Below are 144,179 nucleotides of genomic sequence, written 5' to 3'. Positions count from 1 at the left end.
AAAACTAGCGTTGCTACACACATACAAACTACCCAGAGTTATAGCCACAAGTGTATTTATGTATTACTGTAAATAAAATAAATGCAGTGATGTGAACCTTAAACCAGGAGAGGCGAAATCGAGGGGCAAGCACGTAGTGAGGCTTTAGATTTGCTGCTGATTTATTAAATCGTTTAACTAGTAGGGCGTGAAAAGCGTGAAAAGTAAGCAAGAAGTGGAGTGAGCCGAAGAAAGCGTACTCTTGCCAGGGTCTCGGACTTTTGTGGTAGGAAATTAAAGGGAAAATAAACAAAAAATAATTAAAAGGCATATTGAATCCATTGCCGCGAGAGTCAGAGTAACACCCACAGTTTACCCCATTCCATTTTCCGGGATAGCTACGAAAGTCGCCGGCGTGTTTACATGGTTGACTAACTGGCGCAAATGCTTCGCACTTTAAACTCTCTTTCACAGATTTACAGCTGGGCGTTGAAGGCATGGGTGGTTGTTTGTGCTTGGAGTCTCGACCAGTGAACGACATTTCAATTAAATTCAAAACAATTTCACTTTGTTCTGTTGCTTACACGGTGGATTAGTGCTGGCTTATTATTGACTTTTAGCATTTGTGGGTATGGCATATGTTCGTTTCATGTCAAGTAAAGATACTTAATTACATACGTACATACATACCATAGATATGCTCGTGATGGATTTGCAATTCTATTATTTCTTTCGAGTATTTAACAATCTAATTAAGAATATTAGTAAAACTTGTTTTAGGCAAAGAAAAAATTAAGGTCGATAGATGTTAAAATTTGGTTATATTCGCAAATAGCTATTGGCAGAGCACTGCGGGCATTCGTGCGTTCTAATTTTATTATCATAAGAAAAGTAATGACGTGCGAAAATAAAGGGTTTTCCAATAACAGGTGCTATGTATCACTACCGAGAGATGATTAACGATTTTTTATGGCCGGAGTTGGATGGCATTGATCTGGACAACGTTTATTTTCAACAAGACAGCGCTAAGTGCCACACAAGCAACGAAACCATTGATCTTTTACAGGAAAAGTTCCCTGACCGTGTTATCTCTTGAAAAGGTGATTACAATTGGCCACCGAGATCTTGTGATTTAACACCTTGTTACTTTTTTCTTTGGGGCCACGTGAAAGAGAAGGTCTACGCCAACAGCCCGGGGTCAATTCCAGACCCCAAAGATGGAATTCGTGAGGCTATCGAGGGCATAGGGCAGCCACTTTGCAATTCGGTTATGGAAAATTTCATGGAAAGGATATTGTCCTGTAAGTGTGGTCGTGGTGTTCATTTGCCTGATGTTATTTTCCATTACTAACGGCATACCCTCCTCTTTATAATGAAATAAACATCCGATCATTTATGTAATATATATTAAAAAATAGAATTTTTCTTTGAATATCAAAATAACACCTCTTATTGGAAGAACCTTTACTTGTACGGAACATTAAATTCTTTTGAAAAGTCGTGGACAGTCACAAACTCCTTTTATAATGCAAAGTTCAAGATAGTATTGACTTTCTTTCGTCTAGCGATTTTAAATTGAACAGCAATGGCAGGCAATGGCAAACCTCCGAGTGTATTTCTGCCATGAAAAAGCTCCATCCATTTCGGGAGCAACATAAAGACGCGCACCACAAATAGGAGGAGGAGATCGGCCAAACACCTACATCTATTACTTTTTTGTTTATTCTGTATAAAAGTATAAGACAAATTTCAGAAACGCTCTATACAAGCGAAGCTGGAATTGTTTGATAGTACGTCAGATTATTGCCGCATACTTCAGATGCGTGCGTACAAAAACGTAAAAGGTGGCGCAACATGAATTGCCTAATAGGAAAACTTACACGTCAATCAGCTGCAGTGTACAGTATATCAGATAAGCAATGGAGCGCATAAAGGTCAAAATATAGATTTACGTCATCATTTTCATTTCAAAATCATTTTCTTTATGAAGTAAAAATTTATTCAAAAGCAAATTATAACGCCTAATTTTACGCCACCTTGTATATAGCAGTTTTATAGTGTATGGATAAGAAAATTCAATGCTATTTCGCGCACAAAACCAACAATTGCAAATTAAAGTGACTGCAGAAAGAAAATTATGTAGTGAATATGAATAACGCCAAGATCCTTAATTTCTTCAACCAATAGCTAATTACGGGTGGAGATACTGCACTGAGTCTTACGTGATGTTGAAGAGCAAATATTTTTTGAAAACATTAAAACGAGAAACATGAAAATGATTTGATGTTGAAATATGATGTCAAACACCAAGAATATAAATTATCCTTTTCGAGTTGGAGTTTTATCTACATATCTGCAGTGTTCTTAACTACTAAATAAATCTTATATTAAAATCATCAGATTTGAAATTTTTTTTTTCTTTTGTCGGAGCAAATAAGCAAGTACAGCAGTCGGATTCCCTTTTTCATTTTCTTTAAATCTACCCAACCTCCAAAGAAATCTGAGTAGATCTTGTGGTGCCAAGGATCCAAGGTGATCGCTTCTTAACTCATCAGTGTCAAAGACCTCAATCCTAAATCCAGCAAAGGGTTTAGAGTTTTCTGCACTTTTCTACATAGGGGTGAATGACCTCTTGACAAATAGGCAACGTCGTCCGCGTATGCTTGTGCGTAGACACTAGCATCATTTATGGTAACGAATATAGGATCGATCACCATTCAATGGAAACATCACTTAGGCTTGGAGGCAGCCTCTATTAACCCTGGATGACATCAGCAGACCTTCTCCTGCTCGCACCATGACGATTCTTTGGACTAGAATCGAACGAATCCAATTTACTAGCACCCGGTTTAAGCCATTCCCACTAGCAGAGCTGCAAATAATGTCAAAAGTGGCATTTTTAAGCGCCTCCTCTACGTCCAAAAATATGCCCATAGCGTAGTTTCTCCTGTCGATGGCTCGCTCTACCCTAGCAACAAAGTTTTGCAGTGCCGACTGGCAGGCATGCTGAAATGTAGAAAGAGGCTGAAATTTCAGCGACTTTTGACGTATGCGCAATTCCACTAGTCGCTCGAGATTTTTCAGCATGAAAGAAGTCATACTGATGGGTCTAAAGCTTTTGGGGCTGGTTTAGTAATCTCTTCCAACCTTAGGAATGAAGACGACCCTCGCCATCCTCCAAGAGCGTGGTGTATAGACCAGTGCCAGGCATGCAGAGAAGATTTTCTTCAAGGCTGTAGCCACGGAGTGTCTATGCCTTCCTTTAGCATGAGAGGATATTTGCCATCTGGTCCGGGCGACTTGTAGCTGCCAAAAGATTTAATGGAAAATCGAATTGCGGCCTCATTCACCATAGATCTGGCAATGTATTAGTGATGCTGAGAAGGTGTAGAAGCTCTGATAACAGCCTTTTTCAATCCTGCCCACATTTATCTGATAACCTTTGGAGTGAGATGTCATCAGCAGTCTGAGTGTCTCACTTTGCCTCTGCGTGAAGTAGCCATCAGACTTCCTAAGTGACCCCAGCTGTGCGGTTGGACTTCTTTTCAGGATCCTTACCAATTTCGCCGTGTCACTCAGGGATTCAATACCGCCACAGAATTCGCTTTAAGAAGTTATTTTTAATTCCCGAATAAGCTTCTTGTAGTACTTTTGAAAATGACGCCATCGCTCCTAGTCCTCAGCAAGATTAATCTTGCAGGCCCAGCTTAGAAGTTTTCTCGACTCACTCCTCAACGCCTGGAGCTCTTGATTTCATTAAGGAACGGGAGGCCGGTCAAGGGGAGGTCGAACTGGACTGGCTGACTCAAAACATTCAGTTAAGGAAGTGTTGAGTTTCTCAACAGCCGCCTGAATATCTTGTTCATTCCAAAGTCTTGGTGACGTCTGCTTTTCTGGAGTTTCTTGAGGGTTGGCGAGGTTGAGGTTTCTTGAGGAAAAGTTGGCGAACAAAAAAACTAGAACTAATAAGCCATGTAAAAAGTAATATACACGGAATGCTATATTGTGGAACGCAAGAAGTGGCAAAATGAGATTCTGATTGAGCATCATCAAATGTGACAATGCTTTAACATCAATTCAAATAGGATTTAAGCCATTACAGAAAATAGAATGAGCAGGATCAATCAACAGAGAGCGAAGGGCTAAAATTATTCAATATATATATTATTCAATATACTAACGAATACCCTTTTGTACCCTTTTAGACACAAAATTTTGTTAAATAAATATGTTTAGAAATACATACATGCATCTACATCAGTATATTTTTTGGCTTACAATTAATTACAGTCATTAACAGCTAACGACTTGAAAAGTGGTTGAGATTAAGCGATTACTTGCAGTTGCCCAAAGAAACCGATTGCGATTTGTTTCAATGTAAAGGCCAAATGTAATATGTTGCATTCATACACATACATACATACACATGTGTGGATTATGATTATATCAAACAACAACTGCTCTATAGTAGATTTTTTCCTGCTAAAAATAAGAACTCTAATATAAAATACGCGCCAATCATCAGGTTACTATTGTTTAGTTCTATCAATAAATAATACATAATTCTTTAGAATTTTGAAAATTTCCACTACCGCTGCCTCAGAGTTTGGTCTGCCACACAGTGGGGAGTTTTTAACACTTTTTGTTGAAAAATGGCAACAAAATACAATTATTGACCAATTTTAATAATTTTTTCTTAAAATGCTCCTAAATGATTTTGAAAGAGATTGTCTAGGCCCTAATTTAAATTTTTTTTATTACATCAAAACACGTGAAATTATAGATTTTATATAGTAATTCAGCAGCTGTCCACAGTATTTTATTGAGGGAGAATTTGAGTCTAAGCAATGGTATTACAATGGCGGCCGCCATACCCGAATGGGTTGGTGCGTGACTACCTTTCGGAATTCACAGAGACAACGTAGGTTTGAATCTCGGTGAAACACCAATATTAAGAAAAATATTTTTCTAAAAGCGGTCGCCCCTCGCCAGGCAATGGCAAACCTCCGAGTGTATTTCTGCCATGAAAAAGCTTCTCATAAAAATATCTGCCGTTCGGAGTTGGCTTGAAACTGTAGGTCCCTCCATTTGTGGAACAACATCAAGACGCACACCACAAATAGGAGGAGGAACTCGGCCAAACACCCAAAAACGGTGTACGCGCCAATTATATATACCTATATGTAATGGTATTACATACAATGGACCTGTATGCCTAAGTGGGTCCCCTCAACACCCTTATGGAGAGTGCTGGGCACCGCAACCTAAATGAACTTATATTATTGCTTCATACTGAGGTTTTCATTTTTCCACCTTTAATTTTTTTAAGGGCTTTAAAGTTTCAAAGGACCACATTTTCAAAAAATAGTTTTAAATGCTTATACTCACTATGTATTATAAAGGGTTTTTCAGTAAGAGCGCTTCAACTTTTGAACTTTTTTGAATAAAACACAAACGGTTTGACTTTTTAACTATTTTTTTTTTTATTATCGAGTTTGAACATATACACTTAAGTATGAAATTCGATTTCTTTTGCATGACCACCGCGTGTACGTTTTACGAAGTCCAATCGTTGAACCCAATTTTCGACCACTCTTTTGCATAAAGCGGCCGAAATTCCAGCAATTTCGCGTTCAATATTGGCTCTGAGCTCACAAACCGTCGCCGGTTTGTTACTGTAGACCAATGACTTCACATAACCCCAAAACGGGACGGCTTGTTAAATGGACCGTAAAATGGCCGTAATGCTCTTAAAGTAGCAGCAACAAACAATTATTTTCATAAAAAATTTGCACGATTTGCAATCGTTGCTCAAGTGTGTAGCGTTCCATGATGAAATGTATACTAATGAAGTGTACAAATGACAAGCGAAAAATGAAAAATATTGTGTCGTTCGCCCTCCCTATCGGAAAAAAGTTGAAGCGCACCTATTGAATAACCTTATATTAGTATGGATATTAAATGAAAGAGGATATATTCAGCTACTAAACAAACTTTTTACTTTAATGACCTTGAAACAAGTTAAATTGATAAAAGAATGAAAAACTAAGAATGCAGCATTACTATGTAAAGTTTGTAGTTTCACGTACATATGCTAATTTGCCTAGATACCAAAAAAGTTGCCTTTTTTCGCACGGTGTAGTAATTGTATTTGTGTATCTAACTATACAAATTAAATGAATGGCTGAGCTAGGTCACTAAATAATTAGTGCATTTGAAGATTTAGTGGTAATGAAACTTTTATTTTAACAACCACTAAAAAATTAATGGTAGTGCAATTTAGTGGTAGTGTAAAATGCCCAAACTGGTATTCAATGTTGCCGGTATTTGTTCACTTTGTTAGTGTAATGAGTTATCGAATTACATTTTGCTTCTTTCATTCTTTCTCTCGAAGACTTCAAGCGCCGCCTCATAGGATAGTGTTAACGTTTAAACTGCTTCACTATACACATACATTGGGACGGCAATAATAGGGATGAAAACTTAATTTTTACTCATCGAGAGAGTCGTTTTTTCAGTGTAAAGTAACACTTGTTGGAGGCATTTTAAAGCGGATATTATTTTATTTTTTTCTTCAGTCCTACTTCTTCCAGATGAGCCTTCTATCTACAGACATGCCAAGATATTTTAAACTATCATTTAGTGGGATGGGATATTTAATATATTTTTTAAAGGTGCATATTTCTCTTTCTTCAAAGCTAATGTTGTTTAAATACACATACATCAATTTTCTAAGCGCTAAGCCAGAGTTCCAGCTTTTTTAAATATTCCTGCAACTTAACATATTTAAAGCCTCTTCAGGGTCTGAATGAGTGCACAAGATATATAAATGTTGATATGCCTAAATTATCATAAGTTGGTAAGGCGCTAATTCATATTGCATATAATATTGGCTCAAGAACACTCGCTTGAAGGACCATTACATATATGGGGTGTTTTCTATTCTAGCCAGAATTGCATGCATATTTAAAGAAACTGCTATTTTTTGTGTATACCAAGCCTTCTAGTCAGATATTATAGAAAGCTTGAGAGACGTCTAAAAATACGCGTGTATTTCTTCACCTAAAACGTTTTTTTAACACTGAAAACAATCCTATGACCTTACTCCGTACCACCAAGCCTTTCTTGAAAGTATTATTTGATTCCGTGTAAGTAGAGGTGGAATTTTGTTCGAGAAAAGCTTTTTTAACCCTTAACTACAGACGGCCGGTATTTTTTACCGGTAAGCAGTTTAAATTCTTCAATTTAGTGGGATCTCTTTTAGTTACGCATTTATACGTTTATGTACCTTTTCGGGACTTAGTATAACTTTGCTTTGTGAAGTATCAGTTGTGTGCAGTGTCATTTGTTTAATTTATCACTATCTAAATTTTGTAACCGGTAAAAATTACCGGTGGTCTGTCTTGACGTTTGCATATTTTTATTTCGTGTTATAGTTAAACTGGATAACAGTTAATTTTATGTATATTATAACTCTGTCATTTTATTTTAGAATAAAGTCATGGATGGAAGAAGTAGTCCAGGCCCTTCAAAGAGGGTTAAAATAGGAAAAGAAAATTTTGAAGAAGCTGTGGAAAGATGGCTGGAAGAAATTAATTCTGATGTAAGTGATTTAGATTCAGATTCTGATTATGTGGAAAGCGGACATGACACTGAATCAGAAATAGAAGCAGAAGATGAGGACACTGATAATCCACCTACTGATGTATGTGAAAATATTAGCTGTTTCTATGGTAAAAATCGGTTTAAATGGTCAAAAGATCCTGCAGTACCTAAGCATACCAGAACATTGCAACATAACATTGTTGTCAAGTGCCCAGGCGTTAGAAGTCACACGGCACATGCTGCAGATCCTAAGGAAGTTTGGAACCTATTTTTTGACAATAATATCCTTAATATCATTCTTCGTTCAGACAATGCAAAAATTGCGAAAATAAGGCAGAGATATAAAAACGGCGAAAGCATGTCGGCTCTTCGAGATTTAGATCTCTTAGAATTAAAATCATTCCTGGGATTACTAATTTTAACTTCGATATTTAAATCCAACCACGAAAATATTCGATCAATTTTTGCTACGGATGGAAGTGGCCGAGATATTTTCAGATGTGTAACGAATAGCAACCGTTTTCAAGTAATTGTTTCTTGTATACGGTTTGATGATTTGGAAACCAGAAACGAACGAATAAAAACCGATCCACTAGCTTCTATATCGGAAGTTTTTAAACCATTTATCGCAAACTGTCAATCTATATACTGTGTTGGAGAAAATGTGTGTGTAGATGAGATGTTGGTTGCATTTCCCGGCAGATATAAGTTTAAAATGTATATGCCTCTCAAACCAGCCAAATACGGACTGAAGATAATGGCGCTTACCGATGCAAGGACGGGATACCTCTTTAATGCATATATTTACTGCGGAAAAAATTCGGATGGATACGATCTCAGTAAGGAAGAAAAGACATATTCAAAGCCTACACAGGCAGTGCTAAAACTTGCGAGACCTATTTATAACACAAATCGTAATATAACTCCTGATAATTGGTTTTCGTCAATTGAATTAGTAAATGCGTTGAAAACTAAAAATCTAACCTATGTTGGGACATTGAAGAAAAATAAAACAGAAACTCCAAGTTCGTTTTTGCCGTCAAGACAAAAAAAAATTGACTCGTCTCTTTATGGATTTACAAGCAACATGACATTATTGTCATATGTCCCAAAAAATAGCAAAGTTGTATTGCTTATTTCGTCAATGCATCATAATCAAAACAATGGTGTTCAAACTGGTAAACCAGAGATAATTGAATTTTATAATCTAACAAAAGGGGGAGTTGATAGTCTAGACCAAAAATGCAGTATTTATTGTTGTAGCCGCAGGACTCGTCGTTGGCCGATGGCTATATTTTATAGACTTCTAGATATAGCATCTGTGAACTCATTTAGTAGCATCAATCTTATCGAGATAATAAGAAAATGGAGCGCTATGATTTTTCTAAACAATTAGCAATGATGTTGGTACAACCAGAAATGAAACGCAGATTTTAAAATACGCACCTTCCACGTGAAATTAGACTTTCCTTGCAACGTATACTAAAAATGGAAAATCCACACCATAAAGTATTTCAGTCAAGCAATGCGAAAAGAACAACCTGCAGGAGATGTCCAGCTAGCAAAGAAAGGAAAACAACACATATATGCGTAATATGTAAGATACCAATATGTTTGCAATGCACCAATAGAATTTGTGGGAATGTGGGACTTGAATTTTTTACCAAATTTACCTCTTGCAGATTTTTTTTCAAATGCATATTTTTCTGTTTTATTGCTATATTTTGTATCTGAATACGTTATATTTTAAGTTTCTGTAATAATATGAATTCGTGTTTTGTTTAAATGTTTTTTATTGTCGTTTTTTTTTACAACCTTAAAAAAAATTTTAAAAACGGTAACTGAATATATGTTTCTTAAGAAATTCGTGCGGTTTTATTAAAGTAAACAGTTTTACAACTTTTCCTAGATATTTATATGCTAGAAATATATATCAGATATATATTAAATAAATTTTTCAATTGCTTTGCAAAAATTTTATAAATTTAATATAACCGGTAAAAATTCCCGGTGGTCTGTACTAACGTTCATATAATTTGACGTCTGTAGTTAAGGGTTAATGTTTTTTTGGAAAAAACTCATATTATAAAGTAATACTAGACCTACATATATGCATATATATAAATATATATATAATTGGCGCGTAAACCCTTTTTGGGTGTTTGGCCGAGCTCCTCCTCCTATTTGTGGTGTGCGTCTTGATGTTGTTCCAAATGGAGGGACCTACAGTTTCAAGCCGACTCCGAACGGCAGATATTTTTATAAGGAGCTTTTTCATGGCAGAAATACACTCGGAGGTTTGCCATTGCCTGCCGAGGGGCGACCGCTATTATGAAATATGTTTTTCTTCATATATGAATACACTGCCGTTGAATTTTTCGTTTAATATTATAATTACAAGTATTTTTGAGACTTTCCATGAGTCGAGAAAATGCCCAACCTGAAGCATACTTTTAAAATATACGAATGTTACAAACTGGGTACTAAGTAAACGATGTACTCAACTTTTTCAAAATGATAACTGTCACTTCTAGATTTGATCGCTTCACTTTTTATCCAATTCGGAAAATGTTGATGTGACGGTGTGCTTGGTGGCTAATGATTATAATATCTTCCCAATATGCGCTGCATGACGAACAGTGGGAGCAGGTGTGGTACTAAAATGCTCATGTAAAATCTATCCAATTTCTTCTTCATTAATCCCAAGTTATTTTGTTATCTATCATAATTTAGTTTTTCGATTAGACGCCCATCATTTTTTTACTTTCTGCACATTTATTCCGGTCAGTGTTTTTTTTCACTATTGAAATAGCTGAACAATTATTTTTTTATTATGTATTTCTATTAATCACAATTCTGTTTTTTGTTTATTCCTTTCAGTTGTGAGTTACAGGGTGCTAACAATGGAAGTCAACAAAGAGAAAATTCATCATTTCTACAGTTTTTCTTTGGTAAAGGTGAAACTACAGGCCATGCCGCTGAAATTGTGAAGGGGGTTTATAGTGCCGATAATATAATTGCTAATTACGTGCAATTCCGGTATCGTCGTTCAGGCATTTTTGGTGTTAAAGGAAATGTAGATAATATCGAAAATGTAGATAAGATTACAAAAATAATCGAAGTTGAGCGGCATGTTAGTAGTCGAAGCATCGCCCAGGATTAAGATTGACCATAAAAGAGTTTTAAACCATTCTTTTACTCCAACGTTATATTTCCTCTCCCATTTACGTATCTCAAACTTGCGGGCTGATTGCTTTCAGAGGTATTGGTATGTACTGGTTCAGTGATTTGGTCGGTCAAATAGGTCGGTCACGCATTGACATGGTGATGACAGTAATTATTTTTGGGGTAGCATTTTCGTTTTTGTCCGGTGCTACTCTTTAGTAATTTAACTATTCATTACTGCATGATATATATTACTTCTACACAATTCTTATGCCCAAGAAACCAGCAATCATATGCTACGAGATGCGTCATGCAAAAGATAATTTTGTCAAATTTGAATTGATTCATTCTTTTGGCTTTATTTCAGGCTTTCCTGTATAGTTCTATCAAATGTACAGTTATATATGATTTATGTTATTAGAAGCTTGCATAAGCTAACCCAATACTTCATACGACACAACCAAAATATTATGGTACCCTTACACTCCACACGCGCAACCAAAAGTCATTTAGGAAATACCAGCAAGTATTAGAATTAAACTAATTTGTAAGTTCTTTTGTAAACTATCAATCAACCAATAAAGACCGGTCTCGTCCGGAACCAATTGTTTTGTAAACAACCGTAGCTGGGTTGTTTAACTTATATCGTGACGGAATCTGGTTACTTCTAAAAACTTACACTCTTTCACCCATCATTACCGGGTCTTCCTTGGTGCTGTACTCAGGGAGGTAAAAATCGCAAAACATAAAATGCCTTTGTACGAGTATGAGGTAAAATGAAAATTTCTGACCATTTGTGGTTAGATTTCTTCTAGGATGTTAGGATCTCTTAATCACAAAATTATGAAATTGCCTTCAAAATTCACATTCGAGCGTTCGGAGAAATTGCAAACTTTAATTGTTCGAAAACAGAATAAAGTTGACAGGACTATAGTTATACAAAAGAGGTAACATGGCCCTCACGTTAAACAAAAAGAGCATTCGCACTCTCACAGGAAGGAAAAGGTTTTTAAACAAGTTCATGCTTACAGATGAAGACCTTCAATCACTCCCTCAGAAGGAGCTGGTACAATTCATAAGCATACTTAACAGTCAATAGACAGCATAGGGTGCACAATAGATCAATATGGTCGCAGTGCTAAGGGGCCATACCTTAAGGGGTAACACCACTGTAGAAATTTCAAAAAATTGATTTTTTTTATAAGCTTAAAAAATTCTTTGAACCTTTTAAAATACAGAACAAAAAGTTTTATACGTTACCGAAGTCCATTTCATAAATATTTTAAGCTTTTAACCAAGCGTTAGTGACTGCTACCTAACGACTTCTCCAAATTTCCAAACTTTAAACGCGTTTTTCTCAAAACACGTTTTCTGAAATTGGCACGCAACATAACTCAAACAATTTTAAATATTTTTAATCAGGTTTTTCACTACGTCTGTATAATAACCTTCTTAAGAGAAGAGCGTAGGGGATTTTCGATAGATTAATTTAAACGATTGTTATAATTATTTAAGTGCCGTTATTTTAGTCCAAAATAGAGTTTTTTCCACAAAAATAAATATTTTTTAAATCCCCTACGTGTTTCTCTAGCTATTCTTATCTAGATTAAGAAAAAAAATGTTTCTTTGTTCCAGATTAAAATTTGCACCCTCTGTGCTGCGTGCCGCGGAGCTCCTTCAAGAGAAACCACTTTACAAAAATGTCTCCAATGCCGCCATTTTGTAAAATTTTTCGAGCAAACTTTGTAGTTTTGTATTTTAGTATATAAGTAATAACTTCCCAAATCAGAGTGATTGTTTCCCCTTTCCTTCTATACAAAAAAATTCTTTAAAAATCGTGTTTATTTTACGCGTGTACAGTGGTGTTACCCCTTAAACCTTTACTACTATTAACCTTAGTTATACAAGACTCGTGTAAATATATTATATTTAGCAATATTTTACTACCACTTACAATAATTTCTGCCATGTCTTTACATTTTAGAGGAAGCTGTAAAGTACTCGTGGTTTGCCCGTATTACGCTACTTATTAGCAAAACATATGTAAGCACATATCTACTTACGCAATTAAATAATCGTGAAAATTGTTCGCTTTCTTTTTAACACGAAAAGCGTAGACCATAAAATGCCATTGCCCACTACTGAATCGCAGTTGATAAAAACAATGCTTTTAAGGATTGCAAAACTGGTGTCACACATTTTTTATCTAACTAATTTATGACAACATTTTATTTGAAGAAAGTAGAAATTTTTACGTGTGACAATAAAGTTACATTTTGTTTTCTATTGTGCAATGCTTTCAAGTCTTATGGAATGATTTTGTAACAAGAGAAATAAAAACATTGCGAAGCGTTTTGTTAGTTTTTTCTATAAAATAAATTACATATTTACTTACAAGTAGAAGCGGCAAAAAAAGCAGTGGCAATAAATTATCGCTGTAAGCTGAACAAGGGAAGCAAACGAATTAACAAGTTTAAATTAAATAGAGATATCTCTATGTACGTATCTACAGTGGAAAGCAAAAGTTTTTAGATACACGCTTGAAAATGTTGCATTTAAAAATATAATAAAATATATAGGAAAGAATGTTAGTAGATACTCAGTCTTTTTTTTCAATTTAATAAAAGTAATGAAAACGAGGAGACGTCTTAAGTTTGTCACGTGCGGTGAAATAATTGCTTGGTACTTTTTCCAATAGGATTTTTTAACACATCACACGTGACACTTGTCAAACTAAGTACATAATTTTATTATGTATTCACTAACATTTCATCATGAAAGACTCACGCCTCAACAACGGTTATAAATCGTACAACTGTAGGAAAATCTACGCTCTGTGAAAAGTGTTTTTCGCTCACTCAGGCCAACCTATGATATTCAGCGATGAAGCTCATTTTTGGCTTAATGGTCATTAGCAAAATTGCCATATTTGGACTGAAGAGCAACTCGAAGCCATTCAAAAAGAGCCATGATTTCCATTGAAAACAACCGTTTGGTGCAGCCTATGGGCTGAAGGAATCATCGGCTGTTATTACTTCAAAGACGTGGCTGGCGTCAATGTAACAGTGAACGACGAATGCTATCGCGCCATGATAAACGATTTTGATGCCGGAAATTGAAGCCCGTAATCCCCACAATATTTGGTTCTTACAAGGTGGCGCTACTTGCTGTACAGTACGTGAAACGATGGACTTACTGCGTCGTCGTTTCGTTGACTAATCTACCTCTTGTCTCAGCCCAGTGGATTGGCAACCAAGATCGTGTGATATCACACCTTTCGACTTTTATTTGTGGGGGAGTGTAAAGTGCATTTGGAATTACGTTCTAACCACCAATAAAGAGTTCGAAGTTTGCGTTGCGTTTAGTAAAAATGTGTGTTTTCATGTGAGTTTGCAGTTAAGATGCATTCCGAGATATTTTGGAACATTACTTTCGGGTATGATTGTAGGTATTATTGAGTTTAACGGATGGACAAGTGTTTCGCTTGAGTGTAAAAGTTACTTGAAACGATTTTGTCTCATTTGATTTTATTTAGCCTTTGAGTCATTGAGTTATTTCATTAAGTTCCTTTTGCAATTTAAGCGGTGTCATATGCAAAAGTTCCGACGATAGCTTTCTCAGTAACTGGTAGATCGTGAGTACATATAAGAGGGGCTCTATAATATTTCCTAGAGCTGGCATTGTTTTACTTCACTTTGTTTTACAAAATAGTGCCGATATTTTAGGTAGGATTTCGTATTATCATTGTGGTTAGAGTAGTCTTTATTTTACAAAATAAACCGTCATTCCAGACCTGGCGAATGCTTGAGATATGTCGAGAAATGCATCTGTGTAATACTTCTCTGTGCAAATGCTTTGTGAATATTATTTACGAGTCTTGTTCGATGGTACCATGTGTTTTTGTGAAGCCGAATTTGTGGTTTAGAATTAATTTTGGGTCTTCAATTATGGATATCATTCTTTTGAGAAATGGTGACTCCAAAGTTTTTGAGGGAAAAGGCTACAAGATGATGGGGCGATAAGATTCTACTTTTTCTGGGTTTAAGGATCATTTTTATTAGGGCAACTTTTCATTGAGGAGCAACAAAACCAGTTAATATTGAGACATGGTATGTACCCTAGGATCTGAAAGTACCGGGAATATTTAAATAAAACAAAACAAAGTTAAATTTCAGGCAAATTTATTTTATCTCCTTCAAAATATGGCCCGTCTGAAGGAACACACATGTGCCAACGCTTAACCCAGTCCTGCATGCAACCCTGGTAGGCCGACGAAGAGATGGCCTCCAGCTCCTTCTTTGCATTCTCTTTGATCTCCTCTATCGACTGAAATCTCTTTCCACGAAGTCCATTTACTTGGTGTTTGTTCAAATAACCCATCACAATTTATTTATCATCATGCAAAATCCAAGAATTGTTTGCCCACATTTCCGCCCGGCCAGGCAGACACTAATGATCCGATGGCGCTAAAAAGTGACAGATGTGTGTTTTACAGTCATACCAACATAAGAAAAAAATATGGACTGGTTGCCACGTGCGCGGTTCGTTTCTGATCATAGGGTAAGCGCGAGGAAATATATTCCTTCTACTGGGAGTTGCTTGAGTACTTTTTCGGTGCATCTGATGGATGAGCACCAAGATGTCTTTAACTTTTTAAGCAGTACTTAGCGTATGTTCGATATCATATCAAAATAAATGAAGCATTTGTTTTCAAATCCAAAAATTTAATGCTGTTTCCTATTTTAGATTTATAAAGCGTTGTCTGTCTCGGATTTGTCGTGTTCGACCACAATATCCTGAAAATGAAAGTTAGCGCTTATTGCACGATAATACGCTGGCTCGTGGTTCAACTTTGTTAACAAATATTTGTCCAATATTTTGACCAAAACTGGCATCTGCCTATTAACCGCTCCCAGTGTTACATTTGGCCACGAAAACCAATTGTCAGGCAGATTGAAGACTTTCAAAGGTCGGAATTGCCATCCAGCACAAAATTTCTAAAAATAGTTAAATAAGGCATTTGATATGCTTCACGATCATGCAAAGCAATGCAGAGAATCCGAGGGGAACTATTTGAATTAAATAAATAAATTTTGCTAGTTTTAGTTTTCTCCCAATTTGTAATAATTTTCCCAGCCCGGGAACCTCTATTCGAAGCCTTATGTAATCTATCTCGTCAGCTCAGTTATCATCCAGAAATATTGACACATATTTGTGAATTATTTCCCCAAAACCATTTTATTCGTCGTCTTCAAAGAGTAAATACATATTGCTTAAATATCGGAAATAGGCAAATTGGTTTTATGCATCGTCGTCAACGGGCAGCCATTGAGATCACAATATAATTTCAGCTTAACTTTACCAATTGAATGAATTTTTGGCGAGAAAGATGCTTTTTTATATGGTATTTAAATCTTGACTTATTTCTTATGCCTCTTTGATGAATATCCTGTTATATAAACATACACACACGCCGTAAAATATTTCTTTTCATTTATTTTCACTTGTAATACTTTTATCGTACAATTTTTTTATGGCTGTACTTAAACTTTTACCTCTAACTGTATAGTAGTAGTTGTGCTTGCACTAGCAAGTTCGCAGCTAACCCTCTGACCTGCTGTTGGTTTTAGACTACATAAAACGATTTAAATGGCTTTTTGCTGGAATTGCTGTCGTGACTTCTTGACTCTCCCACTGGCCTCAACATTTGACATGAATCATTTTAAATAGCAAACGGAGACTTCGGCGCTGCAGAATGAAGCATGACAAGAGCAGAAGAATTATAAATATATTATACACTATGCACGAGTATGCATGCTCTGTATGTACCTATGTATGTTAAAGAGGCGCTCCGATAGTGACTACTCAGAACATTGGTGCAAGCGGCTGAAAACTTCAATTTAACTAAACCAACAACAATTCAACATCGATCCAGTAAAACATGTTTGAATAGAATTTTCTTTTTGGGTTTTATATAAAAAAATAGAAGAAAATCGCGAGAGTCGAGCTGAGTGTACATGTATGTATATGCACATGTTCGAAGTGTTTTTGCTGCAGGAAACGCCAAAGTAAAATTAAGTGTATGAGAAGGGGGTAAGGCCTGAAAAACCGAAGATGCGTGAGAAACCAGGCCTCTTTTTGAAGGGGTATGGCCACTGTAAGCATTTAGCGAAAAAAAAAATAGCATCTCGCTTTTGGTTACTGAAGATGAGATACTGAAAGCATTAAGGTGGGAAAAATTTATTTTGAAATTCGGTGCAGTGTACACCCAGTTCGATGGGCACCGCAGCAATTTTTTGTGGAACTACCACTTCATTTGTTAAGTCGGCCGGAATGAGACTTATAGTTTAAAACATCAGCCGAGCGGACGGAAGTTTAGTCATAACATACAAAAGTGGGAAGCTTTTTATCTGCCCCCAATAATATTTATGTCGCATCTAAAGGAGGTGGGCAGCATTACGTGTCCCAAGTTTGGGCGAGTTTTATTAAGCCGTTATCTACGTATACGTGTTTCCTCAAAAGTGGGCATGCCATAGCATTTTTAGGTTAGGTTAGTCTTTTGTGGCAGTGGGTTTTAAAAATAGCTAACACATTTAGATCTTGCAGGTCCGTTGCTGTACCACAGTGTAACACGGGAACCTCAGTACTTATTTATCATGGAACCGGTTAAACTCTGTTACGAAGCGTGGGATAGGTTTTTTCTCAACAACGGATAGTTCCGTGAGTGAGTAAAAATGGGATTTTTCTAACAACCTTGCTCTACTCCTTTCTTCCTCGTCTCTACAAGTTCTGCCTAGAAGAGTGCCTACCAAACAGCCAATAACCGACGACATAAGCCACGACCTTCGAGGTGTTCTCACTTGAGAGGTTAAGCAACTCTCGATCTTCTCTTATCTATTTGCGGCCAAATTAGCCTAGCCAAATTACAACACACACGTATTTTCTTCTCTCCATGATCTATTGGCCTCCTGGAGAATATTATTTATTATCCCTAATTTGCGGCCGCCGTAGCCGAATGGGTTGGTGCGTGACTACCATTCGGAATTCACAGAGAGAACGTTGGTTCAAATCTCGGTGAAACACCAAAATTAAAGAAAAACATTTTTCTAATAGCGGTCGCCCCTTGGCAGGCAATGGCAAACCTCCGAGTGTATTTCTGCCATGAACAAGCTCCTCATAAAAATATCTTCCGTTTGGAGTCGGCTTGAAACTGTAGGCCCTCCATTTGTGGACAACATCAAGACGCGCACCATAAATAAGAGGAGGAGCTCGGCCAAACACCCAAAAAGGGTGTACGTGCCAATTATATATATATACAATATATATATCCTTAATTTGCAAGTTGCCATAGGAACTCCAATATTGCTTATGTTTTCAAGCAGTGGAAGATTAGTATCGTTTCTGGCTAGCTCATCCGCCTTGCAATTTCCTTCAATATCTCTATATCCCGGAATCCATATAAGATTGATTTTGAAGTAGGTGCTAATATAATTATTATAAGTTCCTCTATTGATTTGATGGTTTCCTTCTCAACGAAAACTGGGATGTCTGAACAGAAATAGGATGTCGCATCGAAATGGCAAGGTCCGAATTCCTTAATTATGGCAAAGACCTAAAATGTAGCGACTTTAATCTTCAATTAAAAATGCGTTCATAAAATCGTATGTATGGTCAGTTTTACTATACGGCATGGAAATATGTACTATAAAACTCTCCGACGTGAGTAGACTGGAAACATTTGAAGTGTGGCTTATCCGGAGATTGCTCAATATACCATGGACCGACCACGTTTCTAATGAAGAAGTGCTGCGAAGAGTTCACGGTGACAGACAACTACTCAAGTGAATGAAGCGGAGAAAAATTTCATATTTGGAGCAAACTCTGCGGAACCCGAAATATAAACTGTTGCAACTCATATTGCAGGGCAAGATTCAAGGAAGAAGAGGTATCGGGTGTAAGCAGTTTTCTTGGTTGGGGAACATAAGGCGGATAAATCGTGAATTCCCCTCTTGGAAGTAGCTAGAGACCGCGAATTTTCAAACTATCACAATTAAATCAAGTATAGTTTAAAATTTTTATTAAAAGTCCAAAAAAAAAAACAAATTCTGAAAAAACTTTATTACTTTTAAATTGTCCAATCGCTTACATTCGATTACGAATAGCAAATAAAGACGAAGAAGAGGAAGAGGAGGGCGTGCTTATTGTTCGATATCACTCATTTTCACTATACCTATTAAAACTTACCTTTCCCAAAGAGTAATACGTGTACCAAGTTTCATTGGAAATGGGAATGGACAGACGGACGGACAGACAGACAGACATGGGTAAATCGAGTGATGAGAGAACTCTCAACATTTTGGTTTATATGTATATATATGCCTATGTCTATCGCGAATTCTTTAAGGTGTAACATACAGCCGTTTTGTGAACAGAATTATAACACCCTCGTATACAAGTGCGCATAGTACAAGTACCTTAATTTAGTTTATAACACGAATGAACAGTCAAGACGCTTTTTCAGAACTTTCACTTATTTCATTGGGCCATTGAAAGAAATTCGCAAAATATGCACGTATTAATTTTTTCCACAGACCTCAGTGGTCTAACCCCTTAATAACTGCACTTTTGAGTAGACACGCTAGCACACACACACACACACACACAACACAAACACCACTAACAAAACATAGCCCAGAGTAGTGAGTGAATGCCCATTTCAGCGTGTCTGCTTTGAAGTGCCATTCATGCTTTAACTTGGCACTGAACTTGCAAGTTAGCTGCATGGCTGCCGCGCAACGAGTATACATCGCCGTTTATAGTACTTAAAGCACGCCCATATGCCGCTTGGTATGCCCGCCAGTCTCTGTCTTAAGCGCCAAAAGCAGTTAACTAGCTCAACGGCTTACTTTGTATGCACAACCAGCCTGTATACAAATATACATACGTATGTATGTATGAATAAGCTTTTTGAATGCAGTGTTGGTATCGGTTATTCTTTTGCCATTTCGGGCCCGCTGAGTCCAGCGTATTGTGCCCATGTCAAGCGAAGTTTAAAGTATCAGCTGTGTAAGCTGCCAATAAGTTGATGATTGCAGTTATACTGTGCCAAGGCATGCAATATTCAGTTGATTAAAGTACGACACTCCAAAAAATAGTTCAATTCTAATTTCATAATTAATTTGAACAAAAACCATAATTTAGTTCTATTTACTATGCAGTTGTTAAGTCGTATGTAGAATAGAAACGATGCATTAATTCATTTTCATCTGGAAGCAAAAATGGGTTGTGGTAGAAATAAACATTTACTACTCATGGTTATTCAATGCAACGTTCAAAGTTTAGGGGTTTGCATACTCGTATATTGAGTTTACAACGCTCAACATTTCGTCATCTGAGATGCTATATCGCCATAGCGTAAATGCCAGTACTCCCCAAGGAGTCTGCCCTCTATTTGTTATTTTGAAATTGATTTCAGCTCAGCTTCTTTAATTGCGTAAAAAAATATATATTGGATTGCGTTTGATTTCTTTTAATATGAATAAAATAACTTTATTTCAGAAGTTTTTCCAAGCCTGTTATGTATACATGAAAGTAATCACTTGCTTCTGCACAATAAATTGCTGAGTGAACCTGGTTAAAGTGGTTCGCCGACATCTATTGAATGACAAATCATTGCCTATCGACGTGAATGGCGTATGATGATATGTGAGAAAAAGTTTACGCATTCGCAAATGAAATGTGTCTTATGGTAGATCAAGTGTTTTCAATACAAGTTTAGCCGAGTGTATGGGCTAGTATGCGTGAGTATGTGTGTGAGTATGCACAAGCCCACGATTTCACTTCACTTGACTGGAAGTACTTTGATAATTACGACTGAATGTGATATTATTATTACAATATTATTATTATTATTATTGTTATTCGCTTGTGTCATTATGTGTTATTGTTAGCTTGAAGAATATTAGTATTTTATATGAGTTCGTTAATTATATTTTCTCTTGCCATAATAATATAAGTACCTACATATATATATAAGTGGATGGCTTTAGGGGATTTTGAATAATTTTTAATTATGTATGTATGCATAGGCCTTTATTTGGAAATTTTGCCTACTTTTTCAGATAATTTATACTTAAAAAAACAATTTAGGTAACATCTAAATGAGTAAATTTTAGGCAATTTATGAATGGAAAAAATATTTTGATTCTAACCAAAGATTTAAAAAATTATTTCGTTCAACAATTATAAGATAAATTTATGAAAGTATCAAATATATAGCAGTACTTAAGTTTGCTTGGAACAATTTGGAATTTTGCAAATATTTTTTTTGAAATGAAGCAACGTCAACGTTTTAAGCTTGTAGGTTATGGAATAGTTTTTGGGGTACTTTGTTAATTTCATATGGCTGCTTCGGCTGGACTCTTTTGCCAAGCAAGCCTTGCTATGCCGAACATAAAAAAATTGTTTATCTCTGTGTGCTTGATTACTATGAAATATACAGTCCGGTTCACCTGATTAGAGGCACTCAGTTACGCTATATTATTTGCGCATTAAAGCTGTGAAAAAGGATCGTTTTTATAAGCATTCATTATGTTGAGTCAATAACTTCTTAATTCGAACAAAGTGGAAAATAAGAAAGGTTTAGCAGATCACGGAAAAAAACTCAGTATCTTGATTTCAGAGGTACTTTCAAATCGTGGATCTTCACGTGAAACAAAGTGCCTCTAATGGTAAGAACTAAAATGCAGAACTGCGATGGCTTTGACCCGCAAAGTCCTTCGGATTGCATCGAATTGCGCGCTTCCAACAGCAAAAATTAAAAACATAACAAATGTTTCGGCCAGCAAATCCACCGTTTGAAGGACTATTCTAAAAGCGCCACATCTTAAGCAATACAAATTACAAGAAAAAAACTACTTTTGAATAAAATTCGCAAAGAGCGCCGCCTCGATTTTGCAAGGGACCAACCACATGGCTTGGAGTTCTATTACGTTCAATGATACCGGTGAACAGAAAAAAATAATACTTAATGACGAAAAGAAATTCAATCTGGATGGGCCGGATAGTTACAATTGCTATTTCTATGATTTAAGAAAGGAGGAAAGTTGCTTGAGTCGACATCACTGCCGCGAAGGTGGTGTTATGCTGTGGGGTGCAATGTTGTGCTGTGGCGCATTCGAATTGAAAACTATAGACTACAAAATTACGGGAAATAGCTTTATAAAGGTTTGTTGGAATCATATTTTCGAGATTCGTGAAACATTTACACCTATTCATTTTTAATTTTAATAATTTAAAAATGACGCTGAAGTTGATCCTCCCGAAAAATTGGATCTGGACGGTGTTGTCCATTTTGGCTCTTCTATTTATCTGAAACACAAAAACCAAAACAAATATTAATCACTATGACTGTAGAGTAAAAAAAAACTAAAACAAAAAAAAAAAGATTTCACAAAATGGCACGGTTTTGAATTCGATACTCTAAGCGTCGGGTTTTTCGTTTAGTTTTTTAATAAAAAGAAGCACGAAGTAATTGAAATAATAACGGGTCGGCCATATAGCGTTTGCTTTTTGAACCACCTATTTTTTTGAGAATGGTAACGCAAATGACATGTCAAATGGATGGGATGCTATACGCTTGAACAAAATTGGGAAATATTGAAAACCTATTTCCAAACTGGTGAGTCTTCTTCTTCTTCCGCGTTTACAGTAAATGGCGAGCATTACCGTGACATGCTCAACATGTTGTTTCCAAAAATTGAAGACGATGACATGGACGACATTTGGTTTCAACAGGACGATGCAACTTGTCACACTGCCAAAGTTACACTCGAACTTTTGGCTACCGTTTTTGAATTCCGATATAAATTGGCCACCTCGGAGCTGTGAGTTAAGACCGTTGGACTTTTTTTGTGAGGAGCCGTTAAGGACAAATGCTATGCGAACCATCCAGAGACGATTGATGCTTTAAAACACGAAATCGAAGTTGCCATTCATGAAATTGGAGCCCAAACAATCGAAAATGTGCTTAAAAATTGGGTTGATCGAATGGCCTACTGTAAAGACATTCGTGGCAGTCATTTGAACGATATTATTTTTTATTCATTAATGACAATGTTCAATCTTCAAAATAAAAGAAAGTTTGAAAAAATATTGATTAGTTTTTTTTTTATAGCCGATTCAAAAAGCAAATTTTACATGGCCCACCCTATAATATGATTCTTGTACGGGTGATAGCCATTGATGTTGTGAACAACATATTAAGATTTCAAACAATTCGGTTGAAGGGGTTTTGTTTTATTGACAACACCAGGCCAAAAAAAGCCATTTTCGAGATAAATGAGTTTAAAGTTTGAGGTACAGCGCGCGGACCGCTCTCTACCTAATTAATGGGCTGTAGGAGCTATAATACATGAAAATTTCACAGTATATTCTTAAGATATTATACTTTCGAAATACCGAAAAAAAAAATCGATTTTAAGTTTTGTTGCTGCGAAATACTGTTATATGGAATAATACTCTGATGCGGGCTTATTTTCAGCAAAATACCGTTTTTCCTTGAATTATCAGAAGACCTTGGATTACTTGATGAAATACAAAGCTTTAGTACCCATTTTATTCCATAAAAAGTATTGCCTTGCATTAAGTGAACCGCAGTGTAAGTATTCATAGTAATAAGAAATCTGATCTGTTGCACAGAGTGGATTATGACTAAGAAAAAGAAAATAAAATATGGCATTAACTGTACGGAAAATGGCTTAATAACTCACTCAACGTGCACTGAGAATTCTTGAGAGGCTGCATCTGCGCTGATCTCAAACATCAAAGGTCTGATTAGGTAAATGTTATCACTGAGTAAATGGAACTGCTATTGCATTGCGCCCAAGAAACTTTTCATCATACAAATGTCTGAATGCGATCGACATACATATATGATAAACTCATTTGCGCAGCGTACCTTGAAGAGGCTGAACACTTTCTTTAAGAGTGACCCGACTTCACTGGGATTTTGCTGGCAAATTTTGGAAAATATATAATGAAAAGTATCTGAGCTCTTTAAGACCAAATAATCTTCTCACATTGATTCGTGTTGCGGTAGATTTAAAATGCATTCAAAAGAACTCGAATATTGTAGAATGAATGGTAGCTGCCTTCTGCACGTTTAAAATATATATACCTGTTTATATACTTATATATGCATATGCAGCTCAATACCTGTCCTCTTGTGTTTACATTTGGTGGGAAGAGAAAGTGATTTGAGAACATTCACCCAGACTCAATGTGCGACTGCATACGTAATTAGCAAGTAAAAACTTATACAAATTGGAGCAAGTAACTAGCAAGGCTTCTCCCAAAAAACTTTCTCAATAAAGTCACGCTGCACCTCTGAGGCTCTCAAGTAAATGTTGTTTATCGATAAGTAGCTGTAAAAAGTCACATTCTTCTGCTACCTCACTTCTGCAGACAATATGCACTTAACTGTAAAATGCTGCTTCTACGCCGCCAACTTAACGAGCCAAGTTTATTTGCACCGAAACGCTCAAATCGCTGCCACTAACCAAAATAGCAACTGAAAATGAACACCTTGGCAGCAATGAAGGCACAACTAGCGTGGTATGATGGTAAATCAAATCACAAACAGCGATCAGTTGCAAACTTAAGCTCGTGTTGAACAGTTGTGCGCATGCGCGTCGTGTCGTAAACAACAAATCGAACAACCAACCAACGAAAAGCCTGAAGTTGCCAATTGGATAATTTAAAAGCAAAATAAGCATCTAAAAATAAGAAGTAACAGACGAGACGCGTTACGTTCATACATACATATTTACATACCCGTATACTACGCGCAATTGTTGTTATTTTCGTCGTTCATAAAGTAGAGTTATTGTGGTAACCAGTTCCCGAAAAAAGGTAAAAAGCTAAGCTACACACATAAATTCATAAGTACTTGCAACAAAGAAAAGCAAGAAAGTTAAATTGTAATATAAACACGCTTACATCAACACACATACTCGTACTCACATACATACATACATAACTTAAAATGCTCACCACGTCTTGAAGGCACTTTAGACGCTAGCCAAGACAGTTGCGCAGTCGCAGTATAGCTGTTGGTGCGTTTTACTAACAAACAGTAAAAACCGTAAGAGAAAACTTTTACCGACGTCAGTCGTGCGGCAAATGGCCAAGAGTGAAGTGTTGTGGTAATGGCTTAATATTTTTCAAAAACAAAAAAAAAACATATTTTAGTGATATGCATTTATGAGGAATTGACCGAAATAATAAATAGTGCGCTTATTTCTGGCAATAATTTTTAGAGCGACAAAACTTTCAATAAAAAAAATTGTTTAACACCTACAAAACAGTCGGCGTTTTGTTAAACATAACTAAAGCTCAAGGTACATGTAAATGAGACGCTTTTATTTGATTTGATGTTCAACCTAAAAGTGTTATATACATAATAAACAAACATTGAGTAAAATAATGGAAAAAGAAAATAATGAAATAGAAAAAAAAATATTTATAACTAAAAGTTCAGAAAAGCACCCAAAATTTGCCAACTATGGAAATGGAAAAAAATAGATTTTTATTTTAAAATTAAAAGATAATAATACGACTAGAAATTTGCTAAAAATCGGAATAGAAATAATTTTTTTTTTATTTTAAAATTAAAAATTAATAGAAAGACCATGAATTTGCTAAATATGGAAATGGAAATTTTGTTTCTTTTTTAGTTTTATATTTAAAAGTTAACAGAAGAAATAGAAATTAGCTAAATATGCAAATAGAAAAAAAACTCTTTTTTATTTTTTTAATTAAAAGTTAATAAAAAAATTTTCTAAATAGGGAAACAAAAAATATATAATTAACAGTTAAGGAAAGGATTACAATTTGGTAAACATGGAACCGTATCTTAATAGAAATTCAAATAAAAGTGAAAAATAAGGAAAATATTCATTCAAAGCAAAGAATGGCAAGGAATTTTTCATATTCAAAAATGATTGAGTACATAAAAAAAATTATATGAGTTCGCTGAATATTGTTACGAAAAAAAAGTTCTTTCACTTTAGTTCATTTTCATTTTTTTTCGAAGTTTTAAAAATTTGTAAAAATAAAGAAAAACATTTTTTTTTTCAAAGTTTTAAAAATTTAAAAAATTTTTTTTTTCAAAGTTTTAAAAATTTTTTTTTTTTTTTTTTGTTTGTAAGGAATTTTTTATATTCAAAACATGATTAAGTATATAAAATAAATTATATGAGTTCGCTGAATATTGTTACGAAAAAAAAGTTCTTTCAGATTAAACAAATTATTTTTTTTCAAAGTTTCAAAAATTTAAAAAGAAATATTGTCTTTCAGATTAAAAAAATTTTTTTTTTTTCAAAGTTTTAAAAATAAAAAAAAAAAACAAAAAAATTTTTTTTTCAAAGTGTTACAAATCAAACAAAAAAAATTTTTTTTCAAAGTTTTAAAAATTAAAAAAAAAAAATTTTTTTTTTCAAAGTTTAAAAAATTTTTTGAATTTTTTTTTATTTGTAATTCTAAAAAAGAGAAATTATGTGAGTTCGCTCAATGTTGTCACAAAGAAATTTTTTTTCAAATTTTTTAAATTTCAAATTAAAAAAAAATGTTAGATAATTTTTTGTTTGAATATTGAAGTAATTAACAAAATAATTGTTGAGAAATCTACCATTGTACGCGTTTTATTAAAATAAGCATTAAAGTGATAAAAAAGTTGTATTAAATAATAAATCATACATAATAATAATAATAATAAATATGAATAAATAAATGATTTAAAATGAAAAAGGAAAAAAAATATTAATGAGTTTCCAAAAAAAAAGTCGTCAAAATAAAAAATAAAAATAACAAAAACTCGTATAAAATATATTTAATTTCATTGTAAGAAATTACAAATTTGATGCAACTAAGTCCATCTGATATCGCTAGGGACCAAAAGGTATATGCGTGGCTTATTGCCAACCACGCTAACCTAACCTAAATACAAACGAAAATGTTTCTACCAAACTAAAATAAATAAAACATATTAGGATTTAAATACAATAAACTAAAAATAAATACAATCAATAAATAAATCGTAAATTCAGTTTCGAAAGAAAATTTACAATACATACTTATAAAATATAATTAATGAATTAATGTATTAATATATACACACACATACAAAGATAAAGATAATCTCACAACTGCCTGTATTATTATTCTAGTATTTAAGGATAAATAAGTAAGCAACATGCAGTTGAAGGCGAAAATAATATTTGGAATAAGATAAAAATATTTAATAATTAAGAATAAAAAAGTTAAAATTCATTCAGTAAATAAGAAAATTCAATAAATTCAATAAAATAAAGAAAGAAAACAAAAATCAAATAAACTCATATCAAGTAAATAAGTAAATTGTGGGTATATTTCTAGGAAACAAAAAATATTGCAGAAAATTTTTACGCTAACTAAATGCATTAGTTACAGCTTCCTTAAACACATTTCGAAAAATTTCTTTAAGCCAATACATATGTATGTGTGTTTGTAAGGTATGCATTCTAAATTTGAAAGTTAATTATACTTTTTTAAGCAAGAACTATCAAAAGGCTCTAAAACGACTATGTTGAAGTAAGATTTAGTGTGTGAAACTTCAAAACGGCATTTAAGAAAAACAAAGATTAAAATAACAAATGCTTTTCTTCTGAACTAAGGCAAATTTCCAGATACAGTATTAGCCTGCAACTACATAAATTTCTCGCATTTGCACACTTTTTGTCGCAGCCACTTTCGAACAAGTTCATAAAACTACTCAATATCACAGCACAGGCACACGCACGTATTCACAATAACCCAGCAAACACAAGAAAAAATTTAGTTTCAGCGTTCATTACACTTTTCCCAGACCTTGTCCTCAACTTGTGCTGAAGTTGAATAATATTTGAGAATTCATTAACAACTTTCTTGCAGCGTTGAATTCTTCCTTGCCATTTTATTTTAAAAATAATGCTATTATTTAAAAAAGAAGCGTATGTAACTAATTGTAAAGTAGCTGATATTTCAGTAGCTGATATTCGAGTTCAACTTGCGTATTTTATTTTGATTTTTTTCATGTCGTTGCTAAGTAATTGCAGTACCTGATCAATTAAGTATCGAATATTGAAGTAATTTTATTTTATGTAATTTATCTTTTTTTAGGTTTATATAATTGATTTTCAATTGAAACAATTTATTTAACTTAGGAATATACGAAATCAGTTTCAATTATAAAATAAGAAAGATTATTCCATTTGATACCAATTGGAAAAATCTCTGTGAGATCAATTGAGCAATTATTTATAACTCAACTTAATAACTAAAAAAACTCACTATAAAAAAAAGGTGCCTTTTAAGTTAAAATTCTGTTGAGAATTAACGTTGAAAGCTATTTTACATCATATTCATCTGAAGTTGATACCAAGCTAAGGGTTTATTGGGGAATAGCAAACTGAAATGAAATTTTCACACGTAGTACAAATGTACGTACGTACGTTCGTTAGCTGCTGTACTGAACATTCATTCACGTACGAATGTATCGTACAATAATATAAAAAGAAAGTGTTACGAATTGGGTGTGTTCGAACTGGTTAAATATACAAAAGAAATGCTCTTCACATTATTCAAAGCCAAGTGGAAGTCGGCAATGCCAGAAATCAATGGTTTTCTTATGCACACACACACATGCATGTAGGTAGGTGTGTAGGTTTGCTTTACAGCTCGTTAGCGTGCTGAGCATGCGCGACCAGTGTCAGTGCCAACCAGCTTTAGTGCCGACAAGCAATCGTTGTCGGACAACGCCTGCCGTATTGTGCTCTGGTAGATATTGTTGACCCAGTTTTCACTTTGATGCATATTTACGAATTGTTTTCTTGTTGTTTTAATTGTATTGCAAGTAATTAATAATATCCAAAAGGATTGGGTTAATTGAATTGTTTTCGTACTTCCGGCACCTTCAACTAAGCGAACTTCAACAATGTAAAGATACTTAAGTAAAGACATACTTACATACATACGTACATATGGATAAGAAAAGAAAGTGAGTTTGGCCCTGCATATAGCTTGAAAAATAAATACAATAATTCATCGATACATATCTACCTCAACTTGTATGTAATTATAAATAGAAAGTGGTGACTGTTGACAATTTTGTTGATATATGCGCATTCAGGTATAGTCATATGTACAGATGTTTACAAAAGAAAAACCAGTCTATTTGTAGAGAAGGACGTGCGCATGCAATTTCTGCATTTGCTTTCGAGCAAACTCCCTCGAGACATATTCGTCTCTATATTTTTCATAAATGGAATCTAATATCACTTTTCTGTTGAAAACAAGTAAATGCGCAGTACTCGCCACGTCAAAACTACTGAAAACCTTAGATTTATGATGCTTCTTCTGGAACTCGTGCACACCATATCCTGGCAAGGAGCTTCCATCATAAGAACCAGCGAAATACTGATATTGCAGTTACTAGTGATCATTTCCGACTAGAAATGGGTATCAGCCATTAAGAAATTCTAGATCAGTATATGTAAATAAAGGGCTTAAAATTAACAATAACTTTTCTCTAAATTTAAAAAATTCGGTTATGGAAATGTTTATTTCGACCTTTCCGTCGTCCATTGCTGGCCTCTTTGCATACTACAGCTGTGTAATTCACAGTTGACAAATTTGATAGACTTACGCCAGTTCCAAAATATATATAAATGTTCCGATAGAGTGGTTAATTTTGTGCCACCCTTTATAATTAATATATAACTGCAGATTATTGACTTTTCGGAATTCAAACTGCCCTACAAGAACTGCATTTGTCTTGTCGATTTTGAGGAAGTTGAGCAGGAAGAAGACTGTCTCTCTCAGCCTGAAAATGTGTCCTCTTGCAAAAATGTGTACTCTGATTTATTTGTGCAAGCTGCATAAGCCTCTTACAGAATAGCTACTACTGGTATATGTATGTAAAAATACGTGTGACGTACTGGGTTGTTATAAGCCGTGTTAATTATCTTCTTTAATCAGGAGGGATTAGCTTTAAGTCGTTAGACAGACACGTTTGTCTATTATCACACTCTTAAAGGTAAGGTACTCGGCTGCAAAGAAGATGTCTCTCTTACCACTTATACTCCTTTGAACGCCACCATAACAAAGAGTTAAATTCTATCAGAAAGTAGTCGAATAAAACTCAAATATTACCAGGTGCAACGGCTTAATTAGTCAAGAAAAGATTCCTAGACCGCTACTAGAGGATCTTGTGAACTTACACATACTTTAGTATACATCGCTCATTTGTTGCAAGAGTGGCACCGCCCAAAAAATATTTTTACAAAATTATAAAAATTAAAAATATTTAAATAGATAAGCTGTATAAAAAATTCACGGCAATATGTATGTCCTTAAATGTAAATATGTCTTTACTTTCACTTAGGTGGGCATAGTAAATTGAAAACTTTGAAGCCGTTCTTCACGAGATTTTGATTTTTTTTCTTTTTGATTCTGATACTCCTAGAGCAAACGAGAGATATATCTTGGTAGTCACCCACCTTTTTAAGAGCGATCCGCAGCAAGCTAAAGGAACTCCTCCATACTGGCATTGTCTGAAAAACTACCTCTAATTAGCTCGACCGCTGTAGCCGAATGGGTTGGTGCGTGACTACCATTTGGAATTCACAGACAGAACATAGGTTCGTATCTCGGTAAAACACCAAAATTAAGAAAAACATTTTTCTAATACCGGTCGCCTCTCGGTAGGCAATTTCAAACCTCCGAGTGTATTTCTGCCATGAAAAAGTTGCTCATAAAAAATATCTGCCGTTCGGAGTCGGCTTGAAACTGTAGGTCCCTCCACAAATAGGAGGAGGAACTCGGCCAAACACCCAAAAAGAGTGTACGCGCCAGTTATATATATATATAATGAGCTCTAACTTTTCGTTACTTACTTACTTTTCCCATTGAAGAGCCTTTTTTGCTCCTCTTATTGACCAGGCTACACTGCATGGAGTTCTCACTGCATTTTGTAAAATGCAACACTGCAACAATTGTAAAATTTATTAATCAAGCTCACGTATTGTAAATTACGTTCAATTAAAGCCTGAATTGCTAAAAACTTCCCATACGATCCTTTGTATGGTTATGCTGGAAATGGAGCGACTTGCAGAAATAGCTTGCAGAAATGGCGTATACGCTCTGCATACCGAAATCAATAACACTGCCCTCATGGTGATGCTGAATTCACCTGAAGGTACAGGGTTTGATTGAAAAGTAATGAGCCTTATTTTTTCAAGCAGTTTTATTAAACCTTTTGGCTTATACAACTAATATTCTTTAAAATAGAACCCTTGAGCGTCAATACACTGCTGGTAACGGTCCTTCTACTGCAGGAAACATTCAGAAAACATCCGCCGGCATCGCGTTCAATTCGTCTGTCACAGTTTTTTGGATCGCCTCGATGGAGTCGAAACGCCTCCCCTTCAGCTTTCTTTTCAGGTGCGGGAACAACAAGGAGTCCGGAGGGGACAGGTCTGGGCTGTAGGGAGGGTAGAGAAGCACCGGAACCCCCATCTTGGCCAATGCAGAAGTGCGGAGGAAGGCGGTGTGCGCCAGCGCATTGTCGTGATGAAGGGTCCAATTGTTGACGAGGTCGGGCCGAACCCAGGCGATGCGGTTTTTCATTGTAAAATGCCGCGTTTACAGTGCTTCCTGGAGGTACAAACTCCTTGTGGACGATGCCTCGAAAGTCGAAAAAGATGATCAGCATGGTTTTCACCTTGGATTTCAACATGCGCGCCTTCTTGGGTCGCGGCGACTGGCTCGTGTGCCACTCCTGCCCTGGGCACTGGACAGGGATTGGTCTCCGTAAGCCTCCTTGATTAGCCCAATGGTTTCGGTACTCGTTTTGTTTAACTTTACGCAAAATTTTATTTAGTAACGTTGCTCCAACGATCGCTGCATTTTCGCCACTGCAAAATCCTAACACACTTTTAAAACAGCTTTCACGCGCGGAGCGATGTTGACTGCACCGCTGTTGCCAGCGAACTGGGACCGGTTTCTAGTGGAAGGGCACCAGCCGATTCGGTTGATCTCTTGGCAGACGCTCCGTGCGGGAAGGCTCATTACTTTTCAATCAAACCCTGTATACAGACGTATGTGTTATGTATACACTATGACGCTTACAACCGTTGCTTGGGTGTTTGGGCGAGCTCATCCTCTTATTTGTGGCGCGCGTCTTCATGATTGGCCCCGAATGCGGTATGATGCCGAATATGAAGTATTTTGTATGCCCTGTGCACTACCAAAGGATAGTCACGCACCTACCCGTTAGCTCACGGCGGCGGAATGCAAGCGTATATATATTTATTTGTGAAAACAAAGAATTGAATCAGATTGTGCGCAATTTTTTGTCAGCATCAATAAAAATAGCATTGGTTCGAATCAAAGGTTTCGCACTAATTTGTGAGTGTTTGCTCCTTTTACTGAAAGACATCACTGCATGATGTTCTGACTGAATTTTTGTGTCATTAAGTACTAATTGTGAAATTTATTAATCAAGTTCATGTATCGTAGGTGTAATTAAAGCCTGAATTGTTAAAAATTTCCTTTGTGTAGTTATGTTGGGTGCGGCTTGCAGAAATCGCGTGTATGCTCTGTATACCGAAATCAATAATCACTGCTTTTGTTTGGGCGAGCTCCTCCTCTTATTTGTGGTGCGCGTCTTCATGATATGCCATAAATGGAGGTACCTTCAGCCTTATGCCGCCTTTAAACGGAAATACGCTCGGAGGCTTGCCATTGCATGCCGAAGGGCAAGCGCTAATATAAAGTATTTTTATATGCCCTGTTTTTCGAACCTGTGCACTACCAAATTCTAGTTACGCACCAACCCGTTAGGCCACAGCGGCTGCAAAACTTGTTTTGTTTTAGTTATTCTTGTTTGTGATATTTTTCACTTTTCTTAATATTATTCATCGAGTGATCTTAATTTCTTTGCACAAATATTTGCTAGGACTCTGCGTTTAGCATCGTCCATGACTTGAAACAATTCAATTTTTACGAATTGCTTGTTTTCACACTGCTTGAACTCGTTGTATGCACTCCCAATTGACCCACATTCGGCCATCATGCATGTGCTATGAAGATACATATGTACATATGTCTGTATGTGTAAAAAAACCTAGCTATTTATAAAAAAACACAAAATCAAATGCTTGTACTTAGAGGAGAGTTATTTTATTTTACAAATATTTTTATTGCCTCTTGGATATTTATGTAGCTACGAGTTTTGGTTTTTGAATTTTTTCGTCAGATTGAGTTTAGCTGAATACACATACATACCATATATGCACGTATATTTATGTATGTCGTAGTTGCCGCCACTTTCTTTGCTCTTTTGCTTTTTATGCAACTTCTATTTACTTCACGCTCGCTTGACTTGTATGCGGTGGTCTAGATTTAAATGCATTGCCAGCCACAGCTTCTTTTCTTAGTTTACCCACAAAAGCAGGCACTTAACTTAAGTAGTGCTGTACAACAAAATATTTGCTAGGAAAGTTAGACCTCAATCCAAAAAAACACAGTAAATTAAATTATATGGAATTCAAAATGGTTTCTTTTATTGCTTCTAAAAGTTTGAAGTTGGCGGTCGAGTGACTGGTGTTTGCGCCTATTCTAAAGCAAATCAACTCTATGTACATTACTCTATGTATATTATGCGCATTTTTGCATTCCAAAGAAGGAGCTGCATATGCAGAATACCCGAATATGGATAAATTCGTTTTTATTTTGGTTTTATGTGGTCCACATGATTTTTGATCCCATGCACCCAATTATAAATATGTATATTGGGTATTCAATCGAGCGACTTTCCTTATTTTTGGTGTGCGTCTTGATGTTTTCCCAAAAATGAACGAACCTACAGTTTTATGACGCCTCCGAAGGGCACATAGTGTTTTATGCGGAACTTTTTTATGGCAGAAATATACTCGGAGGTTCACTTGCGGAGAGCTGATCGCTGTTAGAAAAAACATTTTCCATCATTTTAGTGCTTCATGCCAGGAGATTCGAACCTATGTTTTACCGAATGATAGTCACCCACCAACTCAAGCGGTTACGGCAGCCGCTGCTAACCGGTGATCACCCAATTAGTGCTACGTTGATGCACAAAATCTACATCTATTCTGCGAAAAATATTTTTTATATTATTTTTTTTCTACTTCTAATAAAGGGTGGTTAAATTTTAAAGGCCAGTGTTGATTTTGAATAAAATACAATTTTTTTGAAAAATTGTTGTCTTTTCTCTTTATTATGACAATATTGGTATGGTTCAATTACGTATTGAACAAAATATTGGCTGCGGCCTCGGCGGCACACCTCCATCCGATGGTCCAAATTTTCAATGGCGCTGCGGCATAATTGAGGTTCTATGCCGTTAATGTGCAGAATTATCTCATCCTTTAGCTCTTGAATTGTTGCTGGCTTATCGACGTACACCTTTTCTTTCAAATAACGCTAAAGAAAGAAGTCCAACGGTGTCGTTGACGCTTAGGTGTGGTTCACAATCAACATCGGCCCTTGAAATTTAACCACCCTTTATTTAGAATCGATATGGTTACAATTATTCATAACAGGCAGTTCAGAGAAACCGATTCAATAGTGTTTTGTTTTTGGATTTCTTATACGGCCTGTCTTGAAAATAATAGTCATTAGCAGCCTACGCTGCGTGCTGTGAAAAGTACGAGTAAAATGTGTTAATTTTATTGCCGGGATTTTATACTATCCAGCAACCTAACAACACATTATTCTGTGGATTCGACAGAATTGGAAACATTTTTATAAGCTAAACTATTTTGGAATAGCACACAGTAGGCCGCCTCATACATGTATTGTAAGCCAAAATACGCATAGTAAATCTCATCCTATTTTAAGTTTTAATCATATTTTAATTAGCAATCATTTTTGCTTCTAATTTTCATAGTAAATTTTATTTTGAACTCATGTGTCTCATATGAACTAGTCAAAAACTAGTCCATTTCGGACTAGTAAACAAATGCATATGCCTACATAACGAGATGCTTTTATTCACCATTTAACTAGTTTTTTTGCCTTTTAGCAATAATTCTCCTCTCTCACGTCATACCCCATGTTCGTTTATATGTACTTCTCCTTTTCACATATCACATGCACATTCAACTACATATGCATACACATACATTCATATGCACACATTTAAAAACTTATTTCGGTTTGCATGCTAAAAGAATATGTCGAAACATTGCGCATTAAGTGCACTCGCATTGCAATTTTAACTTATTTTAACTTGCGAATGGCACTTGCGGAGGGAGATTATGACACACACACTACGAGTATAAGTGCATATGTAAGAACTCGGCTGTATGAGCTCCCGCCGGTTTGTGAAATTTGGCACTTTCAAGTATTCCATTTAACCCAAACTATTTCCCTCCTTTGTTAAGCTGCAAGACAGAATAAGCACTAATACAGATAAAGTAGATATGTGAGAAAAATTCTTGCGAAATTTCTTTCACAACGCTTCAGGATGTTAATGAGTAAGGCAAGCAAAAAGTGTGAAAGCGTGCAAAAATGAGCGCACAATGAAGAAGTTTTAAGGCGAAATTGATGTAAAAGAAAATAAAGCGGCAAATTGTTTACCACTTGAAACTAGGTGCATTAGGGTGCTAATTATTTTCTTGTACTCGTATCGAAATCATAAAAAAAAAACTATGTATTAATTCAAAGTATTAAATAATAAATTCGGTAAATATTTTATGAGCACTTAAAAAATACTAAATTGCTAAGTCGATGTTAACTGAAATATTCTGAATATTACCTCATTCCCTCTTTTGCTCTGACTATGACACTACACTATTTTCCAAATATAAAACTACTTTTTTTAGTGTCTGGCAAATCTGATTTGGCGCGCATTCCCAACAGTTACCAACTCATTAAGCGCACGCAGTGGATAAAATTTACTGAATTATAAAGAAGGAGTGATTTCACTTGGCTTTTGTCAAGAGTGATTTCAATTAGCTGATTTTTATGCTTTACGTTACGTTGCACAGTAGGTCAAATCACTACTTTTTCTGTACGAAATTAGTAACAGCTGCAAAGCCATATTATATGTATATATATATACAGCCTTTTTGGGTGTTTGGCCGAGCTCCTCCTTCTATTTGTGTGTGCATCTTGGCGTTGTTCCACAAATGGAGGGACCTACAGTTTCAAGCCGACTCTGAACGGCAGATATTTTTATGAGGAGCTTTTTCATGGCAGAAATACACTCGGAGGTTTGCCATTGCCTGCCGGGGGCGACCGCTATTAGAAAAATGTTTTTCTTAATGTTGGTGTTTTCACCGAGATTCGAACCGACGTTCTCTCTGTGGATTCCGAATGGTAGTCACGCACCAACCCATTCGGCTACGGCGGCCGCCATATTACTTGCAACAAAAATAGTGGAAAATTGTATAAAGCAGAACAGCTTTAGTAAAGAAGGCAAATTAACCCAATCACAACCAAAAATACAACATTAGTTGTTTTCGAGCCATTAATTTAAACAAAAATTATTCTTATCATCAATTATTATTTTACATTATTTGAACAGAATTACTAGCTACTGAAGCCTTTGGCTTTTAAACAGAAATATACTTACTTGCTTTCATGCTCAGTCAACTACGTTTTTGAAAAGAAAACAAAATTAAGAAATTATTGTTCGTTTCCGCTTTACACGCTTTTAAAGAAACATACAAAAAAACACCTTTTCAAATGAGGTGAGGGCCTAAAATATTCGTTCGTTTGTAGGTTCCCCACCCAAGTTTCAAATGGGGCACTTTATTAATACCGTGGCTACTCGCACAATTTGCAATTTAAAGTACAGTGCACGGAACTTTTGTTATTACTAAATTTAATTTTTTAACTCCTTAAAAGAAATCAAAAAAGGTTAACATTTTAAAAGTGTAAGCTTACAAGCTACAATTTTGAAGCCAACAAACCATTTTTAAGGCTAAGGTATATTTTTAAGGTTTCCATTAAAAAATTACTGCAAGAAAACGATTATTTCACTCTACAAATAACATTTTATGACGTTAAGAAAATAAGTTTCCATCGCCTTTGGTAACAACCTCCGCTTTTCTAATTAAGTTAAGTACAAGTACAAATGTGTGTGGGAAAGCATTCATAAATAACTTCAGTGTGTGTTGAGCACTCATCAAAGGCTTGAGCTAAGAGTGTATTAGTGTGAGTGCTAACAGACTATCAGGCAGGCCAGCATATATGATGGGCACAGTACCGCTCGTTTATATAGTTGCAAGCTTATACGAAAAAAAAAACATTTTTTGTACGCGAGGTTCTAAAGTGTGAACATGGCTAATCTCTGTTATGTGAACATCACCCGAATTTTTCTTGTTTTTGTTTAAAAGTCTTCTATCGTTTGCTTTTAAGTAATTTGTAACCAAAATAGCAAAAAAGATTGCAGCTGTACTTAGTTAAAGGGACGCAAAAAATTCGTAACGCAATGAGTACAGGCAATTAGATACACATTTCAATATTTTGCGAGTAGATGTGTGTAAAATTAAGCGCAAAACAAATAGAATAAATTATCCATTCGTTAGAGAGAGATGGCATTAAGAAATTCATCGAATGGGCTGACGAAAATTCTATCAGAGATGAAATGCACAGATAAAGCATTGCAAATGAAGCAATAAAACAAATAACAAAGCAATAAATAAATCAAAATAACAAATAAATAAATAAACAAAATGTTTAATTTGCAATTGTGCGCCATGACTATAAACTTTTCAATAAAAACCGTTTATTATTTAAAAAATAAAATTTTCAGGTTGTCGTTTCGTTAATGTGAGAGGGTTTAAATAAATTAATTCACCTAAATAAACGTTATTTGGCAGAAAAACAAAAGCCAACAAATTGTCGCATTGACATTTCGCCCAATAAACTTCAAGAGCAGGTTTATTTATTTATTTTTTTCAAAGTAAATTTCCATAATTCAGAAGCGTTGTTCTGACACTAAACGATTCATGATGACTTACATACCAAACCTTACTGAACAGAAATGTCAACGCAGTTTGCATTCTCAGCTGTCAAACCATAGTTATCGATATCGATAGTTCTCATGCAGCTAAATACCTGCATATAAATACCTGAAACAACAGCGTTGGCAATAATAGTAGCCCGAAATTTTGAAAAGTCCTCACTTTTTGTTTATTTCTTAATAAATTTTTGGTATTTTTTTACAAAAAATATATTTCATACAACTTTGTGCAAAAATATAATAAACAATTCAAAAATGTTCTTCAAATTTCAATGCTTTTTAAGTGACTTAGGAACAATTTCAAGTATGTACAATAGATTTATGGCCCAATGGATTTGGTTATAACAAAATGCAAGTGCAAAGTGACCCCAAAATCGAGTTGATTTTTCAATTTTTTTTTTCATTGTCTTGTGCATTTTCTCCATGTAAAAAAAATTGGAGCTTTCCTTATATGAAAGAAAATGCAAAGCACCGGCAATAAAAAACATTAACACAAATTTTGAGTTAATATTAGCTGGCACAGTACTATACCAAAATTTATGAGCTACATAATTGCATAGCCAGAATTTGTCTAGAGATTCTAAATAAAAAGGTTAAAGGTTTCATGAAAATTTATTTTGTTTTCAATTGTAGAAAATTGAAACTTTCAGTTATTTGGTTTTTGTTGTATTTAAAAAAAAAAAAAACATTAAACAAATTTTATAAAAACTAAATAACCGTCAAAGCTTTCCAACATGCCACACCGCTATTATTGTGAACACAGGGGTATGTGTTATGTTTGTTTTTTATTTACAAGTGCGCATTTATTTTGTACTTTTCATTTTCCTCTTATATGTTGCTGTTGTTTTAACGCATTTTAAGTTTAACAAGCAAAAGAACAAGCACAATTTGCAGTTTCCTTTACTCTTCTTACACAAACATCGATGCACTATACTGTATATGTAGCAGCTACACGCAACGCAGCGCATCCCATTGCTTATTTGAAACTTGCTGAAGCTTGGCGGCGTTGTGCTGACATGGCTTATACGCCCCAACGTCTCAACGCTGCAGCAGAACTTTTCTTTATCTTATTTTACTTTGATTTTCCTCTTTTTGTGTTTTGTGCAGTTTCCCACACACATATTCGCGTGTTCCTTTAACCCACTTTTCCGCATGTGCATACAAAGATACATCCAATTGTTTATATGTTAGGTGGTGTGTGTGTGTGTGTGTGTGTGTGTGTGTGTGTGTTTGTGTAGAGACTCTGTTATCTACACCCAAATCGACGCTTGCACTTGCCAAATTGTTGTTGGTTTAATTATAGTGTTTGCACTATGTTTCAGCAACGACGTTGACGACGAGATTGACGATGACGACAATGAAACCAACCAGGGACCTAACTATAAATGATGCATGCAACAACAGTTCACCGCCTGCAACATGCAAGTGGCAAGTGGCAAGCGTCTTGATGGCAGCCAGCAGCAGAATTTGCACACCTCCATACACTTGCATACACGTGGATACACTATACATAAAAACATATTATAGTAGAAAGCAACAATTACAAAAATATCATCCACAACAGCAGGCAACTATTTTCACCTGAATTCCTGCTGCGTACGCTTGCATTTAGCACCGTCAATAAGGCAGGCACTAGTTGACGGGTCTGCCGCCTTCCTTTTACCTGTTAAATGCTAGTAAGTTGGCCAACGGCGGTACTATCGAATTTATTGCACGATGCTGCGGAAATTCAACTGTGATCACAACCTTCGTTGTTCCTCGCTATTTGCTATTTTGCCATTTTACCATAAGGTGCCAGTTTCGCCTTCGATTTGAAGTATTTTGGTTGGCTACAGTTTCAGTTCCGCCTTTAGGTGATTCTTAACTATGCTGGATTTACTTTAAGTGCCATTTTACAAGCATCACGTCACACTTTTGCTTTTGTGTAATGCGTACAAGGTGTTTATGTTTTTTACTTCTTGCAACATTTCCAAAACTAGCGTCTTAACAGCTCTGTAGAAATGAATAAGTAAATAAAAGAAAGCGAATGAATACAGTTAAAGATTAAGAAAAAAACGGTGAAACTAACGTAAACTTTAAAGTTATATTAGTAGTTTCAAATCAAACAAAAGTCACGATACAATTCCCTGCAAAGTTTCTTCTATATTGCGACACATTATAAGCCACAGAATTGCATTCCGAAACGGCTGGTGTTGTGGCTTCCTGCACGAAGAATTGCGGCCGAGAGTAGACTTGTAAATTACACTTGAAAAGTAATTGTTTCGTGTGTTATAAAGTTTTTAAATTATGTAGGAAGAGTTAAATGTTTGCAGGCATATATACGAACCAATATTATGGCTTACTGATATAAAACTTATCGCCCGTAGGTGAATGTGTTTGAGCGTGGCATGTCGCTAGTTGTTTGTGGATTCAAGCCAGCGGTAAAAAGGGAAGAGAATATGTTTTAGGCAAGCAATGGCATGCCCCGATCGCTTGCTATTGGTAGTTATCAAGTACATTTGTAGCAATATTGCTAATGATGATGGTTAGTTGCAAAGTTATTACCGATAGTTACCAATAGAGTATTAGAAATCAAGGAAAACACAGGAATAATGAGGGAGTAAGGCCAAAACATATTAGCTTCAACATACTAAGCTTATAGATATCGGCTTCAGGTTTCAGTTTTCCATATTAAAACTAACTCGAAAGTATTTAGTTTCACAGCTATATTTTGACTCGTACAAGGTTTATTATTCTTACTTAATTGAAGACATATACTAGACTAAGTGCATTTTAATAAAAAAAACTTCCTTCGTTTTCAGCTTTGAAATCACTTTTTGTAACATAAGCCATTAAAAGTCAAAGTGACATAAAATCTTTATAGAAAACAAAGGTTTTAAAACTATTTATTGCTTATTTTAGATTTTTTACTAGACAAACATAGAAGATAGCACTGAATGACTTCTAACGATTCTTGTTTGACAATTCATCAGATCAACATTCGACATACTTTAGTGCCTGTCGCTCACATTTTCCAGGAAAGCAAAGAAAGCGAACAAAGTGCATGAAGTTTGTTAAAAAGTTAGTTTGCAATTTTGCAAATATGAAAATTCCATAGACATTCTAAGCACACAATTTTAGTAGCGTCCATCCAAGCGGAAAACCTCGAGGGGCAAAAAGCTTTGTCCAAGTATTTTTTCCGAATAATTAGACTGCTTGATCAATCATTTGGAAAAAATTTCAATTTCGGTGTTTGCCAAGAATATTTTTCATATTTATAATTAAGCAATAATAAAAGTTGCTATTTTTGTTTCAGAATACAAAAAAAAATATTAATTCTCGACATAGAATATTTTCAAATATCTACTTAATAATTTCTAAAGTGCACAGAATCGATGCATATATGTGTGTAAATAAGTTATCGTATATACATATAAACACGGTAGCGCGGAAGCTCGCGCCCAATTCTGATAACTTTTTGCTAATTAAAAAAAAGTAGTTTTGAGTGATGGAAATCTTTGCCTGCCCTTTACGCACTCCATTGTTTGTCTATTTGTATACAGCAGCTGTCTAGTTCACAAGCATCAAATATGATTTAGGTACGACACCATTTGCAAAAATTATAAATCTTCCGATAGGGTGATTAATTTTGCCCCATCTACAGTATATCCATACAATTGGCGCCTAACTTCTTTAGTTAGAGCCTTTATTTGGTATCAGGCCCGGCTCCTCTTTCTATTTGTGGTGTGCGCGCTGAGGTTTTCGCACAAATGAAGATACATACAGTTTTACGACGCTTTCGAATGGCAGTTGTTTTTTTTATGAGGATCTGTGCCATTACCTACCGAGCGGCTATTAGAAAAAACTTGTTCTATCATTTGGTATTTCATTCCCAGGATATCGAACCCATATTGAATTAAATAAATTTTGCATAATATTATTTTGGATTTAAATTTACAGCGAACAGATCATTAATAGGCCTCTTCTTTAGTAAGTGGTATAAACTGTATAACTGGTATAAATGAATTTATTTATAATATTGTAGCAATTAAGATCGTAAAAAAGTGAATTATACAAGTTTTATGACGTAACATTACTCGCTAGTGGTGAATCTTGCTCTATAACTTTGTTCTCGCTTTCACATGCAAATGTTTCATCAAGTTAGTTGAGCAGAGAGATAGCGAGCAGAGAAGTGACGAATGGAAGAGGTCTAATGCTTTATTAAGCCACCTTCACCCATTCTGAAGTGAATACTTCTTCTTTGGAAACTTGTCTGAAGTCGAAAGAGGCCTCTCTCTCATTTTCTTTTGTTTACTGCCAAACGTTAGGCAATCCTTCATCCATACGTCCGCGATATGCAGTCGTGCAGCCCTGCTCATTAAAATCTCTGGACCATGTAAGTATATGAGAGATTCATCAGTCTTTATATGGAAGTTGACGGCTCCTCACTTCTCAGTAGGTTTCATCACCGCTTCACCAACGTTTCACTTTAGACTCTTTCAACTGGGTAGTCAAGAATTGCGCTGGACTCTAGTTACATGTAAAAACGAACTCATGAATTCGTTTGCATATTCATAGCATAAATTGAGCCATACGATGTCTAACTCGGAATCATAAAACTTATTTCTTTAAGATTATTTTATATAATTGATCCCAGTAGAAATTGAATTTGAATTTAAGTATACTGAACTTTTCGCACTATTCCACTAACAACAACAAAATCAACAACCTTGAGTTATTCTACTTTACTGTTATAAAGCGGAATAAGTCAGGTCAAATGCCTTAACATTTCTTAGCAGTAAATAAAGGACACCAAGCACAAGTGCCACCACCACTTCGGCCACATGAAATTCGAAGCTAACTTTTCTAATATATTTCAAAGTATAAGAAATAATCAGAAAGTAGTTCATACTTTATAGTCAACTACATATTATTAACAGCCTTAGTGTACAAAACACACGATGAAGTTGTTAGAAACATTGTCGATTGCAGCTGCAGCATCCACGTCAATGGCATCTGTGCGTATAACTACTTAGGTAGTATTTATGTACACATACATGCACATGCGGGCATACTTGCATACATTCTACAATGCCACACGCAAAAGTTTTAGTAAGTAGCGTAACATTTGTTGGTTGAGTATCCGATAAGAATCATCCTCACGTGATTCGTTCAAGATGCAATTCAATTGCTTTGTTGCGAAGCATTCAATACTTTGTTATATATAATATGTATGTGTGTATGTATGTGAATGTACAAGCTTACTTCTACAGACGTTTGTGCATAAAAGTATTAATAGTTTTAGGAGCTGATAGCTTGTATTTGTTTTTATAGAAATGCACACATTGCCACGTCAGGAATATCATTTAAACCGACTCGACTCCTGAGAACTCTCGACCTGTACTCAGCGATATCAAGTCTGTGAGTACGTGCAATATCACTTACTTATGGGTTACAAATTCATTGCCCTGTTGCTATTCGTGCGTATGGGTGTGTGTTTTTAAGCTTTACAGTGGCATTACATACAACTTTGTCAATTAACTTACGATGTACCGCCAGCTAGTAAACCGACTTTTAGTTAAAGATAACCCAGTTGAACATTGCTGACTTTGAACTTCTACAGATATTTCAGAATTATTTCGCAAGTAAATCGTTCTATTAATTTCGTTTTACTGCTTGGTATGTAAACTTGGATTAGACGGCAAACCACTTTCTGGCCGTCTGCACAGCCTTCGCTCGACCTAGGCTTGAGGTCTTTGGCACTGGTGTGTTAAGAAGCGACCACATTGGCTCTTTGGCACCACAAAGGTGGTCAAGTAGATTTAAAGAAAATTAAAACGGGAATCCGAGTGCAGTACAATGGACTTAATTGTGACTGAGTGCTGTACTTTGCTAGTCTGTCCCGACAAAAAAAAAATTTTAAGTTGTTTTTAAGTACCTTTATTGTGAAATTGTTTCCCCTCGGGATGGTGGCATGTCATGTGCACACCAGAATCGAACTAATGAAATAAAAGTAAATAAAACCGTATCGGTGCTAATTATATATTTATATATAGTTTATAGTTTTGCGATGAGAAGCTTATTTCATATACCCTCGGAGATTAACCGCTAACAGCTCTTCATAGGGTGGTGCTACAGTTAGAGAAAGCGCTGCACTATGTAAAATATTTGATGGGAGTCTTTCTTGATATATACGAAAGCTTTGATGGAAGGCCTAGAGTCAATTGGTGTAAAACCTGCTATTCGACGCTGCATCGGCAGCCTATTAAACTGTCGGATAGTGGTGGCCGAATGGAGGTCTAGTAAAATTTCAAAAAAAAGGCAAACAGTGGGTCTCCACAGGGGGAGTGCTCGCCCCTTTTCTTTGGAATCTAGTGATGAATCAAATTCTTGGAGATAGCGAACCAAAACTAATGACTGATGATCACGACTTTACTATTATTATCTCAGGTAGGTGTCATCAAATGATGAGTGAAATACTCAAAAGGACGCTCAGAGAAGTCTTCACAGTGGACGGAATTGGTCGGACTAAAAGAAAATCCAGATAAGTCGGACTTAGTACTATTCATAAGAAAGTACAAGATTCCCAACTGGTCACCACCGATACTTGGAGGAGTTGAATTAACACTTAATATATCAACCTAGGGATTATTGCGGATAGTAAAATGTCATCGATATTTAATTTGGAAGAAAGAGCATTTCTTATATGCATGTGGGAAAGTGCTCGGTAGGACTTGGGGCTTACCTCCTCGTTACACATCCTCACACATTGGATATACCTGGCGGTTATCAGACCAATAAGGCTCTATTGTTCGCTAGTACGGTATACTTTTAATCTCTGAAGGATTTTGCTGACAAAAGTTTAAACTGTTTATTAAAATTCGCCAAAACATGTCTCACGCACTAGGTTTAACATGACTCCAGTTAACACTGATAACTACGGACCCTTGTGGTCTATGTGAGATCTATTCAGATCAGCCAGATATACCTAACCTAACCTTGGCGCTATTAAATCAAATGTTTTCTATCAATTTGTGTTTCGTGCCAGGGGATACGAACCTGTGCACTTCCGAATGGTAGTCACGCACCAACACAGCGGCCGCCAAAGTTTAGATGATGAAAAAACCAAGTACGAGAAATTGGAATATAATAGATGTAGTTTGTTCACAATCTATTCAACGGAACGGATATTCAGTAGATAGGTAGGTGGAATGGTTGAAGTACTGGACTGGCATTCCTTAAGTAGTACTGCTACTAAGTAAGAGGCGTTTTTATATCACTATGAGATCTTCAACGGGCAAATATCTACAGCCAACCAGGGCTGTTGATATGATGTAGAAAATTGATGGGACTTAGGTTGGAGCACTGCCCCAGGTCATCGAAGCATCCAGTGATTTTATTCGTCTAGCTGCGAATTCCGGAGATTTGAAACATTTGGACACCAGAGAAAGTGGTCAATAGTTTCTTTCTCTTGAAATAAATGGGATCAAATGATAAACCTAGCTTTTCTGCCCGAGTGCCGGTCATGCCATGTTTTGAAATTGAACGGTGAGGAGTCGCTAGGACTATCTGTGCCCTGCCTCTATTGTACTGGGGACATAGGGTTTTCGAAATACCAGACGAAGAAATAGAGCTCCATCAGATCGGTGTTTTCCTGATATATAAGTAGTGAAATTCCCCTTTAACAGAAGTCTGTGGAATACCTATGACCGGGTGAGTGACCTCTGAGACCAATTCAGTCGACCATTTCCTGGCAAGCTCATCAGCAATTTCATTTCTCTCTATGTTAATATATACCGGAACCCAGATCAGAGAAGTTTTATCTGCACACCCAAGATATTTGATTTCCTCCTTACAGGAGTAGACCAATTTGACCTATTCAATTGGTGTCGTCAGAGCCTTGATCGCAGCTTGGCTATCAGAAAAAATGTTGATATCTCCCTTGCTTCTGCGTTCCCTAAGAATTCTGAGTGCCTGCAAGATCGTAAATATTTCTGTCTGAAAGACATCTGCAGTATTCGACAGGTTTAAGGAAATATAAAAGTTAATCCTTTCTAAAAGAGACGGCCAGTCATTTTAGCGGGACTTGTATACTTACATGACGGGACAGGATGAGAGCAATTCAGTGATGACAGAGCATACTGAAGGAAAAGTTTTTGTAATCGTTCCGATTGAGAACTAATGGTACGGTCTAAAACACGGCATATTCTAATGTAAATCACACATTTCTTCTCATAAAGCTAGAATATGAATATATATAGAATAAAGTTTATATGACTTCATAATGTAGATCGCGCATCAAAAATAACACCCAGAGCTCTGAGTTTTCCCACAGCTTGAAGGAAAGTTTATTGAAAGCCCAGATATAGAAGTTTTTCTAATAAAATTGTATGCGGTACTTTATTGGATGCTTTTAAAAAGTCCATATAGATATATGTATATATATATATACAATTGGCGCGTACACCCCTTTTAGGGGTTTAACCGAACTCCTCCTCCTATTTGTGGTGTGCGTCTTGATGTCTTTCGACACAATGGAGGGACCTACAGTTTTATGACGCCTCCGAAGGTCAGATGGTTTCTTATGAAGAGCTCTTTTATGGCAGAAATACACTCGGAGGTTTGCCATTGCCTGCCGAGGGGCGACCGCTATTAGAAAAAAACTGTTTCTTCTTTTTGGTGTTTCACCGAGATTCGAACCTTTGTCCTCTCTGAATTCCGAATCGTAGTCACGCACCAACCCATTCCGCTACGGCGGCCGTCAGTATAGATACAGTGGACTTATTATCCTACAATACACTATTCAGTGCAAAGGTCTAGATTGAAACTGTGAACCTTCCTGTAATCAGGCTGATATCATACTTTGAGTTTCAAAATGCCGGGGTTGGCCATTTTGCACTAATTTTAAGGGTTTCATTACAAAGAAATCTTCAGTTCTCCAGAGTTTTAACTAATCGCTTATTGCATTTATTATTTTGTGCACTATGCCCAACCCTGCAAAATACTTGCAAGCAGGCGCAAAAAGAGCTGTGATTAAACAAACAAAACTGAGGTCAGTGCTGAAATACGCAAATAATTGCTTCGTTTTTTATTTTTAGTGTAAATATATATTTTCTGTAATAAAAAATGCAAATACTTCAAATGCAAATAGGGAATAAAATTACTATAAAAGTAAATCAAAAACAGGAAATTTTCAGATAATCCTTTTTACGAGGAAATTAAATGTAAGCAAAAATCGATCGCTTTAGTTGGTTTTATTGCAGCGTAGATAAAAAACAAAAATAAAAAATTGGCACGAATACTTTTGTTAGGTGTTTGGCCTAGACCCTACAGTTTTAAGCCGACTCTGAACGGCAAAAGGTTTTTATGAGGAGCTTTTTCATAGCAGAAATAAACTTGGAGGTTTGCCATTGCCTGCCGAGGAGCGACCGCTATTAGAAAAAACTTTTTCTATCATTTTAGAGTTTCATGCACGGAGATTCAAACCTGTGTAGTACCGAATGGTAGTCACGCATCAAACGATTTGGCTGCGTTGGCCGCCTTGCAGCGTAGTTGTTTGATAATCTATTTAACAGAGCGCTTAACAAGTGTTAAGTGCTTCATGGAATATGGCTATTAGGAACTTAATTCCAATTATTATGTTTTTTTTTTTTCAATTTATAAAAATATTTTTTAACAAAATTTATTTTCACGCAAAACAATAGTTGAAAAAAATATAAATAAATATAAACAAATATTAAACAAAAATAATATAAAATATATTAATATATATAAAACAGATACACTTTGAAATAATGCTTCGTTTAATAGTTTCTCGCCATTATTTGCGTCCTGACACATGATTTCATTATATTTATCATATATTGAACTTACATGTATATGTGCATATTCCTACATTGTATGTGTATGCTTTAATGCATACATATATGAGGAGAATTCGACACATCAAAAAAGTTTAGGATTAACATTTAATACTCTACAATTATTTCTCAACTCCCAATAAGCATTCAAGCGAAAGCAAAAACGTACCTTAATTCACAGAAGTCCACAAATTTAAATCAATTTGTAATGCTTATTGTGTTCACCGTGCATATGTATGTATCTGTGTGTGGGCTTATTGAAACTTTCACTTGCTTCAAGGCAAACACTTTCAAGTTATGTGACCACAAAAAATAGAAGTTAATACGAACTCAAGTCGAGAAAATATACAACACGCCTACCTGCATGTGTTTGTGTGTCATTGTATTTACAAGTATATATAAATACAAGTTTTCTTTTGGTAAATCCACTTTAATTGCTTGTATGAACTGATTCATGCCATCTACGTTTATTGCACATGCACTCGGATATTTATTAGAAATAGTAAATAGGATCATATTTAAGCCTTAATTGCCATTTTATTTTATTAACTCTTTAAATACAGGGTCGAGAGTTTAAGTTCGAGTTAGTTAAAATTAAATTAAAATTAAATAATATACATACTTTAAATCGGCATTCCGAATCTTCTATTTACATATGCAGCAGCATTTGGTTAAATTTACGAATGACAAATAATTTTTTCAAAATGTTCCCCGTATGCACATTTACAGATGTAGACATTTTTGGGTAAAATTTTCGAAAGCATGCGGCAATTTGAGACTCTATGTGAATGATTTGATGCCGAATGTTGTTTCTCAATGCTTCAGTTGTTTCTAGGTTATTCACACAAACTCTATCTTACGATGGTTCCACAGAAAAAAGAGCGAATTGATGAATATATAAGTATAATATCGTTGAACTATATTTCCTGGGAATTCCGTTTATTAACAACAAATTACATGCACTGTGTTACTTGAGCTTTTGGGTGAGGTCCTTTACTAGTTTATTTATTTGAGCTTTATGGCTCAGAAGATATTTAAGGATACATTTGTGTAGAATGGCGCTAAATACTTTCGGATGAAATTATTTGTGAACTCTTTAGAGGTTTTGCTCTTACTAGAAAAGTTGATGAGGGGCAATGCATGCCCATAGTAGGCATGCAGGCATGCTTAAATTGTACCAATTTAGATCTTTTTTGAGAGATGCAGTGATCTGCTCGGCAGTGGAAATGATAAACAAAAAAAAACCACTTGCTGCATACTTACAGACGGGAGTAAATTTAAGCCGCTCAAGTCGCTATTGTGACCAATATACTAAAATCCATTGTTGACGTACCTCGATATCGCAATATGTTAACGATAAGCGCATTTTGAACTGCATTTTTGAATTCACCACCAGACGAAATTCTCAATTGAAATGCCAGGGTGAACGTGCACTGTTGTTTTTTATATCTTAGTTCTAACTTTTCAAGTCTAACTTTTCGATTATCCTTTTTATTCCAAGCTGCCAAAACGTCCACAAGTCTTAAAAAGTTCGCAGGCTTTTATGGATGTTCAAAACCATTTGGTAGCGCAATCAAATTCGTACAAAGCTATCAAACGGAGTCGTACCCATTTTAGTAAAATGTAGATTTTCAATATCTCACAAGTCAAAAGAAAAGTCTAACAGCTCCAATTTGAAATACCCTTAACATTGAGTTTTTTTTTTAAGTTTCTCCACAACATCCATGAAAACAACTCCATTTGCAATAGCTTTTGTTGCACGTTTTCACATACATATGTATGTACATTGTGCCTATTCACATATACATTTGTGTGTATGTATTTATATACTACGCTTGTGTAGGCGACAGTACGTGCCAATCCAGTTATGTCTATAACACCGGGTAACATTTTTGAAAATACTTTCTTCTTTTGGTTGTCACTGTCTGGATGCCAATGTTGATTTGTTGTTAGTTGTTGTTGCACTGTAAGTTTACTGAAAAGAAAGTTACACTTCCTTGCGCATATCTCGCATGCATGCACATGCAAGCACATAAGTAATAAGTGCATGCAGACGTAATATGTGTGGCAGTAAGGTAGTGTGGCATGCAGTTTAAACCATTAATGGCAGTATGCATTATTGACTTACTCAATGATATTTTTACATTTCTACATATATATAAGTATATAGGGTATCTCAAAAGTGACGCCTACTACTATTAGGGGTCTACTGACATTTAGTGAATAATTCCTAGACGGTACCTTTTTTATACCATCTTTGACATTTATCAAGTTGAAAGATGCAATATTTTACATGATAGAACAACGAGCTAAAATAATTGAAACTTTTTAAGAAAATTGTCGATCTTTAAGACCAACATATTGCAAAATTTCTAATTTTTTTTATGGAAGCAATCATCCGCATGAATCGACAATGCAAAGGTTGCTGAAAATTTTCAAGAAACTGGTTCTGTCGAGTATAAAAAAAGAACTGACAGATCAAAAACTTGATGTTCCATTGAGAATATTGCTGCTTTAGTGCAAAGTGTTGCTGAACAACTGCAACATCGACATCTCACCGTTCTCAACTATTAGGCATTCATGAATCGACGGTTTGGCAGGTTTTACCTGTAGACGTGCTCATGATGGACATTCAAATGAAGTAATTCTTCGCGTATAAATGTTAAGAGCCATAGTTTTTAATAAAAAAAAGAGGTTGTCTGTAAAGTCGGTTTACTGACGATAGTTTAACGTGACAACGTCATAAGAAAATATTAATGGAATGGTTGCATTTTTCAAAAGAAAATTTTAACTTTATTTGTTTGAAAGATATTTTTATGGATATAAAGAAGGAGGGAAATGGAATCGCAATGGAATTGATCAAGTTACATTTACACAAACTTGAAAAATTACGAAACATTTATCAAATTCATGAAAGATATGTTCAATTTCGATTGTGCATCAGACGTTAATAAGTCAACAATACTAAGAGGCACCATCATCGATTTGACTTTTTCAAGACACATTACACTCGAAACACTCCCTTTAATTTCCTACTTTTCCTATCATCGCCCTATTCTCAGAAGGCATATGCAAATACAAATATGTGAATTTATATACATATGCACATATACAGGGCCCGCCATCTATCGTTACGGATTTGAACTAGGTATTATTTGAAGAATGGTAACACTTAGCTGTCATCTGATTTGACAGAAAATTAGTTTTATTCTTCCGCTGAACGAAAATGGTTGTGTATATGCTCAAAGAACGCTGGGAAATATTGCGACATTATTTTGAAAATCATGGTAATGTTGCAGAATGTGTACGAAAATTACGTACGGCAATAGAAAGAAGAAAAACACCGAATGAAGCGTATGTGCTTTACTTTGCCTCGGAGCTGCGATTTGACGTCGTTGGATTATTATCTTTGGGGTGCCGTCAAAGACCAGTGTTATGCCAACAAACCAGCAACAATTGATGCACTGAAGACCAACATACGCGATGTCATAGCTGAAATACAGCCGCATACAATCGAAAATGTGTTGAAAAATTGGACCGATCGTATGGTATGGTGCATGGCTACTCGAGGCAGCCATATGAATGAAATTGTGTTCCATCATTAACCGGAAGGATTGTACTTCAAAATAAAAAAACAGTTTGGAAAAATTTTGAGTAGTTTCTTTTTTATAGCATTTTTAATTCCGTAAAGTTATATGGCGGACCCTTTACATACATATATATGCTCACTCAAGTAGGAGAGCCAGATGTCGAACGTTTCCGAACGTGGGGGCCGATTGTGCCTCTTTGTCGTTCGCTCCGCGCTTTCGGAGTTCAGTTCAAGCAAGGTAACGACGCATTTTTTGGTGCGTGCAGCCGGCTACATTGAATTATAAGACGTTATCACGTCAATAGTGAGACCTGCAAGAATCTTAATGTTTACATATTTTCTTTTAAAACAACATCTAGACGCGTCTTTTGAAGGACCCTTTACGTGCTCATATTGGAGTAGTGCTCGTATATGCTGTTTCAAGTCGTAGTAAATTAATTTAATGTAATTGATATTTGGGCCTTTGTATGCTCGTTTCTGATATCTTAATTACTTCAGTATACCACTGAATCGGTTTCGATTGAGATGGCTGATAAAAGTGAATGCCTTCAGCTTACTTACTTTATGCATTATGCGAATAACTTAGCCTATTAGATATTAAAGGTAATTCTGATATTTTCATTCAATATTCATACACATAATTATTAACTAGAATGCTGCACAGGAATACAATTTCGAAACTATTGACTAGTTTAAGCTCATACCACTTCAATTCATGTCGACATATCTCATGTGATATTATCTATGTACGGTGGGAGAAAGTACTATGGAAATACTGTTCTATATTTTGTCGACCTTCGTACTGTGCCGGAAATATAATGGGAGAAATATTGGTTATACGAATGCATTCACTTTTACATATATATATATATATATATATATATAGAGTATGTAATTGAAAATCGTACAGATTTGCTTTTGTTTTGCAATATTTTCCACGTTAACTTTTTTGGTTAATGCAGCTTCAAAATATGGTACATACTCGTACACCATCGAAGTAGAGCTCAGAAGAGTTGTACAAAAGTTAAAGAACTCTAATTGGAATCCCACTGGACTTATCGTAAATATTGTTTCAATATTTTATAAACCTCTCTAAGAACACATTGAAAAACAAACAGAAAACGTACAGGCAAAGGAATCCGCAATATAACATCTCTTGCTGACTCTGCGACGCGTTACCGGAGACACCATTACATTTGATTCTCGAATGTGTTGTCAGATTGGTACTATCGTAGACTTCTGAAAAGAACTGGGTTTGGATAGTGTGAAGAATAAAGGGCACAATGAACTGAGTTTCTCTACGTGGCTTGGTGTTGTTCTACGAATGAAGGCATTGATTCCTAACGGCAGGTGTTTTTTAGGAGAAAATACACTCAGAGGTTTTCCAGTGCATGCAGAGGAGTGCCTACCATTAAAAAACTTTTGTTTTTGCAATTTGGTGATTAATTTGCCCAATCGGCTTTGAGCCCGAGCTCAACAAATGATAGTATTGTACAAGCTCCCTTTATAATCTCCAATGAAAAATGGACAAAATTTCATCAAAATCTTAGTTCGAGTTTTTACAGCATTATTCCTTAACTATTAGCAATAGATACTCAAGATTTGCATCGTCCTGCACTTAAAATAAATTGACATACCCAAAAACCTAAAAAAAATCTATAAATTGTATTGCAAATTTTGAAATACTTTGACAATTTTGCGATTATTCTGAGCGATAATGAGGCGGTACTCATGGCCCTATCTCCTTTGCCATCGAAAGACGAAAGAGTGGACACATTGGCGAGAGAGGCTGTGGTCTCGTTTTTAATAGGGCCCGAGCCCTTCCTTGCTATCGGGCAATACACCATCAAGGAGAAGCTTAGGAGTGAAGAGCTAGAGATATAGAAGTTTGCTGGCACCAAACTATGTGTCTATGCCAGGCGAAATCCCTACTGCCAGGTTACAACCAAAAAAGGTTTAAAAATATCGTAACCCTTCCCAAGGATAAACTGAGAATGCCCACGGGCATCCTGAGTTTAAAAGTGAGCTGGCTCTGGATGAGGTACTGTGATGAGAGGTCATGAGGCCGAAGTGTAAACCTCATACACAATGTAAACTCTATGAACTCTATTGCATGGAAGGACAGGACCAGTAAAAATTTAGCTACATATTAGGGGACCAAATGAACTCTGTAATTTATCCTTGACTAATATTAAAATCTTGAAAATGTTCTACTTTGACTTTGAGAAATATGTTATTTTGCCTAAATTCTCTGTCATCGGTAGCTAAATAACCAATAGGCAATAATGGCGTAGATGTGTTTAAATAAAAAAATTATATTTGATAATTTAATACTCTTTTTTAAACGGTTAGAAATATTTTGAATATGTGAACTTTAGGGGGCATTCGCAGAAAAAGTATTTGAATGATAGAGTTGTCAGTTAGAGTCAGAAAAGAAAAAAATTTGAAAAGCAAAATAGGGAAGTGATAGCAATAGAATTCTTGGAAATAAAAATAGTGCTGCCGCTTTTTTACACTCAAAAGCGAACTACATATACGAGAATTTGTGAAAAGGTTGTATTTTTGCTTTTTAAATTTTAACTACCCTACGCTAATTAGTACGCTTACCTGTAAGTGTACATACATACATACATACGTCATATGTATATTCGAATACTTCATCATAGAAGCGTAGACATCGTGGAATTGAACCAGATATTGAGTGTTCTTGGAGCCAGTAAAAATTGGCTCAAATTCCTTTCCTAAATGAGGATGTACAGATTCAGATGCTGCAGGTGCACAGAAAGTGGATGTGTGTGTTAAGTGTACATATGTATATGTGCTTATAATTGCAAATGTACAGTGAAACCTCTATACAATGGCTACAAATTGTCTACAAATATTCTTATATTATATTAAATTTTGGACAACTTTCAAATGTAACGCAGCCATTGACACTCGTATGCTCATTATATCGAGGTTCCACTGTATTTGTATGAACATTTAAGCTTATGTTGGTGCCATTTAATAGCCTACAGTGGACCTTACCGAAAAGAGTTCAGTGAAAGCACATAAATACTTACCGTTAACATACATATGTAGATATGTATACTGGAGCATTGGGACAGTTGATGAGGCAAATATGAGTATTATCAGGTACAAGTTTGCGAATATTGCATATTTAGGTCAATGTATTGGAAAAAAGGGTTTACAGCAGCCTTGCTACGAATTGCACGTGTAGTAGTGTGATATGTGCATAAGCACTTGTGTCTGCATATGATAGCAGGCATACAAGAAAGTGCAAAGAAATAGAATGAGCGTACGAAGCGTATAGTGGCGGTTGATGTTGAAAACTGCATAGCTGAATTAATGAACTCTCACTTTGGTGGGCAAGATTATGATTTTGCTGCAAGACGTTTATTTCTAAGACCTATACAATGACCCGAAACATAAAATATTAGTTTGGGTAAAAAGAAACACATTAATTTCTCGGTAGATGGCTCTGTAGTGAACGATAGCTCGTAAATAATCGGTCAAACAATTTAAAGTTTCTGTTCGTTGTCAAGTTGACATTTCACACAAAAAATTTTTTTTTGCTGTTTCTTGCTTGTTTCATTAAGTTGTGAGTTACAGGTTGTTAACGATGTTAAGAGAAAATTCTGTACATTTTACCGTTTTTTCTTTGATAAAAACAAAAATGCAAAACAGGCCCCAGAAGTTGTGAATGGTGTCGATATTGTATCAGCTAATTTCGTGCAATTTCGGTTTCGTCGATTCCGTTCAGACATTTTTGATATTAAACAGAGTTTCGATCATGTCGAAAATGTTGATAAAATCACAGCAATAAGCGATGTTGCCCGGCATGTCAGTAATCGTAGAATCGCCCCGTAGCTAAAGATCTGTCCTTTCGACCATCAATTTTGAGCCATTTGCACAAAATAAAAAAATAAAAATAATGTATTTATTTTTCTCCAAACTAACTTTAATGATTATCTTCATTTGAAGTACGCTAGATGGAGCTATAAGTCTCTAGGTTTTATGTTAGTTTAATACCGCGACGAAAAGACTAAACGCCATAGTTACGCCAGAGTTCCCAGATGACTATTTAAAATCAATCAGCGCATTTACTAACATTGTGGAGCAGAATTGAGAGAATACACTCGGCTTCGAATAAAATTGAGAGAGTCAGCTGCTGAGCTGACGTAATTGAGGAGTTTTGTTGAAATTTTGTTGTTGCTTTATTTTATATATAATATATATATTTGTTATAATATATAAAAACATCTGTTTTCCTTCCATCATATTTTATATTATCTTATCTTTTTGCATTAACTTAATTTAACCTTTTTTCAGAATTTTATTACATGTTTTGATATTATTTTCTTAGTTGTCTTACACACCTCATTTTCAATAATGTCCGATGCAAGTTGCCCTCATTATTCCACATGAATCGAATGATTTTGTATTTTATTATTCTTCGTTATGGAGGTTCCAAATTGAAGCTAGACTTCTATGAAACTCTTTCCTGGCTTTGCAAATTCATTGCATTTAGCCAATAGACTAAAAGCATAAAGTCAATGCACTTAGCCTAGGATTTGTAAATATAATGAAGATTATTTTCAGGCCAAACTAGTTTGCTATTTCCCAAGAATAGTTAGTTTAATCAAATCTATTTCGATGAGAAACCAGTCCTCATTTGATACCATCTATTAACTCGCTCTCTTTTTTTTCTACGGTCATGAACTTATTGCCTCTACCGGAGCTGATTGTATATCTCATGCTAAAGAGCCGATTTCCTCGGGAAAGTTGTCAAAGCCCAAATAGCAGCCTATCCATCTTAAAAATAAAGCGATGCGCTCCTTGTAATTGTGGAGGATTTTCTTTCTAAATTAGTTTCAACTATTGATTAATTTTTTGACATTATCGCTGAACATAACACAGAGCACGATTGGTACTGCTAGTTTAGCAGGCAATCAACCCTTTATTGGTATCAAAACCTAACATCTTAAAGCATTTTTAAAATAGTTTTGCAGTTATCCACAAGCTTTGATTCCAAGGGCTTAAGGGTACCAAGTCGTCGATCCGAATAACAAGTAATAGGGTTACCTGCTAGTTCATAACCTAAGCATCGAATCCTGTACTGAAATATATTACTTCAATAGCTATTACTACTGCGTTTTTTATCAGTTAAAGTTATGAAAATATAAGTATTGCACTTCAGCTGTTGCCTATTGGTAAAAAAAACTTTCTTGAGCGAATCAATGAAATGAAAAAGTGGAAAAAGTAATAATTCGAAAGTCGCCTGCCCACTTGCTGTGTAAGCATATATTAAATATGAGTTCGGGCCGACAACTATCAGCTCTCACTATTTTTTATACCCGCGCGCACTTGTTATTCTTTTCTGTTTTTATTGTCGGGCAGTTTTAACCCTCAGAGGAGTACTAGGTCTGCATACATAAATACATGTAAATATATGTGTATACATACCACATGCGAGTGTGTGTGCCCCATTTTATGTGTTACATTTGCCTAGTTTTTCATGGCATAGCGAATACGTTTGTAAAGATTGCATTGGCCTTGCCTTAGTGAACTTGCAGAATGCATGCGCATAAATTGCGCGAAGTACCCTATAAGCAATTCTGCAGTGACTGCGAAAATAACCCACCTCTATTTAACTTTTATGAACCAATATTAACTTAGCTATAACATGAAACAGAACTTTCTCAAAATCCAAGCGCGCATATCCGGTGCAGTAATTTTTTTTTGTTTTTTGTTTCTGATATATTTCTTATATTAGTTTAAAGCGCAATTAATTGTAGTTTTCTTTGTTTTATATACTAATTTTTTTCTTTTGTTCATTGCGAAATGGACTTCAATATCAAGTACTTGGTTTTCAGGTGGAGAAAGACTTGAAGAATGGGTTAAAAATTTTAACAAAAGCCGCCTATCCAAGCGAAATGCATTAGAAATATTGTAGAAATGAGAAAACTTAATTGTTTTTTTTAATTCTTCGACATGGTTAAAGTTAAAGTTAAGTAAAATTGTTCATTAATATAGCGGCCGCTGTTGCCGAATGAGTTGGTGCACGATTACCATTCGGTTGTGCGTAGGTTTGAATGTCCGTGCATGAAACACGAAATGAACAAGTTTTTTCGAATAGCGTTTGCTGCGCAGTGGCCCACCTTCAAGTGTATTTCTATTACGAAAAAGTCCTCTTAAAAGACCATCTGCCGTTCGGAGCCAGCGTAAAATTGTAGTTCCCTCCGTGTGTGGAGCAACATGCCACAAATAGGAGGAGGAGCTCGGCCAAACACCTAGCAGAAGTGTGCGCGCCAATTATTCATTTATTTGTAGAACGTAGCAAGAAATATTTTTGTTTTTACTGAACAGATTTAATCTTGTTTTATTGTCCATAAATCGTTATCAAATATGTTTGGATGTAAATAATTTTTGTTGACCAAGCTACTTAATTCTTCCAATAAAGCATAAAAAAATGCTTTAGCAAAAAAAATAACATCTTTGAGTAATTAGGAAAATTAGGAAATTCTCGTGTATTGTAGCATGTTTTATTATGACTTAGTTAGTAGTTGAGTTACGCCCCACTCTTAGCACATTAACATTTGGAACACTCTACACTATTTTTCTGTTCTTATTATCTTTATTATTTTTTTACGTTCATAGACTACCAAAAACCATACTAATCAAAAGAAATTAGCAAAATTACACAAACTTTTCATCCCAATTTCACGATTTTTAGTTAAAATTTCTAGAAAGATTTTGAGTAGCAATTTTATAGCCCTTTAAATTCCAATACACCAAAGTGCATGCTTCAAGTTGCCAAAAAACTTCTTTAATTTTTACAGTTTTTTAATCCTAGCATCAACCACCTCTAATTGCAATGCCGTTAGATTAAGTACAATCACATTAAAAGTTAGCTGAGTTGCCGGCAGGGTACCCATATTTGTACATACAAGCATATAATTGTAGACATTTATGTACATACATATTATATATGGCAATGAACTTGAAGTGGTTGGTACGCCATAAATATTTGTATCTTTTGTCTCTTCCTTCTTTCTTTATCAATTTAACGGCCATATATTTTAAGCTTTTTCCTTTTTTATGTAACGCTCGAAATTCCATTCACATATCTACATACATACCTATAATAATTCGCTGAAATACCATGCATACTTCCGTACCTTAGTGATTTTTGTATTTAATCTGCATGAAATTACCAAAAAATATATTTTTTAGTAGCGAACCGAAATTCATAAAATTTCGGTATTTTTTCTGTGAAAAGAAAATATTGTCTGAATACGAATTTACACGTCTCACATTTATTTAATATTTATCGAAAATATCAAGTTGCTACGAACACAGGTTTGTCAGTTGGCATGCTAATAGCTGTTCAGCGACGATTTCGTTCATTGCACGTTTAATTGGTTTAATATGGATTAAGTTCTGGATGCGGACACCCTTTACTAAATAGGTAGTGTTTGGTATTGACGTTTCGTTAGTTTGAGAAAAAGTGGTTGCACCAAATTAAAATTTTTACTCGGATTTTAGCAGAATATTTCACACTTGGCTCCAATGAAAGCTGGCTCCAGAGCTGTTGATATAATGGGGAAGATTGATGGGATTTAGGTTAGTGCACTGCCCCAGGCGCACTGCCCCCCAGTCATCTTAATCGTCTAGCTGCCAAACCCGGACATTTACAATCTCCTTCTCTGCAAGGTCGCCACAGCTTCTGCAATAGGGGTTATTTGGTAACCCTAGCTGTTCCGTGAGTGTGCCGATCATCCAGTCACCGGGTTTGGAAGTTGAATGGCGAGGAGTCCAAAGGACTTTCGGAGGCCTCCGTATATTGTACTGGGGCCAAAGGGTTTTCCAAATAGCACATGAAGAAATGGAGCTCCATCTTTTCTGCGCTTTCCTGAGAAAGAATTTGTGCAGTTCCCCTTTAACAACTGTCAAGGGGATGTCGATGCCCGGCTAGGAGGTCTCTGAGGCCAATTCAGTTCCCTTCCTCGCAAGCTCATCAACAAATTCATTTCCCTCTATGTTCTTAAGTCCTAGATCCTAGATGAGAGAAATGTTAGCTGCACACCCAAGACGTACCCATGCACTAAAAATACGTTTCATTCTTATACGCAAATACACTTCAGAATCAGCAATACATAAATATATACATCACTCATTTTAATTCAGAGCAAACTAACTTGACTTTAATTCTTGCCATCTGCTTTTATCTATCTTCCAGCACCATGAAATTCGTACTATTACTTTGCATCCTCAGTGCTCTGCTGCTGCACATTCAAGCATCTCCCGTACAAATGGTCGAACGTCAGGAGCGTGCCATCGCGCGACAACAAGCTGTCAATGATGTAGCGCCCGCGGCAGCGCCGGCCGATGATGATGATGATGATGACGATGATGATGACGATGACGATGACGAACCCGACCTAGGTGATCTTGTGGACGATGATGATGGTAAGTAAAGAACCAGCAAAGGCGTTTTCTCCTTGCTAAATACAACAACATTTCTCACAAATCTATTACCTACACATACTTATGCAATTTAACACAATAGCAATACAACAATTACCTAGTTTTTGGCTTAGCAAATGAGCAAATTGAATTTAGCCATTTGTGTTTTCTCCACCTGCACCTTCACCTCCAACTCTACCTACTTCGGACTCTATCTACTTCATCAACTACTCATCTGTTCTGCAATTCGAATTTTATAGCACCGCTGAAGACTTTGGTGACTTCACGTAAATTGATTTGCTTGTTTGGTTTTGCATTTCTGCGGCGTTTACGGAATTTGTGTTTCTCTACTTTGTTTCTTCTTTTTTTATTTCTTGCCTTGCTCTTCAAAACAAATGTGCACGTATTGTGCGAGCTATCACCAGTGAGTTGCGGCGTTTTTACAACAGTAGCGCAGCACGATTTTTTGTTGTTGTTGTGAGCTCGTTCTTATACTGATTGTATGCTATTGTCAACTTGATTTTCAACTTTAAACTGAACTGAACTAAACTTTCAACCAGCGCAATTGTTATCACCAGCACCACTTTCGTCAGCACATTTTCCTCATTTTCTGTTTCTCGATATCTAAGTAAATATGTTTGTACGTACGTATGTACGTATGCATACATGTAGTGGCGCTAGCAGCACTGTCACGTAAATGTGCACGCACCGTCACTTGACTGTCATGCAACCAAAGCAACAAAAAAAAAAATGTTAGCGCCAGCATTGTTTGGCATTTGGTTCACATTGACTGAATGAATTTTATTTGTTTATTTGCTTTTCCATAACAAATTTTGTTCTTTTATTTCCATGTGTTCTCTCTCTCTCTCGTATGTGTTCTAAAAACAGTTGTATTTCTTTCGGGGCTTTCAGATGATGACGACGATGAAGAGGACGATGACGACGAGGAGGATGACACGCCACAGGGTCAGGCGGCGCCAGCGGCGGCTGCTTCTGCCAGCGATGATGATGAGGATGACGACGATGACGATTATCTAGATCGTTTGTTCGATGATATTCTAGGTGGTACGTAAAAAAAATGTATCTTCGATTTGAAATCGGTGCGATTTGCAAACAAATTTTGAATATTTATAATGGAAGTCATAAACAAACACACATCTTTTTTTGTCGGTATATCCAATGATTTAGTGGCAAGTTTTTAGCTTTTTGTACGGGAATCTCGCAAATAGGTTTTGCAAATCGCACTGATTCCAATTCATACGATTTTCAGAACATGCCTGTATATTAAATAAAAGAGAGGAGGTAAAGAGAGAAAAGGTAGTGCGTAGGCAGCGAGAAAATTTACCAAGCAGTAGGCCAATTTTATTACGATGGTGGGTCAATACGTACTTAAAATCTGAAATAAGAAAAACCCTATTCAGCTAAAGAAAAAAAAAACTATTTACTCTTGAATGTATTCTCTTCAATTCAATATGTGTACATATGTTTGAGCTCAAAAACATACGATTGCTTGAGGCATCTGAAATAGTAATTTTTTCCTTGACAGTCTCCTCTTTCCGCTTCAAGTTTAAAGCTGAGCCATTTTTTTCCTACTGAGATAATAGGAAGTGATCACCATTTTCATGGCAATCAATGTGAAAGACATGGTGAATATTCCAAAAAACTGTCGTCACTGGCTGACAGACCCAACTCTGCATTTTTCGGCCTCAATCCACTACTAAAAGTCTACATATTGAATATTCCCGATATCTGGCGTATTGTAACAAACATACTCGTATATTTATGCATGTCTCGTTCACGGCTACCACCCGCCACAAAAATTTGTTGAACTGTAACTTCAGTAGCGTGGAAGGTAAAATCCCCATGCAGTTAGTTCTACGTTACAACAACATTGTACGAACAACCTGAAGCCGTTAATATTTCTGTAAAAAGTCATATACTTATTTTTGAGAATCTCACATTTCTAGATTGGGTCATCCTCAACTTGAGGAAACAGAAAATTCAGGGGGGTTTGGATGTCTGGACTCTATTGTTAGAGTCTTGTCATCTTGTCATCTTGAAACATCGAAAAAAAAATCTACTTATTTATGGGTATAGGGTCCTGGGAACATATGACTGTGTCACTCATGCTACAGTCGGCAAAAATCGGAAGGAAATCTAAAGATGAGGAAGAATCAGAATTCATTCACTCTGCGGGGATGGGCCGTAGAATGCGCTTTAGTCTTCTGAAGGGTAAATTTTCCGTGGTTCTGGTAAACCTAGACAAAGTCTGGTGGAATTAACTATCGGGCACGATGATTTAAAAACATGATAGGATAGGACCGTGCACATTTGTCCACTTTTTAAGAACCGTGGATTTAATCTGTAATGTAAATTATGGCCTTAACCCGTTTTGATTTCAGACAAATATGAATTAAAGCTTGGTTTGATTTTTCCTCCAAAAATAAAATGACACTTAGAATCAAGTTAAATAAAGTTTTCAGATTTAACTGATTTTCCTGTGAAAAGGACTGGGGTCTTCCATATAACCAGTAGCAAATGCGCTCTTATTAATTTTGCAAAATACTAACTAAACACACATTTTTTCTCGCAGATGAAGATGATGAGGATGACGACGATGAAGATGCCAGTCCCGCCATTGCAAGCGCACCCGTTGCCGCTGCGCCCGCGGCACCAGCTGCCTCTCTAGACGACCTTGCCCCCGTTGGCCAATCAGCTCTGACTGCCGGCATTTCAGATGGTGTCGATTTACCTGCCGAAAGTGCCAATTCCGCCGACGCAATAGCTTCTGGAAACTCAGCGGATGATGCCATTGCTGCTTCAAGCAACAACAACGAAGGTGAACAAAATGTTTTTTACGATGAAGAAGTTAGTAGCAATTTTGTAGAAGATGGCGGTAGTTTAGAACCAATAATTGATGAAGACGTAGAAGAAGTTGAAGGTAGTATCGTTGAAAATAGCGATGGTAGCGATGTTGTTAGCGATAGCGATAATAGCGGTAATATTGCAACAGATATTGCCGGACACATCACCAATACAAAAACGAATCTCATTACAAATCATCATACAAATACAAAAATCCATAATAGTCAGACACCATCAAAATCAACATCCACGTCACAGAATCTCAATCAAATTCATAATCATAACAAAAATTCGCTGAAAAAAACACACATATCAACAGCAACAACAACATCAGTAACATCAGCAAACACGCAAACAATAAAAAAGACTACACCTAATACAAAAACAAATGGTAGTGGTAGTGTTAGTCAAAATAAGAAGCAACAGCTGACAACGCAAAGCGCCGCCGGAGTACTCGTAAATGCTGTGGCTGCTGCTAATTCGGCTGCCAAGCCTGCGACCAGCATTGAGGCAGCAGTAGTCAATCCAGCGGTTGGCGTAGCAGCTGGCGTTTCTAATTTGAATAACAATAATAGTTTAATTAATAAAGTTGATGAAAATGATGATGATGATGATGATTACGATGAGGAAGATGATGATGATATTGATGATGGAGTCGCTGATATTGCAGGTGCCATAACAGGTGATGACGATGAAGATGACGAAGCCGATGATGATGATGACGACGACGATGACATCATTGGTGACAATGTCATTGAAGCAAGACGTGAAGCACGTGAGTCCAAAAATCAATCAGCCACTAAGAAACACGTAGCAACAGCTAAGGCCAAAAAATCAACAAGTGCTTTGAAGAGCAAAAAGGCTCTCAAACAATAGATTATGCCAATGAGTATGAAAAAGAAATTAATTTATTAAAACAAAAAAACACACACACAAATGGACTTGATCATGCGTAAATGTTGAAAATTAATTACGGAATTAGTGCAAATCGAGAAACGGCATTGAATAAATATTATTAGATAATAGAAATGAATTACGGATTCAAAACGATTTTTGTTACGCCTTGTCGCTTAACGAGTGCAAAAAAAAAATGTTGCTCAGAAAATTTCGGAAATTTTTAGTCCTTATTTTCTCCTCCTACACAAATTTGAGTTGTTAAGGGTTTGGTGCTAGTCAAAATAATAACAGTAAATACGTTGCACAATGGCACACAACAATGCAAAGCAGCCAAATTAACTTAATATTTCATTGAAAAAAAAAAATTATTATAATAATTGTAAAAAACAAAACAGGAACAACAATTAAATGTAAAATAGAAAAGGTTTTTTATAACAAATTTAAATGGCTGCTTTTCCATACACTGCACTTGTTCGTACATAACGTTTTATAAAAAAAATTGTTTTCAAGCACAAACGAAAATTTGTAAAAACTAAAATCTTCAGATATGCCAAAAGCAAGCACAAAATTGTTGAGCAGGGTTAACGACTAAGAGCCGTTGGCTAGCCACCAGCGTACGTTAGTTAGTCGCTTGCCCGCGCCAAAAAGAGACATAAAAACAGAAAAAAAAAGAAACCGAATATGCAAAATATTTTAGTTTTTAGCTTAATTAATTAATTTATTTATTTTTGTAAATTATTTAATTATTTATTTATTTATTTATTTATTGTTTTTCGCTCTATAAGTCTTTAAGTACACATTGTCTGTCTATTTGCTAGAACTAAAATGAAAAAATACTAAAAAAAATAAAATTGTAGTTTGTAATCTTAATAATTTGTATTGGTTCTCCACTGTTTCACTATCATCCGTGCATACTTACATATAAATATTACTAATTTCATTAAATGAACTGTTTTTGTAAAAAAAAATCACATTTCCTCATTTATATTTCTGCGCTCGCCTCGCTTGCTTACGCTCTACTTATGGCTCTTTCTTTCTAATGCAAAGATATCTATTATATTTACTCCTCTCACTCGCTCACATACTCTCATACTATGCTTTCCTTTTCTCGCACTTGCGTTCACTACTCGCTGATTATAAATATTTTATATTAACGCGTAAAGTAGAAAATCCAATGCTATAGCCTGGGCTTAGAAATAATTGCATATGTTCTTATTTATATGTGTGTATGTATGTTTATAATTCCTTAAAATTGTATTATGGGATCTAAACTGACACATACATACATATAGAGTGCAATAAATGGGTTGTTGGTTCGAATGCCAATACAACGCTTGAAAAGAATCAAATAGCATGACAAATATGTATGTCCCATCTCGAGCACACATACATACATTTATTTTACATTCGCTTGGCTGTCCGCATCCACTTGTGATCATTATCAGATTGAACAACTTGTTGAAAAATGCAACAACAATAATGTTTTCAAATCACAAAATACACTTCATTTTAAATTCCAATACAAAAAATCATCATAAAGCAGTCAAAAATGCATTGCAGGCGAGCGCAGCGCATTCTTCCACCCAGTGGTTCCAAAGCAATTAAATTAATAGTTAATTATCTGGATACAGTTCAAAAATAAAATCCAAAAAAATAGTTAAAATAAAAAACTAAAAACTGCATCACACTTTGTTTATCGAAGATAAGTGAAAAAGTCAATAAAATTTTAATTAAAATGTTGAAATTTTGTAAAAATTACAAAAAAAATCTGGCGTTTTATTTCATTTGAATTAGCTGCATGCTTTATTGAGGTAGACTTAGTGCAAGAATAAATATTTTCAAGCGGTGGTTGGCACCAGAACCGAGTTTTTTGGTTTGAAACTCAACTTATCACTTTGTTGGTTGCAAATATGGTTAAGGTGCTGAAAACAAAAACAAAAAGAACAAAAAAAAAAAAAAACACGAAGTAAAAGTATATTGGCGGCGCCGATCTTAACTTAGATATAAGTATGCAATTATTCTTATGGAAGTGGTATCAAAAAGTTTTCTTACTAATCTACCATTCCTGGGCGTTTGCAGTAAGTTTTCCTACGCCGTTGATTACTTTTTAATCACCGATCAGTACGAGTATAACCGAATGCAAGGAATAATTTTGAGATATAGTTCACTGAAGACAGGTAGCAGAAAATGGTCAGAACTTTTTACGCTGGGCATAGCCCATAAGCATTGTATTATTTTGATGTATCAAGATTAGGTTAGTTAGTGCTGGCTGATCTGTAAAAAAGATCTCACTTTGACACCTAGGGTGCATTCCCCATAAAGAAGTCGTTATTAAATGTTTGTTCTGGCAAAATTTGTGGCATACAATACTGTTGTAATCCACAATCTATGAAAACCGTGAGCATCTGTTCAGAAAATGACTTTTTTTTACCCTAGGGTGCATTGTGTGGGCAGTGCTATGTATTTCGGAGTCAAAGATATCAGTTTATGCACGTCTTTGCCAGTTTTAACAAGCCGTTCAGCCTTTTGCCAGCAATATCCTTCAAGGAAGAAGAATATGGTGATCCTAGGCACATTTGTCGAGTCCTATAGAGAGCAGGGCAGTGGCAAAATAGGTGTTCCATAGAGTCTCTAGCATTCGCTTCGTTGCATGCATTACACGCATCACTCTGGACTAATTCCAACTTGGCTGCATGAGGTGGTGTGAGACAGTGTCGCGTCAGTCTTTTCTAGACAGTGATAAAATAAAGTTTGCAGTTTTGGTATTTCAAGTCTTTAGCATTATTTTGACAGTTTTATATGAGGTTGAGTGTTCCCATATCAACTGCGTTTCCAGAGCTAATTCTTCATTTACTTTTGTTTTCAGAAAGTAGAGTGATGGGAATATGACTGATATGCTCAATCGCGGCAAGGGAATACGCGCTTTAGCGAGCTCATCAGCTCTCTCATTTCCTTCAATTTCTTAGTATCCTGTCATCCAGTAAATACTGAGCTGTCCGTTTACGTAGAGTTCCTCTGTTTTGGATCTGCATTGTAGAATGCGTTCTGAGTTAGTACAAGCAGCCATAACTTAGCTGCTTCACTATCAATGAAAATGTTTGTGTGAGCATTACGAGGAGTTAATTCCAGAGCTAATGCAGTTGCTTTTGTTGCAGCATAGATTTCAGCCTGAAATTGTGGACAAAAGACAGTGGCACCTACTCCTTCTGTCACTTTGAATCCATCTGTAAATAAATTGTATGAATGTTATTTGGATCCTAAACTTTTCTGACATCCATTTTTCCCTATAAAGACGCTAGGTTTTATGCCAAATTTAACTCGTGGAATCACTTAGTCTGATCTACCGTTCGAATCCAGAATAATGCTGTGATCAAAAAGCCTCTGTGAGAATTGTCCTGACATCTTCAGCCTTAGATCAGATCTTTCGGTAGTTTCTTACTACTAATTCGATTGGATGTCAGTTAAGACTTCTTTCTAATGATCGCCATGTATATCCAATGTGTGAGTTGAGGAGATAAGCCCCAAGTCTTACCGAGCATTCTGGTTTGCTTTCAACAACACTGCCTATGTATTTAGTCGACATTTTTGGTATCAACTTAACTCTTCCCAGCCGCGAAGGTGACCAGTTAGGAATCTTGTACTTCCTTGTTAGGGGTACTAAGTCCACTTTGCCTACATTTACTTCCAGTCCGACCATTTCCGTCCCCTTGCAGATCTCTTTAAGGGTGAAGTTGATCTATATTTTATACTTATTTTATGATTATTTTTCTTACATCCCTAAATAACTTTCTATGAATTCTTACTTAGTTCTTTGTGACAGTTTGCAGCACGCAAATTTAAAACTTGAAGTGTCTCAATCAGCTTTCAGGATCTAAAATAAAAAATAAAAAAAAATTAAATAAACTTTTCTCGGTTTTAATCACTATAAAATACAAACATAGTTCTGAATAAGAGCTGGTAATTAAAAAACTCGAAGTGCGTAAGTGCGATTTAGATGTCTATGTGATGCTCGTACTCTAGAAATGTCCGTCGCAATACTTACAATTCGGTTAAAAGTGAAAGGAAACAACTTCCGTAATCATTAATATTTTGACTGACAAAAAAAGAAACACTTTTTCAGCAATTTTAAGGATATACGCATTTATATACCCGGTGCATGTTTCCTGTGAAATTTCTTAGTCGGAAACATTTGGAGCCACACAAAATTGTAATTTTTCAGAAGGTTTTTTACATCCTGAACTCAGAACTGCCATAGCGCGTTGTATTCTGGTTTTAGCTAAAAAAAAACACATTCTTTCATGACTATAAATATTTGAAGTTATGGATGAGATATCGAGATTTATATTTTTTAAAGAGCATAACGGTATTACAGGTAAAACTCTGTCTCTGCGAAACTCAATGCGGAAAGTAAAAAAGTCTGTATTTATTGTCCATGCTCAGGTTCTAAGGTACTTTAGTTGTTAATTCAGTTATTCTTTGTTAGGCCACTGCACGGATAGCATTCAGAATCTATGCTATATGAAAGGTGGGCGTGGTTTTTAGGGGATTTCAATTATTTTTTAAGCATGCTTTGGGAGATTAACTGCACTATGCGCACCAAGTTTGGTAGTTTATGATAAAGAAATTTCATACATATACAGGGTCCTAAAAAAGAATCAAGAAAGTTGTAGAAACATGGGCCCGCAAACTAACTGTTATGGTATATTATTTGAAACATTTAGGTATGCATCTGTATGTCTATGCATTCGCTGGCGTCAGCTGTTATTTCAAACAACAAATATAAACAACCGTTATAATATCGTAGTGCATCAGTGCTCCCGAGTATAAAAATTACCTTATTTACGAGTACACGCAACCTGTGTGCTCTAATTTCTGGTTATTAAAAATTCTTTGCAAAAAGTTTTCGCTAAGCTCCAAAGTACGCTGACGATGTTGAAATAATTCAAATGAAAATTTAAGATAACCTACGCTTTCGCTGATTGTTTGAATTTGTTAATTGCCCTAAATGCCCGGTTTACTGAAGTTTTTTTTTCTCAATATGCCAGAAAGTTTCGTATTTTGTTTTTCATTTTGATACAATTTTTTTCTTTGTTTTTTTTTTTTTTTGTGTTTTGTTTTGCTACAATAACGTTTTATTAGCAGAAATTCCATTGGAGCTGCGTGAAAAGTGGCAATTAAAAAGTTTTGGCTCAACAGCCAATAAATGTAAAATATCAAGTGGCTATGTATATATGTATATGTTTCCGTGTTTTAGTGTAGCTGTATATCTATGTGTATATGTTTGTACTAGGGAAGATTATTCGATTTTAAAGCACAAATATGTAAAAGGTTTGGTGAATTATGAAATTTGAATTTGAATTTTGTGTAAATTTCTTAAGAAAATTCAACTCACAACTTCGCTTCATCTGCTCTATAGTACTTTAATTTGTTATATAAAAATTATTATATTTTTCGCCTACAAATATCATATGCACAAAGCCAATTAATGCACATTTTCAGACAGCACATATAAATACGCACTCGTCCAACTAAAATTACAAATTTTCAACAAACACACATTCCTCATATCTACATATACAAATGCGTTTGTAGTTGTTTATGTACTATGTATAATCACGTATCGAAGAACAGTTACGGACGAAACATTCCAGAAGTTCAAATTGCTCTTAATCGAATAACTTTTCTGACGTATTAATAATAAAATTACTCTGATTAGTACCACCGATGCCTTTTGTATTTGTGCGTGACTTATAAAAGTGTATGTGTGTGTGTATCACCTTATTCAAAAATATATTCAGAATATTAAAAATACAGATTTATTCCCCAAAAGTGCTATTACTGCTTTCGAAGTGCTATCCATCAACTGCAACGCAATTATACCAGTAGTTAATGCAGCTCTCGAAACATTTCTGGAATTCTATTTTTGGTACATCCATTCAAGCCGTGTTCCATTACTTCATTTCGCCTGTTAAAATGCATTCTCCGTAGTAATTTTTAGACTCGATGAAACAGAAAAAAACACGGCATTGAGTTATATCAAGTGAATTCGATAGCGCTGGATGGCGTTTGTTTTGTTCTTGGTAAAAAAATTCGCGAATGATTGCACTGAGGGTCGGTGCGTGGTGCAAAATCTACGAGTTATTTCGCCACAAATCCTTTCTTTTTTAGCGAATCGCTTCACGTGAACGTCTCATAATGCCCAAACAGAAGTTGTTATTAAATGTGTGACGTTCTGGCATACAATACCGTTGTTATCCAAAATCCATAAAAATCGTGAACAGCACATGTTGTTCAGAAAACGATGTCCTTGTTTAGGTCTTCAGAGATCTACACTCACTCGTATGATATCTGGACTAATATCGTACTCATAAACCTACGTCTCGTCTCGAGTAATGATGCGTTTGATAAATATTGGGTAGGATTCAGTTTTGGAAACCTTTCTTCTTTGACAGAAAACGACATGGTTTATTTTGGCCTTTGGAGCTCTCCTCTCAATCGCCTGATATCTGGATTGCATGTCGTACTCATAAGCATCGTCTTCAGCAATGATGCGTTTCATGAATATTGGGTCGTATTCAGTCTTGGAAATCATCTCTCTGGTGGTGTTAGTGAGGTCTCTGCTTTACATGAAATTCAGGTCCTTTGGTACCAACTTTGCAGCAAACCCAAGTCATAAACTACATTGTCCTGGACGGATCCATAAGCAATGCTCAAATCCTCTGCATATTCTCTGGTGGTTAATTTGCGGTTATTGATCAACGTTTCTTTCACTTTATTAATACTGCCATTAGTTTGCGACATCAACGGCCTACCACTGCCTTCGTCATCCTCGATGGTCTTAAGTTCTCTTCTGAAGCCTTCATGCCACTTGTAAACGGCTGTTTTCTATAAAGTGTCATTACTGAAAGACTTTCCCAACATATTTAAGGTTTTCGCACCACTGAATCCTTTTTAACGACAAATTTAATACTAACCTTTTGTTTCAAATTAAAATCCATTTTTAAAACTGTATAAAATCAAAAACACGTGCAGTGGTAGATTTACTCTAGACGGCGTAACTTTCCCAAGGGGAAGCAATGTTAGGAATTTTAATCACAGTTGTGGTAACCTAACAAAAGAAAAAACTCTAATCAGTTGACTTAGAGCGTCACCTGGCGGTTGTTCCACAGACTTTTTGCTCAACGTGGTACACATATAAAGGGTCATGGTTCCGATCTCTGAGCTGACATAAAATATCAAACAATTATTTATTCTTATAGCCAGAGGCGCTCGCAGAGAAGGAATGTATTTCTGGCATGATTTGATTATCTGCCATTTGCGCAAAACTCTACCTCCCCTAACTTGTGCTATAAGCAAATATTTATATTATTATTCATAAATACGTAAAACCGTATTCAGTTTCTAAAATACCCTTCCACTTGTTATCTCGCTAACACAGGACGTTTTTCCTTGATTGATCCCACTAGAGGTTCGGTTCTACCAGGATATTTCTATCACTAAATTTGATGATAACTTTTTTATTTCGCTTATAAATTGAGGGTACCTCCATCAAGTGGCTTCCTGTCAATGAAAGTTCATCGTAGTTGTTGAGTTTCTTTACCTTTCAAAAACTCACGGTTTCGACGTCCATTGTTATGCTGATGATCTCGTATAGAGATTAGTTCCCAGTTAGGAGTGTTCATAGACTGCCTCCAAATGGGTTAAACGAAAACCAACATTCTAAGAAAAGAAAAATTCCAACATTCATTTTTTACGAGCGAAAAACGAATTATAAGTTCGATTCTGTTTTGGTGAGAGCAATTCATTCGCTGAACAAAGAAATATGCGGCTGATATCAACGACGCTGAGCTCCTCGCCTCTTGAATTCTTAAAAATACACTACGGAGAGCTCGTTCAATGATCTGCCAAACAAAACATTATCTAATTTTGCTAGCTTGTTCGTCTCTTAGTAGGTATAGCATAGAAGTTTCCGGACAGAAAAATAATTTATCATTTTTCATAAATGTGATGAAAGAAGATTAGCGCTTAGTGACTTCAGTTCTACGATCAGCTCGTGGGAATGGACTCAGTTCTTTTTCTTTACATGCTTTGAATCCTGCTTATAGGGCGAAGTAAATAAAAGGAAAGATAGAGAAACTTGACTGCGTGCGGTCTATATGATAACCAGCCGCCTACGACAGACTAATGCATTTTATTGAGTATAGTTAGGAGTTCTTACATACGTAGTTTTAGAGTAAATACAAATCGGAAAGCAGGAACTCCACCAACTTGTTTGCCTTTTTAATTCTTTAAGCGTGCAACTGCTGCTTTAAACTTTTTATGTTCGCGTGGTGAAATGTCAATTCTGCGAATGCAACTGAAGATTCTAATATACATCAGCTTAATGTAGTGATTCACAATCAACCATCTAGTAGCGTTTTCAGTAGTAATTTAAGCTATTCACAGAGCCCAGCAGCATTTTCGTTACTGTCGCCACCAGCAACAGAATAGTAAAAAATTCTTTACAATTTTTGCAGTCGACATGGAGCTTAGAGGAATAGAAAGTCTGATGTTAAACCATCCCCTCTTCAACTGATTTGGGTTACACAGGAATTTATATGTACGAGTATACAATAAAGCCATAATGGCTTTATTTCATTTTGCAATTGGAAATAAAACCAAAATTTCAATATGGCGTAAATTCCAACTGGAAATGGAAATAAAGCTATTATGGTTTTATTGCGCTTTTGAAAATTTCAGTTTCGATTGTTTCGACTGCTTGCGAGGACGGTGGTAGCGTTAGCATGTCCCGGGGTGGCCACCATATATAAGTCGCTAAGTTTTGTACTAAATTATGTACTCACATATATAATTATATACTTACATATAAGTATATATACATAAATATATAAACATAATTCCAGAAAAATTAAATAAATTTATTAGTAATAATTTGTTCCAATTTAATTCTGTCATAATTGAATCGGGAAAAGTACCTACATATCTACGTATATATAAAAATCTAGCAAAGAACACTTTTCAAAATGGAACAAAAAACTCTATTAAAATGCGAACAATACTTTATATGTAAATCAGCATCGAATTTTACACAATCGTACGCCAAATTGAACATAGAATTTTGTTTAGTTTAGTCCGTTCTTTCATTCGATAGCAACCAGAGATACTCAGCAAACGGAATTAAATGATTTCGGTACTTTAACGAGTAAAAATAACTTTACAAAAGAATTTCGTTTCAGCAGAACTAATGAAATAAAATATAATTGTTAAAGTTAACTTTAACGAAAAATATTAACGAGAACACCTCTATTTTGCTGGCAACGTACATATAAACGACGCATTAGGGCTTTGCACGTAAACACACGAAAGTGTACTTCGTTTGAGGACAATGCCGACAATGCCTTCGCTAATGGATTTGCTCGAGTTTTTTGAATTTTCCATTTTTTCTTGCAATCTTTTGCTTTTATGTGGCCTATCTTAGCTAAACCTCGGGTGAAAATCTACTTTCCTCAAAATTCCGCATTGCGTTTCCTATTTTTCCGGTGTTTAAACCTTCTCATTTGGAAAGCTGCTGCTAGATAGTTTAGGAACACTCAAGAACTTAACTAAAAACTTCTTTAAATTCAATAGATTTGGCACTTTTTCCCCTTATTTATGCTTTCAATAAAGTCAGTTATGAAAAATAAATGTTATGTGTGAGAACACTACTGTGCGTGTACCTGAAAAAAATTAAGGAAGTGGTTACATACGTCCAGCAGCGCCAAAAAATGCGCTAAAAGAAAAAATGTTTTAGAAGCAATAACAATAGAAATAGATATGAAAAAATCGTATACATTGTTTATTAGTACTAAAACTTTATAAAAAAATTTATTTTAATTTTTCTTTACAAAAATTAGTATATAAAAAATAACTTGACCCAAAGTACTGAATGAAAAAAAGTTGTTCCACAGTCTGAATCATTTCTTCTTGAAATGTTGCTGGATCTGTAAAAAGTAAAAAAAAAATTGTTAAATAAAGTTGTCGAGTTAGATTTTTGAATTACGAAAAATTTTGCAATTTACGGCATTTAAAAGAAAAGTATGCGTTTTACGTCATAAATGTCACACTTTAACTATGTTTATAAAGAAAACACTTTCGAATATTAAAAAAAAACATCAAAAAATATTAAAAACTGTATGAGTTATCCCGCAGACTGTGCCGGAAAAAGTAGTTTCGAGAAAAACGAGTTTAAACTTTGAAGTGCATCATCAAACTATCGTCGGGCAGTTACATTTTCTACCATAACTGTATCTGTGAGGATTTTTTACAATCGATTTCCACAGAAATACGCTTAAAACTATGAAGAATAATAATCTGTAAAAAAAATCGATTTTTTGAAAATTCTGGATGTATGTAACCCCTTATGTTAATATTGATTGAATGCCAATGATACCAAATGAAAATAAACTTCTCCAATAAAAAATCTACTTCATTGCCAATCAAAATCAGGAAGTTTTTAAGTAGGCCTGTCTTTAAATTGCTGTTCTAGTAGCCTGTTAAAAGTTTTGATTCCGTAGTTTGCAATAGAGCTTCTTTTGTTCTCAAAAATCTCGTTTTGATATCAATATCTGTCAATGTCTTATCTGTTGAAGCAACAGTAGTAAGGGTATGCGGCATACAAAACTGATTAATATTCAATTTGCAAGCTACTGGATGAAGCCTGTTTAGCAAGAAGAACAATGCTTTCTATCCTTTTATGTATTCTGAAGCCTTTGCAATCCATTTATTCTTTATGCAGAACATGGATCAAAAATTATATATACATAGGTAATTTATTTGGGACAAAAACAAAGCTTCATACAGAAGTTACGGATGTTATCTAGGAATATGGTTTTTCTTTCTATATTTTTCCATTTAGTGTATGTAATGACCATACCCTGGTCATGTATTACACATTTAGCCTAAGTAGTCTAACCGGTTCTTAATTTAAAAACTTTTTAGCCTTTAAGGTAGCCATCACTTCATACATTGGCTCAAGTTAGGTTTCCATGCAAGCATTGATAGGACTTACTGTAATATGGGAGTTTTTTGATGGAATCTTAGCGGCGTTTTTCTTGTTACGAACTTTTTTAATAAGCTTTGCAATCCAATAACTCTTACCTATAGAAGGTAGTTAGCACGGGGCTTAAATATTTTATTTTATTTAAAAGTGACTTTGATTTTAGTATTAAAAGTATATTTCCTGTGCAAAGTATAGTGTAGTATAGGATTATATAAAAGTAAAATCATTTCTAGTAAATAAATTAAATATTTTTTAGGTAGCTCTTAGACGAGCTGGGTCGGTGTTTTTCTTTTCAACATTAATAAGTCAAATACATAGGTGACATAAGGGTAGAGGTCAGCGCATTTGGATGCGATTGAAGTCCATTTCGGTATTTTCTGGTTAAATTTTGTGTTTTTCCTTTCATTGAAGGGGTACTTAAGTCGCGATGAATTTGAGTAATTGTATTGATTAGGGTGCTTAGGGTCTTGGACTGAGACTTGAGCAGGATTTCGAATTTTGAATTTGATACTGTGTCACACAGTTGGATTCCATATATACAGACTGGTTTTGTTACAGATTTGTAAAGGATAAGTTTGTTGCCCATTCAGCGGTTAGATTTACAGTTTAACAGCCAATACATAAAATATTTTAAATTATTAATCCCAGTACTTTTCTTTTGACACAGGTATGCGTTTTCCACGTAAGCAATTTATCATAATGAATGCTTAGCTATTTATCAGCATCACGTTGCGGGACTTAGATACTGTTTAAGTTGATATGTGGGCAGTTGGTAAAGGTTACGTTTTGAGATTTATTTTTTTTTTACTTTCAATCGCCAATTGCGGAATCAATTGGAGATTTTATTTATGCTTGTTATATATTAGAGGCTTTTAGGAGATCTGTTGTTGTTGTCATAATAGCAGTGTGATCAACAAAAGTATCGGTTAGTACACCAGTGTAGTTAGAAGATCGTGTGTAAAAATTAGATACAGGATTGGACCTAATATATCTAATCTGAATAACAAATCTAAATAAGCCCAAAGAGTAAATGCGACACAAACGATGGTTATTTGACGTCAATTCTTGCAAGAGCTGTATTTTATAGGCGCGGGAGCTAAGATCGTTAAGTAGAAGGACAAAGGCCAACAAATTGAGAACGCTGACGAAGCGAGATGTCGCCGTATCCTTCAGCACTTCGCTCTATGAACTTCGCGAACATATTTTTTTTTTTTCAAAGTAAATTTTCACAATTTGGATGCGTTGTTCTAGCACGGAAAGCTTCATGACGATTTGTCACACCTTAATGAATAAGAATGCCAACACAGTTTGCCATTGACCGCTTTCAAACCATAGTTATCGATATCGATAGTTCTCATGTAGTTAAAAAAAAATACCCGATACTTCTATCGGAGTATTTTAAGCTCCAGATTATTTAGCACATTTCAAACTGTGGCTGTATAATTAACATAGTTAATTCTTAGATTTCCTTAAGTTCTACAATATACTAAGTATGTCTTTTTTAACCCTCGATAAGTCGAAAGCTCTGTTAGTTACGAGACTCACTAGTTTCGGGTATTATAGATAAAAATGACTGGAATTTGCTTCTGTATGGAATTTCGAATGAATTGGTCTCAATTGGATAGCTAAAGTTTCATTAAGATTTTTAACTCAGGGCTCATGTTTTTTTTTCGAAGAAGGGCAAATTTTGTTTCAAGGGCGATTTTCTGTCCTGTCGAAACTCGCTGGCTATGAATTACGGCTCGTATTTTCCTTTATTTGTTTCAGTGTTTTACCAGTTTAAGCTACTGACCCGAAACTAGCAACTTTTTGGTGAAGAGTTGATGTTATGCTTAGCTTTTACGAGAACATCAACTTGTAGTAGCTTCTTTCAAATCTTAAGAAACAATTAATATGCATTTAAGTATCCAGGCTTCAAGCACGTCGTCACTTTCTCTGTAATAAAAGCTGATGAAATATGAAATTTTTAAATATGCTTGAAGATGTAATTTATTTGCAACAGTTTCTATATACGAGCACACTTGAATGTATATATTTACAAGTACATATGTAAAACGAAGTATTGTCGCTATCTACATCTCCAGCACTCCCACATAAATTAGCACTAGCCAAACTTTATGTCAAGTAATTACTGTGGCCAAGCCATAATACGCACCATCAAGCATGCATATAAGGATACAAGCGCACGAACATGGATTTTAACATAAGCACGCACTTATACAAGCATACATACATGCCCATATATATAATATACATATATATGAACTTAAATGACTTCGGGCGTAATTATGTTTAGTTACTATGCATGCATATGTTGCACGAAAATCTGTGTATGTATATAGTAGACCACAAATAATTTACGAATAATTCGCGACTTTATTCAAATGCATATTAAATTTCCATACTTTTACTTTTCGTTGACCCAAATTAGATTTGCGCGTAATGAATACAGATATGCTCTCATGCACGCAAAAATGGCATTAATTTTACATTTAAATGACGCGCAAAGTATTAAACATAATTCAGTTAATATACATACATGCATGCATACATACACGCATACATACATACACTCATACATATATACACTCTTACATACATACACACATACATACATACACTCGTACATACATATATAAATAAATAAATTCATAATTGGCTCAAAAGTTTCCGAGAGCTCTCACCATTGGTCACGACGGGCTACGGACGGCGAGTTCACTGCGCTGCTTCAATGTCATTTCATTGCGTACTGCTTTTTTAAATTTTTAATCTTTTGTAGCAACAAATAGTTACTATAATAAATTAATGTAATTCTAATGCGTGTGTACATAAAAGATGATTATTTTAATGTTTTATAAGTACTAATCCAACTATTCCTGCGTTAGATCATCAAAAAATCTGATTTTAGGGTAAAAATGTGCATATCAAATTTTTGTTTGAAAAGTTTATTTTTAGTTGAAAATTGTGTAGTTATGTTAGGAAGCTTTGCTGGACTATATTCGCAGCTACATAACTACCCGCAACTTATTAAATCCCATAGAATTTTTTTTTATTTAAAAAAAAACGAAAAACTTTAAGGTTTTTAGAAAATTTTTTTTTTTTCGTCAGAAATGGCATAGAAAAACACAACGGCGTAATATGAATGCTATAGAAAGAATTGATTATGTTAATATTTGCAGATAAAAAAAGTTCATTAGAAGCGTCATTGACGTGAAACCCCTATGCGAAATGCTTAAAGTAATTTCTTTGGCTTACCAGTGAAGTTACCATTCCCATAGGTTAGGTGAGGTTAACCTGGTTGGCAACAAGCCACGCATAGACCTTTTTGTCCTTAGCGATACCAGATGGAGACCGACCTCTATGAATACCTAAAGTAGACATCATGTAGGATGTCAGCGCTTTTGGCGAATCTAAGCAGCGCTGGGAGATCCGCTTTTGAGACGTCCTCCAGACCCTCGATCAGTGGGGCTCCCAGGCATTTTAAACGCGTTTTTGATAATGCCGGGCAAACGCACAGAAGGTGTTCTAAAGTTTCCTCAACGTCCTCTCTGCATTTCCTGCGTTTGTCCGTGTTAACAATGCCTATCTTGTACGCATGTGCAGCCAATAGATTGTGACCTGTTAGCATACCTATGATAGTTCTGCAGTCCTTTCGCGAGAGCGTAAGTACGAATTGAGTCAGTTTTTTGACTTTTACTGTTTTGCGTGTAGTTAGATTAGTCCACCTAACTTTCACTCGCCTTTCCCTGTAGCTGTCCATTTCATTATATATTGTGTTTAGTGGTTTTGGTATGTCGTTCTCTTGTTCAAAAAGTAGTCTAACAGCACTTTTTGCTGTCTCATCTACTATTTCGTTCCCCATAATGCCTTTGTGACCAGGCACCTAATAGATATGCAGCCTACTGTTTGCGGCTAGCCTTTCTATGGTCTTCCTGCTCCTTCGAACATTTTTGGACTAAATACAAGATGAGCTTATTGCTTTTATTGCTGCTTGACTTTCCACGTATATATTAATTGTTGAGTTCTTTCTTGTTCTAGTGTAGGCTAGCTCCGCGGCTTTCCCCACAGCAAAAACTTCCACTTGGAAAATACTGCTGTGGTCTGGCAGCTTGATAGGCTGCCTTATCCCTAGTTTTGAGCAGTAAATACCGGCTCCCACTCTATCTGAAGTTTTAGAGCCGCCTGTATAGATGTGAAAAGTTCTTGTGCCATCCCTCCTCTTTAATTGTAGTGCGAAACCTTCTCTTCCATCTAAAGTACGGAGTCATGTAGTCTGTGCAACCTGAGCTCCACTTATTCTATACTATTCCCATAATTGCAAAGCATTTATGAAGTAAGAACCGGGTTGCCTTTTACAACCTACTGAACCTACTGAAAGAAAGGTTACAGAATCGCATTAAAATATTATAAGGTTAACGTGATTATTAAGTGGCTTCAAGCTAACGCTTCATTGTACCAGAATTTAATGAACTAAATATAAAATTGAAAACCCAGAAGTTTTCAAAGTATTCTGATTGAAAAGTTGAAAATTGTGATGACAATGTTTTTAACTTCGTTACATTTTTGTGAGTTTGTAATGTTGGTTTATAAGGGTTTTGTTATGCAATAAAATATCACCATCAAAAATTCCTAGTTCTCCTGTGTGGAACATAGGACCTCAACGAATTTCTTCCATTCGGATTTATTTTGAGCGAATCTCTTAACTCCATTTCAGCTAAGCTGCATGGCGCGGGTTTCTGACTCCAGAATTCGTCTCTAGGTATTTTTTCCAATAAACTATATTTTTACAAAAAATTAACAAAAAATCAGCATAAAAATCATTGCAAATAATAGAAAAAAGATAAAGCTACTTAATTACGTGGGCACAAGGCTACATGGATCTAATACGGAGCAAAACAGGTCGAGTGTATCCACCTTAAAACTTCATCGCTTTGTTAAAATTAAGTGTAGATGCTCTACTATGCAATAGCATAAATGGTGATTGTAGTTGTGAGTGATTGCGTTGATATTGGACTCAACATTTTGATATTTTTTTGTGGAAGTATTTTTTCTTTCAATTGCAAGTCAAATAATTGGCAGAGAAAACAATATATATTTTATTATATACTTTATTCCGCACTTTCCGATAAAAAATATAAAAATAATGTAGCAACTTTTTTAGTATTTTTTTATTGGTTTCTTAATTTTTTTCAAATTTCGGCATTTCTATTTTTTTAATTACTCTCAAGTCAAAGTGTGTAGTTTTTCTATTCAAATGACTCTTAGCTTTTTAGGGAGAAAAAAAACTTAATGGTTAAATTTTGATCTTGAAGGCACTTATCTGCCATGGCGTTGGGAAATCGATCCAATCCAGTTATTTGAAAATGTGTATTGAGATGATGCCGCTATTTATGTTACTATATATGTAGTAGAACCTCTCCTGCTAACGTTTATGTGGGGAGCGCACTTGCCTATCATCCCAGGGGTCGTGTGATCGAATCGCACCACGGGCATGGTCCTGCACTCTTCATATTTTCCGCTTTTTCCGTCTCTCTGTTTGAATAACCTTTATTCTAATTGTTCATAGTACCTCCCTTCCCAAAAAATAATTAAAATCTTGGTCCTAATTTCCTCTAACGCTCATCACCTCTTGTAAACTTCTGCAGCTAAAAATAACTAAAAAAAAGGCAACAGCGGCCTTAATGCTGTTCTTAGGCAATGATAAATTGCAGTCCCTTACCAAAGATCTACAACGGCAGTGCCGTATCACCCGCTTTGTCAATATACTTACTTCGATTAAAGTAAGCAATACAAATAGCCCCCAACGATAGCATTTAATTGCGTTCGTTGGATGATCCTCGTAGAGGTGGAATCAGGAGAAAAACATGTAGTAGAGCATCTTCACCAAATTTCATTGAAATCGAAGCATTCAAGTTGTTAAGCGAATACTCTATATAAAGGGTAGTTTAGTTTCAAGGGCTGGTGTTGATTTTGAATAAAATACAATTTTTTTAGAAAATTATTGTCATTTCTCTTTATTATGATAATATTGGTATGGCTCAATTACGTATGGAACAAAATATCGGCAAAATGACCGCCGCGGCCTCGGCGACACACCTCCATCCGATGGTCCAAATTTTCGATGACGCTGAGGCATAATTGAGGTTCTATGCCGTTAATATGCCCAATTGTCTCATCTTTTACCGCTTGAATTGTTGCTGGCTTATCGACGTACACCTTTTCTTTCAAATAACCCCATAGAAAGAAGTCCAACGGTGTCAAATCATATGATCTTGACGGCCAATTGACATCGCCGCGACGTGAGATTATTCGGCCATCAAACATTAGGCGCAAAAGAGCCATTGTTTCGTTAGCTGTGTGACAAGTGGCACCATCCTGTTGAAACCACATATCGTCCACATCCATATTTTCCAATTCGGGCCATAAAAAGTTTGTTATCATCTCACGACAGCGAACACTATTCACAATAACTCATTTTGAAAAGGTACGGCCCAATGATGCCGCCGGCCCATAAACTGTACCAAACAGTCACTCTTTGTAGGTGCATTAATTTTTCGGTAATCACTATTGAATTATCATTCGTCCAAATGAGGCAATTCTACTTATTGACGAATGAGGTGAATATGTGCCTCATCACTGAAGACGATTTTCTTCGATATGAATTTTTATTTGAACGCCCGTTTTCATAATAAGCCTGAATAACTTTAACGCGTTGCTCGATTGTGTACCTTTCCATGGTTCAAATTCAATTAGTCTGAAATTGAAAACTGTCAAATAAAGTGCAGAAAAAAACTTGATGTTTAGGTATGGTTCACGTTCAACATCGGCCCTTGAAATTTAACCACCCTTTATTTGGTCCAGTGTATAAAAAAAAATATTTCTTTAATAACTCACAGCCAGGTCTTTCAATTACATTTCAAAATCGCCCTAAAGTGCTATATTATATACGAACTAACTTAGAACATTTATCGCAATGCTCTGATTTCAATATTATTAAACTTTTGAGGTACCATCTAAGCCACTGCGACCCATTTGTGTTAGCCTTGAAGGCCTGAAATAACAGTGGTAACAATTTGAAAATATACTCATTACATACCTTCTCCACCATCAGCAGTTTCGGAAGCAAAATTAGATTGAAAAAATTGTATACTCTTCATGTTTTTACATAACCATTTACGCCTAGGTCTTTTTTCTTTCATCACATTTTGTATGTAATCGATTAAAACCATTAAAAGCGAGTGGAGTTTGTTCGCCTTTCAGTATGTATGGAAAATCAACTGAGTTTGAGATGGCTGCTCTAATATGTATTTTTTCCTCATATCAAATAAATTTCTTTCTGAAATTATATTTATGTACAAGGCAATCAGTGTAACTACTCGATTTCCATTCAATGAACTTTGAATGCAGGTTACGGCAAGACAAAATGTTCCTTTCTCGGCGTTTCTATAGAATTTCTCGATATCTCTCAGTATCTACTAAGTGACGATGGGATACTGCGTTCTTTTGCACTCCGATATCAAGTTCATAGTTAGTCAAGCAGTGCAAATTGGCAATCCCCCAATGGTTATATCTTTTGTCAGCGGAGGGTGAACAAATTGATAATATCTCAATGGTATGCATCGTTGCTGCTGCCTCAAGACTGCTAACTATACATACAGGATTTTCTATTAAAATCTTCAGCCTTCGAAGCGTTGGGCATAAGCTGTTTGGGACGTATGTAAAATTAAAATTGGGGAAAACCGTGTTTAATCATCTAGCTTTAATTGCCGAGAGAACCTAGTCGTTTTTTTTTTTTGCTGAGGACTATCTCGGTTAGTCTCAGATTTAAGCGCTCGCAATCCAGGACTGGCCGAGACGTATAAATACATAAAACTTTGAATTTACACCTGAAACTATTCTGCGTTCACGCAGTAGAAACCAAGAGACTATTTTAGAATATGCCTATAATAATTCGCGAAACCATTCTGAGTTCGCGCAGTAAAGACCAAAGGATTCTTTTAGGATATGCTTGTAATGATTCAGCAGTTCCATGCCTACTATTTAGATCTCGGATTTGCAAATTGTTCTATCAACGCACGAACACTCCATCGCCTTACGCGCGAAACAAATGTTTGCATTTATTTGATTTGGTCGGGACTCTCATCAGAGTCTCATCAAAGGCCTACTTTTTCAGTGCTTCGATTTATTTCATAAAAGCCACTCTTAGCTTTCTCCAGATTTTAGGTGACATACAACTAAGTCAATAATTTATAATTAGTTTATTCTTTTTTAGAGGTCATCAGTAAGTTTTTGTGCTAGTCGGCTTAGAGTAGACAACTCACTTACATCATAAAGCTCCGTAGTGGTACCTCTTATGAAGCGTAGGATAGGTTTTATCCCAGCACCGTATAACTCTGTGGGAGAGTCAAACTGGAATTTCGCTAACTTCCTTGCTGTACTTCTAGATAAGGCTGAACAATTACAGAGGAAGTGTTTTACTCTTTCTGCCTCTTCCTCATCTCTACAACCTCTGAAGTAATCATGCAAAAATAACATCCAATGGCCGGTGACATAAGCCACGACCTTCGGCTAAATTGGCCTGGTTGTAACACACATATTTTCTGCTCTCCATGACCTATTGACCTCCTGTAGAATATTTTTTGTCCTTAATTTGCAAGTTGCCATAGGTATTATAATATTGCCTGTATTTTTAAGAAGAGGAAGATTAGTACCCCTTTTGGCAAGCTCATCGGCCTTGCAATTTTCTTTAGTATCTCTATGTCTCCCATTAAAGCTGCCAGGTAATCCTGAGCAACCGTTGGTGTAAGTATAACAGATTGCATTGATTTGATGGCCGCTTGGCTGTCCTAGAAGATATTTATCGTCGTTTTTGTTACGGCACACAATTACCCCTTTTATGGCTAGAGCTTCTGGCTGGTAGACGCTAGAGTAGTTCGGAAGACGGACAGATAATCCTAATCCTAATTCTTTTGATATACCTCTATGGCCTACTTTATTTTCCAGCTTGGATCCATCAATGTAAAAATTTCTTACCCCTCTTCTCCATGGTATTTGAGCTTGCCACTTTCCTCTTGGCAGGATATGCTAGTCTTGAAAAGCCTATCGAAGGTGCGTTTAGGGAAAGAGTAGTCGATTTCTTGGTTATAATTACTAATAGTAAACACCAATCACCCCAGGATCCTGGTAAGTGAACTTTAATACAATAATAGATTTTCACCGCCCCAATGCGCTTCTCTATACTTACAAAAATAGTAATAAAATTCTATATGAGTTTTAGTTGATGTTGCGAAATAATTCTTAAGTTCAAACGCAGCATGTGAAAATCCGTTGTTATTAAGTGTGCACATATGCAGTCTTAAACACATGCGCATCATGTTAAATGAGTTTTATAATTTACATAAAAGTGTATTCGCAGAGCTTGCTAATTATTTGTACAGCTAATTTACTTGTAATAATGCGATTTGCACAATATCAGTCCACGACAGGCAGGCAGTCTGACTTGAGTTTCGGCTCCAGCTGTGCATGCCCACAGCGCAAATGCCACTCCAGCATACATATGTATATATGATACATCCGAGTACACAAACTTATACATACATACACCACTACATATGTCGCCCTGTACTTGACTAAAGTTCTACCTTGCGTTGTTAAATGCGGACGGTATCCTTTTGATAGTTTCCTAAATTGTTCAGTCGAAGTGATTTCATTATATGCATGGCGTACATATGCACATACGAGTATTAAGAGGATATTTCACGGTGCTTTGTGATTTTCATAACAAATTAATTTACCACCGCATTTTGAGAGGAAGCTACTAAGGAAAGTTCTATTTGTAACAATTTTCAAATGACTGGGTGTGGGTGACGTTTTAGTGTGAAAAACTAAATTACTTAAGCATGCTTAGTATTTTAAGAACATTATACGGTGGAGCCTTGATAAAACGAAGTTGAAGGGGTGGGAACATGTTTCCTTATAAATATTATACCTTCTGCTCAAATATGAACGAGACGTTATCAATAAAACGGTCCGCGGATGACATATGACAAAAATATTTTTTTTTGTTTTTTGGTAGGACTGTTATAAGCTTACATGGCAAATTTCAGCGTGATATGTCACATAGTTTGTTTTCTGTGCTACTGTAAACAAGTCAAGCTCGAGTGTGTACTTCGAATTCTCTTTTATGATTTCAATTGTCTCAAAATGTTTTCCACGGAGCGGCAACTTGAGCTTGGGAAACAGGAAAAAGTCACATGGAGCCATATCAGGCGAATACGGTGCTTGCGGAACGATATTAACATTATTTTTGTTCAAATAATCGCGAACAAGACGTGATGTGTGAGCTGGTGCATTATCGTGATGCAAGAACCATGACTTGTTGTCCCACAATTCCTTCCTTTCAAGACGAATGTTCTCGCGCAAACGCTTTAAAACGTCTAAATAATATTCAGCGTTAACCGATTTTGCGATTTGTGTGATTTTCAAGCACAATTTTCTTTACTTTTCCGATGTTTTCGTCGTTTACTGATGTTGCTGGACGACGTTCATGAGGCAAGTTTTCAACCGATGTACGGCCCTCTTTGAACGATTTGTACCACTGGAAAACACGTACACGCGATAGAGCAGAGTCCCCATAGGTTGTCTGCAACATTATTAAGGCATCTGAAGCCGAAATTTTGTTGGAATAACAAAATTTTAAACAAATTCTTTGTTCAACTTTAATTTCCATCGTTAAATTCGAAGAACACACTCGAGCTTGACTTGTTTACAGTAGCACAGAAAACAAACTATGTGACATATCACGCTGAAATTTACCATGTAAGCTTATAACAGTCCTACCAAAAACAAAAAAATTTATTTTTGCCATATGTCATCCGCGGACCGTTTTATTGATACCGTCTCGTTCATATTTGAGCAGAAGTATATAGTATATTTAATTAAAAAAAATTGAAAAGGTGTTAACCATACTTAAAAATATTTCTGCAAAATCTTCTTAACTGCCCTAAGTTTGAAATTCATACTGCAATATTTTAATTAGCTTATATATTTATTTCGTTTTAATTTCTTTTGGAGCAGGCAACCACATTCGGTAATATGTTTACATTAAAGCACCTTTAAATTCCTTTCTGTTAATATGAATACTGTAATTGGTTTTGCTGCTTTGTCGAAAAATGTGTCTTCATGAATACGATCATCGAAAAATTCATTTACTTGAATGCAATCTTGTGTCGAAATTTCAAGCCAGGCATCAGTTACGTGCAACTATGCGCTGAATTTTGCAACTGAATTTTTGTATATAAAGATTTCATTACAATTAAGGAATTAAGTTTTCGAAACGCAATATTGAAAGCCACTTTTTAGGAGAGTCGCGAAGGAGAATTTCGATTTCAGTTTTATTCATTTCTATTCAATAGACTCATTGCTGATATGGAATACAATTGAAAGTAAACCTTTTCGATTCTAAGCTTACATTTCCTTTTAAAGAAAAACAATTTTGCTTGAATTAAACTTTAATTCAAAATCTGGCATTAATTATTCTTGATTAGTTGTCATTCATTCAAATTTCCATGAAGGTTTCCATTATCTTTGTATTGCAGTCAAACTCATAAAACAAAGCTGAAAAGGCAATAAATTTTCCAATTTATTATTCTTAAAATATTTTTGTTAATAATTAATTTTATTGCCACCACTTTTGCTTTCAGAATGACCAAACCAAATATATTTCAAATCATTGCAGACTTGCAAAAATGCACGTCACAAAAACAAATAGCTGCTTCCTACTTCAGAAAGCGTTCTACTACCCAGAAATCGGGTTTCAAGTGGAGTATTAACGTTTCCGATTTGAAAATGGCTTATGAGCGTTTACTGAGCATTCTAGGTGAAGCTTACAAATCCTAGCTGTTTCCTTCGTTTCTTTGACTATACTACAGAAATTTCTATAAGTCTCAAGTTTGGCTTGCCCCAAATTTTTCTTGGATTTTTTCTGTGTAAGTCGATGATACTTTGTTTTAATTGTGTTAATTTCTGCGCAAGCTGTGGAGCTAATCAGCACCAAATCATCCGAATTTGAATCGATGACTGTTTGACCGCCCATATTTGTTTTCCTTCCCGTTTTTGCTTAATTATCGCTCGAACATTTTCAATAGGATTGGCATAAGCCAAAAGTGAAGGTCAATCCAAAATTTCAATCCCATTTTGCTGTTTGCACTCTATATACCTTCGCCTTCGATCGTTGGGATCGGGATCTTCTTGTGAAATTCAAATATCTACGCAGCTAATGGTAATAATGGTTTTTGGTAAATTTTACTCATCAAATCTGCATTCAAATTGTCGATAAACAAAGAAACAAAGGTCGCATCCTTTTTCGGAGAAACAGGGCCAAACACGAACCATACCTGGATGCTTAACAGTTCGTCGAAGTTGTCGTTTGCCTGCAGAACATCAAAACTACAACTATTCGCCCGAACGGAAGACTCATCTGTAAATATTATGTTTACTCAATTTCCAATTGCCTGTAAGCTAACAAAGTTTAAAATAGTTCGGTCACGCTTTTATTAGACGCACTGCACTTTATTTAATTCAAGGAAGCTTTGTCTAATGAGGTCAATCATACGATTGTTTTTTGAGGTAGTTGTTTGGTGGATTGAGATTGTATTGCATATTTCTTACGTAGTGGGCGCTTTTAGAAAAAATCAACGAGGAAACCTAAGGGTTTTGAAGACGATTTTGCCAACTGCTGGGAATATGCGTAGCATGCGAGAGTATTGGGACCTTCTCAAGCAAATTGCATAAAATTATGCAATTAATTTAAAATTACAAAGCTTTAAAGACAAAAAATTGAAAGTTACGGAGCAATTAAGTAGAATAAATTTTTTAACAATTTCCTAATTTTCGATTGCATTAAACAAAATTAATTTGCAAGTAATTTATTTTATTCAGCTAATATATAATTACATACAAGATCATTGAATTTATTAAGGTGAAAAGTATTTTATTTCTAGTAACTGGGATAGCATTTTTGTAATTAACAGAAAAGCCAGGAAGTTAAATGAATTTTTTATTTTTTCCTTTAAATTATATTATTGTGGCAACTTTTTGCTACCCAACGACTTTTGACTTTTACGTAACCCGGACAAATTATTATAATAATATCGTCTTAGCTTCGAAAATGATCTATTTACGAGTATCTACATTTATTTTGTAGCTGTGCCGGAAATTCTTCCTAGCCAGTTTCCTGGGCCATGGAGTTTTTACAAAGTTCGTACCTTGAGTAATTGAATATGTAAAATATGTTATATTAAAAGCATCTTTAGTAGACGGCAACGTGTTTCGAATTTTCCCTGAAACCACAATTCCCTTTATTTTTGTTAAATTTTTACAGGTTTTGAGCTAAATAAGCCCTAAATCTGAACGATATGTCTAAATTGTGTTTATATTTATATATATAGGCTGTCATTAAGAAAGCTTTTGATTTGGAGAAATTTTCTTGAGGTCTTTACTTTATGTTAAATACATTAAAGTATTTATATTGTAGTGAAAGAATCGACATATGTCCGTCGCGGCCACAAGTTACAGCATTCATTCGATCAGTCCAATTCAATTTGTCCAATGAATCTGGCCGTATGGCGTCAATGTTGGCTTGAATATTGCAATAAATAGATTGCTAAGCGCGCTGTGTGGCAAGTTACGCCATATTGTTGGAGTCAAATATCGTCGATGTTCAGCTGATTAGTTTAGGGGTACAAAAACTCAGTCAGTTAGTCGCGATAGCTGTCGCCATTCAACGTAACGGCAGCTCTTCCTCATTTCGAAAGAAATAAGGACTGATGATGCCGCCAGCTTTTAAACAGCATTAAGCGCTAAATTTTTATGAATATAATGGGGACTGATTAAGGGCTTAAGGTTTTTCTTTGCTACATATACGGCAATTTACTTATTGACATAGCCATTTAACCAGAAGTGAGCTTCCTCACTAGACACAATTCTTCGATAAAAATGAGTAAGTTTCAAATGACGCAAACCAGCAAAACTGCGACGCAATCAATGGTCATTCACCTTCAAATCTCCCACGAACTATATTTGATAGTCACATAAGCCCAGATCCTTAGGTAACATTTTCCACGTAGTTGAGGGACAAAGGCCAACAAGTTGAGAACGACAACGAATCGACACTTCAGCGTCTTCTTCAACTCTTCGCTCTATGAACTTTTTCAGGCGCCCTTCTCTTGATTATGTATTCATAATAATTTCGATTTTTTCAATAGATATGAAGGCTTTGAATTGAACCAGTAATATGGATATTTTTACTAAGAGTTCGCCATGAACTTTTTGGACTTAGGAGTTTCCCCGATGACCACCTGAAGTAAAACTTGTAAAGTGTAATTTTCCATAAAACCGCAGTTCTTGGAAATAATACTCATTTCACTTTAAAATTTACTTTTTTCAGTAGGCTTTTATTTTATCAGTCAAATATTTTAACCTAACATAACAGTTGATTTGCTTATATCTCCACTATCGTGCGTTTACCTACATATTAACTTAGACAACACATATTAACTTGTCTCCCATAATTATTTATACAATTGCCTCAGACTAATTATTGCATAACAAATAAACTGTTGAATTGCTTAGTATTGCTTGGTTAGTGGTTTACCGAAACGTTTAAAATTAATAGATATTAAATTGTTGAAGTTAGGCTGCAGCTATTTGGGGTATGCCAGCGGAATTGTTTGCTTTCTAATTATGTTTCACAATAGAAATTAACAGGAATTCTAGTAAAGGAATTTATTTACATATATTTAATTATATACTAATATAATGCGTTATTTACTATGTATAATACATATAGTTGCAAAAACACATACATACACATATCTGTTTATTAATCGGCGTACTCACTCGTCAATATCTAGGAAACCTGAAGAATAACATTATCGAAATGACCAATGACGCCTTCCAGGAGCGACACAATCAATTCATTGATTCGATATTCTCGCGCATCAATCGCATTGTGGCTGACAATTACGATCCCTTTATAGTGCGCTTGCATGCCAGAGCGGCGACTAAGAAAGCACCTACTGGTGGTAGCAGCACGGCGGGACATGTGACGGCAACAACCAAGGCCAAGCCAGCAAAGTCGACAACAAAGAATAAACTGTAAGTACTGGGGTTGGTAGTTTTTCGCCTACAAAAGTTTGATTGAATGCATACAATGGCTTATTGGTAGCACATGTACAATGGATATATATAACTCTACATACCTTGCAACAAATGCGATTTGTACCGAATGTGCCCGGAAGTAGTCGCAAGGGAACTTGCGCTTACTGCCACTTTCAGTCTCTTTATATGCATGCCCTATGAAGAGACCATTTGTGTCCCAACGAGTATTAAGTCAGACTAATGGGCCTGGAAATTTGAAATTTATATCAAGGGCCCACTCATCTGTAGGCAACGCAATAGTCGGTGGGATATACTATTGGTGTACTACATTTGCGTCCAGGCATTAATAAAATAATTTTACTTAATTTTTAATAATTTTATGTACTTTTTTCCGTTCTAAATGGTTTATAAAGTTTACTATTTAAGTTTTTTTTTTATTCAAGTATTAGAAGTAGCTTTTTAGTTGATTAAAAAAATGCGTACGCCCGAGAGCGGACTCAAACCAGCGCCTTCAGAATTGTAAGCTGTAGTCTTCACTTTACACGATTATGTGTCATGAACGATTGTGTGTCATTTCCGTTTGCTTCTCAGCCTTGTTACTTTCGAACACCGAAGATAAGATTCGAATTTTTCGCATTCGTACCCAATTGTACCGCATGGAGACTAGTACCAGACTAGTATTTTTTGAGCTTAGTCACACAATTTGTTGCAGGGTATATATCCTTATATAATATGTGTCTATATATTGGTATATGTCCTAAAGGAAAATTAACCAGCGAATTTCATGTCGAAAAAAAAAACGAATCATGGTGGCCCTAACTGCTTATAACTTCGATGGTTTTATCAAATTGTGTCATTAATATGCTGCCTTTTAGTTCTGTTTCAAAAATTGTGGTCTAAGTCTTATTTAGAAAGGAGTGGTTCTAACGTAGCTCTAAGCCAAATATATATCTATGCAAGGAAACAGTGGCCGCCGTAGCCGAATGAGTTGGTGCGTGAGTACCATTCGGGGTACGTAGGTTCTTCGTACATGAAAGATCAAAATCAAGAAAAAAATTTCTAATGCGGTCGCCCCTCGGCAAGCACATTTTAGTTCATATAGATTAAAGCTAAAATTTCTTGCATCCAAAAATTCTGTAGTCATTGTACACACAAAAAAAATGTATGAAACAAACCAATGCACACAAAATTTCGAACATTCTTATATGTATATGAAATTCAGATACTGACTTCAACGTCCTGATGTACCAATCATTATTTCCTGCTGCGATGGGTAAAGAAAAGAGCATTAAGAACTTGCATTCAACACGGGTTGATTGCAGATTATTGCGATAATTGGGAGCTATGGTAGTATTTGCATATACGACTAGTGTTTAAAGTTTTCGATGCAGTTGGTAATTCACTGGCTTTGAATTCTTTCTACTGCTTTCATTGATATTCCCAGGATTCAATGTACATTTACGCCTCAAGCGCTACGAGTTACTGCCATTGTTTGGAAAGTTTTGCAAATCTATCAATCAAACAAGAGATTCTCTTCATTCACTTTTTGACTACGCACATACTTTCCTTGGAAGCAGCAAACTCAATTGAGAGCTAATAAAAAATTCTGCACCAAAATAAATCTTTAAAATTTTATTAATGTAATCCAATAGAGTCAACATGCTTTAGATTTCTTATTTTTTTGTCTCAACACCACGTGTCGTTGGTGATTTTCGTTGACGTCAAGTACCACCGCCAATTGTTTCACATCTGAATAAATCATTTGAAAATACACACGCAAAAGCTCAGCGCACACTCTAAGAATAGAACACTCTGCGGTCATATTACATTTTTAAGAGGCATTGTCATATAATATCATATTTTATGGTGGCACAAATGTATCCTCTTTTTGCTGATTGTTAACAAGTGCTTTACCATATACTATGATTCATAATGATGAGAAGCAATGCATTATGACAACGTCAACCAAATTGAAATATTTTCTCATATCCTTTTAAGAGCTTTAATTTAAAAATGGCAAAAGATAAAATAAATTTAAAATACTTTTTAAATAGAAAAAGAGTAATAGAGTTTAATTTAATTACCGATTGCGGAATAAATACAGCCCCCAAAACTATAAACTATAAAAAATTATCGTGTATGCGATATATGGACCAAATGTGCAATATCGTTAGGAGAAAAAATGGCTAAAAATCGACGCGAATTTTAACCCACTACAAGCAAATTTAATGAACTATAAAACATGTCAACTTTTTTTTTAATTCTGTTGTTTGAAATTTTGACGTAACTTTGTTGAATTTTTATAAGTCGTACACAAAGTTTGAAAATTTGATTTATAACATATTTATTGTAAAAGTAGAATGGACTGTGTTTTTATAAAAAGAATTATGAAAAAAGCAAAGTAGTGAAAACTGGCCAAAAAGTTGTGGTATTATAATTTTTTGAGGGCTGTATTTAGTCGGTTCTCTGGCGCAAAAAACAAAAGCAAGAACAGGAATAAACAAATACAAAGAATCCTTTAAAAGACGGCCTAGATGTTGTGTTAAAATAAAGCATGTAAAAATTTTGAATCTTACGGGTTTCATTCGAGTTGAACACAGGAAAGGTACAGAAGAGAACAACTTATGGGACGCAATATCTCCAAATCAAAGCAGAAACAACCAATTAATTGACTTTTATACGAGTATCAGCTATATTATGTCGACTAGTACTCGACGTTAGAGGATTGCTCTCTAGTAATTCGACTTCAATTCATTCTTTGTCGCACCAGTAAATGAATAAATTAATGGACGGAGAAACTAGTTTAGTCTAGAATAGATATTTCCACTTTGATGATAAGGAATAAAGTATGTCAAAAAAGTCTACATGCTAATGAGAAAGTTTCGTAAGCGGCTAGTATCCAGGTCTACGTCAATATGCGTGAATCTTAACCGTGCGGAAGCAGGGTAGATGCTGACATTATTCCGCTTTATGATCCTTAGCGCAGAAGTCCATGCGGGTATGAAAAGCTTTTGAATAAAAAAATGAAACCAATCCGTCTCGGACATTTCCATCAATTCTTCAAATTCTCTGATCAATAACGGCCTACAGTCTTAGGGATTTCTTAAGCCAAGCTTTTATTTATTACGTGTTCATGGTGGTTTGAAAATACCCGCAGAAGTCTATGCGGATTAGAGAGGCCTTTGACTAAAAACTGAAACCAATCAGCCTCGGACATTTTCGATCAATTCTTCAAATTCTCTGATCAATAACGGCTTTCAATCTTAGGGATTTTTCAAGCCAGGATCCTATTCATTAAGCTTTGATGGAGGGTTGACAAGATGGGCTATTACAGTTTTATATCACTTCCCATTGGAAGCTCAGAGAAGTCTATATAAGACAAAAAACTGTTCAGAGGTTTGTGATTGGCTGTTGAGTGGTGATCACCGTTAGAGAAATATTTTTGATAGTTTATGTCCGCATTTGGCAGAGAATCTAAAACCTACTACTGCGTTCACCCAGCCCTTTATATACCGTTAATTTAGTTTAAAATACGATACATACCTTTTAAAAACGGACATTATGTAGGTCCCAATTGAGACCGTTTTTTCTAATGGGTATTAAGCTCTGGGTACGTGTATGTATGCATGGGTGTTACTTTTGTGTGAATATGTTTCCGACAGATGTGTTGGAGATATTGAAAGTGTCCTACAAAGAACTTTGTCGCCATTAAAATCAGTTTTCACTTCGATTTCATTCATTTCTTTCACTTTACTCTTCCCCGTTCACAGAAAAAATACCAAATCTGAGCCACGTTCGCTGGATGAAGAGCCACGCCGCATTGAAGTGAGTGATGCCATGGCACAAAGCAAATTGCAGGAACAGCTGAAACAGTTGCAATTACATCAAGACCAAAGCATCAAAGCAATTGCAAGCGGAACAAAATCGAATCCCAGTGATGATAAATTACCTGGAAATGTCAGCGACGCCCCCAACACGGCCGCTAAATCACCGGAAATGCGCATCATATTAAATGGAGACGCCAATAGTGCTGTTAGTCAAAAGAAAACTTCAAATAAAGCGCATAAAACACATACGAAAAAAAATCATGCTAATGCCAATACCAATAACAACAACCACAATGCGGGCTCGAAACTAAAGCAGAGCAATAAAAGCAGCAGCAAGGACCACAATGCCGGTAGTGGCAAGGAAGTTGAAAAACTGCAAAAGGCCGAAGGTAGCCTCTCTGGGCTGGCATCATTGAAGCGTGTCGGTAATGTGAAAGTGGTAGCCAATCCGGCAGGTTCCAATTCAACTATAAAGGCCAAATTTACTTTGGGTCCATTGACTTTGCGTGTGGAAAAGTCGTTCAAGCGCGGTAGTGTGCATAGTGTGAAAAGTGCTACAGCGCGCACCAATGAGATGATTGGCCGCATAAAATTCAGCGTTGTCAATGATCGCGCCACATTGATGTCCATCAAGGTGCAACAACCGAAACAGGTTAGTTGGGTGAGCAAATGCGATGTATGCAAAGTATGTATGTGTATGTGCATGATTAAGGACAGCTGCAAAGTAAATGTAAATCTGATTTTGTATACCCGTTCGCATTTGTGCACAAGGGCTTTGTAATTTTGTTCACAAAACGGCTCCATGTAAGAGTTTAAATATATCGCGATAGATATATTTAGATAGATAAGGCGGGTGGCCGCCGTAGTCGAATGGGATGGTACGTGATTACCATTTGGAATTCAGAGAGAACTTAGGTTCGAGTCCCGGTGAAATACCAAAATGAAGAAAAAGTGTTTTCTTATAGCGATCGCCCCTCGGCAAGCAATGGCAAACGTCCGAGTGTATTTCTGCCATGAAAGAGCTCCTCATAAAAAATATCTGCAGTTGGAGTTGGCTTGAAACTGTAGGTCCCTTTTGTGGAAAAACATCAAGACGGAGGAGGAGGAGCTCGGCCAAACACCCAAAGATGTTGTACGCGCAAATTATATATAAATATATTTCGTACAGATGTATATACACCAAAATGCTCATTCCTTGATGAGGGAAGTCGATTTTGCTATGGCTGTCAGTTTGTCCGTCGATGTGCACTGTACTCGAGCAAAAATTAATATATTTCAATGCAATTTGTTACCCATATTAATCTTTGCTCAAGGCAGTTTGCTGTTTATATCGGGTGAAATCGGTCAATAACCACGCCTATTAAAAAAAACTGATAATAATAAAAAAGCGTGATATCTCTGTTATAAGTGAAGAAAAACGAAAATTTTCGTAAAAAAATTATAAGCTCACAAATTTTGAATAGTGGGTTTTGAGTAAAAAATCAAAGTTCATATTAAAATCAAAGCTCCGTTTGACGTTATAAGCTATAATTCTCATTGCCTACTAATCGGTTTGATTTCAAAAGTTAATAGCCAGCACAAATTAAATTTAACTAAAATGTGCGCGGGTAAGTAAAGTTCGCTCCGGAGGTTGTTTGGCTTTGCTAACTGTTTTTTTTTTTTATTTTGTACTTCCACTCGGAAAGCCTTATTCAATAGCTAACATTTTGCCTTCTACTTTGATACCTTTTTCTATACTATATTTATTTACAACTAAGATGTATTAAATGAGGTGTGATTGATCACTCAGTGCGGCTCCCTTTGAAGGGCAGAAACTACATATAAACGAACGAATTAAAATGGGTACATATTTTTGTCAATTTGATTCTTATAAGAGCACAGTCAAATTCAGTCACATTTTGTTAAACACATACATTTTGCTTGCAACATTTTGTCAGTGTGTTGCAAATCTTACTCCCCTCTCATTATATATTTTCTTCAACAGGTGGAAGTGGAAAGCAAAGACAACCATGACCGTACACGCGAGTTCGTCTGGCGGCGCACGCCCAAAATCGCTAAACTGGTTAATGAGAAACTAAAATTAGCTGCCGAATCGCTATTCACAACCCAAGGTGTCGAGGTGGTGAGGCTGTAAAATGTCAACGCAAGTCGTTCATTTAGTTAAATTTATATGAATTTTATGCATATGTTTAGTAAAAAAATGGGTCGGTGTAACCAGGAATCCACCACTGCCAATGGCAACTCCATAATTTATATTTACATTATAAAAAAGGAAAAATACGACAATAACATAAATTCATGCAAATGTGTGAGTATACAGATATATTTCTGTATATTTGTGTTTGTAATTCAGTTAGCTTCATTAAATATTTAATTTAAAAAAAGTATTTATTTACGAACACATATTTACTTTTAATTATTTAAGCACTTTAATTGCGATTAACTGTATTTAAATTATTTATTTATTTAAAAAATATTACGTAATAGCTTTTTATTTATTCTTTACTTAATACATTCTACTTTAATGATGGAATAAACTTAACAATACAATTATTTAAAAAGGCTTAATCCTTTACCATTACAATCAGTAATTAATTACTAGATACATATTTATTGGGTTGGGGAATAGGTTCATAGCGTCTTTAAATTTTCTTTTACTTTGCAATGATTTTTTAACTGTTGGCAAAACGTAAGTATTCATTGTCCATAATTGTATTTTTGAGTTATTTATTATAATTTTTTCATATATTAGTTTTGTGGCTTAGAAATGGAATACCCAGGAGGCAAAAATCAGCATTTTCAACACCTGCTCTTCTTTCCTTTTCATCGAGGTCACAAAGCTACCAAAGCAGACTTTTGCGACGTGTATGGAACGTCATCAACAAATTGGTCGAGAGGTGGGAAGAGGTTGTAAACAGCAACGGCGAATATATCATATAATTGATTTACTTATTGATATAGTTACTCAACCCTAGCAGGCAATACCTCGTATACTGTTTTTGTAGAAACTAAGAAATTGTAATTATACAATTCGAATAGCTCCAAATGAGCATTCGAAATTCGTAGAGTAGCATTCACTGAATACACTCGTAACGTCAAATCGTAGAGTTTGGTACAATTTTTCTATTTACTTTCAACCACGACGTTAGACTAACAGACATAAAATAGAACGGGTAATGAAAAGAGGATTTAAAAGGAAACAAATAAAAAAGTTTTAAGATGTAAGTCCTAAATTAACTAAACTATCATATAAATTAAAAGAAATCTTTTTTAAGCCACTTTGTTGGAGCTAATAAAGCAGAAATCAATCTTGGCATTGATAATTTAGTAGCCCTTCTAGTTGTACCATATAGGCCATATAGCGTTTGCTTTTTGAACCACCTATTTTTTTGAGGATGGTAACACAAATGACATGTCAAATGTGTTCATAATTTACTTAAAGGTTTGACATTTAAAAAATGGGACGCTATACGCTTAAACAAAATTGGGAAATATTGAAAACCTATTTCCAAAGTGGTGAGTCTTCTTCTTATTTTCTGTTTTTCACATCGGTGGCTACGTCAATAAGCAAAATTGTGGGATTTGGGGCTCAGAAAATCCAGACGTTACTGTAGAGAAGCAAATGCATCCACAACGAGTCATTGTTTGGTGCGGTTTTTGATCTGGCGGCATCATCGGGCCATTTTTTTTCGAAAATGAGCGAGGAGTCGCGGTTACAGAAAATGCCGAGCGTTACCGTCACATGCTCAACGAGTTGTTTCCAAAAATTTAAGAGGATGACATGGACGACATTTGGTTTCAACAGGATGGTGCAACTTGTCACACTGCCAAAGTTACACTCGAACTTTTGGCTACCGTTTTTAAAAACCGAATAATCAGCCGAAATTCCGATATCAATTGGCCGCCTCGGAGCTGTGATTTAAGCCCGTAGGACTATTTTTTGTGAGGAGCCGTTAAGGACAAATGCTATGCGAACCATCCAGGACGATTGATGCTTTAAAACACGAAATCGAAGTTGCCATTCATGAAATTGGAGCCCAAACAATCGAAAATGTGCTTAAAAATTGGGTTGATAGAATGGCCTAGTGTAAAGCCATTCGTGGCAGTCATTTGAACGATATTACTTTTCATTCATAAATGACAATGTTCAATCTTCAAAATAAAAAAAAAGTTTGAAACAATATGGATTCGTTTTTTTTTTTAGCCGATTCAAAAAGCAAATTTTACATGGCCCAACCCTATGGTAGAGGAATTTTTCTTTAGTGGGGGAAATCATTTTTGTGTGCGTCTCATCTTCACATTAAATGGATCTCTATATTTTTGATAGAATTCCATCTTGCTTTGCCGTTTTTCATTGGAACTCTTGTCGAGATGTACCTACTGAGGACACAATCGTGATAGTGAAGCGAATACGTCTTTTAGCACACAGCTAAATGTCGACTGCCCATTGGCATGCCGAAATCTTTGCCAACTCCGTGTTGATTGCCTCTCTCTGCAAGAAACCTTAAAACAGAGGATAGTTGGAGAACTGAAGATCGCGCTGTCTTCAATAAAGCTGAAAACGTATGCAATTGCAGCTTTATTTAACCGGTAGTTTAATAATAATAAACCTTTTTTAAACCGTATTTAAGTAAACTTACTTTTTCTTTAACAAAAAGGCAAGCACTTACATTGATGCGTCCATATAGAAAAGGTTGTTGCATCTCTCAATATTTTTCGCTCAAAAAAAGAGCAAGCGGCTTGTCTCACTTTCCTCCTTCATAAACACAATCGCACATGCCAACAAATTACTTGCTAAATTGTCTTGTTTATATTGAAGTGAGCTAACGCCGAAATTCTAAAATTTGATATTTGAGTTTGGCAGCACTTTTTTTGTATTCACATGTAACGCACGATTACAATATTTTCGTATTCGTAGTAGACATTTGTATTCAAGGTGTTCTACGACGGATTCTAAGATAGGCTGATTGTTTTTTTGTTTAAATAAAAGTCTTCGGTAAAACGCTACGAACTCATTCCCTAGCCTAATAATCTTCCTTGATAAATTCTGCATCGGATAATATTGCTTACTCTTAAGAACTGCTTGATGCTGCCCCGTAGGGTGTAGAACTCTGACTATTAGCAGAAAACTAATTAAGAAGACATAATTTGTCTCATTGCCATTACGGCTACCGTAGGCCTTAAAAAAATGCCAAAATTAGCACCTGTGGACATCACAGGCAAAAGTGCCGCGATCTGCAGTAATCGGACTGAGAGGCTCGCTTTACAGGCTTGACCTCACTTACGCACATTCAAGTATCATCAGAAATGTTGAGTTTGTCACCTGGTGATTGTTCAATGTATAACCTCGCTTGACCTGAGCGAGATACCCACTCACGATCCCTCAAATCAAAGGAAGAGTGGGCGGGGTGTAACACTTGTAGATGAGGTTTGGTGGATGTTCACGAATGGCTCAAAGTTGAGTGGTGAAGAAATATTCCGCGAGGAGCCCATATTCAGACTACCAGACCACTGCAGATTGTTCAAGCGTAGGTAGTCGCAAGGAAAGAAGCACTCACTGGCATATTTACTCCGATAGCCAAGTAGGCTCGTTAATCGTGCGCTCGAAATCAGTTGGGGAATGCTTGATTTCCTTTTCTATTGTATCCGAAAAGTCTTACACTCAGGTACCTGGTTATAAGGATATTAGAGGAAACTGCTAGGTGGGTGAGCTAGCTACCTGTGGTCTACTGCTGCAAAAGTCGGCTAGATGAAAACTCGCTGGGATAGAAGCAGTAATTGCAAGATTGTTCTGCTTTATGGATGTATCGAAAACGCTGCAGTAAAAAAAAAATACTTTGTCCATTATTTCTTATATTTTTATTATTAGTTTTTAATTATTTTATTTCCTTAAGTTTTACAATAACAAGAACCAGCTAGAACCAGTTTAAAATACTTAGGAGCTTTACAATATGAGAATTTAGAATACCTCTCAGGGATACAGCTCTAAAGTTTGCTCAGATTCGGAAAAGACGCAGACGTATTTCAAGATGTCTACTGCAAAGAAACGTAAGGGTCTAGCTCCATCTGGTAACACTAAGGATCAATAGGTCTATGTGATGGCTTTCAGCCAGCCAGATCAACCTAACCTACAAATAACAAAAAATAATTATTTTATAAAATTTAAGTTCGCCTTCAATACATGCAGTTTCCAAGGTCCACAGCAAAGATTTCCTGAATTATTTCGGGCTCCTTTTTTATCTAGTATATATATAAAACAGTAATTAGTAATTATATCTAGCATTTTCTTGTATTATATTAATTAGTATAATTATTAAATTTTCATGCAAATCCATAAAAACATTGCGTTTGCTATTTAATATGTCACTTGACAAAACTTTCAGTAAAATCCAAATTCAACAAACACAACGTAAGTTGTGCTACTTTAGAAGTAATCAGACATATCTGACATATCATACATATTTTCTGTCAGCTGAAAATTAATGCGAAGCGTACATAATCAGTCCCCAGAAGCCAACAGTTAAAATAATTTCTTTCCCAAGTGAACTCTCTCATGAGCAGCTTTATAAACTCAACACTGTTTGAGGGACTGGGAAAAAAAATACAGTTAGGGAGTTTTATTTAGCAGTCGAATGGCATGAATAAAAATAAAACACTGATATACTGATACTTTTATCCTTTTTTACAAAAATGATGTGTTGTTAAAAAATTCTTAAAATTGAGAACAAAGTTTTATTAAAAAATTTAGTTAGACAAAGAAAAATCAAGCTCGATAAGAGATAAGGTCCGACTGGACTCAGTAAGAGTGCGAGCAATTGGCGCGTTTCGGTATTAATTCTTTCTGATATTACTGCCATAAAAAGGTTAAAATTTCGAAGTTCTTTGCTGGTAAAGTTTAAATTTATTTTTTCCAGAAGGACAGCACAGTCAAAATCTCCCTTTATAATTCCATATACTAAAGTTTAGGAGAGAACAGATCTTCTAGTTTCTAAAGGTTCAAGATATAAAAGAAGTAAACTAGCGTTAAATGATGGAAGGAGTTCAGTGCATCGTAAAGATCGCAAAGTATACTTAAATAAAAACACGTTTCAATCTTCCTGTTCATTGAAAACTGTTGATAAGGCTACCAAATAATAGTGGCATACTCAAGGTTAGAATGTGCGAAATAGGTGTAAAGCAGAGTAAATCAGAGTAATTAGTCGGAAAAATCTATTTTATTAGTAGATATCGAGCTGAGGGGTGCTGCGCTAAAAATTCATAATAAAAGTAATTACATATTTTCACCATCAAATGAGTATTTAATTTTTAAGGTATTCTTTTTTTTCCTTGTTCTATCCACTCGGGAGCATAGGGCCTCGGCAAGACCCAGTCTTGCGTTGGTTTCTTTAATCTATTTTCATATCTGACAGGGTAGGTGATTAGCCTGCCGCCACCAGTCCTAAGTAGTGGGAATGTCCACCTGATCATTGCCTTCTTACTGCTTGAAGCGCCATTTGTGTGCCAAATTTTTCTGGCAGAAGGATCACACAGATGATTGAGGACTGTACCGCGATTGCCCGCTTCCTCTTGCTGGCGCCACTGATGCAATGTGTAACAACTTGTTCTTTGTTTTTTGCTCGTTTTAGTAGCCACAATGCAAGTAATGCGCTGACATTTTATTTTGTGCGGAAGTAAGGATTGATAGGATAAGGTTGTTGGGGTTGAGGAATTTTTTTTTTATTATATTTTTTTTTTTTATAGAAACTAGGAAAGTAGGTAAGTTTGCAAAGGTTCGAGGACCGTACTTTACGTGGGATTCGAACCCACAACCTCTGGGATGGCAGGCTAGTGTCTTGTTTTTTAATTTCTGCAAAACCCATTATTCAGCCTTTAATCTCCAACACAATCTGTCTCTCTCAGTGAGGTGAAATCATCAATGAAAATCAACAAAGCCTAACGCTGTCTGGACTTACTCATGCAGTCAAATGTTTGACTTTCTTATGAGCACTCACTTTTACTGGTGAATTGAAGAATGTAACGTAGGTGGTACTTTTTAGTCATGAAGGATTTCGTGGTTGTATAGGGCGGATGAGAATTCTAGATGTCGATAGCTATGCGTTGACAGCCGAGTAATGCAAACAGTGTTGACATTTCTGTTCAGTAAGGTTTAGGAATCCATCATGAATCGTTTAACGTCAGAACAATGCTTCCAAATTGTAGTGATTTAATTTGAAAAAAAAAAATACCAGTCTAACGGTTAGACGCGATAGAAGTGAAACCTTCCGTAAAACAAACTGAGAGAGAATGAGACGAAAGACGAAAGCAGCATTAGGAGCGGGATATTTATAGGTTCATTATAATATTGCTATAAAGTTCATATTTCATTTTCTTCATTTTATTATTATTCATCCTCAATGTTTTTGATCGTAATCTTTTCTAAGTATCCGCGATACTTCTGGTATATACTTTATTAAATTTTCGTAAATGAATTCCGTGATGCTATTTATTGATTGATTCGGTGAAATATAAATTGCCACAATTAAAACTGTTTTTCCATTGATCAATCTGGATTCGCATGCACATATTTCTCCCACTTTAGAGAGCTGAACAGACAGTGATTCTAGTTGCTGTGCATTCAGATTTATCTGTGAAGTTACAATACGAGCACCGTCATTTTGATTGTGGTATATTTCAACACTGCCTGCAATTGCGGTAAATATTTAAAAATGAAAATATTTACGAATATAAAAATACGGACGCAATACAGCACACGCGGTTGCTATTATGAGCGTCGTAACGCGTATATTACACAGACGTACTAACATACACACAAACATTCGTAGGACGCTTGGTCTAAGCAAGTATTAGGTAGTGTAGTATAGGTATACATAATGCCTTCTCGCTCACCGTGGTTCCGTAATACGCAGGTGCGCACACATACGTACTAGCATGCATACAAACATACAACCATACATACGTATGACGCTTGAACTAAACACCAAAGCAAGTAATAGGCAGTGTAGTATACATACTACAATACTCACTATACTAGCGTGGCTCAGCAGTACGCAGCCACACACATATAGTGTCGCTTTTTCGTTTCATCGAGTCTCAAATCACTCCCAACGATTCTAAAGAAGTTTTCACTTCAAAAAAAACATCATTGGTTCTGGTTTCTTTCGAAATGAGGAAGAAGCTGCCGTTACGCTGAATGGCGATCGCTATCAAGCCATGCTGACTGAATTTTTGTTTCCTCAAATTAATCAGCTAAACATCGACGACATTTCGTTCTGAGATAGCGCAATTTGCCAGAGTGCGCTTGGAAATCGATTTTATGTAATATTCAAGCCACCATTGACGCTCTACGGTCAGATTTGTTGGAAAAGGTAGTCAAAAATTGGACTGATAGAATGAGCCATGTAAGTGGAAATTAAAATGAATGCCATGCAATCATCTATCACATTATAAAAAAAATTATAACAAATATATTGCATATTCAATCCAACAATATTTCTGTTTTAGTATAATTATTATCAGTATTTCAAGCTCTTAAAAAAAGTTTATATTTCAAAACAGCCACTTCGTCTGCATTTTTGCATTTTTCTTTGTGTTTCATATATAATTTAGCTTTTTCATATACCAGCATATTATTGTTATGCAACATTTAAATAAATTATATAAGGACTTTTAGTTTTAGGTCGAGTTGATACTCGCACACACGAAAGCACATGCAAACATAACTATGGGTACATTTCCTGTAAACGCGGCATAAAGAAAAAAATTAAAATAAACTAAAACACTTCATGCAACTGCCTCAAACAGAACACACTTTTGTATGCGATGTCATTGTAAATACAGGGTGTCCGGTGGCAAAATTAAATATTAAAAGCTGGATTAAAAAAGTACTATTAACGACAAAAATTTATTTCAATAACTATTATAAAAAAAGGCACGAGCATATCTTATTATTTTTTTTAATTATTTCCTCTAAATGTTGACTCTTACGTTGGAAACACTCTTGGAATCTGGCCTCCGTATCTCATGTCACTCGTTGGAAAAGTAATGTCGGGATACCCTTAACCTTGCGGAAGGTATTTTCACTTAGTGCTAAGATGATCGCTGAGCTTGTTCCATAGACTTTACTTTGAAGTACCTCAACAGAAAAGAGTGCTGAGTGGTCAGGATAGGTCACTGAACCGGCTTTTCAGTTAGTTAGGGAAGTAATCACGCAGCGTCGCTATAGTCTATCTCTGGCCCTGTACGGCATGACTCGATCTTGCTGAATACAGTATTGACAGAAAATAATTCGGCATGCGGCAATAAAAGACACCGCCCACAGAAGTTGCTTGCAAAGGCAGTAAGGGCAAATTTCTAACTTTTTTTCTCAACAAACGGTTGTATTGTATTGCATTGTATTTTATATTGCCCCAAAAGCGTTTAAATGAGTCAACAATGGACGAACCAAGTTCTGACTTCTAAATAATAAGTGGACTACATTTGACGCGCCCCTGCCAGTCTGCTAACCTCGAACCAGCCGGAACTAGATTTAAGGGCAAATATTTAATAATTTACTACTCGCGGAATTTTCAATATGAACATACGATTTTTGTAAGTGTTACTAATTCTTCAATTCGAAAAGCAAAAACTACGACCGATGCTACACAAATGATAATATAACCTGGAACTATTGACAATTTATGTATGCCACACAAATTTGTTTGTCGATTTGTTTTTAGAGTATCTGGTTAAGCAAATCGAAAACTAGAGTTTTGCAAAAAAAAAAAATACTATTTATTATAATAACAAATAAGCCTTACAACCGCCAAAAGCCAAGTGCGGCTATAACTTAAATACATACAGCGAATGGCTGTCGAGCTTAGGGCAAGAGTAAAACGAACTGCATACAGTAGGTAGAAAAATTAAGCTATCAACGTGCTATTAACAATACAAAGGGCCTTCGAAAATGCTGTGCTAACTTGAAGATGCCTGTAATAGAGGTTAAATCCCTAAATTTAACTGAGGTAATGAGGCGTTGCATATACAGCAACTTGATGAGCTTTAAACAAGACGAATGTCCAAATCTTTTGAAATTCAAGCCACACAGATACGCTTAACTATAGCTATAAGAAAAGAGGCTAGAATTTGCTAAACAGCATTTAAATAAGGTCGCCGTTTTTTGGAACACCACCATATTTAGTGATAAATCAAAATTCAATTTATTTGGGTCAGATGGAGCATAAAAGATTTGGCGACAGCCAAATAAAGAGCTTCAAGAGAACAACCTGCTCAAAACTGTTAAACACGGTAGAGGAAATGTGATGGTTTGGGGTGCTTCGCGGCATCTGGTGTCGGAAAGCTCGTGTTCATAGATGAGACAATGGATAGGCATGTGTATTGCGACATTCTTAAAGAAGATTTAAGTCCAAGTTTCGAAAAACTAGGTCTTAATGGGATAACTTGACAATTTCATTTTATCTTGTGCAGGAGTGGTTGATGTACTATTGCCAACAGCTAAAAACATAGTCCCAATCGCCGGGCTTAAATCCTATTGAGCATGTGTGGCATTTCTGGAACGGAAGATACGATCTCACCACATTACGTTAAAAGATTCTTTAAAAGAAGCAATAATTCATGAATGGAATAAAATAACACCTTCCGAAGTTTCAAATCTGGTAAATAGCATGAAGAGACTTTTGCAGGCCATTATTGAGTCTAAAGCAGGACCCAGAAAGTATTAGTGCGTTACAGCTGCAATGGAGCAAGCTGATTACGCTACTTTTTGCCTTATTTTACCTTTCAAGGTTGAGCTTGTAAATCTAAGTCGCAATTAATTTTTTTGTTCAGATACGTAATAAATAAATACATTTAAAAAATGGCGTTTTCTATTTTTTTACATTTTCATTAGAAGAAAAGTTATAGCACTGAGAACTTTGATTTTTCGAGTGTGCCAATACTTCTTTGACTCACTTTACAAATACATATGTATTGTTTGTATAATTTATAAATAGTTGCATTAACTTTAAGCTACTTTGATAACTTATTTTTCCTACTCACTGTATAAAACACGTACAACTACATAAATTTCATCGTTATCCGCATAAAAGCATTGTTATTTTGTTTAGTTAATTTCGTTATAAAAAGTACGAAAAGTGCAAGGTACGAAGATCTAATATACAAGTATTTGGACTTAATGAAAAAGCAAAGTAACTGAGTACCTTTTAAAAATAGCGAAATATTCTTTGAGAATGCGATATTAAAAATAAGAATGCGAAAACTAAGTATTTGGAGGTCATTTAAATTATTTAGAAAGTTTCTCCAATTCATGTTAATTACTGTACATAACCTTTAGGTGCAATCCACTACAATCTCTTTAAAAAGTTTATTGGATATGGGAATAAGTATCCGTCCTTTCTTAGCCAAAATTAGGAATTATTTAAACAATTAATTAATACATGATATTATGTGAAGAATGTGACTTACAACATCTTTCAGGCACCATACCGATTCCTCTGACGAAAAATTCGAGTTATTTTAACTTGATCCATTCATTGAGCTAGTTTGCGATGCTCTCGCAAGAAGTGAACCGCTCTCCACTAGTGGCTGATTGCACTGCTCGGAACAGATGGTAATCCGAAGGTGCAAGGCCTGGGGAATACGGCGAGTGGGGCAAGACTTCTCAATTCAGTCCCTCTAAATATTTCTGGACCGATTTAGCAATGTGTGGTCTGGCGTTGTCATGCAGCAAAACCAATTTGTCATGTCTACCGTCCCATTCCGACCACTTTCAGAGCTCGATTAAAATGCATTAACTGCAGTCGGTAACGATCGCCAGTGATGGTTTCAGATGAAGTTCATAATACATGACACCCTTCTGATCCCACCGGATGCACGATATAACCATTAAACATGCATATTTTTTTCGCTGTCGATGGACCTGGTTCACCTGGTAGGCTCCAACATTTTCGACGCTTAGAGTTATCATAATAATTAATTTTTCATGGCCAGTGAGGATGCGATGCAGAAAACTTTTTCAGCATTTCAAGAAGCATCTCATACGTCACCAAACGCCTCTCGATATCCCTCTACTTCAATTGATGTAGCACTCAGTGACTCACAACAAACGTACTCGTACATATATTCACATAGCATTGGATAAGAAAAAGCATGCTTTTGAAAATAATTGGTTTTGGAACTAATCGCACCTGCCATATAATTGAAGCTGAGATTTCTGTTGCTCGAACTTGGATGGAGTTAACCTGACTAACTGACATTAAAAGAAGTGAAGCGCTATTTTTTCTTGAATAAAAGTATTTACTTATAGATATGGTTCGTAAATGACAGTCAATGGTGGCCAGCACTAGAAAAAACTACATCTAGAACCAAAATCGAAAGGGTTAAGGGAAACCTGCTTCGACCAGAAGTGGTCCGCCGTCTCATCCGCCTCTTCACAAGCTGGACAGAGTACACTGCCTGAGATGCCTACCTTTCCCATGTATTTCGTCACAGAAAGTGGCCCATCATCAGTCCAACTAGCTGTCTGCAGTCATTTCTGCTTAATGAGAGGAGGATTTGCGACAGATGATGACATTACAGGTAACATGAGTTTAGTCCATCTGCAGCCTCTCTCAGCCTGCCAAGCTCGCTTGTGAGTTGTAGTAATCCATTTGCTAACCGTGGCGTTGATGGCTGCAGAATGGAGTCGCAAAACGGGCTTTGGGCTAAAGAAGTTGGCCTCAGAGCCCATCCTAGCTAAGGAATCAGAGGTCTCGTTACCTCCGATACCCACGTGCCCCGGGACCCATGTTACCGTCAGGCTATTATATCTACCGACAGAGTTCAGCCTGGATTTACAGGACTCGACTACCCTGATGTGGTTGGGGGCTGTCTAAGGCCATGAGCACAACTTGGCTGTCGCTGCAGACACATAATAAAGGGTTTTCCAATAAGAGGTGTTATTCCCGTAAAAGATCAATGGTTTCGTTGATTGTGTGGCACGTAGCGCCGTTTTCTTGAAAATAAACGTTGTCCAGATCAATACCATCCAATTCTGGCCATAAAAAATCGTTAATCTTCTCTCGATAGCGCAATCCACTCACCGTAACTGTTGCTTCATTTTCGAAAAAGTAAGGTTCAATGACTCCGCCGGACCATAAACCGCACCAAACAGTCACACATTGAGGACAGAGAGGCTTTTCAACAATAACTCTTAGATTTTCTGAGTCCCAACCACCGAGGTGGAAATGGGCCTCATCACTCAAGATGATTTTTCGATGGAATTCCGGATCATTTTCATACATTTCAACGATCCAATCAGGAATGACACGACGTTGTTGATGATCGGCCGGCTTGAGTTCTTGTGTTAACTGGACTTTATGCAAAGTACGGTGTAATGACGTTTGTGGAATGCCTAATTCCAAAGAACGACGAGGAATGGACACACCTGGGTTTTATTCAACACTTTCGGCTACTTTCGGCCATTACTTCTAGTAAGTCGCATTTTTGCTGATTACGCTCATTAACATTTATTATTCTGATTTATTACGAAAAGTAGCCAAAAATTGGACTATAAGCCGCAGCCGCGGCCGACATATGCAGGATATAATATTCCAAAATTAATTTTCATAAAATTATCTACCAGATTACTATAGAGAAAACTCATTCAACAATATCTCTGTTTCGTGTTATCATTCTAAGTTCTCAAGCTCTTAAGAAAACACCCTCTAGTTAAAACCTACATTTGGAAAGTGCACAATTTGACTAACTTCAAATGGCCTGCCCCATACTCTGCTCTTCTGCTACATTTTTATTATTTTATTAAATAGTCGGAAAGTCATCACAAAATGTGTCATTTTATATCCGTACGTCTGTATGTAAAAGCAACAAATTTCAATTTACATAGGCTGTCAAAGAATTTGACTACTTTAGTGTCCGTTTTCATAAATTGAAACACTTTCAGGTACTTAAATTAGTTTTAGGTTTTAGGTACTTAAATTAAGACCAACTCACGCCCAACCTAAAAACAGAAATTGTTTACCGTTTCGTTTCCAAAATTTAATGTTGCAACTGGAATAAACGAGTATGTGTGCACAAATATACACACGTGGAGTTTGTATGTATTTATTAGACAACACTATTTACCGCAATACTAAAACCGCAAACAATTAATTGTGGTATTTATATTTGTAACATAAAAGTGTTTGGGTAATGGTAACCACTTTGCCAAAAGTAGTACAAACCCATATGCATGTAAAAGTATAGGCCTACTCGTACTATTACCATAAAATTATATTAAATATTTTACGCACAGCCGTTAATAATAAAGCTGTTAAAAGGCAACAATACAAAAAATTATGTGCAGCGTAATGGGCTGATTATATTTTTGCATAGTTAATTGCTTCATTGTTGATAGTTATTCTTAGTATTATAATATTTTACGAACTATATTTGGTGTATATATATTATTTACGCTTACCTCCTTTATTGGGTGTTTGGCCGAGCTTCTTCACCTATTTGTGCTCAGCGCTCCAGAAATGGAGGGACCTACAGTTTCTGTCGCCTCCGAACTGCTAATGGTGATTTTATGAGGAGATTTTTCATGGTAGAAATACATCCGGAGGCTTGCCGAAGAGCGACCGCTATTAAGTCAAATAAAAAGTTCTGCTTCATTGCAGTTCAAATTATCCGACTTAGATGAAATATGTTCTGGCAGTAATTAGAAATCTCGACATCGAAAAAATCACTTCCGTCAAGACTAAAAATGAAATATCAACCGCGATACCGGTGGAAATAGGGATAAAACAAGACGATGTCTTAAGTCCTATCCTATTTAGTCTCATTAAGGAGGATATACTGTACCTGGCCATTGAATTATGACCGATGGCATTTTTTCTTAAAACTTCAAATATGAGGTAAAATTTTTAAGCTAATTTGGACTTTTTCAAATAAAAAAGAGTATTTACGGGTTTTTAACCTGTTCTTAGATGTTTTTAAGAATTTCCGGTCAATTGGCCTGCGACGATTAGAAAAGGATCAGTTTTTTTGCTTATAAGTGAAAAATTAAGTGTGCAAGTGCCAGTGCGAATTAATTCAATCTTGTGTGAGGAGCATAAAAAAACTAATTGAGATCGCCTGAAAAGTGAAAGAATTGAACAGTGAATATTCATATATCTAAAATATAACAACAGAAAGTACAAAATATACGAACCTCTTTTGAATTTGTCCCGTAGATTATCCTTTTTTTCAATTTAACCAGTTTTTTTTAGAAAATGGGCCGAAAGTCGGATTTGACATCGGGACCAAAACAACAAATTGCAGTTCTTTTGAAGGCCAAGAACCTGAGCTATGCAGACATAGCAAGAACCGTTGGAATATCCAAGGCGTCTGTGGTAAATATTGCCAAAAAGTTGAAAAATACCAACAACGTTTTAGCGATAACTTCAAACAATCGCCAAAATTGTCGCCGAGAACGCATCACCTCAACCAGGCGGGGTCGCAAAATCGTCCAAACAATTCTCTGAAACAGATATGCTTCAAGTCGGATGATTTTAAGAGAGGTTCAGGAATCTGGAGTAAATATTTCGGAAAGAACGTTACGACGACGCTTATACGAAAATGGACTTTTTTGCAGACGACTAGCAAAAAAGCCAAAACTGACACCCTGTATGCGAAATCGGCAGAAACTTTGGGCACAACTTCACAGAGACTTCGAAGCGGTATATTGGAAAAAAGTAAGTTAAAAAAAAACATTTTTTCCCTTTGTCAAATAGCAGTAGTAAGAAGATGTTAATATTCACACTTTTTTGTGGTTTTGTATTTCTTCTTACAGATCATCTTCAGCGATGAATGCCGATTGGAAGCGGTCACAAATTTTCTTCGCAGAAGAGCCGGAGAACGATATTCTGAAGATTATGTGCTTCCAATGGTCAAACACCGCCCCCCCCCCCCGTGTTATGGTTTGGGGCTGTATAACCTCAGAGGGACCAGGTCCGCCACATTTTGTTGAGGGAACAATGCGCTCTGTCCCGTAGGTGGAGATGCTGGTAAACGTTTTGATTCCATATTTAGAAACGGAAAGAGTATTGAACAGGTTATAGAACTCTGCTACTTGGGACAGATACCTGCACCTTGGGACAGATACCTGCAAACGGCCATATTTTCCCTGATTTTCATTTAAGATATTTAAATTGAAGAAGTCAATATATTTTTTTCAAAATTGGCATACGGTTTATTTAAATGTGCTACATTAACCCTTTCGCTCCGACTTTTAGAGGGGATTTGCTCAAACTTTATTTTTGAGTTTTTGGATACCCATTGGTACTTTATGTGCGTAGAAACTAGATGAAGCTTGTAACTTATGTAGATAACGGTATTTTGAGGTGGGACATATGTGTCTCAACAGTATTTAAAAATGGGATATATTTGTCCCAACAGGGTACAAACTACACCTAGAAAGTAGAAACATTTTTTTGGTAATAACATATGATTTGTACTTTTATTTATTTTATGAATGTGATGAAGTGAAACATTGTATACAGAATGGCAAATTACAAGCCCGGCAAATAATTTTTGTTCTTTTCTCGACTTTTTGATTGGCGCATGCTACGCACCGACGTCTTTTAGACTGCTCTATGGGTAAATGATCCCCCACATTTGTCATTGATTTGTACCTATTCGATGATCTTCCAGACCGACGGGATCGTTTATATGCGGTAGATTCATTTCCTTTTTCAATTAGCGACTCAGCAGTCTCGACCAGCACTGGTAAGAAGTCAGGTTTCTTCCTATTCAGCTCCGAATATATAACCCAAGTGTTTACAGCAGCCATCATCATGCCACGATAAAATACTTTTTTCCACCATTTATTTGATTTTCTGCTTATATCATACAATCCCGACATTTGATCTGCCAAGTCCACACCGCCCATTATTGCGCGGTACGTCTTTACGATGTCAGGGCATGGAAACTCTGCCTCAGTTCCATCTTTCATTTTGCGTCTAACAGTGCACATCTCAGATGTGTGGCAGTCACTGAGCAGCATTACCTCTTTGACGTCCTGCCACTTTACCGCTATGGTATCTGCAATCAAGAAAGTTACTTAAAAAATTAATTAAAGGGTTTTAGTTTGACTTCGTACCCGCCGAATTAACTTTGAAAATAGCTTCGTTGGCATGTTCCCAAAGCTGGATATTGTATGTTGTTAATAAGATTAACAGTGGTGAAACAACGATCAAAGCAAAAAGTCACGTCAGGGTTAGAAATCGTAGCTGCAAGATCATTCACAACTCGTTCGCCGAGTGTCCCTTCAAGGACAGATTCTTCTTTTCCACAAAATATACTCATGTCATAGGTGTATCCAGTCAAAGAATCGCAGCGAAGCCATATTTTGATGCCCCGTTTCACTGGCTTGAGTGGCATATATTGTTGGAATACTGTTTTCCTGAGCCTCTCATTAGTACATTGGGCAATGTACAAAGACATACTTCTTGGAAACAATTTTCGAAAAATTTCGTAGGGGGTTGAGTGGCGCCCAATATTTACTGCAATTTTGCATTCGCGATGGTTACTAACCGATTTTCTGGAAACAAACGACTCATTCGGTGTGCTCCAAATAACCGTGCCGAGGCTTCCTCACCTCGTGCAGGTTGATCGTCTATGCCACTATTCTCGTCACTCAATCCGGTCTCCTCTGAATCGCTGGAAGAATCGTCATTGCCAATGGTTTTATCTAACTCAGGACTCTAAATATCATCACTTCCGTCACTAAAATCAGTTCCTGATTCCATGGATTCATCATCGCCTTCTTGAAGTAATGCACTAATTTGATCGCGATTTAATTTCGACATTGTTGCTGTCTACGATGTTGCAAAAATAAATAAATTAGCTGTGTGATACAATATGTACAACGTACTGCTGGGACATATATGTCCCTATATAAAGCCCTGCTGGGACACATGCATCCCAAAATTAATTTCCGCTGAATATTTTTCACAAAACTCTTATTAAAATATATATTTGTACTTACCAGTAAAAGGGCAATATTTTGCTTTACAAAAATCAACACTTCTTATAAAAATACGTATTATTTCACCAAAATTATGCGTAAATTTGATGCAATATTAGCGACTGCTCACAAATAACTGATCAAAACTAAACACGATTGAAACTGTGTGGAATGCGGATAACGGTAAATTGTAAGTACTGTTCGCAGCTACTGATTGTGACATTTTGGTTGAGTTTGTTATGAAAATTGCAAGTGTAAGGGGGAAATGAACATGCTGTGGGATATCAGTGTCCCAGCAGTAGCGAAAGGGTTAAAATAATGTAAACATTTTTTTTTATTTTAATCATTTAATATGGCGGATGTACACTCGATTCTTCCAGCAAAGGTCGCAACGGGGCTTCTTAATCGGCGAATAATAAGAGGCGAATAATGCATGGTCTATAAGTACAATTAAACTTCGTTGAATTCACGAGGCTTCTTAATCGGCGGGCATTGTAGCATCGGCATCGGTGATCCGAAAACACAAAAAAAATTTTTTTTGTTTATTAATGTCATAAGTTTCATATGAATTATCAATAAATGAAAAAAAAATTCGCGGAATAAAATGTTTAAAAAAAAAAAAAATTAGTTTTAGGGCGAATTTTCCTACTATGTTTGCTTCGAAAATTATTTTTTTGGAAAAATTTTCGAAAACTTGAAATACATAGAAAGTAATATCATAAAAAAGATGTGTGAAAAATTTAAGGTACGCCAATTTCTTCAAACACTTTTGAAAAAATGGGCAAGAGACTGATGACATAATTTAACGATTGAAAAAGTCCCTCCTCTCTATTTAAAAAACTATATAAGTTCACTCAAAAATCCAATTAACCCGGGAAGTCCCATAACTTTTTTTGTTTTGGATTTTTGTGAAATGTTGTATACTTATGTATTTCGATCTCCTGAGCACGAAAATGAAGTCCATTTTCATTTTCCTCGCTTCGATTTTCCGGAAAATGCGGAAAACTAGCGGTACCATATGGTAATCGTGGGACTTCTAGACAAAATGGTTTTCGAATGTCGTTTTATTTTTAATTTTTCAAAAAATAACTGTTTTCAAACATTTTTATTTAAAAAATAAGTAAAATAAATGAATTCACGACAATGAAAAAAAAAACATTTTTGAACTGAAATTTATCATGGTTTTGTGTGGTACTGAGCAAAACATTGTACGCAAAGTCCTACGTTGCATTTACCACATGCAGTTCGTCCATTAACTCTGCATCCGTCACCGGCACAATGCCTACGATTTGATGGTACCACAAAATGTCCAACCTGATCATAGCGCAGAGTATGTTCAACTCGACCTGGTTGATATGCATATCTGTAAAAGGGCGCAGGTCCAGGACTTTTGGGCGGTATACCATAGTGTTTGCAGTAGTATACTGCAACTTTTCGCCGAAATTCTAACTGACTGATAGGTTGATCTTTTCGGTAAAGTTGTCATGCATTTTGAATACAAGCATCTAACAGCCAGGTAAAAATGCTAGACCACCACTTTTTTCCCCTGTATGCGATGCGGTGCAGGGATAGATTTTGATCTAATCGGTCTACTGCGCACATAAATTTATTATATTCCGTGATTGCGCAAGGACGGGGTACATTTATTTTCGATCCACTTGCCTTCGAATAACGCTGTGCCATTGATTTCGGATCCTCACCAAAGCAGGTAGATAACATGCAGACAACATTTTTATCTTTCCATTTCACCAAACAAATACCAGTGCTTTTCATTTCAATTGATTCAGAGTAACCTCTTTCCATTGACTTGAAGTCTTTTTTATGCACTAGTGGACAGCTTTCTGGAATTCTGTTTTCTCGGATTGTCCCAGTACCATTATATCCGCATGACTTGAGATATGCCAACAGAGGATAACTAGTAAACAGGTTATCGAAATAAAACTGGAATGGCAGCGATTTCAATTCATCAGGAAAATCGTCGATCATGCTTCGGTTCAATTTTACGTAAGCGCTTCCTCATTGGAGATTCTGAACGATTAGCCGTTGTTTCTTCATCCTCCATCTCATTATAAGTGTCTTCAACCTCAATAACAGGCAAATCTCTTGTATTTTGGTGCTAAAAAATTTAGGGTTTATAAGATTAAAATGATGGTATGCTTATACCGTGTCTAAACATGCCTCCCATATCCTCCTCTTCATCGAAACCTTGCATACGTCGCCCACTAGCCATAACAACTTCGCAGCCATCTCTTAGCTGAGCCGAGCAAACATTATCTGGAATGCCCGCACAATCATCTTCAGCGTCATCTTCGCCAGATTCGTTGCCATCCACAGGAGGATCGATATAAATAGTGGTTGGAATATCACACAGTTGATTTTGATCTTCTGCTTCATCGAGTTCTTGAATGAAATCAAACATTTCTTGCAACGATAAACCGCTGTAATTCACAACATATCAATAAATATGATAAAAAATCTCAAAAAAAAAACTACACCAAACGTAACTAAAACCCTGTACCCTAGACGTCCCACGGTTACCATATGGTAACGCCTTGAGTAAAATACAAAAAAGTTACTCAAAAAACCAAATTTCAAACAAAACTAAACTCGCATTCACTAGTTTATTTCATTAGCTACCAACTGATGCAATTTTTTTGGAAATATATCAAAAAAGCAAAAAGTTATTCATATACTTACCGACGTGCCATGTTAAAAAACCACAATAATTAACTTTTTTTTTTCACCTGAGTTTGACGTCTTATAGCTCTGCTAGCTGCACTAAAAATAACAAAAAACTTAATTTTTTTCCGTGAGCTGCATTTATTATGCATTCTTTTTTGTTTTTGTTATTTAGTTCAGACATAATACGTAAAATTGCAACGGCATGTTTGCATTACCATATGGTAATCGTGGGAAGATTCGGGTTAACATAGTTTTGTAGAGCAGAAAGAGTTATATCGAATGAATGCTTACCCTTTGCCAGACAGCAAACAAATCTTTGTAAAAAAAGAAGAAATTCTAAAAACGCTATGAACTTATTCCCCAACCCAATACTTTTGTACCATCAAGAATGAATTTTATAAACGCTTGAAAAGGAGGTCATAATAAGAGGCATGGTCTATAAGTACAATTAAACTTCGTTGAATTCGTTACGCTTCGCCAGAGAATCGTTGACGTCAATTCGAGATGCATCTCTACGCCAAATTTTTTTTGAACACGAGCAAATCGTTTTAAGCGATTTCCACTAATCTTCAGTTCCTGGGCAATAGAATAAGCGGTTAAGTACCGGTCCATGATTTTATTTAGATTTCTAGAGATTGGACTCCTAAAACGTGCTTTAATTTCGATCTACATAGAGCCCCAATGGAATCGTTAGAACTTCCGCTGTGCTGTTGCATTCGATCACCAATAATTTCAATTTCATGATATAGGCCATAACCATCTATATTGGAGTTGGTGCATTTATGTGTCGAACCTATCATAAAATAGAAAAACCGCACAGTTTACCCAAGGGAATCAAAGGACTTGGCATATTTCTTGACCTTCAGCTCTATTTATTAATAAACTGATTCGATTTTTCAATAGGATGCAGCAGTCCTCTGCCTAAATATTTCTATGGAAGTTACATTGGCAAATTCTTTTTAATTTCCTGAAAAATATCACTTTTTTCTTTTCTGTTTAGATATTTTATTACTGCCATATTTAATTTTTAAATTACAATGTCAGTTTCGTATTCAGCGACCCAAAAGTTCTCGATTAAGGAAATTATTATTTCCGCCATTTATGACTAATTTGAAAATGTGACGCGATTGATATCAAAAACCTAACCATTTTTGAGATACCCGATTTTAAGGGTTATTTAAAAAAATCGATTGTCGATTTCATTAATGTTAGATCTAATTTTAAATGTTAATCCTAAGTTCGGATTTTTGTTTGTTTTTAATTAAGTAAAAAAATTTGAGCCAAGCTCTGACAGTGAAAAGTAGTTGAATTATAAAGTTTTGAATACACGAATGTTCTCTTTCTTACTTCATCATTAAAAAAAAAATATGTATGTAAATTATTCTGCAAATTATTTTAAAAATCTAGTATATTTATTTAGCTATCCAAAACCCTGTAATACTTAAATGAAGAAAGTGACATGTAGGCGACTTACGGGCTAAGCTAATTGAGGGTAAAATTTCATAAGAAACCAGTTTTAAAAATAAGTAACTAAACCAAAAAATAACTTTACAGTTTAAGCTTTTGATTCATTATAATATCTCGACAGCTTGTCCCTGCTACAAATTTTCATTTTTTTATTAAATAACTTTTCAAGACGCTTGTTCTTAGATGCTGCCTCGTTACGTCAGCCGCGTCAAATCAGAAATTACTTGTTTTTTGGTAAGCAGGTTGAAATCAAAAAATCAGAAACATTATCAAGGGATGTAGGTGAGGCATACACTCACTAACCCTGCGACACTCCTTCTCCTTGGCTGATATCCACATTAGAACCGCTTTAGAATTTCTTCAACGTGGAGTCGTGTTTACGTCTATTGACACAAAAGGTTCCTGCGCCTAGGTTCAATTGTACCCACTTTTCCCATTGCATTCACAAATGATTTAGGAGGGAATGAAACATCGGATAATGTGCAATAATCCGATACTTATAATCTTTTGTCTTTCCCTTTGTTTGTTACTCCATTGAGTGTTTGACTCAAGCGCCGGTTTGCCTAAACACTTCATTTCCACTGCCCAACTGATTCTACTGCTACTGCCGCTGTTGGAAATGTTGCTGTCGTTTCTGGGCTTTTCTCTCCCATCCAGAAATGACTTAAATAACCATGTCCTTAAGCATCTAGAACGACTTTCCCAGCAGCCCTGTTTATGTATCAGGTCAGTCCATAAGTTCGTGCGTTCTTTAAAGGTGATTTTCAAATTAATAAAAAAGAAGTTCAAAGTAGTTATTAATCAATAATATATTTTCCTTTATTATTTACAATGTCTTCCCAACGTTTAGGCAAATTTTTAATTCCCTGCTCAAAAAATAGTTTGTCCTTGGAGCCAAAATACCTTTCGATATTCCTTTTTATAGCTTCTTTTGAGGAGTAGTTCTTGTTACTAATATGGAAGTGAAGTCCACGGAAAAGGTGATAATCATAAGGTGCAATATCCGGAGAGTATAGTGGATGCGGCATTAGCTCCCATCCGAGCTCGTTCAGCTTGCCTAATGTTTGCCTTGCGGTATGAGGTCTTGCGTTGTCGTGGTGAAACAAAACTTTGCGTCTATTCACTAAAGACGGTCGATTTTTGTTAAGTGCCTCATTCAGGTTTAATATCTGATTTGAATAATAATCAGCTGTTATCGTCGGGTTTGGTTTCAGAAGTTCATAATATATAATATTATACAATGCCGGCCATATCCCTTCTTGGGGTGAAGGCCATCTCTAGTGGTCGGTTCTGGTGTTTCATCTTCAACTAACCATTAGCGTTTACGAACAGGATTATTGTAAAGAACCCATTTTTCATCATCAGTAACGATAGGGTTAAAAAAACTTTCATTTTCAAGCCGTTGCAGCAGCTGAGAACACACATTCACTCTCTGCTGAGCTGAAGGTTAGCTATGGAAAGTCTATGCGGAACCCATTTTCCCAGCTTTGAAACCTTTCCAAACTGAACCAGTTGCCTGTGAATTGTTTCATGTGATGAATATAACCTCTGATCTATCATATCGACTGTCAAATTTGGCTCAACTTCCACGAGTTCGAGCAAGGCGTCGGAATTAAAGACTTCAGGATGACCAGCGCGCGGGACATCCTCCACATCGCAGTTACCACTTTGGAATTTTGAAAACCACTTTTACGCAGTCCTTACACTCACGGTATCCTCTCCGTGAACAGTGTTTATTTCTGCAGCGTGCTTCTATCCGCGATTAAAATCACTTGGTGAATGCACAATATATCAAAGAAAATGAAAATAGTTCCGTTATGTTCCGCGAATAATTTTTTGTATGGCAAAGATCGTACAAAAGTGAAATTATGGGTACAATACGCACGAACTTATGAACTGACCTGATATTTACATTACATAAAATCGAATTTTATTACTGTTGTTAACCACCAAATATTTTTGGCACACATTTTTCCTTTAACCACATTAATGGTGCCGTTGTCGCGCTTCTACGTTATTTTGAAAAATTACCATCTTACCTCACCCAGTGCGCCATAATTTTCACGTATTTGTAATTAATTACAGTCTCCTTTCAACGTTCATGTTTTTTATGGCACGTCCTACAAAACCACACACACATACTTGTGCCCGGCAGAATGAAAACAGCATTCTTCGCATTCTCAACATTCGTGCCATATGACGACTGGATTTTTAATGCAAGCCACATTTAACAAAGGGAAATAAATCACTAAAATCGAAACAAAAACAAGTAGGCAAGTGCTAATTTCGGTCTAGACCAAACTTTAAATACGCACGCACATACATATATATCGAATTTTATTTGGATTGTCCCTAAATTTTTGAAATCAAACAAACTTTTTCTAGACAATGAGAATTGTAGCTTATAACATCAGATGGACGGACGGTATTCTAGTCTCAGTGGTGAGTGCGTGGTTTTCATTTATTCCAATAATATTAAATTGGGTCTAACTCTTTCTGCTCTACAAAACTAAGTCAATTGTGTTTTTGAGTTATTTAATTTTCTATTACGATCAACAAGGAGCTCTACATTGCCCAGCTATACCGCATTAATGAGGTTATTCGCCTAAAAATACCTGATCGATATGGTCAAACCATACCACTTCACGACAACGCCAGGTTTCCGATTACCGCCTTTTCCGTTCTCTGTCAAACCATAACAAGGGCATTCGATAACAAAGAGGTCCTTAAAAACTGGTTCAACAACTTCTTTGACACCATACCAGGCGATTTTTGGCAGAACGGCATCAACAAATTGGTCGAGAGGTGGGAAGAGGTTTTAAACAGCAACGGCGAATAAATAATTGATTAACATATTGGTATCATTATTGTTTTCTGCTTAAATAAAAGCTTTCGGTAAAAACTCCACGAACTTATTCCCCAGTTTTCTGCGGACGACTAGAGAAAATCAAATAATTGTTTGTTGGCTCCGGTTGTGCTATGTTAAACGAAGTAATATTTTAACGAATCGAATCTTTTTGTTCAATATTACTTGTACAGTACAAAATGAATTCGCAAAATAATTTACTCAAATCATGTTATCACAACTATTTATTCGGTACGTTTAAATTACACCACACACACCAAGTCTTCACTTAATCGTCAAACTATAAATACACATATCAGTGATAATTATTTTCGAATTTTTGTAAAATTTTCATGGGATGCACGCCAAATAAAGAGAAGTTTACTCAGACCTGTGTAAACAAAGAGTGTGTGGACGAAGAAAGAAAGATGCATACATGAAATACGAAAATGCCTGCAGCTGCTTGGCACTCTGGAATCAATCAGAAATATCCGATTTTCATTAACACTCTAACGCAAAAATCCTGCAGTTTGAGTTATGCAGATTTGTAAGCATTTGGTCAATGATTGCTTATTTGCATAGGTTTCTCAAAACAGGCAGGTTGAGTAAGTAAGTGTCCTTCTTAGGACGCCGTCTTGGCAATCGAAGCAATGCGGAAGCAGTCCCGTGGTGGAGGAAAAATTCAAGAGAAGAGGGGGATATTTTTACGGAAACGGAAGGCATTTTTAACGTAACCTCACGCCGAAAAAAAAAAAAAAACAATTAATGCTTATTTCAATAGATCTGAGACCACAGAAAACCCACCATGAACGAGTGTAGCTGGATGAAAGTACATGGCCTTAGTGACCAATCAATTCAGATAATTCCGCCAGAGATAATTAACTTTTCTCTCAAGTATAACAAATTTGTATCATCATCAGCATGACGACTATGAACAACAATTTTTACAACGTGGACGCAACAGCCTGTCTACATCGACCTTTCTTAATTAGAAAAACCTATTTCGATAATTCGATAACTCGGCGTCTAACAAAATTTTCTTAGTCTGAAAAAAAATTGTCGTCTAAATGTAGTACATTGTTTTTAATGGGTTAATTTTTTCTTATTGATGTCAGTTTATGTAACTCCTCATTCTTGGTGGGAAGCAACATTTGCTGGAAAGAGAGATACCTAACTGGATTTCAATGCTCACAATATTATTAAGTTTTAAGCTTTCTTCCATTTCCAATAAAACAATGTTATCTACAACTGTTATGACGAAGCTCTCGTACACAAGCAATCAGAGCTAACGAAAAGACGATATTAATACTCGTGAGAAAATATGCCAAATCTTGGAAAAGACGCATGCAAAGAGAATCGACACATACTATTTCATTGTAAATTTTAAAGCTGCATTCGAAAGCAAAAACACGAGTTGACTATATGCCATGATGCCTGAGTTTGGTATCCTCTTAAAACTAATACGAGTATGCAAAATGATGCTGCTTAATACCAGCAGTGCCATCACAATTGGAATTGATACAAAACGAGACGCTGTTGTGTGACTTCTTTAACCTGATGTGGGAGAGGATCGTATGAGCCGCGGCACTTAATCGCTCAGTCGCAATTTTTTATAAGAGTATACAATTGTTGGCGTATGCCGATGATATTGACTTCATCGGAATTAACAACCACGTTGTTAGTTCTACCTTTAAAGCTAATTGGTTTGGTGGTGAACGAGGACAAAACGAAGTACCTCCCGTCTTCAAACAAACAGTCGTCGCGCTCGCGTATCGGTACCCATGCCACTGCTGATAGTTATAAAGAGTGATTTTTTAAAAGCTATAGGAAAATTTTTCAAAAAAACACACGTAAAATTCAGAAAAATGACCGCGACTGCGCTTCAAATGGTCCATCCGCTTAGTCCAATTTTGGCATACTCTTTCCAATGTTTCGGCCGGTATCTCACATATAAATGCTTTAATGTTGTCTTCCAATGCGTTGTCTGAATAGGCATGAGCTTTAACATAACCCCACAAAAAATTATCTAAAGGCGTTATATCGCACGATCTGCGTGGCCAATTGACAGGTCCCGAACGTGAAATAAAATGTTCACCGAACTGCCTCTCAACATGTCCATTGTTACGCGTGCTATGTGGCATGTGGCACCGTTCCGTTTGGGCAAAAAAAAAGTTGGATATCACTTCACGGTGGCGCTCACCATTCACAGTTACGTTACGATTCGCAGCATCTTTGATGAAGTACGGTCCAATGAGCCCATAAACCGCACCAAACTGTGACCTTTTCTGGATACATTGGTAGCTCTTGCAATTCTTTTGGCTGATCTTCACTCCAAAATCGACAATTCTGCTTATTTACGTACCCATTAATCCAAAAATGAGTTTCGTCGCTGAACCCAATTTTTCGATAAAAAAGTGGATCTTTGGCCAACTTTCCAAGAGCCCATTCACCAAAAATTCTGCGTTGCGGTAGGTCGTTCGGCTTCAATTCTTGCACCAGCTGTATTTTGAAAGGCTTCACACCTAAGTCCTTTCGCAAAATTTTCCACGTTGTTGAGTAACAGAGGCCTATTTTGGGCAATAAATGAAATGAAATTAACAGAGACCAAATTGCTGCGAACGGCGACGAATCGATAACTGATGGTCATCATTAACACTGGCCGATAGCTGCGATATTTTCTTCAGTTCGCACTTTACGTAAGCGTGTTGGTGGTTTGATGTCCAATAATGTAAATTTGGTTCTAAATTTAGTCACAATAGCTCGAATGGCCGCTTCAGTGCGTCGATTAAACTGACCATAAAATGGAAGAAGCGTGCGATAAACTTTCGTAACAGAACACGCATTTTTATAATAAAATTCAATGATTTGCAAGCGCTGTTCGTTTGTAAGACGATTCATGGTCATATTATAGACCAAACTGAAGATGTTTGACAGTGAACCAAAACACGAAACGTGCGTCAGCTGTTTAAACCAACTGTTAAAAAAGATAATAGCTAAAAAATCACCCGTTAATATCGAGGCTGTAAAAGCAATCAATTGTTTTGAACCTCCATCCATAGAGGAAGAAACCTAGATGTGAAAAGCTGGCACATCTTTTTCGAATATATTCTTCACTTGGAAAAGTTATTTCGATTGAGGTGTTAGCATTTTTTTGCTGACTGAAACTGAATATGTAATATTGAACTATCTTTCATTTCTGCAGTTGTTGAAATCCGAGATTTTAAAATAATCATTGAATATAGCTATACTTTTTTCTATACAACCCTGTGTTTTCGGTTTTGTCGATAATTATTATGGCGAATGTACAGAGAAACGTCAAAGAAAAAAGTAAATGAAAAGGACACCGGCAAAGAAAAGAGGTTTATAAATATAATTCTAATAAAATGTTTATTAAATATTTTCAATCCTGAATTCATTTATTCAATGCAAACGATCGCAGTGGCACAAAGAAGTAGCCGAACTTCTTATAGTGGTAGTAGAAGCTGCCGCAACTACGAGGCTGAATTTGTGTTTTCATCAATTCACAAGCCATATGTGAACGGGTAGATTAATTTTTGCGGATTTATTGCTAATTACTGCATATGTGATGATGTCAATTAACCAGCTTGGAAATTAGGAAACTATAAACTTACGCTCTTCAGTTGATTGGTCGAACTATATACTTGTGAAATGTAGCCAGAAACCATCAATAAGGCTTTTTAAATTGAATTCATAGGTTACACTTTTGTCCAGGATTTGTTTAGGATTTGTAGTCAAATCGAATTTCTGTATTCTAAATTCGTGGCCGTAAAATCTCTTAAAAAAGTGTCCGTCGACCGCCGACCGTTAAAGTTCTGCACCCAAGGTTAGGTATGCCCATCCCGTGGAGTAGATTTTGTGCCTTCACATGCATACACGAAAGTGAAATACATTTAGATATAGAAAAACCAATGCTTTTCACATGAAATTGTAAACGGCAAACAGCGAAGCATCAATATATCGATGGTTTTCGAGAAAAGTGACATAATTCAAAAATACAAAATACTGAGTTGGGCCAGTTGTCTAGATAAGTGACACGCCAATTCGATCACCTGACAAAACGACACTAACGCCCTCTCTCAGAATTGCTTCAAGATTCGCTTATGACGCTTTTCCAGGTAAAAATATATAAACTCTGTAGTTGATTTTTGCTTTTAACGGCAAAACTCCGAATTTTGAGTTAATTTTGAGTTGTGTAGCTTTTCTCGAAAACCATCGATATGTATTTATATTTATATGTACTTATAGGATTTAGCGTGTCACCCACAAATTCATAAGAACGGTTACATTTTTGTTGCTCTGAAACAGCACCAGTTAGATAAAATATTTTCTGCTGTTAAACTACATGAAATAAAAGGATTTGTTTCAACAGTAAAGTTATTGCGGACAGTAAAAGTTTCAACACTAAATATTTTGCTCTTAATTCAGCAATTTGATTTAAACGCGGCACAATTCTATTAAATTTTATTTAAATGTTACAATAAGTGGCTTTGCTTTTAAAAATAGCTTAGCACGATTAAATTTAAACGTAAAAATATTTTTTTCCAAGAGTTCGAATTTATTTGTCACCTTTGTCGCTTTTTTCGAAATGGCAAAGTTCTTGCCGCCAGGATTTAATTTTATCCTGCGTTGACACGTCGTCAATTTTAATTTGTTTCAAATGTTACGTATGTATGATTTACATAAACAAATTAAATTTATATTGTTGAAAATAAATACATTTTTTCATTTGAAAGAGTGTCATAATCTCAAAAAAAAAAAATTGTTTTAAGTAATTATGCAGGTATGGCGATACGCTTTTCTTTTATTCTGTGTAAAAAAAGCATGGCAACACATATAATTTAATAGTATCTCATTCATAATTTTCACAGATGAGAATAAGTAATCTACCGAGACAGCCTTACATAAGGTAGGAAGGACTGTAGAGAAATCTCTGGAGAGAAAACAATTCATTTTAGCGGCTTTTATAGACATAGAGGGTGCCTTTAATAATATTGCGGCTGAGTCAATTGTCACTGCTCTAAATAGGCTGGGGGTAGAAAGACTTTAAGGATCTCGTCCCTGCTCTGCGGTAGGGAAATAAATACTGGGCAGGAGGGGCTAGAATCACTAGGTTCGTTCATAGAGGTACACCCCAGGTTGCGTCCCCTCGCCTCTCCTTTGGCTAGTAGCTATGAATGAAGCTTTAACTCGCTTAAACAGGGGAGGAGTAAAGGTGGTAGCATATTCCGATGACTTGGTCCTAATGGTTTCAGGAGCCTTCCCATCAGTAATGCCTGAAATTATGGAAGGTGCATTGGTTACACTTAGTAGTTGGGCTGCCAGTTGCGGTCTCAGAGTCAACTCTGAATTTGATACTATTAACCAGAAAATACAAGCCTCCGCCTTTTAAACTTCCAGACTAAACAACCAGTGTCTTACACTCGCATCGGAAGTCAGGTATATCTGTGTAATACTTGACCTCAAGCTCCACTGGAAGCTGCACATAGAAAATCGAGTTAAGAAGGCCAACACCTTCTACGCCTGTAAATCTATGTTCGGGAAAAAATGGGTTCTCAAGCTACGTGTCGTACTTTGGATGAACTATACAACTTAGTGGTTCTGCCAATTTTAACATAAAGTTGCCTAATTTGGTGGGTAGCTCTTCAGAAGTTGGCTACAACACCACTAAACTAGAGAGAGTGGTCCCACTGCTGCGCTCAATTTTACTCTGCAATTACTTCCTGTGGATCTGCAAGTTAAATTCATTGCTGCTCAGAGCGCTATTAGGTTGAAGGAGCTTGCCCTCTGGAGACAATTCCCTGTAGGACATAGTAGCCTCTTGAAGCAGATCTCCCCTTCCTTCCCTGTTCTTTGCACTGATCTCTCCATCCGTAAATTGGGATTTGAGGGTTGTGCTAGTGCTATCTTTCCGAGCAGGCAAGACTGGAAGGAGGGGAGAGTCGGTACGGATCCAAGGTGGAATCTGAAGTGGGAGAGGGGGTTTTCTCTAAATCAGCCAGCATTTCGGTCTGCTTTAAACTGCCTGAAACGAGCAGCGTTTTTCAAGCAGAGGCCTTCGTGATCCTGCAGGCATGCAAAATACTTCCGGATCGCTGTTGGGAGGGAGGCATTAATATTTTTTCTGATAGCCAAGCTGCGATCAAGGCCCTGTCGTCGCCGTATTACAACTCTCTTCTCCTAAACTCCTATAAGGAGGAACTCAAACGCCTCGAACGTGCAGAAAACATTTCACCTATCTTGGTTCCTGGGCACAGGGAAATGAAGGGGTCGACAGAACCCCTCTCAGACATCGGTGTCCCTTTGTCCGTTGTTAAAGGGAAACTACACAATCTATTTCTAAAAAAAGCGCAAGAAAGATGGAGGTCTGTTTCATCGTGTGCTATTTCGAAAATACTATGGTCCCAATACGATAGAAACAGACCGCTTAAGGTAATGGGAATCGCTCGCCATTCAATTTCCAAACTCATTGCGGTGTTCACTGTTCACTGGGTGATCGGTACTCATGCGGAGAAGCTTGGAAATCCGTACAACCCCTATTGCAGAAGCTGTGGGAATCCTGCAGAGGAAGATATTGTTGAACACTTTCTCTGTCTGGCTCTAGCGGCTAGGCGCTTGAGATTCCTTAGCTTCCCTTTGGGGATGGCTTGAAGAAATTCTCCAGCCTAAATCCCTTTTCTCTCCTCCACTACATCAACAGCACGGGGGGGCTGTAGAAGGTTTTCTCTTCCCAAAAATGTTTCTTATGATATCAAAACGGCACACAAGTGCTACTTGAAGTGTGCCTGTTGCACTCTTGCCATTTTACCTACCTACATTTCATTTACATTACCTTTCATTACTTGTATTTGTGTTTCCTTCAGAAGTTTACTCAACTACAATACGACATGCCGAAAATGATGCAGATTAAATTGTGGTTTTAAATTTTGAATTGAGTTGCTGTCTACGTGGGATTTGTGGGATTAAAATGCACTATGAGAGTTTAACTAGTGCCATGTAGAACATTTATCAACTTTACATGGCGGATTAAATTCTAATCCATCTTGCGTATTGTAAAAAACTTAAGAAAATTATTCTAAAAATTTATAACAAATAAGCTTTTTATTTGTTTTAAGGGGACAGTCCTCCAGACAACGAGTTTTTCAATCGGTGTTTGAGAAAAACTGAGAGTATTTTTATCTTAACTTAATTCGATATTAATATTCATGCTTAAATGAATATACAAACATTTTATTTTTCCAAACAAAAAAAAAAAACAAAAAATGGCGGGGTTACTGTTGCTCAAACGTGCCTCCTTTTATTTGCGCCGTGGAATGTACAGCCTCTTGTAATCAACTGAAACCAACCAGGAACATATTTTTCATTAAAAAAAAAAAAAAATAAATTGATATTTCTATATATTTTTGAGTTATATTCGACAACGCGAAAAAAATGTATTTTGAGAAAAACGCGATTAAACTTTTCGTTCACCTTTCGTTCGGCGTTCATCACTTCACTGACTTTATAAGGACTTTTTAGACTTTCTATTAAGCTAAAGATATTGAAACGATACTCTTTAGATTGCAAGTTAATTTTTAAAGCAAAAGAATGGAAAATTTGGAAGCGCTGTAAGAGCTGCCCTCTTAATGTTTTCTTAGTTCGAAGCTGGTAAAGCCATACAAGTGCACCTTTAATTGACCAAATAAGAGGTTGAAAGCATTCTAAAGGAAACTGGTGTAGGTACCAGACATATTGACCAATTATGGAAATTTTACGTGTTATTGTGAACAATTACTTACTGCCTAATGTTAAGAATGAAAACTTTCGCCGAACGATGTTATTTGACTTGGAAAAAACACTAACTTCAAGGATAATCAAGCATTGAAGTGAGCAGTCTCCTCGAATATTGCTAATTAATCTTCAGTAGACACACTTTTTTATTTATAAACAAACTCTAACCCATCAAATATTTTGTGGGTCCACTCACATCCCAATGTATCTTCCGAAGCTTAATATGTAAACCATAATATGAAACCCATTCCGAAAAAAACGAAAGAGTACAAAAAATATTTCCCAAATTCGCTTTTAATAATTGATTAATTGTCCAAATGGTTCTCCCCATTACATCGGCAGACGGAAAATGCTAGGCTTGCAGTCATTGTCGTATAAAAGAATTTCCTTCTCATTAATTTTTCTGTATAATGTTATCAATGACAACATTAACTGCAATGGGTAGAAACAATCCCTTCCAAATTTATATCTCCCCTTATTTATAGAAATAATTGCTCGTTTCTTCATTAACTGGCAATTATTCAATGACTGAACCTCTCATGCGATGTGGCCCATTATGTAATATTTACGGCAGTGTTATAGATTTTAATCTTTCTGTAACATTTTACTAATTGTTATATGTTAGTCTGTCATATATATCTCACAGTAGACTGAAAATACATCAATAAATAAATTTGTATTCTCTAACGGTGTTGGGTCTTTTCTCCACATAAAAAAAATGTCGCGCATTTCTAATGAAGAGAAAAGGTGCAATAACGTCAGGGAAAAATTTAGCGAACCATTTATTTAGCCACTACAAATTTGAACTTTGTTACACCAAATTAATTTTTTTATTCTGAAGAAAAGATTGAAAATTTGATGAATATTTTTCGAAATTTCATAAGTCCTATAAAAAGTTAGAATTTTTTATTAATATGATATTTATTGTAAAACAAACTATACGAGGTGTGTTCAAAAAGTATCGCGAATTTTGAATTTTCGCAGGTTACGTATATTCGAATTTCGATTTTTTTGTAACGATATGTTGGTACTCATGTCTCTCATTCATGCCGACGGGTTCGGCCATTTTGAATGTTGCTTCAAAGAAAAAACGCTGGATTACATCTTTGAAAGAGGTAAAATAGAAAATAAGTAAATATTTTTTCAGAAAAATGAAAATTCCCCTTATTTTGTGAACACACCTCGTAAGCCACTTATTATTTAGTTGGTGTGGATAGTCTAGAACAAAATACGTTTCCTTATTAAAAATATTGAAAGTTAATTTGTGAGGTGGCGCACAAAACAAAACAAAAAATATAAGCAAATACGATTGCAATTGATTTAAGCACAGACACTATAAACCTCAAATATTTTTACTGGTAACATGTCGTAATTTGCCGCAGGAGTGTCTCGCCTATCGATTAAATATTTTCCGCTAGTCATTTAAATAATTGACGCATTTACAGCAACAGTGCGCGGAATTTTATGATGAACGTTTGGGCACATTTATTTCGAATGTAAAAAATTTTTGTTGCATATGCAAAATACTTAGGATTTACTAATTTTTTCGTTCCGTGTGAGCAAAGCGGCTTAAGGGGACGCGGATAGCGTCATAGAATATGTTTTAGAATATTTTCTTCCTCTTCAAAATCTTACTACATATCAATAGAAATCATTAAAAAATATGAGGTTTATGCATTTTGTTTCAAGAACATAACTTCTCTTCATAGCCGAGAAACATTGAGAAATTACAACATTATAAATGGGAGTAAACAAATAAAATAGAAAATCCTAAATTCATTCTAAGAAAAAAAATTAATATACTTTTATTTGGACTATCCTCTATACTTTTTTTGTTTGTATTTGGTTACCTCCTTTGATTGGATTGCCTTGTTTTCTAATCAGTTAAGTATCAGCCTTCTTCCTCATTATTTAAATAACTAATGAATTAGTGGTCATATACATACGCAGATACGAGTATACTCGTATAAGTACGAGTATGTGTTGGCTCCGGTCAGTTGGGGAGTGAGTGCTTGTGGGAACAAAGTCAATGGTTAACATGTTATCGGAAGTCATATTGATGTGTTTGTTTATTCATTCCGATAGCCAAAACGCCTTATACGTTTCATCATTTATTGGCTAGTTGCCTAAAATGCTCTTTTAGTTTATAATCCAACCCAATTTTTTATATTAACTAGTGCGTAAGAACTACACTCTTACTGCCTAAAGTTCAACGCAAAACTTTTTTTGTTTATTTTTCCACGCAAGCGATGCACAGTGCCGTCTCAGTAGCCGAAAATTCGAACAATTTGTTGCTGGCAATGCTATACCTATTAAGTCATGGTTTTGAGAAAAGCTTAGTTATACCCATAAAATCGTGCTTCCGGGTATTTTTAAACTAACTTTTTCATAAACGTGACGCGCTAGAGACTGTAAAATATGAGAATTCTCAACGTAAAGCAAAAGTTCTCAAAATTACAATTTTTGGACATTTATAAAAAGTAAATTGATGTTTCTTTTTTGTAGCACCGTAGGGACACGTTTTATTTGATTTTTTTCCAAAATATACATATATTCATATGATTCTCTAGTACCTTAAAAGTAAAGTCTTTGAGACAAGGCCGGGTTAGTGGATTTTCGATATCATTTAGATCAGTTGCCCAGAGTTGTACATGTTCCGCTGAGATATTCTTTTTACTTCATCAAACTGAGGACTCCGCATACAACAGACCAACGTACAACCTTTTTTTCGACACAGTCTTATATGCACATTATGTTCATTAAAACCTTTCCTCCACAGGCCTTTCCTCGGAAGAAGCTTAAAAAGCTTAGCTTAGCTGAGCGTATGAGGACAATGCGTTTGTTTCACATCCTCCGAGTTTCGCGGCAGTATTCAATTAAAGATGTAATAGACTATTAATTTTTTCGTCACATCCTTTATTAGTATCAAAAAAGAAGTAAAATAAGCCAGTTTTGAATAAATATGCATAACAAAACATCGATGATATTAATAAATACATTTTATCTGATGGTGTGCCGAGTGAAGGTTTAACTGGTACTCGTATGCAATGTAATTAAGGTTTATGGTTATGTCTGATGGTTTTAGTGACAATTATTGTTGAATAACACTTTTTTACTAAGCTAGTTTTCAATCAAATAATAAGAAAAAAATGCATCTAACTGCTACAAGAACACACATTTTCGATTCAACTCCCTCAAATTCTGTGAACTACAAATTTTTATTTAAATCCGTCAATATTTTATTTTTGCCACATTTTCTATGCAAATGGCGTTTTTATTATTATTTTTTGGAAAATTTTAGAAGATGAATATGCTGTGCTACCTCTCTTCGGCCGACTCTAACTTTGCTATTCGATACTCAAATTTTATGTTATTTTTTCCATCTATTTCTAGCTACTGGCATTAGGTATACATATGTGTGTATGTATTTGTTTCTATGTATTTGACTTTAAATTTTTATGGCTGCTTTTCAATTTGATATGGAAATAATCTCAAGTAAGATATTACTGAGCTTTTTAAAACTTCGTGTATCAACTGCGTGTGAATTGATACATGGTAAATTGAAGGTAGTAGAGTATAAGAATCCAAGGAGAGCCAAGAGAACATTCGAAATATTGGGCAATATTTGAACGCTTGAGACTCCAAAGCACGGGCCTCAGCTATTTCGACAGAGGTTCTAAAAAGTGAATGCAATCACTCTTTATTATATAGTCTAAAGAAATGAGCAAAATGAGTGCTTCACGTTGCTTCACGTCTACATTTAAGCACATAGTTTTCAAACGCAAATAAATAAATTTGCCCATTTTACTGTACTGAGGTGTGCAGGCCGTACTCTATACCAAGAGAAGCATCCCCAAATCCATTATGTTGTCGTCCGTGCTTGATGTGTGTTTTTTGAACCGCGGTGAGAACTCTTGTCTGACATTTCGCAAAGGCACATTTTCCAAATATATTTGTCACAATTAAATTACCAGTAGTGTAAATTATTATTTTTTTTGGCACCACGTCATTCTTTGGGCTATTTGGCCTTAAAGCACTTACAACATAATTCTTGGACCATTCAAATGACTAGGTGATGAATTTGTAAATTTGTTTTTCGGTTTTTACAGATTGAGAACCAGACCGACAACGCACGAGTTCTCCTCGGAAGTTATTCATATTAATTATTATTTATTAAATGAATTATCTAATTTGCTACTTACTTTATATTCAATAGTTTTCACTTAAAATGCAAGAGTTATCGGGAGAGTATATATTTTAGTGGGAACGAAAAATTATATTTATGGTACAGTTGCAGTCTGTGTCAATAGAAAAGAACCGGTTTTTCTTGTAGCTTCGCGATATATTTCATTCTGCTTTTTGCTGTAGTCCCACTCAAGGGTTACGACGCTAGTGCTAACTCAGGTTAGTGTCGTTCGGAACTTTCCCGTAACGCCTACGTACTCTGAATGGTGGTCATGCTTTATGACAATAACCGAATTTGTGCAGCCAACAGAGGGCAGTACCTTTTAAGCTGCTAATAAGGGTAAGCGTGTTTGCGAGTAAGCGGACTGCAGCAGACTGCAACGAACCAGATGCCATTTTTAAAAAAAGCAAAGTTTCAATAATAGCTTTAACGTTTTCCAAGCGGCACAAGGAAACCGATAGATAAAGACAGTGTTCTTATTTTAATGACCATTTGTGTATTATATTATGTTTTTTATGCGTGCGTGTCATCTCTTGATAAGTGTTTGGCTGAGCTTTTTATTTAATTTGTGGTATGCGTTAGCCATTTTATCGCCTATTTTTTGTTTCTGTGCATGTGAATTTTATTTACTAGGCTTTTCTGTAGAACCCATATTTGTGGTTGAGTTCACTGGCTTTGGCTTGGCATCTGGCCGCCACCTGCAAATTTGCACAAATTAAAAAGAATTATATACATTTTCACAATAATCCAGATGTTACTGCTTCTCCCGTGAGATATTCTAAAGCAAAATGTTCTCATAATAACGGCTGACCGAAATTAAAACGCTTATGCATAGCTACAACTTTCAACAGTCGTCTTCACGCCCAGCTGTCGTTCGATACCTTTAGTCGTGCTTGCCGGAGAACGAATGACGACAAAAAAGAGATAGGTGGAAGGACGCCAATAATCTTAAAGGTTCTTGGTCATTTACAAAAATATTAATGAGTTCATCAAAGCAAAGAATATTTTAAAATTAATCAAAAATTAAAGCAATTAATTTATGCACAAAATTCACTTTTAAATTGTTAAGGTGAGGAGGGATGAATCGGCTTACACGTTATTTCGCCTGAAACTTATATATACAAACAAAATTTCCTACTCACCGAACGCCATCATATCTGAGCGATTGACCTTTTGCTTCGTTTATAGTCTTTGCAAAAGGTCTTTGCACAACAATTCGATACATTGGAATGGAGGCATAAAAAGGTTTTCTGCTACATCCATATTTCATTTATTATTTTGTTATTTCAGCAGAATTTCGTACGAAATATTTAATTGTTTTGTTCATTGTCATTATACAGGGTAGGACAAGAGTAATGGCAAATGTGAATTTATTGCCACTTTGTGTCAGAAATGATAGAATAAGGCAAATCAGTGAGTCTTGAAGAAATTGTGCGAGATTTGTTAAGGTGAACGCCGACTACTTGTTCCCACATCTCTAGCAGATCCAGTTTGTCCGTAATAGCCAGAATCGCAATAAGGTTAACAGCTTCTTGTAGCTTCTGCGATTCGTTTTCGATAGTGTCATCGAAAGTATGGTTGTTAGCGTGATCCGCAAATGTTGCAGTTACTTACTCATTTGCCGATAGTAGATCGTGCATATACAGAAGGTATAGAAGAAGACAAAAAATGCTTCCCAGTGGAATGCCTCTGTTTATATTTCTTAGATACGAAGAATGGACTAGAACTTTTTTTCTTATCCATACCGCTTTAAACGGAGCTTACTACTTTGTGTATTTCATCGAGCGTTTAATGAATAAATGAAACCGAATTGGGAACCAGCCATTTATGATGTGACCCACTGTTGATGTTTTGAAAGCGTTTTTTCAAAAAGCTTCGACATTACTGGTAACAAAGATATTGGCCTATAAGAAGACATATCGTTGAGTGATTTATCAGACTTAGATATCGTGGTAACTTCGACGAATTTTCAATATACTTATATAGGAACTTGTCAAATAAATTAGCCAAATAGACACGGCAATTTTTCGGTAGATTACGAAGGACTCTAGCCCTAATTAAAGTAAATCCAGCGAACTTTTTACGCCTCATTTTGTCTTATCTATTAGAGAAGTAAAGGAAATACAAAGTTGTTCACACGGGTGCTCTTTGCAGGATTTTTCGGAATCAATATAAATGTTAGATATCTTTAATTTAACCCGCTTTAAAGTATAGAATTAAGTAAGAATAATTTTTGAGTCATCACAGTAAATTGAATCATCATCTGAATTATCTGAGAATATATAAGTAAATTCTATATCCACATACAAAATGAAATAAGTAAATTCTATATCCACATACGAGGGGTGCCTTTTATATGTCGAGATTTGGCAACCCTGATGTTACAATCTGGCAACTGACAGCTGTATCGCAAAGTTTGACATTTTTGGCTTTTACGTACTCAGAACGTTTTGAAATACCAGCGCTATTTGTGTTGTTTACAGTAACTTAAAAGATTCATCTCGGTCCAAAAATGGAATTAAATCGTGAACATTTTCGTGCGATTATTTTTTACAACTTTCGACGTGGATTAACTCAGCAACATTGCATGGATGAACTTAATTCATTTTTTAGCGATGAAGCTCCATCAAGGACCAGTGTTTATCGATGGTATGGTGAATTCAATCGTGGTCGTAGTTCACTTCAAGACGAATTTCGTGAAGGTCGTCCAAAATCAGTTGTTGTTCCGAAAACCATTGATGCTGTGCGCGAACTGATATTGCAAGAATCGTCATGTGACCTATCGTGAGATTGAGACAATCTTAGGCATTAGTAGGACCACCATACATTCAATATTGCATAAACATTTGACTGTCAAAAAAATTTGTTCGCGTTGGATCCCACACAATTTGTCAACCGCTCAAAAACAGGCTCGTGTCGATTGGTCGAAGGAAATGCTCCAAAAATACGATCGCGGGGCTTCGAAACACGTCTATGACATCGTGACAGGTGATGAATCATGGATTTACGCATATGAGCCCGAAAGTAAACATCAGTCGACTGTATGGGTGTTTCAAAATGAGCCAAATCCAACAAAAGTTGTTCGCGCACGAAGCACTTCCAAGCAAATGGTCGCCTGTTTTTTCGGAAAAACTGGGCATGTCGCAACCGTACAACTAGAACAACGCAGAACAGTAAATTCTGAGTGGTACACAACCATTTGTTTGCCAGTTGTCTTCCAAGAAATTAGGAAAACCAATCGCCAAAGACGGATCACTCTTCACCAGAACAATGCGATCTCTCACACATCGGCTCAAACAACTGCATTTTTGAGCACCCAAAACATCGAATTAATGGGTCATCCGCCGTATAGTCCTGACTTGACACCGAATGACTTCTTTTTATTCCCGTACGTAAAAAACAAACTGAGAGGTCAACGTTTTTCGACACCTGAAGAAGCGGTTGCGGCATTCAGAATGCATGTTTTGGAGGTACCTCATTCAGAGGGGCAAACGTGCTTCTACAATTGGTTCAAACGCATGCAAAAGTGTATAGATCTTCATGGAGAATATTTTGAAAAACAATAAAGTGATTTTCGATGATTAAAATTAGTTTTTGTTCTCTAATCCCGACATATAAAAGGCACCCCTCGTATAATATGGAACTTGCAGGTTCTGTAAGGGGGAATATGAAACCGCCAAATATGTGCTCGTTGCCATCACTGATGCTGAGTAGGGCAAACATACGATATTTTATCAGAAGAGGAAGTAAAACTTAATAAAATTGGACAAATAATTTATTGAGGAAGCTGGGCTCAGAAAAGTACTCGACAGCCATGAAAGGTGCACACAAAGAACTATTAATCTTACAGGTGGCAGTGCTAAATAATAATTCTCTGAAGGACAGATTTAACAACCCAACAAAAGAAAAATATTGAGTTGTGGAATAAGTTCATAGCGTTTTTGTATCCTCTTTTATTTTACAATGATTTGTTTGCTGTTTGGCAAAGGGTAAGTATTCATGCGATAGAACTCTTTCGGCTCTAGAAAACTACAATATGTTAATTGTATTTTTGAGTTATTTAATTTTTTATTAGTTTTGAGGCTTAGAAATGGAATACCCGGGAGGTAGAAATCAATATTTTTGACATCTAGTCTTCTTAGCTTTTCATCGTGGTCAAAAAGCTGCCGAAGCAGCCCAGGAAATTTGCAACGAGTATGGAGAAGGTGTCACAGGCAAGCCCACAGCCCGAAAATGGTTTGCAAAGTTCAAAAATGGCGATTTTGACGATGATAACACGTTCCGCACCGGAAGGCCTTTTGAAGGAGAACGGTCGCCAAATCAGTCGTGAATTGGCGAAAAATTAACTACGATCATTAAAAGATTCTGAATTCCCTTTATTCAATTGGATTTACAGAAAAATTGAAAGCCTGGTTTCCTCACGAGCTCAACGAAAAAGACAAAAAAACCCAAGAAAGTCGTCTTGAAATTGCTTCTCAGTACCTCGCACGCCATCGAGCAACACGCGGTCGTAAACAGCGCTTTTTGTACTGAATCGTTACGAGAGATGAGAAATGGTGCCTGCACATCAATATGCACAGAAAGGAGTGGGTGGCTCCTGGAGATACGCCAAAGCCGAGTGTCTAACCGGATCTTCGTCCAAAGAAGATCATGATATGTGTTTGGTGGGACCGACAGGGCTTGGTGCACTAGGTAATGATCGAAAAGAATGCCATAGTTAACAGGAGCTCAAATGGGTGGCCCTTCAACATCTGCCGTATTCTCCGGACCTTGCACCGACCGATTACCATTTTTTCCGCTCCCTGTTAAGCCATATAAAGGACGTTATCTTCGATAACAAAGTGGTCCTCACAAACTGGCCCAACAACTTCTTTTACACCAGACCAGGGAAGAGGCGAAAAATTAATTGATTAACTTATTGATATAATTATTGTTTTTTGTTTAAAAACCCTACGAACTTATTCCCAATGAAAGGGCAACTAAGCTGACTCCACACGAGGGGAATTTGGTATATCAGTGACTTTTTTTCTTCTTCTTGAAATTCAGTGGTTAGAATGTCAAAGCTCTTTGCTTCCTTATTATTGTGTTGTTTTATTTACATTTTCATTGAAATTTTAACAGCAAGTTGCAAAAATCCATGTATTTGATGTGTGAGTAAGTCGCTGCTCCACCGAAGGTAACTTCTATGAATTTGCCTAGAACCAAACTAGGAAAGAGTAAGGTAAGCTTCGCAAATGTGGGACACATTTTTTAAAATAAAATTAAATTCGCTACAAAATGTTTCTTTCTTTCACATATTAGAGAGAGAATGCAGTTGGAATGGTGTGTGTATAGTGAGCATGTACTCTCTTATTACATATTGCAAGAGCGAAAGCTCTCTCTAAGCAAAAAGTGAGAAAAAAAAAAAAAATTAGTATGAAGCGAATTCAAAATACTTATATATTTTTTAATAGTGACTTTTTTTAATTTTGTGGTTCATAACTATAAAGATGCACGTGTCACTCTCTCGCAAAAATATATCTCTGCAGAAAAATACTAATTTTAAAACAAAATATAGAAATTTATAATTTAATTGTTAGAAGTATAATCATGGAAATTCAAAGTATCCTCGTGCAGAAATGTAATATTTTGTTAATTAATGTTAGTTGAACGAAAAATTAATGAGCCTTTTTGTTAAATGTCTTCAGTGAGCCATATTTCACGATGTACTCGTATGCATCGCATCGAATCACACTGTATGATGATTTAATGGTGACATTACACTCCATAAAAAGTTCTTGAGGAGTTTTGTTCTTTCTGAAACCAATTGTGTGTTACAGTACTCTAAAGTGGAGATAAAAAAGTGAAGAGAAAGTTCAGTTTATCAGTTACACATTCTTTTATAAACTCATACATTCTTTTTCCATCACCAATGTGAATAGTCGGAGTAGGCGGCCAAAGAAATGTTTAAGTTTTATGGATTCAGTACAGTATTAAATGCAACAGCATGAACTGAGCATTAGTCACCTAATATTTATTTCCTTATGTTGATAAAAGTCGAGTCGAGATGTGCTTTGTCTCCGTAACCTCTCCAAATAATTTTTGGTAATCTGTAGTTGTTATATTATCTGCCTTTATCCAATTCATTGGTCGGCCAGTACTGATTTTTCAACTTTTCAGACTTCTTCTTCATTTCGTTTCGTTAGGCAGAAAATCAGAATGCGAGCAATTACCCTAACTTCTAGGCGTAATCGCTGAAGTACTAAAACTCATTTATTGATTTTGAGATATGTGGTTTTTAAGATTTCTTACAACTAATTAATTCGGATTCGGAAGCACACAGCTGAGAGGAGGAACATCGAAATTATTGTGAATATAAATCAACCAACCGCTCGCAAAATGCTCTCTCATTGCTGGTGCAGTATAAACAAAGGCAACACAAACAATCAGACGTACACGAAAACTAATTATAGATGAGCACAGGAAGCGACGCTCTAATAGTCGGTTCAACTCCACTCGGCTATGCTCGGCAGTGCGCCGACCCCAATCGCATGGTAGCTGAGCGAGCTGTTGGTGTAGGTCTCGCTGCAACAGCAGGGATTATGTCCTCTCACAACGAGCACTGTCTCTTCGTTGTCGTAGTTGCTTCCGTGTTTTTATGGAGTTGCTGGTGCTGTAATCGACGACGCCAAAGCTACATTCATCGTTGCTGCTTGTCACGGCACCAAGTACAAGGCCCACAGACAGAAAAAGCATACACACAAACACAACCAAGCAGCTTGGTGGAAAGTCGGAAAATGAACGCATTGAAATCAGTATCAGTGCGACAGCGTCTTTGAATGCCAGCAAGTTAAGTAAAGCCGCTCAGTCGAATCTATAATATCTGGTTTTCGCAACTCGTATTGAATTGAATCGAATTGAACGAGTGTGTTGCCTTCCCACACAGTGTGGCAGTGACAACGGAGATAGCAACAAAATGATTCACGTGTATACTTGTAGTGTATTTGTATAAGCCACGCACTGCGTGTCAAATGCCAATTGCATTGCGGAAACAGAACGACCGACGAGTCATAGTGATAGTGGCAGTGACAGTGACTGTGAATGTGACAGTGTGACTGACAGCACAGGTGAATAACGCACCGTGTCTGTCTGAGTGGTGGAAAGTAGTGTGAGTACTAAGGAAGCGCTCGTTTTTGAATCTTTGTATTTGCCGCAAATTCTGCTTGTGCCATTTGCTTGCAACCGCCAATTTGCATTTGTTGTTAACCAAGGCACGTACAAGCCAAACGATAAAATCTCTAGAAAGTAAATAACTAGACGAAAGAAAAGTGTAAAGGAAGCAAAAAAATCTATACGTACATATGTATGTATGTAGTGAGTCAGAGTGTGTTAGTGATGGTTGAAAGCTTATGAAGAGAATAAGAAAAAAACTAAAAAAAAAAACGAAAAATTTTAAAGAAAATTTCAAAAAATAGGCTCACGCTCCAAAAGTGAAAAGTGCCATTAAATACCCAAATACGTGAAATTTCAATGAACGCGTGCATATATTTTTGTTATGCGCTAGCTGTCAATATCATTGACACCTTTATCACCCACAACAAAAGTGCACCGTTATTTTAGCTCGAGCTGGTGAATATTGGTTTGGCAGCTCTCAGCCAACGCCAGACCGCAATTTCATGGATAGCAGAATGTAAAGTTAATCGAAGATGCCATAAAAAGTGAAGGTGATTTTTATTGAGCAACGAATGAAGATTATAAGAAAAATGAATAATGAATATGTTCGTGTCTATGTAAAATTTTAAAAGTGCGATAGTAGACGCAGTACTGCCAATATAAGGCTGAATTGCAGCAAATGATTAATTGAAAATTGTTATTCAAAGCATGTCTGAAAGTAAAGGAATTTTTTTCTGAATGCAAAGTGATATGAAAAAGAAATTGTCAAAATTTTAGCTTTATAGCAGACAAATTTTATGGCATTTAGCGCTTACACAAATATTTGCCAGACGGTATATGGATGAATATAATCCTATTGGCACAACTTTGTGACACTTTTTGAAGCGTGACTACAAATAGTCTTATGCTGCTAATAACACGCTGAGTCTGCTTGGCGGCTATGTCGTAAATCATAGCTGGCTTATCAGTAAAGGGCAGTTTATCAGAATGTTTAAAGAGCTGCATTTAATTTTAGTATAATAAAGTAAAAGTTTGAGGCCGCTCAAAAATGGCATTGGCTTTTGAAACTTTTTTCTTGCATACGGTTTTGATAATTTCCGTCCATATATAAAAAAAAGACACATGTTCGGAGGTCCCATATATGGAAGGAAATTCTCAACACCTGAGCAAAAAGAAATTGCTAAAAATCAACGAGAATATTGTGAGCCACTTGAAGCTTGCATCACTTCTTATACTAATAATTAATGGATGTTTCTAAAAATCTGGAATAAATAGTTGCAAATTTTTTGGAAATCTGTTAAATTTTGTGGTATTGTGTATAAAGTTTGGATCCTTGCTTTATATGTTGTTTGTTATAGAAGGCAATAAACTTTTTAAGCACATAAAAAAAAAAATTAAACAAAAAATGTTTACTTGGTGAAGCGTCACTACTATTATTTTGCACACATGTGTAAGTATATGTCTACCTCTATCTCGACACCTTTATGCTGTTATATGCAACAGCTGTTTAAAAAAAATTATAATATCATAGTGCACAGCTGTGCGGGTATAAAAAGTTAGTGCCAGTGGCAGCATCCAACCCCACTTAACTGTGTATTTGCCGGGGTGAATAGGCAGTTAGTAAGTCACCTGTGGATTAATGTTGCTAAAAATAAGACATTTTTTGTATTCATATAGCCATTGAGCTCATCAAAAGTGAGTTTCACCGCCTAACAGACTATTTCCACTGATAATTAACTGCAGTTAAGTATCGTATTGAAATGTATGATCTCCATTTATTTGTTGTATCACTTTCAGAAATGAGTTAAGTCACTCACTGAGTGCAGTTTTGTGAACGAAACATTTTACTGGCTACCTTCAGCTACCACAAAATATGGAACATTACTTTACCTTAATTTTTAGCATAAATCTAGCTTTTCTATTGTACAAAAATAATAGAAATACTATATGTATGTGCCTCCATTATTTATAAAAAATGATAAAACAGGAATTGTTTGCCTTCAATTCCGGCCGATGGAAGATACTTATGGCGCACTACGCCTTGGCGAAGAAAACAGTCAACATCACCTTCCTGGTACTTTTTGATCATAAGGTACATACAATAATACCTGGGCGATATATTGCGGCGTTTCGATTCAGTAAAGATTTTTATAAATTTTTTTTTTGTCATAAAAATATAGTTCATAACATAACAAAAAAACTTTTAGGATAACTCAGTGTACACAGTTTTGTAGAAAATTCAATTTGGTATGAAATTGGCTACTTTAAAGTAATTGAAAATTTGCGCAGATTTTTGATAATTTTTTTGAACGGTGTTACTCATTCTCTTCTACATAACCAATGCTCGAATTTGTTTGGGTGGTGAAAATTAAAGGGGATGTCACAAAAAATGTCGAAAATGAATGATTGGTGCGTACCCTTTGTATATTTGTTGTGTGCGTCTTGTTACTGTTTCACAAGTGAAAGAACCTAATGTTTTAAGCCGACTCCGAACGGTCAATGGTTTGTTATATGAAGTTTTCTCTGGCAGGAATACACTCGAAAATTTCCCATTCCCTGCCGAGGGGAAATCGCTGTTAGAAAAAACTTTTTATATTATTTTGGTGTTTCATGCACGGAGCTTCGAATCTACGCATTCCGGAATTGTACTCATGCACCAACGCATTCGGCTACGGCGGCCGTTAACTGTTTATACAGGGTGGGCCATATAGCGTTTGCTTTTTGAACCACCTATTTTTTTGAGAATGGTAACACAAATGACATGTCAAATGTATTCATAATTTACTTAAAGGTTTGACATTTACGAAATAGAACGCTATACGCTTGAACAAAATTGGGAAATATTGAAAACCAATTTCCAAAGTGGTGAGTCTTCTTCTTCTTCCGCGGTTACAGTAAATGGCGAGCGTTACCGTGACATGCTCAACGAGTTTTTGTTTCCAAAAATTGAAAAGGATGACATGGACGACATTTGGTTTCAACAGGACGGTGCAACTTGTTACACTGCCAAAGTTACACTCGAACTTTTGGCTACCGTTTTTGAAAACCGAATAATCAGCCGAAATTGCGATATCAATTGGCCGCCTCGGAGCTGTGGTTTACGCCTGTTGGACTATTTTTTGGGGGGAGTCGTTAAGGACAAATGCTATGCGAACCATTCAGAGACGATTGATGCTTTAAAACACGAAATCGAAGTTGCCATTCATGAAATTGGAGCCCAAACAATCGAAAATGTACTTACAAATTGGGTTGATCGAATGGCCTACTGTAAAGCCAGTCGTGGCAGTCATTTGAACGATATTATTTTTCATTCGTAAATGACAATGTTCAATTTTCAAAATAAAAAAAGTTTAAAAAAATATTGATTAGTGTTTTTTTATAGCCGATTCAAGAAGCAAGTTTTACATGACCTACTCTATACCTATATTTTATCCTGGATTATGCACTCAAATAGTTAAAAAACTCATCAGAAAGCGACATGTTGAAAATGTGCCTTAAAGGCGACCGATAGGCCATCAGCTCCAGTATTAGTGGATGACTTTAGCTGATTTATGCCAACAGTGACATCCTCGTCAGTCACATTTAATTTTCCAAAGTTGATGGAAGTATCTAAGTTGAAATGATGTTGACAGGGTACAGATAGGATACTTCAACAGCCATTTCTCTCAGCTGCATTACTAATATTTCTTATTGTTATTTTTCAGTTATTTTTTATTTTTCATCATCATTCTGCTATAGCTTTTCTCGTTGAATTTTTTTCTAAAGTATTCATAATTTTTCGGAATTTGATGGTTTTCCATCAATGTATTTTCACATCACTCTTTATATCTGATTCCTCGGCACCAAAATACACCAATTGAGAAAAATTAAGTCGCGAAGTAAGTGAAGAAAGAATATGCACAAAACGAAATCGATATTTTGATAATTGGAAAGTAATCTAAGACCCGCTCTTCCCGATTTGATGGGGGTAAATGGCGGGTGCAATAACAAACAGTAATTTAAGCTGCGAACTTTCTTTATAGGTAGTGGTTTTTGCTGTAGTCTTAAGTTTTCGCAAAGTTGCATATACCGAAAATTTACAAACAGTGTGGACTCAAAAAATCGCATCCATGCACAATTTTTTATGTACATACATAGTTTGTATTGTGTACGTATATCCAACATCTTGGCACTGAACCTGAAATTATCAAAAGTTTTAATTGAATACCCAGTTTGCTTTGGCGCTGAAAGCTTGTTCAATATTTCTTTTATTTTTTTTTTTTGGTCACGGCATTTCAAGCAAAAAGAGTTTTCAGCTAGTAAAATAGAAAAAAGGCCCACATCTTAGAAGAGTGGAAATGAAAAGCCTAAACAAAATATCTTAGGTATGCAATATATTTTGAAAATACAATAAAATATTAGAATTCCGTCTATTTTAAGAAACCATTTAAATTGTTACAAATTGAAAATATGTATGTACTTTCTTGTTAAGCAAATATATCTAACAAGAAATCCATTTAAAAGTCATGAAAGATCGAAAGCAATTGGAAAATATTTAATGGGCCTTTCCTGCTTATTTCGCTGCGGCATCACTTCAATCTACATAAATCCACTTAATGTGTGGGTGCAGCAAGGGTGCTTAATTTGAGCAGTCTCTGTAGGAGAGACAAAGATTATGGTTGCCGCTCCATATACGCATACACAATAAGCGCTGACAGGCGCGCAAAAAGGTCTGCCGTTTATTTGGCATTTTGTAAACGTAAAAAAGCGCGAATTCCAATGTTGGCACAAACTGTGTGTTTTTTATACCCGCGCGCTTTTGTGCACAAGGGTATACTAAATTTGTTCACATGACGATTATTTGTAACAGCATAAAGGAATTGAGATAAATATGGACATTAACCTATATACCGAAAGGCTGAGAATAATGAGGGGAGTTGATTTAATCATGTATGTTCATTCGTTTGTCAGTGCGCGCAATAACTAGAGCAAAAATGTATATGTTTTATTGAAACTTGGTGCATGTAGTAATCCTTATCCAAGGTAGTTTGTTATTGAAGAAGGGTGAATTTGGTCAGTAACCAGGCGTACCTCCCACGCAACGCCAATTTTCAAATAAAAAAAGAAAAACATAGTGATATCTCGATTTATATATATTAGCGTAAGACTATTATGTTAATACTAAATTTCAGTCCGTCCGTTCGTTGCTACAAACTATAATTCCACTATTATCTATGAGCTTGTTTGATTTCAGCCTAAATTAAATTTTCCTCCGGACCGTGTTTAACACTTCCCTATTTGTTTTCTATTGCATTTTCCCCTTGATTTTCACACTTTGCTTTACTCAGTCCGTCGCTTTGTTTGGATGCTGTTAAAAGATTGTTTTGTAATTGGATGCTCTTTGCGCGGCTATGAAAAAAAAAAAATTACTGCCACGGAGGTGTAGGGGCTTATGATATTTTTGCTGGCGCTGTCTGCGTAAAATTTCCATTTTAATGTGTCTGGAAATTATGTGTGAAGTGCGGAAAATGCTACATTGAATACTTCTGCGTTATATGTATTTGCATGTATTTTGCTTTTGTTG

General features: G+C 35.9%; 1 protein-coding gene across 1 annotated transcript; it reads left to right on the top strand.

Moving 5' to 3' along the window:
• The first annotated feature begins 28,782 nt into the window (after nt 1-28,782).
• LOC129241527 (dentin sialophosphoprotein-like) lies at nt 28,783-95,653 on the top strand. Its single transcript, XM_054877917.1, has 8 exons — nt 28,783-28,822; nt 59,505-59,734; nt 60,644-60,796; nt 62,325-62,570; nt 63,267-63,371; nt 89,444-89,687; nt 93,461-94,169; nt 95,502-95,653. Exons 1-8 carry the CDS (start codon nt 28,806-28,808, stop codon nt 95,649-95,651), a joined length of 1,854 nt encoding a protein of 617 aa, XP_054733892.1. The 5' UTR covers nt 28,783-28,805; the 3' UTR covers nt 95,652-95,653.
• Nucleotides 95,654-144,179: the final 48,526 nt, after the last annotated feature.

The sequence above is a fragment of the Anastrepha obliqua genome, chromosome 3 (genome assembly GCF_027943255.1).
Source record: "Anastrepha obliqua isolate idAnaObli1 chromosome 3, idAnaObli1_1.0, whole genome shotgun sequence".
NCBI classification, from domain to species: domain Eukaryota; kingdom Metazoa; phylum Arthropoda; class Insecta; order Diptera; family Tephritidae; genus Anastrepha; species Anastrepha obliqua.
Note: the sequence above shows the minus strand (reverse complement) of the source record. Positions and strands in the feature narration are given on the sequence as shown.

Coding starts and splice junctions, on each gene's coding strand:
- LOC129241527 (XM_054877917.1), top strand. Junction 62,571..63,266: donor TTCAAGCAACAACAACGAAG/GTGAACAAAATG, acceptor CTGATATTGCAG/GTGCCATAACAGGTGATGAC. Junction 94,170..95,501: donor AGGTGCAACAACCGAAACAG/GTTAGTTGGGTG, acceptor TTTCTTCAACAG/GTGGAAGTGGAAAGCAAAGA.